Source organism: Vigna unguiculata, chromosome 2 (assembly GCF_037176805.1).
Source record: "Vigna unguiculata cultivar grain cowpea cultivar isolate G323 ecotype 2 chromosome 2, ASM3717680v1, whole genome shotgun sequence".
In the NCBI taxonomy this organism is placed as follows: Eukaryota; Viridiplantae; Streptophyta; class Magnoliopsida; order Fabales; family Fabaceae; genus Vigna; species Vigna unguiculata.
In genome coordinates, this window is record NC_140793.1 from 19,795,048 (window position 1) to 19,939,226 (window position 144,179).

The following is a 144,179-nucleotide window of genomic DNA, read 5'->3' on the forward strand; positions in this document are numbered from 1 at the left end:
AAGAAGGGGGAAAGAAAACATTAGGAAAAATCACATCAAGTTTGCATATCTAATTAAATGGTTTGACTCTCTAGCGTCCCCAGTGGAATCGCCAGCTGTCGCAACCAGAATCGCGACGGGAAGGCGAACTGAAAAAAGAAAACGGGTTATAAAAAGAGATTTGGAGTCGCCACAATAGTTATTCTGAAAAACTATGGAAAACCATAAAAATAAAACAAGTCTGCGAAAAACCAAATTTTGGATCCGGGAGTCGGTTACGCGTAGGGAAGCTGTTAGCACCCTACCGAGCCTGCCTGAGGGCGGTACCTTTAATTAAAAATGCAAAGTTGATGTAATTTTCAAAATATTAATTTTCCCCAAAAATAATAAGACAAAAATGCTAAAAGAAACAAAATAATTTTTTTTTTAATTTTTTGGGTCGACAAGGATTGACCTTGGTCCTACGTATTCTCATTTAAAGTGAGAAATCAGTGTTACATAGTTCTTTAAAAGATATTTGAAAAACAATTGAGAAAAAAGATTTGATTTTTTAGAGATGAACCTGACAAGGACTGGCCTTGCTCCTACGTATCTCACGGTGGAGAATCAAGGATCACGTAGTTCTTAAAAAAGATTTTTTTGCTTGAAAATGTTAATATTTTTGTATTTTGAAAATTTTGTATTTTTTTGGTATTTTTGAATTACTTGAAAATATGTGTCAGACGACGCGAGCGATCGGACAGACACTAAAAGGGAAAGAAAATTATTTTTGGTATTTTTTAGAAAATGAGTGTCACATGGTGCGGATGACCGGACAAACACTAAAAGAGAAAGAAACTATTTTTGGTTTTTTTGAAAATGAGTGTCACACATTGCGGGCGACCGGACAGACACAATAAAGCAAAAGAGAATATTTTCATTTTTTAGATTTTTTTCTATTTTTTTGTAATTTTCTATAATTTAAAATATTTTGTTTTATTTTTGTCTTTTTTTTTTAGAAAATTATAAAGGTAGAATTTAATAAAAAGGATAAAAATGGAAAAAACAAAATGTGAGGGTGCTTGAATAATGTGTGAGGTACATGAAGTAAACACAACAATAGGCCAAAATTAATAAACAAAGATACGAGGGTGTAGGACTATCATATATGGGGTACATGGAGCAAACAGGCGGGGTGAGAAGATTGAAAGTGGGGGTGCGCAGAGCAAAGGTGGGCTGAGCCCAACCCCAAATCAACCCCCACTCTTTTCAGATCAGAAAAAAAAAAAACCTAGAAGGGGTACTCCTCCTTCTCTCACACGTGACCCTCTCCCTCGTCACCATCATCCCTCGCGTGCGTGGCAGGGGCCGTTTCTCTCTGAGGACGTCGTCGACGCAGCCTCTGTGACCACCATTGTGAACGTCGCAGCTGTCGCGACCAGAGCGTGTTGCTGGTGATGCCAAGCTTCCCGAATCGCCTCCCTTTCTTCTTGTTTTTCCTATTCTGATCTTTGTGTTCCAATTTGTGCTGGGTTGTGAGGGTGAATTTGGGGGTTTCGCTACATCAGTGGGTCAAGGGTGATGGATGATGGTGTTGGTAGAAGGGTGTTTTGTTTACTGTGTATGCAGATTCGGATGAATTGGAGGCAAGTGTGTGCGCATGAATTTGATGATGATGGAAAAAATGGCGAAGAAAAGTTTGGTGTTATTATGTGCAGGTTCAAGATGAAGGCGATGATCGGGAAAAGAAATAATGATGTGCGTTCCACTGTATTTTTTGAGACCGGAAACTCCTCTCTTGTGCGTGATAGCAAAAACCCTCTTTTCAAAACAGCCCCCCTCTTTCGTAAGGTTTCCTGTATTTGTTTTTCAATTTGATTCTCCTTTGTCTGGTTCATCATGAATTCCCCAAGCAGAGGCCAATCAAAATCCAACTTAAAGTCTCTGATGCTTGTATTTCTTGAGCCGTGCGAGAAGTGGAAAGGGTGGTTGCTTCCTGCAACTTGGCCACCCTACCTCCTGTCCACCATAGATACTAGTTTTCCATTGATATCTGCAATCTTCTCTCTTTTATTTTTTTTTATTCTTTTTTCTTTTTTCTTAAATAATAAAAAGTAAAAAAGGAAGAAAATTGTAAATAAAATAAGATTAAAAAGAAAAAAAAATAATAAAATAAAACAAAAACAAAATAAAATAAAAAAAAGAATAAAAATAAAAATAAAAAAAATAAAAATAAAAGTAAAATAAGATGAAAAGAAAAAACAAAATAAAAGTAAAATAAGATTATGAGAAAAAAAAGTAAAATACATTATAACCCGGACAAAATTGGGTGTTGACAATACCACATAAGTAGTAAATGAATTCAAAATTATGCCTGATGTTAGCACCCCAATCCTCAATTCCTCAACTTTCAAACCTTATGTTGGACACCTCTTGATTCTACATCCTTTGATGAGTACACTAATCGATCTTTGCTGCCTGAGTGTCTACTCGCCCCTCCGACTACAAGCCACCACCTAATAGTCCACACGCGAGAATAAATTGCCACGGCTGCAATCTGCGACACCAAATGGAGTTCCCCAAAATGAGCAGCAGTTCGTAGTTGTCCCCACGATCTCGCACACTCCACTGGACTTCCTAAACCACTAGGCTACAACCTCGAGTGGCCACGTGTTACCCCAATAAAAGTTACACTCGTAACTAGGCCCCCAGCCAAAGCATCGCATCATGACCTTCATCCAAAGCTATGTAGAAATCTTCCTTGCGATTCATCTCTGCACCCAAAATCGCCTAGCGCACCTCTTGCGTCGCTAGGCGGAACTTGGTTCCAAAACGCTTGGTGGGCATCTTATGCCACTAGGCGCCAAGCGCCTTCCAGTACTCCTACCACACCACTATCGCCTGGTGGAACCAATCCTGCCACCAGGTGCCACGCATGTACAGTGGCCACTGCCACTGTTTTGGGTATTTATCGCCTGGTGGCTCGCTTGGCGCCGCTAGGTGCCATATCAGTAGCACAATGCTACTGGTTTTTAGCATATTAAACAAGTCCTAAGGGACCCCAATCACCCAATACGTAAGTTATAACACATTCACAATTATACAATCATACCCTATGACAGAATTACGATGCAATCCATCCATAATTTTACAATTCAGGTTATACTTATGCTTAAATATGATGCAATTCATTATGTCCTCATTCCCCTACCAGAAAATCAAGTCACATCAAATGTAAATTATCCTCCCAAATTGACCCGTAATTATAGCTCAAAACATACAATTTATCACAATCAGTCAAAGAACCCTTTAATTATTTCATGCAATTGATTCCAATCTACTCACCCTTATACATACCATCATTTGACTCACCCCCATGCTTTGAATTAATACATCCTTTATCAACTAACCTAATTCGTTCAAAAAATCACTAGATAACCCCAAAGAACGCATATCACAAAATCAACTCAGAACGCCCCACTGTCCTGATGTGTCGCCTGGCGACAGCCTAGGCGCCGCCAGGCGATGCGGGACAATTTGGGTTCTATCCAGATTTCTCCCGCACCAGTCGTAACCCCCAAACACCCCAAACATAGTATTAACCTTCACACTGACATAATTTAACATGCACACGTCATACAGGGTTCATACTTTGTTCATATTAACTTACTTTCCATAAAAACAACGCACCAATCATGGACATAATTCATGCTTATTTATTTCCAACCCCAACATGAACCCTAATCCCCAAACTCATTCCAGAGTTCATGCAAATTCCACCAAATAAATAATTACAGATCATAATTCGTCATGTCAGTCGTATACATACAATAGAAATCCAATTCAAGCACCACAAAACCATTGACAAACCAAACAAACTAGGGAAACTAGGCAACACAGCATACGTCGCCTGGCGATTCACCCTCAGCCGCTAGGCGATTCATAGGGAAACCCAGAAAATTGGGTTCAAACTAGGGCTGGGCAAAAATAACTGCACTGTACTGAACTACCACAAACTGCACTGAACTAAAAAACAGTTCGTATGAACTGCACTGAACTGAAAAACAGTTCAGACGAACTGAACTGAACTGTTTTTCTGAAAAATAAACTGGACTGAACTGCACTGTACTGAACTGCACTGCACTATAATATGAACTGTACTGAACTGTTATAAACTGAACTGTTTTATGAACTGCACTATATCAGAACTGAACTGCACTATTTTTTAACTGAACTGTACTATTTTTTTACTGAACTGCACAATTTTTTACTGAACTGCACTATTCTTGAATTGAACTGCACTAATTTTTAACTTAACTACACTATTTTTGAACCGTTTTTGAATCGAATTGCACTGATTTTGAATAAACTTCACTATTTTTGAACCGAATTGTACTATTTTTGAACCGAATTGCATTGATTTTAAACTGAATTGCATTATTTTTGAACTAAATTGCACTGTTTTTGAACTGAATTACATTATTTTGAACCGAATTGCACTAATTATATATGATTGTAATACGCAATAATAATATAAAGTTTATAATTTGAAAGTGCTTAGGAAATAATACTTGAAATAAGCCTCATACTTCAATACACCAAAATCAAAATATTTATACATCTTAATACATAGGTTCTCCAGTAGGTTCTCCCATAAACAACATCAAAATGTTAATACATCTTAATACATCTTCAATCATCTAAATTAATTGCACTTGAAGGTCCCACTTCGTCTTGAGAAGTTATATCTACAAAAAAAAAAAATTAGGCTTTCATATAAAGTATCAACTAAAAAGTATATAAAGTTTTCATATAAACTCACCTTGCTCAAATTCATCAAGCTCTTTAGGATCCTCATTAAAAAGTATAGAGAAAGGAGTTCCTCTTAACCAATCTTGTGTGCAAACAAGTACTTCCACTATTTTAGGCGTTAGGCAACTACGATAAGGATTAACCACCCTTCCTCCTGTACTGAATGCACACTCTGATGCTACGGTAGAGATGGGAATGGCTAACACCTCTCGAGCCATGTTTGCAAGGATAGGAAATCTAGTTGAGTTGACCTTCCACCAATGTAAAACATCAAACTCAACCGACTTTGTATAAGGTTCAGGATCCTCTCTCAAATATTTATCAAGCTCTGATATATAATCAAATCTACGTCCTGTAGCTCTTAGGTAGAAGCTCATGCCATGAGGATCATCATCTTCATCATCCAGTTGGGATTCTTGTTGACTACTTTGAGAACCCTCCTCAACCCCTTGATATTGATCATAAAGTGTTTTTAAAGATGACAATAATTTTGATTTCAATCCACTAGCCATGCTAGATTCAAATATATAGTCAATGAAGTAATTAACAAAATCCAACTTACTCCTAGGGTCAAGCACAACAGCAATCAATAATAAGATATTAATTCCATTGGGATTTCCCCAATATTTATCATACTTACCCTTCATCCTCATTGCCATCGATCTTATACTCACATCACTACTCTCAGAATATTGTCGAATCTTTTTACCAATTCCAAACACTTCCTTCATATACATATGACTAGTGACGTAAGAAGAACCAGAAATGCGCATGGTAGAGTCATAAAACATCTTTAAGAACGGTAGAACAGACCTCGCATATTCCCAATCCTCTTCTAGTGGCACACCACTACTTTTGGCCATTTCAGCACCAAATTTCTTATCTTGCATATCAAGCAAGACAAAGGCATCTTTGTACTTCAAGCTTGCCTCTAACATTAGATAAGTTGAGTTCCATCTAGTTTCAACATCAAGGCAAACAAGACCTTTATAAGAAATTCCCTCTTGTTCAACACAAGCCTTGAATCTAGCAAATCGAGCTGGAGAAGATTTCACATATTTAACTGCACTCCGAATTTTTGAAATTGAATCTCTTATCTCTTTTAACCCATCCTTCACAATCAAACTTAATATATGTGCGCAACAACGCATATGAACATATTCTCCCTTTAAGACAAGACAATTCCATGATAACATCCTTCTTTTGAGGTATTGGACCCCAACATCATTTGATGTAGCATTATCCACAGTGACACTAAGGACTCGCTTCAACTCCCAGTTATTCAAACAAGCCTCAACATGTTTAGCAATGAGCTCCCCTGAATGACCTGTTGTTTGAGAAAAATTCAAAATTTTCTTATGCAGCTTCCAATCTTCATCAATAAAGTGAGCTGTTAAACTCATGTAGTTTAGGTTTTGGATTGAAGTCCATGTGTCTGTAGTTAAGCAAACCCTCCAACACTGCTTTGATAGAAAAATTTTCAACTTTGCTTTTTCCTCTTCATAGAGTTCCCACATTTCACGCCTCAATGTAGTGCGGGATGGGACCTCAAACCGTGGCTGCAAGGATCATACAAAGTCACGAAAGTCTTCATCTTCCACAAATCGAAAAGGAAGCTCGGACTTCACAAACATCTTCACCAACTTCATTCGAGATGCATTTTGATCAAACTTAGAAATAGTTGGTGAAGGGCCAACACTAGCCCCTTCTGTAGTTGATGATGATAATTTTTTCCTTTTGAATGCTTCTCTATTAGGATTTTCCTTGCATCTTATCAAATGATTCCTCATCCCACTTGTTCCAGCCAAATATTTAATCAAATCACCACAATAATTGCACTTAGCCTTCTTCTCAGAATAAGGATTTTGTTTGGTAAAATGCCCCCACACATCTGACCGACCTTTACTATGTTCAGTTGACGATGTAGCCATACAAGGAGGTAAAGGATCAATCCCAGAAGTAGTTGGTGTGAGAGTTTCGATGGTTTCTGGCAATGTAAAATCCATTTGTTCCTCTTCTTCTTTGTTTCTATACTGTGGGAAAAAAACAGAGCTGAAAGGCTAAACCTGCATGCATTGTTAAAATATGGATCAGACAAAAACGAGATCACCCAGTTGAATCATGATGATGATTTGTATCAAGCAAATCACTTACCATAACAAGGTTATAATTTGTTGTCTGGGTGGACCTTTGAACTCATCATTGATCCTGTGTTCCAAAATCCATATAACTATCCCAATGAAAAGAAAGAAACATGCAGTCACAATTAAGAGGAGTAAACGACTGCAGGAAAGCCCAACCACCAGAATTTTGGCCCAGGCCCTGTTTTGCAAATACCTAAGTAGAAAAAAAAATAATCCAACTTCTCACAAGACTTTTCAAGGTGAAAGCAAGTAGAAAAAAATATATGTAGAACGTTATCCAACATGCCAAGGAAAATTAATTACCTTTGCTCCCGTAATACCTAACTCAAAGCTGTTAAAATAATGTCTGGACATTACTATGTTTCACTATTATTTAAATAACAGTTCATGCAAACACCAAAACAAAATGGAAAAAAAAAATTCCACATTTCAGTCAACAAATGGAAACGTAGCTAAAACAATATAATCAATTATATAGGATTTGAAAATATTTGAACTAGTAAGTACATGATCAATTAATAAAAGCAATGTTTTGAAACTTTTTGTGCTAATCAAGACTTAATCAGTTATCTAACTTAAAATAATTATTTATTACAAGAAATTATTGATTAAAATGCTCAGTGAGTCTTTTAAAATATTCTTGATACATTTACAAACTTTTTGAAGGCAGTGATTATCCATGTTACTTAATTTAAATGAAAACTTTCTCGATATGCATGATTTACACATTCAAGCAAGTCATAAAACATAATACAAATTTAGTTTCTTCATGAAACATTTTAAAGGGAAAACTTTTCAATAATCTTAACCTTCTTCGTCATCAAAACATCTTCAAGATAAAACTCTTCAATAATCTTGGTCTTGATCAATAGGAAGAAGTAACATATTGAAGATATAATAAAAGATAGTCGAATAACTACATCTTATATTTAAACAATTATCAAATTTTTTATTGATAATAATTGATTCATAAGATATCCAAATTATATTAAAACAATATTGGACAAAGGTAGGTGCATGTAGCAAGAAAAAAGAAAGTGATAAAAGAAGTGTAGGATCCAAATTTAGGCAGATTTAAAACTAATAAATATTTTATATTTACATGTAGACTTCATAGAATATAATAGCTTATTACTTATATCACCACTAGCCAAACTATTTGTTTATGTTAAAAAGTTCATATAAAATATTGAGATTATTTTCTTAGTAAAATTCAATAAGTTCGGTAGTCTTTTACACAACTGAAAGTTCTCAGTAACAGTTCAGATTACAAAACATTCTTCATATCAGTTCTAAAATAACATCGCCATATAGTTCGAAAAACTTTCTGATAAAAAACATCTTTTGCAATGGCCCAAAACCACCCAAGGCTTGTTCAAAACAATGAAATCAAGCAGAAAGTTGAAAAATTGCACAAGCTGAAAGGAAAGAAGATAAGTACCCCCACCCCACCTCAATCCACCGAGTTTGTGGCTGAGTCTATGAAAACAAAGTTTGAGAGAAACTGAAATTAATATTTCCCCTTTAGATCTAATTTTTAGAATAAAATAGCAGGCACAATGCATCCCTGTCATGAAAACTTAAAACAAAAACAGAGGTGAACACAGATTCCTGAAATGAACAGGCAAAAGTTTTTACTTGCAGAAGGTAGAGAGAGCCTTCACTGAACTCCGCAAGACCAGAGAATCAAAACCAGACCCCAGAAAAAGTGAGAAAACAATGATTAAAGCGGGACAAGGCTTAAAAATGCATGTAGGAGTTTAAAGTTACTGAGGAAAATTTCTTTCAGTGATTTCTAAGAATTTCATCACCATCATACATGCTTTCTATGTTAAATGATTAGATACTTTGAACACTACTTCATCAATCTGGAACAGAGAAAAGGATGCTAATTAAATATGTTAGTACAATGAATACCTGTTTTAAGTTTGGAAAAACATGCCACAAGAAAGGAATTGAAAGGATCTGTGATGAGAAGCTATATACTGGATCTGTAACAACAGTAAGCACACGCTCCAATGATGATCCTTTTTCACTATAAATACAATTTTCAGCATTATCCTGCAGTAGATCATTTAGGTAGTTTATGGGTTCAAGTAAAGCATAGTATAACATAAATATCATACAAAATAACAAAACCAGAAGCAGTCTGATTAGAATTATGACATGGATGGAATATAAGATTCAACTGGTACATTTGATCCACAAGCTAAGAATTTCTCAAATTAATAACACACAAAGGACAATAACGCAAACATATGCAATACACAACATGGAAGTTTCTTCATACAGATTAATAACTTCCACTAATAATATAAAACAAGCTTTGATCTGAATACAAGAGCACTATGAATTTGACGATCCAATGAAGGACATTATTGCCTCTACAGCACAAGGAAGCTTTTTTGTAAGAATAATGAAGTTAATCCATAAATAAACTACACTATTGCCCTTGCTAAGTCCCAGCCATTAGAAAATAAAATGTTATCCGCCGTTCAGCTTCTATAAGCTTACTCAATCAGTATCTACTCTGTAAAATCCTAATTGGGGAACAGTAAAATCTCCCAAATTTCCCAGATTTCCCAGTAAAATATGCTCAAACCAGATTTCCCAGCTGGTTTCAAGTTGTTGATGAAGAAAACCCTAACATGTTCATCCTAAATAAAAGATTAGAATGATTGAATCGGAGAAAAAAGAAAAAGCGAAATGAAAACCTAAAAATATAAAGAGATAACCTTCGACGGCGGCGCGACCTTCGTCGGCGGCGCAACCTTCGACGGTGGCACAACCTTCGACGGTGGCGGCGAGGTGACGGAGATAGGGAACTTCGATCTGTCTTGGATGTGTCTTTGTGTGTAATTGCTTGTGGACCGAACACTGCTTGTGCACCGAACGAGAGTCAAGAGAAAGAAAAAATTTACAGTTCAGTGTACTGGGTATCAACAGTTAACTGTTTCCAGTACAGTTTTCCGAACTTTAACCAAAAAATAGTACAGTTTAAATTTACTATTAATAGTTCAGTTATTTTTGGTTTAAAATAGTACAGTTAACTTAAGTATAGTACAGTTCAGTTATTTTTGTGCAGCCCTAGTTCAAACACATGTGTCGCCTGGCGGCAGTTCATGTGCCGCTATGTTTTTGGAAAAATCCAGAAACGCGAAAGAGTCCGAGAATGACAAGGTCATACACTTCAATCATTCTATATAATAAATATTCATATGATAAAAATTAAAACACCAAAATAGGAACTCCCCTAACCTAGATTCCTTGCTTAATTTGATAAATCCTCTAGTTACTCCTTGATCACCACTAGCCTCCGTTGCTCTTCTCCAATTCCACTATTCCTCTCACTCACAACTCAATTGCTAGTCTGAATTTTCCTCTCCTCACAGTACATACCAATGATAAACTCCCAAACCCCTTCTCTTCCCTTATTTGGTCTCTTTAATCATGCCTTAATTAAGGCTAATGGCCATAAAACGAAAAATGAGTATTTAGTGAGCTTAATGATCATTCAATGGCTGTTTGGAGACATTTTTACGGCCATCCTAGCTTCCCTCTGACGACTAGGGTTTGTTTGAGTCTTCACGTTCATGCCAAAAATTGATTTTAGCAAAAAGAAAGTTATTTTACTCATTCCAAGGTTCAAGCCCATAGCCCCCTAATATCAATGCAAGTGCATAACCAATTCAACCAACACATGTTTCATGATAATTTTTATAAAATTTGAAATTTATACTCTCTTATCACGCTCACACATATGATAAAATAATACACTTTAAATAACACACAATTGGCACACATAGGACTTGAACTCAAGTCCTTTCAACACAATCAAGTACTCTTAACCACTTAAGCTAGTACTTTTTTCACATCATGAAAATTAGCATTTAATGTCATAAAGGCTTCCACTACCCACATTTATTAAATAATTATTTATTTAATTATTTAAATTTTGTGGGTCTTACAGATTCAGCATTGGTTATCTAAAGATTATTGTTCAAATAATTATTGTCTTAGATTTTCAAATTAATTAATGTAAAGTCTTAATTAATTTGTTGGCGTTCTCAGTATTAACCAAAGTACGATCTCAATTAAAAGTGAAAACTTTTTAGATTATTCATAGTAAATTCAACAAAAGTATAGTCTCAATTAATTCTACTATGTTTAATCATGCCTATTCTTTTGCCTCCTTACCAAGTAAAAACTTAATTAACCAAAGTAAAGTCTTAATTAATTTCTTGGCATTCTCACTATTAACCAAAGTATAGTCTCAATTAAAAGTGGAACTTTTTAGATTATTCATAGTAAATTCAACCAAAGTATAGTCTCAATTAAATTTTACTATGTTTAATCATGCCTATTATTTTGCCTCCTTACCAAGTTAAAAGCTAATTAACCAAAGTAAAGTCTTAATTAATGTTGGTGTTCTCACTATTAACCAAAGTACAATCTGAATTAAAAGTGAGAACTTTTTGGATTATTCATAATAAATTCAACCAAAATATAGTCTCAATTAAATTCTACTATATTTAATAATGCCTATTATTTTTCCTCCTTACCAAGTAAAAAGCTAATTAACCAAAGTAAAGTCTTGATTAATTTTAGTTAAAGTAATAACCTTTAATCAAAGTAAAGTCTCAATTATTAGTAAAAAACTCATTTAATCACATAAAAGTTTCTAAGTTAAACCAAAGTATAGTCTCAATTTAATTTAAAACCCCTTAAACTCATATGACCAATATGCATATAGATTAAAACACCTTGCTAATTAGCTACAATGAAAAAATCTTTACTTTCTAACTGATTCGGAATCAAAAAGACATATAAAAATGAAAACTACAACAATAATGAAAAGAACAAAGAAATTATTTTAATCTAACATCAGAATCCATAATGAAATTACAATAGAATCAACCTTTGAGGCTTTAGCACTCCATCAAATGTAGAAATAGCATAAAAATAGAAAAGAATGAAGGGTAGAACGTGATTAGGTTCGCTAAAAGGTCTCTTTTCTATTTCCCCTGAGTCACTTTGTATATAACATAAACTAAGCTTTTCTATTACTGAAATCTTTTGTTTGATAATGTAATATCTTAAAAATAATATAAAAGATTTGATTAGTTTTTAAAATATTTAGTAAATACTTTCTGCTGATATTTTATGATATAATTAATTTAATTATTTAAAAATATCTAATAAATTTGCATATAAATTCAAAGATTTGCATTTTAACCCCTTTTGTTTGACCAAAATTTGATTTGCTTTGAATATTTTTGAATTTTTGACTCATTGACTATCCAATGAGGGACTACCATGTGCCTGTTACCTCTTTATCTCAGAAGAAGATTTTCTTCCTCTATTAGGGTTTCTATCGCATGGTGGTTTGCTTCGATCTATGCCATCACGACATTGTAACTCTGATTTGGTTCGCGTGGAGGAGATTTGCCTGATGCTGGAGTTGTGTTCTCTTCTCTGGAAAGTTGCTAATAGCGATGGTGTGAAATACTACAAGAGTAGGAATCAATGGTGGCATGATGAAGAATTGAGTCGGTTCATTTTAGATTTTTGAATATGATGATGAGTTATTTTAAAAAACCTAATGAAGATTCTCATTGGACATTAAGATAACAAGTTATACTGATGTGAAAGTGCGCTTCTAAAGGCTCAAAGAGAAAGAAAGGAACCAATTAAACAAGAAAACAACACAAGATAACAATGGAAATGAAAATGCCGAATTGAAATAAAAGGAAAACAAGTAGAAAAATGGAAGCAATGAAGATGGTTATGGAAGAAGATGGAGCACACCACTCATAGAGGGGCCACATGGCTAACCAACCTTAGAGATGAGTGATGGAGCCACCACTTGCAAGCAAGATAAGGCAAAGGAGAGTCTTCACTCCTTGGAGGAGAAGACCTCATAGTTTTTGTTGATACAAACTAAGTGTTGTTTTACTTCAAAAGTGTTCAACCCTTTCACAAGCTAAAGAGCACCCCTTATATAGAGAGTTCTAGGGGCCTATAGGAAATAAACAAAAGTGCAAAAGGATTACATAGCAAATACCAAACCCTACATTCTAAAAGCATCTCCTAAAAGTAGCACAAACTAAGATTGTGGTGGGAAACCCTAAGGAGATTTCGGCTAAGCTCTTCAAAATGAGACAAGGAATGTCTCTACATGTCTCTACAAAAGGCCAAAAGGTGTTAAAGACAAAAGGAGACAAAATGTACAAGATGCTTTTTACTTTATGCTTTCCTTTCTCTTTCACCAAATAAGATATGTATCATCTTCATCCTCCACTAGGGTTGTGCCACATATGCCATGCTTTCTTAGCCTAATTAATCCTACAAAACACATAAACATGAATTATAATCTTCAAGCTTGTTTTCCCCATGATAAATCTAGATAGAGAGCACGAATACAAAGTTTGATCAACATGTGAAAAATCAAATCTCCACATCTTCATCAATGTAAGCATGGTTCCAACATGTTCTAAGGTAATGGCTTCAAGCACCTTCATCAAATCTTCAAGCATCAAATCAACCAGGCTATTTGTGCCAACACATATTGTATGATTCATGACATAATTTATTGAGATATCATCATTTTCAATAATTTCAAGTACCTGAGGTTCTTCTGGAATTGAATCATTAATTATGTCAAAAGAATCTGTTGGGACTTTTACCCCCTCAATTAGGCCATCTTGCCTTTTTTTCCCTTTTTCTCATCCGATGATTTTTATCTTTGGAACCGACAGGCCTACCATGCTTCAGGCGTGTTTGAGGTTCATTTGCTATATTAGATTGTCCAATAGGAATATCAATTCTGATTGGAGCATCAACAGTGGGTATATGTGACTTAGTTACCCTTTTTGTGTCAATAAAAGCATTGGTAATTGGTTGGCCAATTTTTGTAAATGAATTATCCATTGAACTTCTAGTTCATATTCTTTTGTATGAGGATCAAGATGAGATAATGATAATTCATTCCAACCAATATTCTTTTCTAGTTTCTTTCTTTCTCCCCCTAATGTTGGAAAAACTGATTCATCAAAATGTCTAGCAACAAATCGAGCTGTAAATAAGTCACTTGTTGATGGTTCAAGATATTTTATTATCGACGGAGAATCATATCCAACATATATTCCCAAACGTCTTTGAGGACCCATCATAGTCCTTTTTGGTGGGGAAATTGGGACATATATAGCACACCCAAAAATTCTTAAATGAGAAATATTAGGTTGTTGACCAAAAACCAACTACAAAGGAGAGTATTTGTGATAACTTGTTGGTCTTATTATCAATGATTTTGCAAGTCCATTTTGAGTATGAACATGTGCTATTGGATGTTCAACTTCAATTTCATTAACATACAATACTCATTAAAAGCATGAGATGTAAATTCACCAGCATTATCAAGACGAATTTTCTTAATTGGATAATCTGGAAAGTGGGCTCTTAACTTGATCAATTGTGCTAATAACTTAGCAAATGCCTGATTTCGAGTTGATAGTAAACAAATATGTGACCATCTAGTGGATGCATCAATTAAAACCATAAAATATTTAAATGATCCACATGATGGGTGTATTGGACCACAAATGTCACCCTATATTCGTTCTAAAAATGAGATTGACTCATTTCTAATTTTTTCTGATGATGGTCTTATTATCAACTTTCCATGCAAACATGCAGTACATGAGAAATCATTAAATCGAAGAAGATTTTGACTTTTAAGTGGATGTCCACATGAGTTTTCAACTATTTTCACATCATGATATATCGAGGATGACCCAACCGATCATGCCAAACAAGAAATTCATTTCTATCTGTAAGCTTCTGGCATGCGTCTCAATCATATTAATATATTGTAGTACAAGCCATAAGAGAAGGCTGATAATTTTTCCAATACACATTTTTTATTCGACTCAATTCGAGTGATATAAAGATATTCAATATCTCCTTCATTATTTGTCTCAATATGATATCCATTTAGACAAATATCCTTGAAACTTAGTAAGTTTCTATTGGACTTAGGATAATAAAATGCATTTTTAATATGCAATCTTGTATCTCTTGGTAAAAGTACAATAACTCTCCCAGAGCCTTCAATTATATTTTTAGTACTAGAAATAGTACTAACATTGACTTCTCACGTTATCAAACAAGAGAAAAATGTATTACTCTTGAGAATTGTATGAGTTGTTGTATTATTAGCAAGACACAAATCCTCATCATTGGTGCTAATGCCAATATTCATTCTTCATATAAACATAAATATCAATATTAGAAATTACTTTGTAAGAGGAGAAGAATAAAAAATAAAATAAAAGAAAAAGAAAAAAATTATAGGATTTTATTCATAAAAAATATCAAAACTTATATATATATATATATATATATATATATATATATATATATATATATATATATAAACATGAAATAAATATAAAGCATTGTCTTAAAATTAAGAACATAATATAAAATAAATTAAAATTATTTTCTAACACTCCCATCACCAATAAGGTAATCAATGCTTCCATCTAGTTTAGAAAAGAAATCATCAATATCAAGATGAGTAACATCCATATGGCCATAATCAGAATCACCATCTTTATAAGCAAAATGCATTTCTATGTTTTTCCTTTTAAGTGATTCTTGGTAGAGTTCAACAAGATGCTCTAGTGTATAACAGGCACGAGTCCAATGACCTTTATTGCCGCAACGATAACATATATTTTTAGCTTTTTTGCCATTATTTTCACATATTTCTTTTTCCTTTTTCGCATTCTTATTCCACTTTTGTTGATGAAGTTTCTCTTTGAAATTTTCTTTATAACTAGGTCCACGACCATGATTACTAGTATGACCACTAACCACAACCATGGCTACGACCACGACCAAAATTACGACCACGACTATTATTATGGTCTTGACCTCGTCCATGATTATATGGATCAGATGTTGCTGCATTCACTTTTGGGAATGAAGTGGAACTAGTTGGTCGGGCCTAATGATTTTTCAACAAAAGCTCATTATTTTGTTCAGCCACAAGAAGGCATGAAATAAATTTAGAATATTTGTGAAATCCTTTTTCATGATATTGTTGTTACAAAAGCAAATTAGTTGCATGAAAAGTGGAGAATGTTTTTTCCAACATATCCTCATCAATAATTCTTTCTCCACACAGAGTCAATTGAGAAGCAATTCTAAACATTGTAGAATTATATTCACTTATAGTTTTAAAATCTTGCAACCTTAAATGCATCTAACCATAACAAGCTTCATAGTTTCCTAGTGATCATATCTTTCTTTTAAATTTTTCCAGAATACAAAAGGGTCTTTTACAGTAAGGTATTCAATTTTCAACCCTTCATGGAGATGATGATGAAGGAAAATTATAACTTTAGATTTATCTTTCTAAAATACTTTATTTCCTTCTTTAATAGCATCACCAAGACCCAATGCACTTCAACATCTAAAATCCATGATAAATAATTCTTTCCCCAAATATCAAGGGCTGCAAATTCAAGTTTTGCAAGGTTTAACATGTTTAGAACTCGGTTGAGGTATGTAGAGCGTTGTTCTTAGAGAGGAAAAAAATGCTTTCACTATTTATATATACAACATGGTAACCCATAAAGGATACAAATCAAATAGTTAATACAAAATATTTACATAAAGAGTAATGAATCATATAAGTATCAATCATATTAATCATATAAGTAACTGTATCAAATCAATGGATAACCATTAATTCATAACAAATGTACCTAATTGGTACTATTTTAGTACGGAACCAGACGATCACAAGAACCCTCTGTGTCAAACCTCCTTCTATTCCTCTCTGTACTTCTCTTGGATCTCCCTGTCGACTACACTCCGAGAGTGGGGGTACCTGCAGGCACTCCGACGCTCAAGTCAAACAGTGATTCGATATGAGGTGTATGTGGTTAAGTGAGAAAAGCACACCTTTACGTATTCACTAGGTCTTAATTTATGCTAGTCTCTTAACGGACCTGTTATTGTTATTCGCGGGTCGTTTATATTCGAGGATCCACTCTTTCCTTTTTGGGATTTGTTCGTCTGTACTTCTCCAAATATCAACTCTTTCCTTTTTGGTTGAGATTCGTTCGTCTGTACTTCTCCAAATATCATCTCTTTCTTTCTTGGCTGAGATTGCGCGCTACTCCTCTGCATTTCTACGCCATAATCCTATTTTCCATCTATCACATCATTGGGCTGGGATATACACGGCTAAAAGGGCCGGAATATACTCTACCATCACACTTATTGGGCCCTCTGTGTTGTGTTGGAGACGGTGAAAAATAGGTACCCCAGCGACTTGGCTAGAGCATGAGTGCGCCACACTTGGGCCGGGGTGATCCCGACCATTTGTGCCTTATAGGGCCGGGACGTACCCGACCATGCACCAACACCAGCCCCCTAGGCTCGTAGTGAACAAAGTTCACAAGAGGCTATGATACACTGCCTTGGGAAATGTGGCCGAGGTGTTCCCAACCACTTACATTTATGAGACTTGTTTTAATTGTCGTGTGTGGGAAAAAAGAAAGTATTAACTCGACTCGTCGTTCGTGGCTATCTTGTCATAGTGATGAGATATAGTAGGTGTGGAATTAAAGGAAATGTGCCGACAACTGTTGGATGGAGTTAGATCTTGCAATTATAAGAAGGTTATCCTTGGGGAGTAGGTCCACTATAAATAGGGGTGGGGTCTTAGTGTTGGGGTAAAGGATCCACTTAAGAAGTGAGTCAGCCTTCAATCGAGTGTATCCCGTCTGCACTACTCTAGGTATTTCATCCTCCTCTACTTATTATCTTTCGAGTAGGCATAGTGATTCAGAGGAGGAGTGGACCGTGTCCAACTCACCATGTAGTGATAGTTCTCAAAGGGATGATGACGACTATGTAGGCGCTAATGAGTTCTCGGCCCTGCGCCATCCAGGGTACGAATGGGTAGATCCCCGGGTGAAACTCCCTTTGTCTAGGTTTAGTAAGTCTACGACCATAGCTGCTTTTCGTAAGAAATATGACATTGTAGCTGATACAATAGATGAGTGTATTGTTAGTATAGAACGAGCCAAGAGCGCGGACAATGTTTGTCACGGTCGCGAAGGTCATTCACATGATTTTTTCTATTTGTACTCGACCTTAATTTCTGATTTGCATATGTGTCTCCCTTTCGACGACTTTACAATGGGAGTGTTAAGGGTGCTGAACGTAACACCTAGTCAACTACATTCTAACAATTGGGCGTCCCTTCAAGCGTTTTGACTGATCTGTCGAGTGTTTCACTTGAAACCCACCCCACAAGTGTTCTTGCAGTACTAATTTACGCGTCCAGGAGAGTTGGTCAGCTGGTTGTCCCTAGTGGATCAAAAACATCAGTGTCTACTTGCGTCCTATACTCAGTCTTTTAAAAGGTTTAAGACTGGATTCTTTAAGGTAGTCATCCGGTCCGCTAAGGCTGACTACTTTTACTTTGACGATGGCGAAGCCAAATTCCCTTTCTTTTGGACTAAAAATCCCACCCCTATCGAGTTTGGATGAGAAAATCCCTCACCCAGGAAGACCTGTATAATGGCTTCAAGAACTCACACATTATATAAAATGGCCAAGAACTCACACATTTTTTCAGCCCTTTTCAACTCATCATTTGATGGACAATGAACATAATTTTTATCACGGATAGCCAAGCATCCAAAGGCACATCGATCTAATTGCACTCTCAAGCATAAGATAGGTAGAATTCCATCTAGTAGCAACATCCATTCTCAAACCTACTTTGGTATCAATACCCCTTACTTGAATAACACATTCTTTAAATGCAATTTTTCTTGCCTCCGATCCTCTCACATACTTGATACTCTCTCTAATATTATTCAAAGCATCAGAAGTCACCCTTAAACCCTCTTGAACAATAATATTCAATACATGTGCACTACACCTTCAATGAAAGTAATCACCATTACATATTAAACTATTTTGCAACTTCAATTGCTCACACAAAATTTTTTGCAACACCTCATTGGCACTAGCATTGTCTAATGTGATAGAAAAAATCTTCCTATCTATTCCTTAATCAAGCAACAAAGCAAAAAAATTTTGTGCCAAATCATGACCGGTATGTGGAGGTTCCATTTTACAAAAGGCAATAATCTTACTATTCAACTTCCAACTAGCATCAACAAAATGAGCAGTCAAACAAATAAATCCTTCTTGATTTATAGAAGTCCAACAATCAGATGTCAAACAAATTCGGCTTTGAGATTTACGCATTGCAAGTTTCACCCTTTCCTTGTGTTCATGGAATTTCTTTGAAATATTAGACACAACTGTATTCCTTCTTGGAACTCTTACTTCTGGATTTAGATATACAAGTAATTCTTTAATCCATTTATATTCAACAAAATTATATGGCAGCCCATGTTGAATAATAGCCATTGAAATAAGGTCATCTACAACTTTTTGGTCAATTTCCTTGGACCTTAATTTCCCAGCATGATCAATTATCATTTTTCCCACGTTATTGTCTTTTAATTTCTTTAGGACCGTACACTTTGACAAATGATGCAACATTGATAAGGTCCCTACTTTTGTACCACCAGAAACATACTCTACACCACATGCATTACATTTTGCCTTTTCTTTACCATCTTTTATACCAATTTTTGTAAAATGATCCCAAACCTTAGAAGTAGTTCCCCTAGGTCTCTTACTTTCTCTATCAAAATCAGTACCCTCATTCTCATTCTCTTCTGTGATTGGTGGCAAAGAATAATTCAAATTATCATTAACACATTGGTCATCTATTGTTTCAGAATTCATTTTGTTTTATAATAATTGTACAATGTAACATCATTAATCATCCGTTCAAGTCTAAAAGAATGAACTAATATTTTATGAAGTATAAACTAATATTTAACAAAATAAACACTTACCAAGAGAAGTGCTTTTAGATTAGGCGAGATTCCTATGAATACAACAATAAATAAGAACTTTTAGCATGCATTTTTTCTAGAATTGTAGAGGATTTAGATAAATTCACGTGTGTGATACAACTCCGGGCAAATAATTGTAGGTTATATAAAGGGTTTAAAGATTGTTAGAGCTTTCAAGCATCATCTAAAATTTATATCCAATCACAAATAATCCAACAATTAGTATAATAAGTGTTTAATCTGAGCGTAGCATCATAGTTTTTTAAGAATGGAGGAATATTCATTGAAATAGGTGTACACTAATTTAATAATTAAAATTGTGATAAATTGACTTTTGAAATGAATAAAATAGTCTTAAAGTGATAAATGATCAATTAATTTAGTATTAAAATTATAATAGTCAGTTTTTTTATGCTCTTTAATATGTAAAAAAACCCTTGAGTTTTCAAAACACGTGTTTATGAATTTACTAGGAATTTTCATGCCATTGTATGTGTATTTATATTTTTAATATTTTATATCTTTTTTGAATAATTAATTAAAAAAATATGAAAACTATATAATAAATAACTTACTTTAAAAGTATAAATTTAATTATTTTAAATTGTAAGAACTTTATTCTTTGATTCTTTAAGAGCATGCATGTAATAGAAAAACAAACCGATGAATATAAATTATGGAAGTTCACGTTTTTTCCATTTCATGAACTTTGTATTTATATAAATCATGCACTTCATGTGTTTATGCACTTCATGTATTAATTATGCTTTCTAATATTTAAATATTAAAAAGTAATTGGTTATGCATTTAAATATTCAAAGATTAAAAAAGGTATTTTGTTTGCACTTCAGGTGGATAATATTCAAAGTATTTATATAGTTTTTATAACAATGAAAAACATTATTATATACTAGAAGAATGAAAACAAAAAAGAATGACCCAATCTTTTATTGAATGCAATACTTTTTTCAGCAAATTAATTATACATTGGATTTGTCGTCAGAGCAATCTCAGTAGATCAACAGGGTACATGATGCAGAGCAAGAACCTAATTGTTCAGTGAACACTTAAACTGAAAAGAAAAATAGGGAAAATTACAATTGGGAAGAAAACATGAGGTTATAAAGTGATTGCTTATATAATCAATAATACCAGAAGAATAGAAGAAAAAAAAAAGTCAAGTCGACAGTGAGTGAGGGATGCAAATTTATCTTCTTGTTGAGTCGTAATTGATATTGGTCCTTGAGTTGAGATGCAATGTCAATCTCCTTACTATTTGTAGTTGAAACTAGGTTTCCATTTGCCAACCCACCAATGTGTTTGGTTAAAAAACACAGCCAAACATTGCAAAGCCCAACATAATGTGTGTCACCATGTGGGTTGGTGGACCAACCTGCTCACCACAGGTTCAACCCGGGTGGGCGGGATTCTTAGTGGATCGGGTCAAAAATTGACCCATATTGAAATTTGTAATAGAAGGACTAGATTTTCTAACAATTACTACTACTCTTACGTGACACAACTATAATCTGACATATGACGATTTAAATTTTAAAAAAATTAAAAAGTAAAAATAGAAAAAAAAATTAAAATTCTACTACTTAACACATTACATACAAAAAGATGCTAATTCCAAACTTAACAAAAATTATCAAATTAAATTATTTTAAAAAATTAGAAAACAAAATTAAAAAAATAATAAAAAGACTAAATTAACCATTACGACGAAACTCAACTATATTGGTAATCATATAGAAGCTAACATGTGAACTGGATTTAAAAAAAAAGAAAAAAAGAACGCAATTGATAAACTGCGATGTCTGTTTCTTGCGTTTCGATTCTGTCAACACCGTTAAGACACATTTGTCCACAAATTAATCCCTCTCACGGTCCTGTCGCTCCTATTCTGATCTCAACGGCAACATGGCTATTCTGATGATGGTGGGATTGAGCCTATTGGACTTCCTCGTTGCGGGCCTTTCCTTGTTCATCGGCTTGGCCTTCATCGCCTTCATCGCCTCCATTCTCTGTGCCGCAGCTTTGTTCAACAACGTCAAAGACGTTTCCTCCTGAATCCTACATTCAACGGTTCTATCTTCACTTTCAGTCTTTCAATTTCTTGTATTTCTTTTTACAATGATTAGAAATCAGGAGCTTGTAAGCTATTCAAATCTATGGAGTTTAATTTCGTGTATTAATCTATACTTTTTTCATGATTTGCTACGAGTACTTAAAAATTGTCCGTAATTTTGGATGCAGCATCAATGTGGCTGCCGTGTCTGCAATTCCTTACAGGAGCAAGGTTACAACGAAATCGGAACTGGGCTGCGATTTAAATTCAGGGTTTGTTCTTATGCACTTCTTGGGGTATGTTTAGAATATATTGTGATTGTTGCCTGATTTTTAATTAGGACAACATTTTATATTTTGCATTAAGAATTAACGTTTTATCTGGATGATTTGTCTATTAAAAATGTTTAAATTCAAGGTTAGTATAGGTTTTGAGGAATGTGGTGGATATACGTAAGCTGTTGTAGTTACGTGTTGTAGCAATGATCTATTTGAAGTAAATTTCGCTGGAATTTTGCTTCCTTCAGATTACCATAAGCAGAATTAGTTTTTGACTTAGTGGTGGTAGACTGAGATACGTATTTTAGTGGACAGAAAAATAAAAGTATAGGTTTAAAGGGAAATCGATTGAAGAACGGAATGTTGTTATAAGTTTTTGTATGGTAGATGGTGATAATGGAGATGTAAGCTTAGCTATTACATTTTTTTTTTTATCGGCAAAAATTAAATATAATAGAAGTAGAGCACTTGGGTACTGAAACCCTTTACAAAAAAAGTACAAGGTACCACCCTCTTGGACTACATGTTTAATATACGGATTTGTTGCTAATCAGGATTTTGTCGTTGTTTTCCAGCACCGATATATGGAATAATGCCATTTATGAATTTGAATATTTATGTTAGAGGTAATTTTTAAAACAGATAGGATAATAGTTTTCCTGCATTTGATGCCAGGAAAATACGTTCAGAAATAAGATTAAAGAGAAACTGTTATTTGATATGATTGTGGTCGTTTTCCTTCATTATATATAATAATCTATAGTCATTGAGTGATAGCCCTGCAAAACATCCAACACAACATTCTACGTGATACCGCCGCAAAAGGTTCAACAAAATATCTTAAGCAGTAAGATATTCTACGTGATAACACCTGCCCAATCTTTGGGCCACTGTCTTCATGTTCAGTCCAGCATTGTTCATCCACGGTCATCTTTCCATGGCTCCAGCATCTAATTTGGGCTAGGAACGTTGCAGCCCAAATTTACCCAGTCAGTCATCATGTGGGCCAAGCTAAGATGTGCAGGTCCAATATCCACATTCGGCCAGCTGCCTCGGAGCAGCTATCATCCAGCATTGGGTCTCCTTCTTCGTGGGCCAGCATTTGCACAAGCTTAAGATTTCTCCCTTGGAATCAATGCTCATAAACTTGTGTGGGAAGCACAAGCCAGCTGATGAGAGACTTGTTCCCAACATGATTAAAAAAGGCTGGAGCATTTCCAGCAATGTTCATTGGTGCATTCAACATAGGCGTGCTAGAGAGTTTGAGCAAGTGTGCCGGGAGAATCCGCACTTCATTCTCTTACCACTCATAAAGAAAGCGTATATAAACCTTTGGTGAAGAAGGGTGTTAATCGGTGTGGGACTTGGTTTGATGGCATACGCCCAGCCATAAATAAAAGTTATCCAAGGAGCTAGAGTTTGGATCAAGAGTTTAGAAAATTAGATTTAATTTTTTTGGGCAATGTATTTAGGCCATGCTTAAAATAATTAAGTTGCACATTAAAATTGGATCAAGAAAAATCACCTAGCATTTAAATTGTGCTTCAGGTTGATCCAATTCAAATTCTAGGACAAGAAGCACTTTCCAGAACACCACACATTTAACATATTTAGCACATGATGCAAAGCATGGTAAATGTGAGGTGTCACTTGTCACTTGATCCACTTTTCATGGCTAAGGAGTTAGGAAATATGTGCTGAATTTTTGAACTTTCCCTTCATTTTCTTTGGCCGAAATTTGGAGCCTCCTTTCCTATTAATGCGGAGCTCCACCCATTGTAAAATCACTCTTGATTGTGTAATGAAATGATGTTGAGATGACTCCAAAAAATTGCACTTGAGAGTCACTTGGCTAGAGCTTCCTTAGGATCTCCTCTAGCTACCCTTCCTCTAGCTAGGTTGGGCCAAAAGCTTGAAATGGTGACTATGGTGGATGATGGATGCGTGGAAGCTTGGTGTTGAGAGAAAATGGCTCTCGGGTTTGGTGATTTAATGGTGGGATGAAGGTTGCTTGCGGTGATCTAAGAGAGGTTAGGCTAACTCTAGAGAAAAGGGTGCAAGAGGGACCTCTTGGGATGCTCTAGCAAGTTACTAAGAGAAGAAGTATGGCTCAAATTTGAATTTGACAGCATAACATTAACATTCTTAAAGTGAGAAATACATGAGGGAGACACTTCTATTTATAGAGTAAGGTGTCTCCAAAATGGGCCAAACCCTAAAATGGTAACATGCACCAAAACCCTAAAAATGCTATCTGAGCAGTGTTATCAATATCGGATAACGAAAATATCGGCAAGCAAAAAATCCGTTATAAAGTTATAACGGAAATCATATCGGGTTATAGCGGAAAGTATAATTTTTGAAAAAATAATTATAGAGAAAGAAGAGAAGTAGAAAAAAATTTGAAAAAAAAGGAGTTGACAGTGGCGGCAGGCGGCAGTGGCTGACTGTGGCAGCCGGAGGCAGGCGGCGGTGGCTGATTGTGACGGTAGGCGACAGACGGCAGTGGCTGACAATGGTGGGCAGCAGCAACTGGTGGTGGCAGTTGTGGCTCTTAGTTGCAGTAACTAAGGCCAAAGTTGAAAGAATAAGAGAAGAGATGTTTTAATGGATATTTAACTGCATTAGTAATATTTTACTGCAGTAACTGGTAAAAGAATAAGAAAAGGGCCACAGTAAAATATAAAAGAAAAAGAGAGGAGGGGTTTTGGACTTAGGTTAGGTCAAATAATGTTAGTGGGCCTAACCCAAATTAAACCTCAGTAAAACTGATGGAGTAAAACGCATAGAAGGATGAAATTAGGGTTTATTTGTGGCAGCCACCGCCTATCTTATCTCCCACACTACTCATCTCTTCTCAGACACGGTAGCTGCAGTATCTCTTCCACTTTGCTACTGCTTGTCTCTTTCTTCAGTTCTCTTTTTTCGCCATTACCGTTTCGCCACCGCCAGCCGCCATGCGAAAAGCGGCCGCCACGAGCCGCCACAGGAAACCCGCTTCGCCTCCGTCATGTTGTGGCGGTAGGTCGGGAAACCGCAACCGATTTCCGCCATGGCGCCGCCATGGCCGAAATTTGATAACATTGTATCTGAGTGAAAGAGAGCTTGACATGTGGCACTCCACACTTTCACAAAACGAACCACTCATGAGTTGCCATGTATAAAGCTACTTTATGAAAAGTCTCTCCAATAGGACAATGACACATGGGCACTACCTATGTAAGAGAACTCTCCATTAAAGGCTTTACCATGTGACATGGGTGGCATGTCCTCCACCTTAAGTTAGGGTTAACTTAGTTAAACATCAAAGGATTTCTTAAACTAGACGCATATGATGTTCCCTATTTAAGCAAGATTGTTTTTAAAACCCTACACAAAACTTGACTCTTAATACAAGGCCTTCAAAGGAAAACCTACTCTACACGACCCTTAATAAAAGGTCTAAAAATGCTCCATGAAAAGGAGTTAGCTTCACCTTGACTAGATGTTGCTAACTCTTCTTGAATTTTCTTGGCCATGCTTCTTGTGATTGGACCCTTGGCTAAGGGTGTGCCATCAAATACTGAATCAGTTTTCAAAGCCAAAATCTTCCTAAACAGAAACTGCATATGTATGAATTCAGTTTCAAAAGCAAAGACTTGGTCAAGGCATAGAACTACTAAAACTGAATGTATTAAACAACATAGCATAACTGCACTGCCAAAGATAAAAATATTGAACCTCAACTCAACACAAAGACTGTTTCCACAACTGAATAACACAACAAGCTCTGAAAAAAATAAAACAGAAACAATAGTGTTGGTTCAAAGAAAACGACACGACCAATAAAAAACAACACAAATATGAATGAGTTTTCAAAACAAGACTCAGCCAAGGCAGATAAAACAACAGTTTTGAATCAATTTTCACATGGTTTGGCCAAGGCACAGAACAACTAAACAAAAGGCTTGAATCTGTTTTAACAACACATAGCACTGCCAAGACATTTAGACACATAATTTCAGATCAACACAGTGAACTGGTCAGAACAAATTCAACACGGAACAAACTCTTGGTTTCCACGATAACTATATCAACTAAGTGGAAACAAGAGAATGATTATTTGGTCAGCAACAAACAGTGACAGAGAATCATTTCCAAAAGCTTCGGTCAAAGAATGCAAAGCACACTTGATTTTCGAAATTGAATTACAGTCACGACAGCAGCAAACAACAAATGAAGGAAGTTCAGATAATTTGCTAATGATCTAATAGCAAATCTAGAAACTCAACATAGGAAACTACACATTCAGCAGCTAAACTCACATTACTCAATTCGGCTAACACAAATTCTAGCAAGACAGATTCAAAATAATTGCTAACATATACGGATTACATCTATGGAATTATGAACCTGTAAAAAACTACACAACACTCTAGACAACATAGAGGGTTAGAAAATTTAAAGCTAAGTAAACAGATTAAAAACAGTAGTTACACCTAAGACATACATTATGGAGTAGAAACCTAAACATATAGCATTGATTCAAGACCAATTCAAACAAGGATATTGAATCAATCTCGAAAGATTTGGCACTGTTTTAGCATGGAATAAAGCTATCCTAGATTAAATGGAAATACGCACAAGACAGGAAGCAAAGACAGGAAACAAAGAATTCATAGGAGACAAGTGAAATGAGTCCTCAAGTGGTAGACTTTTTGAATCTTAAAATCACTCTTTTAAGGGCTTGTAAGTGAGAGTCTTAGAGTTTTTAGGACATTTTTTAGTGTAGATTAGATAGTTAAGCTTTAATTTGTATTTTCTTTTAATTAGTAGTTTTTAGACTAGTTTAGTGATAATAGAGAGTAGAGTAGTGTTATCTTAGGTTTTCTTAGTTTAGGTGCTTGATTTTAGATGTTAAGTGTGATAGGATAGGTTGTTTCTTTAAGTTTCCTTGTTTTAAAATAGTTTTACTATATTTGCATTTTCAGTTTAAATCTTAGTTTAGTGTTAGTTTGCTTCTAGCACAGTCTATAGTAGTTTAAGTGATGTTAGTATTAGACTCTTGTAATTGTGTAGTTTAGTGCAGCTTTATTTTTTCTATTTTCGTTGCTATTTTAAGTTTATAATAGTACTTCCATTTGCTGTTTTTTAGTTAGGATTTTATTCAGTTCTTAATTTTCTTTTGTGCGTTCATAGGTAAATTCTATTTTTTCTAGTAATAAGTAGCATTGCCTTTAGTTCAATTAGTGGTATATTGTCTTTAGCTCATTAGTAAATAACTATAGCAGCACTACAATTTTCCTTCTCATGAAGGTTCTTCAATTTGTTTACAGGTTTCTAGGTGCACAATAGCTAAGGAGATGTGACTTGCAATTGAAGGTGAACAAGGCACTAAAGCTAGAGGAAAACCGGGAGTTAACTTGCACTTTCCCCTTGAATTGCGTCAGCTGCAAGCTTGTTGTAATCAAGACCTGGAAAAGGTTGGACCAAGAGAGGCTACCTGCTGTAGCGAGTTAAGCACTCCAATGGTTATTTCTAATTTCTGAAGAACTGCAGCAATCTACAATAGAAAGTGAGGAAGAAGAAGCTAGCTGCATGGGGAAACTTGTCACCTGCTGAATCAAGGAAAGTGAACTTGGAAGGAGCTGCTGCATCAAAGCTGACCTGTGGTAAGAAGTAGAAACAACTTGTAATCATAGGTTAAGCCAGTTTTATCGGTAGCTAGGTATATATAGGATTTTTCTGAACTTAATTAAGAGTCTGGAGTTTTCAAGAGTTAGAAGCTTGGGCAAAAGAAGATAAATCAAAGGCTGGCAATGTGAAGTGAAGATATGCACAATCTGCAGAGTTCATTTTCTACATTTGTGACGTAACTTTTCTCTGAATTTACAAGTATCTTTGGACTACATAGCTAGCTACAGTGAATTGTAATTCAGGTTTGGTATTTTCCAATTTAATTTGGTGTTTCACATTCTATGAACTACATAGTTAGTGTTGTGAATGCAGTGTTGTTTAGTAATTTTGTGACTCATTCTTCTGTATTTTCATTTTCTTTAAATTCCACCCAACATTCATATTCAATTTGTTGTTTGGACTATATAGTTAGCTAGAGTGAATTGTAATTCAGGTTTGGTGTTTTCCAATTTAATTTGCTGTTTCACATTCTATGAACTACATAGTTAGCAATTAGGTTGTGAATGCAGTGTTGTTTAGTAATTTTGTGACTCATTCTTCTGTATTTTCATTTTCTTTAAATTCCACCCAACATTCATATTCAATTTGTTGTTTAACATGTTCTATGTGTTTTGGTCTTCACAAATCAGATTTTGTATCTAATTCAAGATTGAATTGATTAATCCTTTGTGAAATACTGAATTTTAGCAAGTGCATAGCCATTGCTTTGATTCGGTGAGCACATAGTTGCCTTACTTTCATTCAAGAAGCACAAAGTGACTCTTGAACAATCAAAGGAATAATCTGATTCAATGTTCTTGAAGAACAAGAGCTGACTTGATCGTTATGTTCGTATTTGTCAATGTTGCATCTATGTATCATCAATTATTTTCATTTCTTTACATGTTGCTGCAAGATTGTGTTATACCTAAGCTTTGCACAGTTCCACAAAACTCCATGACTCAATTCACCCAAATTTAGAAGAATTCATTGAATTTAAGTTTGATTGATATTTTCGTTAACTAGGGTTCATAATTAGGGATTTTTGAATTACAAATCATTTTGCTAATTCTGTTCATGCTTAAGTGTTTCGTACCATCCTTTCCATCTAATTGTTCCTACACACATCAGAATTGCATCTCAAACATGTTCATGGCCATTCCCTAACATTTTGGAGTTTTTCTACATTTCAGTTTGGGTAATGTAAGACCTACTTTTTCTGATCTTATGTTAAAGGGCATGACCTTAACTTTTGGGTCTAAGGATTGGCCCGTAGGGTACCCAAAACTCCTAAACCAGCCCTAACCCTCTCATTTCTGCCATTTTGCAGAAACGCAGCTATCTTACTCTCTCAATCTCTCCAGCAGTGCTATGTTAGGGTTTAACCCCAATCTTGATCCAGTGAGCTCAGTCTCGTTTTCTTGCTCCATGTAAAGTATTCTTCAGCTCATACATCTCCTTTCCAATAGTATGTTTGTATCTCCAGTTAGGGTTTTGTGGTAACCCCGTTCTTGTTCTGTTTCACCGTTTATTTCCAGCTTTTTGGCCTATCCTTAGAACTGTTGTGCTCACTATTTGCATATCGAAGTTTTCTGCTAGCTCTTTCCAGGTAAGGGAAGCTAGGACTTACTTGTTTACTTCAATTTTTGCTTACCTTGACGTTGTTTCACGATTTTATGGCTTGTGTGCTATTGTTGAAATGTTGAACGCCTTGTATTGCTGTTTGGATGTGAAAATATGACTATTGCAGGAGAACAATGGCGAGATCTAATATTCTCGCCCAAGCGAGCCTGTCTCGCCTAGGCGAGACTTGTAGAAACAGGCCAGGTTAATACTCGAGCTCTCGTTCAGGTGGAGAGCTCTCGTTTTGAGCGAGGTGATATCTCGCTTAGGCGAGAGTGGCTCGCCTAAGCGAGAACTCGTGGGAGCCTTGGTATGTCGCTGCAGTTTTGGCCCAGGCGAGGAACCTCACCTTTGAGTGAGGGGTGGTCTCGCTCAGGCGAGGAGGGGCTCGCCTAAGCGAGAACTCGCGAACCCAACAGACCTCCCTGATGGTAGTTTTGCCTAAGTGAGGGCCTATCGCTTGAGCGAAAGACCTCTTTCGCTTGAGCGAGTGTTCATGGCTTGAGCGAGGCTAAATGTAAGGGTTGCTCTATGCCTGTTCTTTCCTTTGTTTCTGGTTGGTGATTTCCTATATGATTATATATCCTGTTAAGGCATGAATTGGTTAAGTATGCATGTGTTCAATGGGTCATGTACTGGAAATAATGTGTTTGGCATGATCTTAGCATGTAATGAGTATGGAATGGTTGGTTATAAAAGTGACATGGAATTGGTATGAGTAATTATGTTATGTGGATTGTTGGAACATGTTGTTGGTATGGTTAGGACGTAATTCCACGATAGTTTCGTGGTGGTGCCTCATTGGGTTAGGGCGTAATTCCATGAGCCTCTAGGTGAGACCTCATAGTGGTGCCTCAGTTGGTCGGGACGTAATTCCATGACCCCTGTTAGTGGGAGTTCATGGTTGTGCCCCATTTATATAATTTAGTAAGGATTCAATGTAAGGATTGCATCCTGACACTCTAGAGAGTCAGTTAGTCTCACATAGAGCGTACTGACTCGAGTGGTGAGAGTAACAGGAGGCCTAAAACACTTTAAGGGCTAACCTTGTGTGGGGGGAAGAAACACTGCAACAATTAGCTCGGTAAAGCAGGAAAGGCCACCACAATTGCAAGCATCCGCTGAATCCGACTAATTATATGTATCCGGATGAGTCGTGTCTCGAGTCTTAGTGTATTGTTTGCAAGTCATAACATGATTGGTTGGCTTATGCATCTTAAACTATAAAATTGTATGTAACTGTATGATAAATCATTTTCTGCTCTAGCTTACCCTTTTGTTTGTGTATGTTCTGTTTGTGTGGTTTTCTCCTCTTGCGATGATCATCAATTTATTGATGTGATCAGATGCGAGAAATCCTCGTGGTCAACAAGGAGATGGTGATTCCGCTGCATAGCATGTCTGGGCTGGATTCCGTTTAATTGAACTTTCTCTTAGGGCTACGACCCATGTATTGACTTGTCCGTTAAATCTCTTTTTGATTTCTGTTGGACTTTGTATCTTGTCTTGTTTGGGCATCGTAGTGTGCCTTGGATATTGTAAGGAGTAATATTTATACTCCAGGACCGCACTATTATATTATTCTGTGTGACACTTCATTTAATTAGGATTTATTAATTAAATGGGACGTTACAGGTAACGAGTATAATCTCGTGCCCATACCCGTACCCGTTTTCTTATACTTCAATATTAATTTATTTAATTTTTATAAAATAATAAAAAATTACGTAAAGGAAACATAATATTTTCAAATATTCAATATTAGGAGGATGATTGTTTCTTCGATATCAAATACTTTTAAATAAATTATAATTGATTACATTTTAGATTAGAATACCAAATAAAATGTTATGAGAACCAAAATATTTATTAAATTTGCAAACATTAATGAAACCTAGTTGATAAAATTTAAAAATATTTTTAAAAAAATATAAAAGGAAAATAAATATTCAAATTAAAATATATTTTAAATGTTTGTTTACTTTTAAATTATAATAAATATCTTTTTTATACACTAATAAAAGTTATAATACATCACTTCATCAAAATGACGTAAAGATAATAAACATAATAATAAAATTTTGACATAGATCTTGTATCTTTTGAATTCCAATATATGTTGGATGGTGGTAAAAAAATATTCATGGCAATTACATTAAATTTTTATATTGTAGTAAATAAAATTCATTTATACAATTATAATGAAAAAATAAATTACAGAATGATTGATAAGGAGTTAGAAAATAAAAATAATCATATCAAATATATCAAAATAGTATTCTACATAATGAAAATAAACGACAAATAAATATATAAAAAAAAATTAACAAATGTGAGTCTTATAAACAATTTGAGAGACGATTAAAAGAAATCGCACTGAGAAAGGTAAATGTACAATTAAGGGCGTAATAAGATGAAAAATACTTTGAAGATCTAACAAAACTTTTCGAATATCAATATATCATATATACTCAATGGTTGAGAAATAACGAAAATTATTTTAGCGAAACAAAAGAGTTATTCAAATGGAACAAAAATGAATAATAAGTAAATAACATTTTTTTTCCAATATTACTAGTAAATGAAAGGTTTATGCTATTAAATACTTAAATTGAGAATATTCAACATTCTCATGTTAAAGAAAAATATATAATAAATAAAAATATTAAAAAATAATAGAAATGTATAAATGTGAGACATAAAAATTTTTTAGTTGACATATATCATTTTAACATAATTACATAAAGGTTATGATAAGATGAAAAATATATTGGAGATGCGAATGAATTTCATGACAAACTAAATAATTAAAAGAAATAAAAAATAGAATATATATATATATATATATATATATATATATATGTATATATGTATATATGTATATAGGGTTACTTAATATTGTAATAATTTTAATGGGGAGGGAAATGTGGCGGGGACATGTATTATGGCGGGAATATGTACATCCCCATACCCGATTGAAAAAGTCGGGAATTCTCCATACCTGTATCCATACCCAGTCAATACGGAAATTTCCTGTCAAAACGGAGACGAGTTCGGACAATACCCATGGAGACATATTTATTTACCATCTCTAACTATAATAAATGTGAATAAACTAATTAAAGAAATGGTGTCGTGTTTAGTGAATAAATAATAGTTATACTACCTTACTAAGTTTTTTAATGGCTTAATTAAATTTAAATTTATGATAAATTTAAAAAAAAATTCAAATTTTTATTAAATTGTTATTAAAATGTTGTAATCTTAAATTATTGTAGTTTATTGAATTCTTAAAATTTAAAAAAAAATTAATTTATTCTAAATAATTAGATTTATATTTTAAAGATGTGACGTAAGAGTTATCGTCACTTAGTCTAAACATCGTTATATAATATTTTTTACAAAAGTAATAACCAAAACTTTTTTCTGTGTTTAATAAAATTTATTTTTAAAATTAATTAAAATTATAAACTTATAATATTATAATATTATAAAATTATTAATAAACCAAAAAATTTGATAGGAACTATTTTCTTTTATAATTTTATAAATAATATAATTTTATAATTTTATAACTTTATAATCTATGAGTTTACAGTTTTATAATCTTCTAATTTTATAATTTTATAATTTATAAATTTTTAATTTTTAATTTATAATTTTATAATTTAAGTTAAATTTAAAAATAATTTCTGTTACATAAAATAAATCTTTCAAGAAAATCTTCATCATCATTATTTAAATTTAACACAGAAAGATTTTAAAAATTCAATTAAAAAATGTTAAAATTTGAAAAGCCATAAGAAAACAATGGAGAGTTTTTAAATTTATTACAAATTTAAAAGTTAATTAAGCCCTCCATGATTTAATTAATCACACATTACATTTTCTACAAATATATCCAAGATGGAATTGAAGCATGTTATATAGCATTAGAAATAAGGATCAACATAAACAAACCAAGTTGTCTGAATTCACAGCGTGAACCGTGATAGACCCACAAAGACAAAAACACTTCAGCTTTAAGTTGGCCTTAACCATTGGTTTGTTTGTGTCTTATCTATCTAGTTGGTTGTGAGTACATCGTTGTTTTGTGTTTTCCTCAGACTCAATTATTCAAAGTCAATATTAATATGCACCCCAATTCAAGTCTTTGATTTGTCTTCCACGGATCACAACAAACAGCGCTCCCACGCACTAGGTTGACCACTCTCTCTGCTTTTTGCACTTTTGGTTCTTCCTCTTACATCGATCAACACAGGTTGGAATAGAAGGAAAGATAAAAGAGTGTATCTTTATTTATTTAGTTTTTGCGTTGGGGAATGGGAGAAGTGACCCTTATATGACGGTAATTCCGAAATGAGTGGTAGTTAAGAGGCTCAGAAAGACTATCCAGCAGAATTTTCATGTGGGCTTTTGTTAAGTCAAGTTTCTTCAATATTATCGTCGGAGCGAAGGAATAGGAAGACCCCGAAGGGTTTTGACAAAGGTGAGACTCGATTTCTTTGTTCCCACTTAAGAATTTAGTGCGACTTTGGGGCCTTATGTGCTTCATTGTTGGAAATGGGGCGGTAAGGTTCATTCTTTCCGTAGCATTTCATGTTTTGGAACGATCAAGTTAGGAGCTTTGTTGAGCATTGTCACTGGGGTGGGGGTTTGTTTCTGGAAAATTTACATTCTTAATGTGAACTGAATGTGCAGTATTATTGTGGCGATTTTGTGTTGATGTTATGATTGATGGTTTTGGGGGTTATCATGAAGGATTTGTGCTGTGTGTTGATTTTGTTAGGCTACTCTCGTTATCCTGTGATTTCTGTTATAAGATAGAAGGAATTTGGAATAGTGTTTCGGTTCTGACATTGGCTCTGTTTGAAACGAAATGAAATGTATCTTTAATTGAACTGCTATTGTGTTTAAAGTTTTCTTGCCTTGTGCTATGGATGTTTAAAGAGTGTAAAGGGGAAATATTGCGTACGCTCAATTTTTGTAATTTTAGTTGTGGTGTTTCTGTTGGTAATTATATTTTAATTAATTACAAGAGGGGAATAAGATGCTAGCTAGTAGTGAGTTGTAGAAAAAGAAACCAGGCAACCAAATTCGTTAGATGATTCTACTTTTTTTTTTACCATATATCTTCAGTGATGCCAGGAAAAGGAAAAAGGTGAGGTTAGTATAGGATGAAATGGTACATGTTTTGAGTTCTTGAAATTTATATTAAACGTAGAGGTGAATAAAAGCAACTTGTAAAGAAACAAACAACTTTAGTTGATTCTCAAAATTACTTCCATTCTAATTAAAAGAAACTCTTCTGCTACGAAGCATCTTGTACTTCACTTTTTCTCTTTTTGTACATTTCTTTGATATCTTACAGGCTTGTAAACGACATCAGTTTTTATGTATTTCCCATTGGGAAATAAAAGGGAATCACGATGATACCGATACTTTCTTTTTATGTTTTGAGTGAATAAGAGCATACAAATCCCTCATTATATGAAATTCTTCTTACCAATACTTTCCTTTTATGTTTTCAGTGAATACTGCAAATAAATGAGAGCATACAAATTCCTCACTGTACCTTTATCAAATTCTTCTTTCTGAGCCTTTTATAAATGATCAAATTAGTTTAGATTTATCAGGAATTATGTGAACTTTAGAATGAAGAAGTGGAAGAGGCTACATGTAAAAAGGAGAAATGTGTGATTGTAAAAGTGGATTAAGAAAAAGTTTACAACTCTCTGAGTTGAGATTTCCTTTGGTACATGTTAGAAAGGCTAGCCTTTTGTAGTAAATGGCTTACATGGATGGAGGGTTGTACGGAATCATCCACCATATTGATTCTAGTAAACAAGAACTCATCTAAAGAGTTCAAACCAAGTAAAGGATTAAGGCAAGGGGAGCAATGAGCATCTCTTTTGTTCTTAATTGTTGTGGAAAGGTTGGCTGGGCTGGATAGACAGGCTACTGAGAAAATTATGCTAGAAGGTTTGAAGGTGGGGAAAAATAAATTGGAAGTGACTATTTTGCATTTGCAGATGACATGTTTTGAATTAGCATTAGGCCCTATGGGTAACTTCCATAAGAGTAAGGTTGGGGAGTTGGGTATATAGACGAAGGGAAGCTAGATAGGTACTCCAAAATATTAAACTGCAAGATAATGAATGTACCCTTCACATATTTGGGAATTATTGTGGGGGGCAAAATCCTAGGAAGCAAATCTTTTGGCAGCAGGTTGTGAATAAAATCAAGAAAAGACTGTTTTGGTGTGAAGGGAGATTTGTGTCTTTTGTGAACCAAGTGTGCCTAATAAAATTTGTTATTTCAACAATTCCCTTGTACTATCTGTCCTTTTCTAAGGTTCTAGTGGAACATTCTTTGAAGCTGGGGATCAAACTTTCTTTGAGGCCGGGGATCACAAGGTAGGAATACAGCATGGATTAAAAGGGAGAACACGTATAAACCAAAGGAGGAAGGAGGGCCAGGAATTATAAACAAATAGTGCCCTGCTCGCAAAGGGGAAGTGAAGACTAGGAGTGAAAAAGCAAGGTTCGTGGAAGGAAATACTAGGCTTCAAGTATGGATAATGGACACGATTGAATGAGAGACCTAGATCAAATCATGAATTTTGGTGGAGGGAGCTATGTGATGTGTGTGGAAAGATGAGGAAGCACTTCAGTTGAGATTCCCTAGATTATATACAAACTTGAATAACAAAATGAAAAAGTTGAGGAGGTAGGAAGATGAAATGAGAGTACATGGGAGTGGTGTATGAAGTGGAGACGGGAATGGCTTGAGTGGCAAAAAGATCAAGTTGATGTGTTCATGCAAGAGATTCAAAGAATTTTAGTACATAAAGAAAGGGAGGACGTATGGATGTGGAAAAAGGAAGACAAAATCATGTTTGGTTAAGTCGACATATTCAAAATTGCAGGATAATTTTAGTGGGGAAGAGGTTGACTTATTCAACCTATTCTGGGAGATAAAGCTCTCCGTGCAACATTTTGCATGGCAGGTAATCTTAAAAAGGTGGCAACGAGAAAAAACCTTGGTAGAAGGGGCATTTTGATTAGGAATATGGCATGTGTTTTGTTATTCCTTTGCTGTAAACTTGTTAGAAATGTAAGGGATATGTGTGATAAGTGGGTAGGAGTTATCACATCATAGCCAACCAATGAATGGAACGCTTCAGGGATACCGTCTGCAGTTGTAAGGTTGTGGTGATGGAAGGATTTTTTTAGAAGGATTTTGTTTAAAATACTGTCAAACTATAAGGGTCAAAACTGTGGAAGAAACTCCATAACTTCTTTTTTAATTCTTTCTTATGTATATAAAAGTCGTATGCGGGTTGGAGCACTTCAGGTACTTCTATATCAAATATATCCTTTTTGTTGATAGAAGAAATCTGGACTATTGCGTGCTAATTACCAATCACTAACTACTGTTGCTTCACTTTATTAGTGTAAGTACTTTTGAGACATTGGCTTACACTTCGTTTGTATTGGATGACCGAGCATGAAGTAAAATAACAAAAACAAAGTAATATTATTAATTCTTTAACATATATAATTGATTATATTAAAAACTTAACCTTTAATATACATTGATAATAATAATAAAATATTTACTATAATATATGCTGTAAATATTTTATTTGTTATTCAACACGTAATTATGTATTTGAGAATGATGGACTATAAATTGTTTAGCGCAAAATTGATTTTTTTATTAATTTATTGTATTCCTCATTTCTCGTGCTTTGCCTTTGTTCTTTTACTTTGTGGTCTTGAAAGAAACAAGTCGTGAATTAACTAGCCAATTGTGGTCTATCTTTTTGTGTGTTGAATTAGTACATAGGTATGGTGGTTTTGTTCTTCTTCTACCAAAGATCTCATTTCTACCTTACTTTCAGGACAAGCTGAAGAAGTACAGACCACAATGGATGAATTTGGTAAAAAAGTTGAAGGTGACTTTTATGCTGTAGATTCAGCTTTTGGAAAACCCTACGCACTTCAGGGCTTCTCAACAAAAGAAAACGACACACAAGAAGAGTTATCCCTGCAAGCTTTAACGGAAATAGATTATCGACTAGCCTATTTTACCGAGAAGCTGGTGAACTTGCATGTGCTTTATATTTATCTATTAAGCGAGGAAAGTGATCTTGAAGCAATGGATTCAAAGAATAACTGCATCTTGGAACAATTATTTGAAAAGGCAATGACATTTGATCTATTGTCTGGCATTTTGGATTCTGAGGTAAGAGAGCTTGACAGTTTCATGGACGCTCTCCAAGAAGAAATTGTTATTGCTCGTCATAAAATATCTTCGTGCAGACATTTGACTGAGGTTTCCCTTATGATGGACAAAAAATTGTATGACTCTGAAGAGTCTGTGAAACAGTTTCAACAGCAGTTAATGGAGTTGAAAATGCAATCATCCCAGTTACAGAAAACCATGGATGCTTATAGAAATGAGAATTGTAAGTTGGAATTCTTACTAAAGTTTTTTTTTTTTTCTGACATTTATACTGAGCGTGCAGTTCTTTTCCAAGTTTGGGATGACTGTTTACCTTTCTTAGTCATCCATGTAAACAGGCGAAACGGGGAAGGCCTTGAATTTATCAGGAAATGGTCAACTTTCAGATGTGAAAGCAAAATCCAATGATCAGATGGTTGAACAACGAAGATATATTCTGCAAATGCTTGAGAAATCTCTTGCGAGGGAGCTAGACCTTGAAAGGAAGTTAGCAGAGTCAAAAGACAATGAGGACCTAAAGTTGAAACTCCGTTACACAGAACAAGTGGCATTTTATATGGAAGAAGCAGCAGAAGTAGTTTGGGGAAGATTTCTAGAGGCAGAGAATGCTGCAGAGGTGTTAATGGGGATTTCTAAAGGTATAATGGGACGTCTTCAAGTAAGTGAGTTCAATCTCAGTAGTTCTATGCAACGAGAAAATGAGTTGAGATCAACAGTTCAAAATTTGATGGAGCAAATCAAGGCTAAAGATGCTGCTTTAGATAAGCTTGAGACATGTAATATCGAGAGTACTAAGGAAAATTCTGATGTGTTGGCTTTGAGGGAAAAGGTGAAATTTCTTGAGGAGGAGAGAAAGGATTTTGAGCTTCGGATTAATAATGCGATTGCAGAGAATGAAGCATATCATGAACATCATATTGAAATGGAAAATTTTGTTGAGTCTCTGAGAGAAAACATTGACATTGCATTAAGTAGGGCTGAGAGTGCAGAAGCTAAGGTGACACAGCTAACCGAGACCAACTTGGAACTTACTGAAGAGATGAATTTTCTTAAAGGGAGTGCTAGCACTGCAGAGAAAAAGGTTGGTTCACTTGAGAAGAAACTAAGGGAATTAGATATCCAACTACAGACTGCAAAGGCATCTTCTGAAGCAAGTCAAGAACAGCAGAACATGTTATACACAGCTATATGGGATATGGAAATATTAATTGAAGAGCTGAAGTCAAAGGTTTCAAAAGCTGAAAGTAATAATGAAAGTGCTGCTGAGAAATGTTTTGTGCTATCTCAATCAAACTTAGAACTTAATAAAGAATTGGATCTCCTTAGGTCCAGAACAATATGCTTGAAAACGTCTTTGGATCAAGCTAGCCATACAAATTTTTCAAGGGCAAAAGAAATTGATACTAAAACCAAACTTATCATGGACATGGTAATGCAATTAGCTGCTGAAAGGGAGCACATCAATAACCAGGTAATGACTTAAGAAATTTGTAGGTTTTGAACTCTAATTTCAATGGTTTCTTTAAGAGAAAACTTATATTTAGGTCCTTTAAAGATACGTGTACTCAATTAGGTTTCCTACAGTTTGATTTCATCAGAGAAGTATTCAATGTCTTCATTTATCTAAGTTTGATCCTTCTGTACTTAATTCATGAAATTATATCATCTTAACTGTTATTGCTACAACCGAATGTGAAAATAAAATATTTAATGATTCAATAGTTGGAAATTATACCTGCAGAGCACAATTAAGAAAAAATGTCTATTTCAAGGATCAAAAGAGTGTTGCTGTTTCCACCCTTTGTAGTTTTTCAAGGGACATTAAAGAAAATATACCTATGCGGATAATCTACAGTGTGCCTGAATCAGAATTTCAAATCCAGATCTATTATGGTTCATGGTTGCTTATCCTGAAAGAAACAAGTGGGAGTTAGGTGATTATGACTGTGTTTGGCATAATTAGAGAATAAATCAGTATTTTTCCTTGGAACAGAATAAGAAACCGAAAAAAAGTAACATGATAATTTTGAAGTTATGATTATGTTTGTTGATTTATAATTTTTTTCCAAATAACTCTAGAATTATTATTCAACTTTTTATGAATTATACACTAACAGGGACATTAGATTTCTTATCATTGTTCTTCTTGCAGTTACTTGCTTTAAAACAGCAAAATAAACATTTGGTACTAAAGTTAAAGAATACTAAAATTGATGGATCTTTACATACATGCAACTATGGACTGAATAACAGCAACGAAGATCAAGATTCCAACATTGACTCAAGCAATGATAGCTGTGCTAAGTCCTCGGATGAGGAAGTAATAGATCACTTTAATGCCGCCTTTCAGGCAGGTACTTATTTGTCAGCCTTATCTTTTTAATTTGTAGGTATGCTTATTATGTGAAATGTAGGTGTTACATTTAAGGGTCTACTTAGGAAATTTTCTCCAAACTACTTGTAGAGAAAGAAAATAAGAAGAAAAATAAAATAAGGTTCTCTATAAGCTCTATTGTGCACTAAGTGTTAAATTTTGCCCCAGAACAATGCAAGAGCGACAAATTTAGTAAAGCATATTATATTTGTTGTTAGTCGGATATTAAATGCAATATTAAAAGTTGTTGGTATGATATTAAATGTATTAGTAAAAGTTGTTAGAAGACTCTAGAAATATCTAATAATTATTACTTTAGGGTTTGGGTTCTCTATATATCAAAGTTGATGTACTGTTTCAAATAAATTAAAAAAAAATAAGAATCTTCTTTTTTTTCAAATTAATCCTTTTAAGTTGGTATCAGAGCTCCTGATCTAAGAGCCTTGCTTCTGCATTTCTTCTTTTCCATCTTAGTTAAAGTTTTCGTTAGTATTGCCTGAAGTGCTGCCATTTCTTTTAATAAATTGGTTACATGAAGTGCTCCCAAGTTGTGGTTTTGTCACTACTGCTGCCCCCATCTGCTGCCACCCACGGGAGCTGTCATGGGAGCCATTGTTGGAGCTTTCGCCAGGGCTATAACTGCTATATCACTGCTGCCACCGTCACTGCTACTGAATAACTGCTGTCATCATCGCTGCTGCATCACCACTGCTGTTGCTGTCATCACGCTGCTGCCATCACAGTCGTTATCGTGGTGCTGCCATCACAACTTCTGTCACCGATGTATTTCTGCTGCCATCACTGGAGCTTTCTGTCTTACCTTTTATTTTCATTTAGGAGAGGACTAAGGAATTCCTATTATTTAATTTTGGCATGGCGTCTCCCTAAGCAATGCCAATCTTCTGCACTTGCCTGATGACTGCCACCTTAATGATCGGAATTATCTCTAATGGGCTCAATTTATCATATGTACCTGAAAGGGAACATGTAGACTCAATGATATTGAAGGAAAGTCCATTTCCCTGGATGATCCTAATTTTCAAATTTGGGATAATGATGACTCACCAGTCATTACATGCTTATGGGGATCCATGACTACATAAATTAGTAGAAACTATATGTTCTACTCCAATGCCCGTGAAATTTGGGAGGACCTTGCAGCTACTTATTCTGTGCGACAAGACATCTCTAGATGTTATGAGTTAGAAACCAAGATCTTTGGTGCCAAGCTGAGAACTCTCTATTTCATAATATTATGGAATGTTGAAGGGTATGTGGATTGAGTTGGACCAATATCAAAATTTGAAGCTTGAGAATAGCAAAGATGCTATCACACTTGCTCAGTTTGTTGAACAATCTCGGATATTTAACTTCTTATTAGGATTGAATCCTGAATATGACCCTATTAGGGCTCAAATGCTTGGAAAGGAAAAACTTCAGTTGAGATTAGAACAAAAATCTTCTTTATTATCTGAGGTGAGGAGGCTCGTCAAATAGTCATGATGAATGAGCCCTCCATTGAAGGAGCTGACATGTTCTCCGAATAGACTTCCAAACTCAGGACTTCAAATCTTGCAAATATGAAACTTAGCTTAAAAGGTAAGGAAAGTGTTCTCATTGTAAGAAATCTGGACACATCAAGGACACTTGCTTCAAGCTACATGAAAGGAGAAAGTTCTCAATTGTCCAGTGGAACTAAAAGAACAACCCTCTAGGAAAGCTTATTAGGTATCTTTAGATTCTGAAAATTCTAGCAAAATACCTTTTTCCTCTTCACCTGAGGAAACAATGCTTGCACTACATGCCAAGATTGAACATATAAAATCTCTTATGGAGTCTCTAAGTAAGCTACCTTCTGGTATTTGCTCTCTAATCATGACCGGTAAAATTCTAATTCTTCTCTTAATGTTTCTAAAACTTTATGAAAGGATTCTTGGGTTTTGGACTTTGGTGCAATAGACCATATGACCCCTCATTCATATCTTTTAACATCATATGTTTCTCTTTTTGATAACCACATGGTTGTTGACATTGGGACTCATATCCCTATAAATGGAAGTGGAAATGTTTCTATTTTACCATCCCTTAGCCTTAAAGATTTCCATTATGTTTCCAAACTATCTTATAACCTTATTTTCTCATGACCTAAATTGTTCTATAACCTTCTTTCCCACTCACTATGTTTTTTAGGATCTTGCCACGGGAAAGACGATTGGAGTTGTTAAGGAATAGGGAGGGTTGTATTGCTTTAACAACTTGAAAACTTAGAAAAGTATCGGCAAGCAAACACCTACCTCTTGTTTCCAGTCTTGCACTACTTTTGAATCTTCTTAAATTTGGCTTCTCCACCGTCGTGTAGGACATCGGTCCTTTTTTGTTTTAAAGTCTATGTACCGTTGTCTAGGACATCCGTCCTTTTTTGTTTTGAAGTCTGTGTTCCCTTCCTTGTTTACCAAAGAGTCTGTTAAGTCATTTAAATGTCATGTATGTCAATTTGCAAAGCACCATCGTGTCACTTATCCTTCTAATAATACAAAGAGTGTTCATCCTTTTGATTTGGTTCATTTTGATGTTTGGGAGCTTGTATCAAGATCTAGTATATATGGTGTTAAATGGTTTGTCACTTTTATTGATGATTGTACCCGAATTACATGAATTTTTCCTCATGATAAAAACACAATTTGGGAAGTCGATTAAATGCTTGCATTCTGATAATGGAAGGGAATATGTAAATCATGACATGTCTACATTCCTTTTCGAGAATGGTGTTGTTCATGAATTCATATGTGGTGGACATACCACAACAAAATGGCGTTGCTGAGAGAAAAAATAGGCATCTTCTTGAGGTGACACAGACACTTCTTTTCCAAGTGTATGTCCCTAAATCTTATTGGGGAGAGATTGTCCTCACTGTTGCCTATCTTATTAACCGGTTACCCTCTCGAGTTCTAGATGGTCTGAGTTCCATTGAGTCCATGCCTTCTCTCCATTTGTTCCTTGTCTTTCTAGTCTTCATAGTTAGGTGTTTGGATGTGTTGTGTTTGTCCATCTTCATTGTCAATTCCGTGGAATGTTAGATCCTAAAGCTGTTGAATGTATATTCATTGGTTATGCATCTAATAAAAAAGGATATCATTGTAACCATCCTCCAAGTTGAAAGCTTTTTACCTCCATGGATGTTATTTTTTATGAAACTAAATCTTTTTACATGTATCCTCAAGTTCAAGGGAAGAGTTCTTTTGAAGCCGAGTCTTTTGAATCTCTTGAGTCATCTTTTGTACCCTTCATACAGGAACCATCTCATTCTGATACTACTCTGGTACTCCTTTGGCAAGGGAAAGAACAACACAACAACCAAAAATACCAAAGTGTATAGCAAAATTAATTCCTCCAAACTTGCAAGAATCTATGAGTAACAAAAATAAAAAGTGACAACAATAATCACAAAAGCAGACATCGATATTTTGACACGTGAAAACCCTCTCAATGTGAGAAGTAAAAGTCCACATTCACAAGTCATTCAATCAAACTAAAATCAAATACAGATACGAGAAAGTCAAATTAAAAGCATAAGCAAGTGCCTACAAGCAACCAATACATCAAAACAATAACACTTCCAAATTTTAAGAACAAAGAAAGAAAAACCTAAATACAAGAAATGTGGTAGTTAACATATCATTGTTACATTAACTTTTTGTTCTATGCGCTAGTTATTATTTTGATGACGTACTCTGGTTGGTCATATACAAAATATATGATTATTTACTAGTATGTTGTTGATACATAAGTGTACTTTTAACTGCATATGAAAAATGTGGTAAATGAAAAGAAGAATGTTATTTTTTTAGAAGTTTAATTAGTCAGATGGTACTCACTTTTGTACAGACGTGTCAGTTTGGTACTTGCTTTTAAGAATATGTCAGTCGAGTCTCAACTTTTGAAAAATTGTTTCAATTAGGTCCCTTTCAGAAAAAAATTATTAACGTCGTTAACTTTATTCATAACTTTTACTCTAAATTTTAATATAAATATAAATATTTAATTTTGTAAGTCATTTTAAATATCAATATCGTTAACAATGTTAATAATTTATTTATTTTGTCTGAAAGGGACCTAATTGAGATATTTTTTCAAAAGTTGGGACTTAATTGACACCTTTTTAAAAGTGGGTACTAAACTGACACATCCAAACAAAAGTAGGTACCATCCGACTAATTAAATCTTTTGTATATGATGGGAATACAGAAATAAACTGGTCATTGTTCAAACTGCGCGTCTCAGTAGATTTTGTCTTTTATATACTCTTTATTATATTTAAATAGTTATTGGGTAAAACCACCTTACACTTGAAGAGTTCATGAATCATGTTATAAACTGTCTCTAGGTTTATATGGTTTTCACTAAAGCCTGTTTTTGAACTTGGAGGATCAGACAATTGGATGATGAAAACATCACACTCTGATCTTCCTGCGCATCTCTGTAGATTTTATCCCATTTATCGTTTCATTCTATTTAACACCAAGCATCACTGTTATTAAGAGAATATAGTGTATGTAATAACAATGTACCTTGTCTATTTCTTGTAATTCATCTTTCCTTTTTTGAACATGATTACGTTCTTCCTGAATACTACCATGAAAAGAGTCTACAGAACCCTGCTTTCCCTTCTCAAGCCTTTTCTGTTTGCCATGCTAATAACAGAACTTATTTTAGAATTTGAAATTATATGTCTAGAACCAAAATGCCCAACATGTATCCAGAACCAATTGGTTTCTTTCAATCTTACACTTTCTACCATCATTTTACTGGATGGATTTTTACATACTGCTTTGGAAACATTACAATGTGAAGAAGTTCACCTTGCATTGATAGAGTAAAAAGCTAATTTACAGGTACAAACTTAATTTTTCTCAGATCCTAAAGTCTTTTCCTATTTTGGTTTCAACTATTAGGTGGATGAAGAAATTGCAAGCTCAAAAACTCGAGTCGCATCATCTATTTCGGCAGATAAGCTTGCAAGCTGCAGAAAATTGACATTTCTTTCAGTAGCATTTTTTGTCCCGCTGGTTTCTGTGTTAGCCATCTGGTTGTTGGACAAAGGAAACATTTTGATTCCCAAAAGCTTATGATTGCCAAGTTATGAACGCTATAGAAAATTTGTGCTTGTGTAGTTGGGCTTCCCTCAAGTCCTAGAACGTCTTTATGTTGTTATCTTACTTGCTGTAAATTAATATTACAATTAAATTGAAGGTTATTCTATCATTAGTGCTTAACAGATCTAGAGTTTGTCTTTCATAAAGGTGCAAATTATGAAGATATATTCTTCCCTATGCACATTTTCCAAAGTACAAAATATCTAAACTACTGAATCCTGCGAAACCTACAATAAACCTATTTTAAATAAAAGTTTTTCATCTACATCCATTATCATTTTATTTTTCCAAATGTACAAATATTTTTCTTAAGAGACTTTCAGTCTTATTTTGTTCTTCTGACAGAAACGGTTGTAATTTACTTTAACTTATTTGAAAAAATATTAGTCGAAATATTATAAATGTAATTTAATAATAAATTAATATCAATGATTTAGAAGATTAAGTAAATAAAGAAATTATGACTTAATTTTGATTTTAACTTTTAAATTATTATCTAGAATTTGTTTTTATTTGAACATTGATAATGTTTGGTCTTTCTCTATTAATAATACAATTCAAGGTAGCACAAAATGCAAGTTTTTCCATCAACCACAAAAAGCAAAATACACAGAATTAACTCAAAATAGAAAGTTCAAACACTCTATTTTTTTTGACAAGTGGCAACGTCTGGTGATGACACGTGTTAACGCATTTTCTAAACCCTAATTCTTTCACACTCAACTCTTCTCTCACTCTCTGTCGTCACCATCTGCAGCCTCCATTTTTTCACTTTTCTCTCACCCACACCCTACGCTGCCTCACTGAAATCGTCCATAATCATCACTGAAAATCTAACCTTATGTTACTCTCCGATCATCAACGAAACCCTCCATATTCATCACTGAAACCCTACCGTTCTCTTACTCCACGATCATCTGAAACCCTAACCTTTTGTTACGCTCCGATCATCAACGAAACCCTACCCTAACCTTCTGTTAATAGATTTGATTATGGCTTTACTAACAAAGAAAATTATCGGAGAAGTCTTCAAGTCCAAAGATTAGGTTTTGGTTTTGCCTTCACCGTTTACCCTTTAAGTTTTTTCTATCATCATTTTTGTTTATGATTTGGTTTTGCCTTCACCATTTTTTGGTACGCCTTCAGTAAACAGATTGACGAAGAACTTTCCATGGTTTTTTATTTTTCATGATTTCATATTTTTTAGGGTTTATTTCTAGCTTTTTCAGATTCATATACAGGATGCAAGTTCAAAGAAGATATAAAGGCATTCATAATATGTTAGTCTCCGATCATCAACAAAACCCTGTACGAAATGTGTACACTGTATTTTCTGATTTCCATCATATTCGACCACTACTTCGTAAGGTTTTGGTGTTTTTTGTTTACATGATTATTTTTGTCTTTTTTCTATCTTCGTTGTTGTTTATGATTTGGTTATGATTTCACTAACAAAGATGATCGGAGAAGTCGTCAAGTCCAAAGATCAGGTTTTGATTATGCTTTCACAGTTTACTTCTTTTATGTTTTCTTTATCTTTATTTGCTTTTTGCCTTTTGCTTTTTGGGTACGCCTTCAGTGAGCAGAATGACGAAGAACATTGCTATACAGGATGATTTCACATTTTGAGTGATTATTTCACATTTCTTTAACTTTATTCTCATCACCATATTCATGATTTCAAATTTTTTTACCTAATTTGTAGGTTTTCAAGATTGATATACAGGATGCAAGGTCGAAGAAGATACCTTAATGTGAAATCACGTTTACCCTTTCTGTCTCAAACACATCACAAAATTATGCACAAAATGACAGTGATGAGTTTAGTCTGAAGTTGGAACTCATTGGAACTCATTGAGTTCTGTTTAAATGCATTCATATTCATAATTTTCATTAATTTTTTTGTGTTTTAGGAAATTGATATTTTTAAATTATGTTACACAGAATTCCATTATCCATTCTCAGGCGAGTATTCCATTATCAATTTTCAGGCGAGTATTCCATTATCCACGTACATGTGTGCATAATCTGATATTTTTTTCATCTTCTTCCATTATTTTTCTTATTGTTGTATTGTTGATTCAAAGATATCATTTTAATTTTGTTTCAATTCATTATGTTCATCTTTTATTGTCCTGAAATTAATTTCTTTTTCACATTCATGGTTGGTGGTTGCTGATGTTATTGTATTGTATCAGAAGTAATTGTATTAATTTTTAAGTAGTTTTAAAATGTTCTTACTTTTTGTGATCTTAGTTTTTCTGGAAATCCAGGTTATGCACTTAAATCCACACAATTTTATTTTTATATGTTTGATTTTCATATTGCTTCTGATTTTTTTAAAAGGACTTACTCAGATTTGTTGATTAGAACCCAAGGTGGATTTGTTGTATCAGGCAGTGTTGGAATTCAAGGCAAAGCAAGTAATGTTTTTTATGCAAAAGAGAGAATGTTGGCTGCAATTTTATGTAAAAAAGATGGCCAGCTGCTATGCTCATGCTCATGCTTGACGAGCTCAAAGCAAGAACAAAAGTTGTTGTCCATGGGATTGGATATGAGAACTAATAATGTAGAAGATTTGAAAAACATAAATTAAATGAGTATGTATTTGCTTGACATTGAATTAGACAAAATATGTCCATGCTATCATTGTACCCAACAATAACATTAATTGTCATTTAATTTAATTTTACTACAAATACATCAAACTGTATATATGTCTAAAAAAGTAAATATCACTTCTTCATATCTGTTAGATTTTTTTCTAAATCTCTTTCTATCACGATAAAAAGCAAATACTTTGACAATCTCTATAATTTATGTTGGAAATATAATTTGTTTATTAATTTAAAATAATTATATTTTAATTATTTTATTCAACCTTTTAATTTATTTCTAACCTTATTATTCTTTTATTTTATGTAGCTTTTCCCATATTTTATGTTGGAGTCCTCAGTTAACTAAAACAGTAAAAAATGTACATGACAATATCAGGTGACTTCTTTCCTTTATCTTCTTATGTGATATAAAAAAGCTACATGACTGCATCATGTCACTTCTTTCCTTTTTCGGCTTTCTGTTCTCTTCATACTTTTGTTTTTCTTCTTTCCTTTTTCTTCTATGTTGTTTTCATATTTCCTTTTGTTTAAACCTTCAAACAAGATTTTTATTTCAAATCATATTTTTATTTCCTTTTTCAAATTATCTTTCATTATTTTGCAAGCATTTAAATGTTCAACAACTTTTATTTTTCTTCTGCTCTCTGCCATATTTTCCTTTTATTCCACAACAAAAAATGGATTTTTAGTAGATCAAAACAAAATTAGACCACATAAAAAAAAACAATTATTTTGCCCCCTTAATTGTTAGTCCTATTTTATTTATTATTGAATTATTATGTTTGCATCTATAGGAGAAATAAATAATTATTATCAAGGACATATCTTCCTTACGGTTGAATAAGACCATGACCTCCTAAATATTTCATTCATATATATAATGATATATTTTTATTGTTTTAAAATATGAGTATCTAAACTTAAATAATTATTAAATTTAAAAATCTAATAATATTTATAATGATTTAGTCTATTTACTTGTGTAAGCCCCATTTTTCTACTCTAAAGAGGTTTGGGCCTCGTCTTTTCGTGGGTCCAAGGCCAACCCATTAGGGGACCTCCAGAAATCCTCCACTCAGCCCCATTTACTTCTCATTCTGCCTCCCACTTCTCAAACAACTCAGTCTCACTTGGTCTCATTTTCAAAAATTGTTCCCTTTCTCCCTCCCTTTTCTGAAGCAAGAACTGTGTTAGGGTTTCAATCACATTCTTCTACGAGCTAGCAAAGCTCATTATACCTCCAAGTAAGTTGAGCCCTAAACTTCCTTGTCTTTTCTTTCCCTTTCCAGTTTGGGTACGTTAGTTTGGTTTAGGGTTCATCCTCATACCCTTCTTTTGTTTTGGTATCCACATTTCAACTCACTAATTGATTCCTGGGTTATGGTGCTTCTCTGTTAGGTGTTTGCCTTCGTTTGCTAGCATTTGTCTAGGTAAGGAATGTAAGACCCTTGAAATTTAATTAATTAAATAATTAATTAATTAATAAATGCGGATAGTGGGAGTCTTTATGGCATTAAATGTTGATAAAGGTGGTGTGGAAAAGTATTAGCTTAAGTGGTTAAGGGTACTTAGTTGTGTCGAAAGGACTTGGGTTTGAGTCTTATGTATGCCAATTATGTGTTATTTAATTATTATTATTTTAATAATATGATTGAACATGTTGAATGATGGCATAATTATTGAATTATATTAGTTAGCAAGAAACATGAATTGGCTTGATGGTTTAGCATTAACTTGACATTGGCATGGTTGTGGGTTTAAGCCTTGGAGAGCCCAAATTAAACTTTATTTTTGCTATTTTTAGTTTTGGCATGAATTTGAAGGGTTAAAGGAAACCCTAGCAGAGCCAAGAGTGGCTGAAAAACAGAAGGTATTAGGCAATTGAATGGTAATTAACATTACCATTAAGTCTCATTTGCGTTTTTGACATTTAACCATCATTAAGACTCCATTATAAGGCCAATTAGTGGTAAGAAAGAGGGTTTTGTTGGTTGCCATTGGAGAGGGTATTGTGAGGAGCAAAAATTCAGAGAGAAACGAGTGTTCTGGTGTGAAGGGGGAGCTGAATTGGGAGAGTAAGCCAAGGGGAGACCATTGGTGATCAAAGGAAACTCTCAAGTATCCATCCTAAGCAAGGAAACCAAGTTAGGGGAGTTTAATTTTGTGTGTTGTATGCCATTTATATGATTTCGTGCTATTCTGGATGAATGGGCTGTGTATTTTGGAGTTGCGTTGAATTCTGTCGCGTTTCTGGAAATTTCCAGAAGCCGCTTGGTGGCGTTGAAGGACCGCCAGGCGACTCATGCCTCCAGAACCCATTTCTGGGTTTTCTTCTATGCATCGCCTGGTGACTAGGTGCTGTCCGCCAGGCAACACGATCTGGCTTGCCCAGTTCTCTCGGGTTTTTGATGTTCCAACGATGTTGGGACGTTTGGAGTTGGTTTCTATGATGTGTGTATGATTGGTATGTTGTGTGATTATCTGTAATTGCTTAATTGGTGGAAGATTGTATGAACCTGCATATGAATTTGGTATTTAGGGTTCATGTTGGGATTGTGGATGAATAACATAGATGACATTTAAGAGTGGTGCATTGTTTGCGTGGAATTGATGATAACATGATTATATTATGAACCCTGGATGTGGTGTGCATGCGAAATTACGCCAGTTTGAAGGTGAACATTGAAACCATGGGGTTGCGAGTCACACTGGATGCGGGAGGAATCTGACAGAACCCAGATGGTCACGCACCACCTGGCGGCACCAGGACTACTGCCAGGCGACACGTTAGAACAGAGGCATTTTAAATGGCGCTGTGACTTACGTTCTTGGGGTTATGGCTCGAGGGTTCTTATTCATGAAATGGGATAGTTGTTCAAGGACATATGAAAATTGAACATATTATGGAATTGAGTGCTAGAGTGTATAAGGATGAGTCTTATGAAGTTGAATGCATGAAAGAATCGAGGGATTATGTATCTGAATCTGGTAAATTGCGAAATGGGTAATGTAATTATGTATTCTTGGAATATTGATTTACAAAGGGAGTTAACACGTGCCAATGGGAAAAAGGAATAAATCCTAGATTACTTGCATTATATTTAAGTATAGGTATGGTTTGGATTGTAGAATTATGAATTATAATGCTTGGTAAATGTTGTTATGGGAGTATTATTGAGGTCTGTTTAAACATGATTGCATGATAGTCTGTGTATAAGTGGTATAGGGGTCCAATAAGGGTTGTTATATGCCAAAAACCATTAGCACTGCGCTACTGGTATGGCGCCTGGCGGCGTGGGGTGAGCTGCCAAGCGGAAGACATCTAAAACAGTGGCAGTGGCCACTGAACTTAAGTGGCGCCTGGCGGCACAGGATGGTGCGCCAGGCAGTCTGCTTGGATTCTGTCTGGCGGTGTTGTGGCAATGCCAAGCGGATATGACTATGGTTGGAAACTTGGTTGTGATGCTGAACTTGATTGACTAAGTCCTTTGGTGATCTGGGATGTGCTTGATTGGTGACATAAGCGAGGAGTTCGTATCAAGTGGACCGCATGCAGAACGTGAACGGTTTAGTTCACCGGAGGTACCCTTGTTGGGATGAATGAATGAAGGAGTTCAATTCATGCTCAACTTGGGAATGCTATGAGTGAGGGAGTTCATAGTAAGAAAGGCGGGTATGCGTGTTTGGGTCCGAGCGAAGAGTTCGGAAGACGGGAGAAGGAGTCTGTGAAGCAAGGCTACGAGCGGGGAGGTTCGTGGAAGCACGGGAAAGTCCCATGATCAAGAATACATGCATGAGCTCATAAAAGTTATGAGTGTGAGAAAATGGGTATTTCGTTGTTTTAAGAGTGAAATAATTATGTGTCAACACCCAATTTTGTCCGGATAATAATATATATATTTTATTTATCTATTTATTTATTTATTTATTACTTTTTGTTATTATTATTTTTACTTATTTATTTATTTATTATTATTTGCTTTCTTATCTTGTTTTACTTTGATTTTATTATGTCCTTTTATCTTATTTTATTTTTATTTATTTATTTTATTTTATTTTATTTTCTTTTCTTTTTCTTTTTGTTTGTTTTCAATTTTCTTCATATTTATTTTTATTTTATTTCATTTTTATTACTATTTATTTTTATTTATTATTATTATTATTATTATTATTATTATTATTATTATTATTATTATGTTATTTTATTTTTATTTTATGTAAAAAAACGGATTAGAAAAGAGTGAAAAGAAAAAAAAAGAAAAAAGTGCAATGAAAAAAAGTAGAACGGAGATTTGAAAAGAAAAGTAAAGAAAAAGGACGCAGAGCATTCAATTTCTCTGCACACAGGCTGCCTAACTCTTTCCTTATTTGGCACCCTGGAACACACACTCGCTTAGCTGCAGCTACCTATCCAACAAAAGAAGAAAATGCATCAGCGAGGGAGGCCAGTGACTGACTGGCTGCATCTACATGGATTGATTGAAGGGAGAAGTGACTCTACAGATTAGGCAAAAGGGGAAGCAACTGCCACTTCCCACCTTTCTACGTCTCTGGACCTAAACAAAAAGGGGGTTCTCAGCACTCAGGAAAAAAAGAAGAAGAAAGGTGGAAGAGAAAAAAATTTCAAATACAATTCATATACAATTCATATCTAATTGATATTCAGAGCAAAAAAAAAAAGAGAGAAGAGGGGGGAGAAAGGAGATTTTTGAAAAAAGATAGTTCCTGCATAGAAACCGGTAGTGGAGCAGCGGAAAAAAAGAGAGTTGGGAGAGATCCTAGAGGTTTGGGGAGAACAAAACAAAAGTTGCGATCAAAGGGGAAAGGGGCATCACAAGAGAAAGGGGCATCAAGAGGTAAGTATCGTTGCCGTGAATATGAACTGGAATGTATGTGGCTTGTTGTGGCTTGTTAAATATGCGAATATGGTGTTCTGTTGCGCTATGTTCTTCTGCTTGTTGATTCATGTGCATGTGTGTGTAAAAAGCCGTTGTGATATCCATTTACAATGTGTCTGTGTCATCTAAATAAAAAAAAAACAAACAAAGAAACAGAATCCAACCATAGCACCTAACATCAATATCACGTAATGCACTCTATCCTCCTTCACCTTCACCATTCTATTCTCCTCCCCCTGTACACACGTAACATGACCAGCTTTACCTTCTAACCCACCGCAGTCACTTCCCAACCGAACCCCATAGCCACAGATTACCTCCATTTATCCCTGCCGTCTCCAGTCCCCAAAGTTAGCCAACAATACACGAGCTTCCATCACCCCTATATTCACGATTATTGTCCATTCACCAATTCCCCCACTATTACATACTCCACACTCATCTTCTACCTGCAAAAAACACATGAAAATACAAAGTCCAGACACTGCAACCTTCATCACCCAATCACGCACCATTCCACCACTTCACCCTCAATCTATCTCGCCATCATCAGCATCACGCCCTCACCTCCATCCTCTACAACCTTATCATCTCCCAATCCCCCATCACCTTCAATCTGCAGTCAAAAAATCAAGCAGACACGCCTCACTGCCACTCTTCGTTTTCTGTTAAATCCCAAACATCACACAAACCCTCACATTTCTCATCATCAGCCACATCCAATCGAAACAGAGAAGAGAGGAAATCGCCGGCGGTGCTGCCGCTAGCGAGTCGGAGCTTTAACGACAGCAACTCTTGTTTTGCTCACCAACATTGTCGTCGTGGGCCTCTGTTCGACCTCGTAGATTAGAGGAGAGGAAGCACCCCCTGTTCGCACCAGCGGCGCCGGCGATTCCCTCGACGGTGGCAGCGAGGTGGTGCGACGCGAAAACGACTACGACGGGCTTGCAGCGGAACGCGCGGAGCTTCGACCGGGAAGAAATCCTCGTGCAGAAGGGGGAATTGGCACCGTGGGTGACACGCTTCGGTCGCGGCAGCGGCGGCGTTCACGGTAGAAGTTGCAGGCGCTGCGTCGGCGTTGGTCTCTCGGAGTTACGTTCCGGTGCGTGAGTGAAAACAAGGTGGTTGAGCCACTGAGAGGGAGGACGACGCCCCCGGCGTCGATTAGCGTCGCCGGCAACCAGTCGTGGGGTGGCGTGGTGATGAAGGATTATCTTGTTCCTTTTTAAGATTATTGAATATGGTGTGAGTTGATTAAGAAAGCTAAGTGAAATCTCCACTGGACATTAAGATAGCATGCTATCTAGATGTGAAGGTTCCTTTCAAAAAGCTCAAGAGAAGAAGATGATGGATTGATTCAAAACAAAAAGGAAATGGAAGGCACATAAACCATAGAAAACCAAGAACAATTAAAGGAAGAAGAAAACATAAAATGGAAAGGAAAGAAATGGTAAAAATGTGACAAGCACGCCACTACAAGGCTAGGCTAGAAGCCATGGCAACCTTGAAGATGAGTGGATGTGTGCCGCCACTTGCTATGCAAGATAAGGCTTAAAAGTATTCACTCCCAAGGGAGGAAACTCTCACAAATGGTTGAGACACAAGAGTGTTTTTACTTCAAAATGTTCAACCCTTTTACATGTCTAGGAGCACCCCTTATATAGAAGAGTTTAGGGGCCTCTAAGCAAATAAAAGATACCTAAGGATGTCTCTACAAAAACCTAACCCTAGCTTCTAGAAACTAGGTCAAATAAGGTTACAAAAATGAGATACAAAAGGGCCAACTATGGTGTGTGCAAGGCTAATTTCGTTCTACACAAAAGGAGACAAAGAATGTGTCTCATATGTCTCCAAAAAGTGGCCAAAGTGTGCTAAAAAGAAAGGAGACCAAAGGTACATAGATACACTTGCTTCATGCCTTTTACTTTATGCTTTATGTCTTTGCTTTACTCTCTCCTCCACATCATTTATACTCCCCAATCACCATGCGCCACCTAGCATTGCTTTCTTACTCCTAATTAACCTACAAAGCAAATAAACATAGATTAGCATGTTGGCTTAAGTCAAGTCAACTATAGTCAACAAGTCAAACCTAGTCAAAGGTCAACAAGTCAACTAAAGTTGATTCAACTAAGTCAACTTAGGGAATCAAAAATAACAAACATAAATGAAAGGGATGAAGGATTAGTGAACTTCCTTTCTAAACATGCTTAGTCTTCTTAAGCATGTGCCTTCATCCTTGGTTGGGGTCAATCCTTCATCATCCTCCCCTTCTTGGAGAGAATTTGACCACAAATTCTTTAAGCCTTTGTAGATGGAGCTTGACTTGATTTGGGGGAGGTTTTGCGCCTCCCTTTTATGAGCTCTTGTTCCATCTTTTCTAAGTGTACTACCCCTAGCTTTGGTTAGGCCATCCCTCTTTTCTAGACCACTATTCTTCTCATGCTTGTGCATTGGGTCTTCCTTTTGAGCCTTGCAAGAGAAGAAAGAATGGTGATGTCCATCTTGCTTTGAAAATATTTTTTTAGAGGCAAGTAACACTTTGGAGGTAACTTGCTCTTTTTCTTTTTCATCTTTTCTCTTATCTTTCACTTTATTTTGGTCCTCATTTGCTTGATTGGGTGAGAGAGGTAGGAGTGTGAACTTCTTACCTTGGAAGGAGAAAGCATAGGTGTTAGCATGGCCATCATAAAAGACTTTTCTATCAAATTGCCATGGCCTACCTAACAAAATATGAGTTTCTTCCATAGGCACAACATCACATAACACCTCATCTTTAAAATTTCCAATTGAAAAGTTAATGAGGACTTGTTGAGTTACTTTAATGTCTTCTTTCTTAAGCCATGATAGCTTGTAGGGCTTGGCATGAGGGATAGTTTTCAAGCCAAGCTTGTCCACAACCCTTGTACTAGCCACATTTACACAACTTCCATTATCTATGAGGAGGGGACATAGTTTGTCTTTGATATGACACCTTGAATAAAAAAGGTTTTGTCTTTAAGAAGGGTCAAGTTCCTTGGAAACTTGTCTTAGTTGGTGCCTTATCATTAACAATGCACCTTCAAGGGGTTTAATCCTTTCACTTGAAGAAGTGTGGGAAGAAGTACTTTTGGGGGAAGGGGGGAAAGAATGTTCACTCTCTACTTCTTTTTTAAGGTTTAAGGCCATGGTTCTTTTGGTGGGACAATTTGAAGCTATGTGCCCATATCCCAAACACTTAAAACATTTTATAGAACTTGTCCTTGTACCTTGAGAAGAATTAGGAGTTTCATTAGAAGGCCTAGACGAATTAGTCCTAGGAGGTGGGTCTTTGGAACTCTTGAGTGGTGATTTATCATGTTTTCTTTCTTTATCTTTCCGAGTACTAGAATAGTAGTCATTGTATGAACCACTCCTCTTGGCCTCTTTTTTCTTTTGCAATTGAGTTTCAACTTTGATGGCCAAATGTAAAACTTTGTCAAGAGAGGAGTACTCATATAACTCTACTAAATCTTGTATGTCCCTCCTTAACCCACTCACAAATCTAGCTACCTTTTCCTCTTCACTTTCAAATTGGAGTCCTACTTTTAGAAGCATGGACTCCATTAACTTGTAATATTCATCCACACACATGGACCCTTGTTGAAGCCTTTGGAGCTTCAAAAGAGTCTCCCTCCTATAGTAGGAAGGAACAAATCTAGCGCGCATCAAATTTTTAAGGTCCCTCCAAGAAGTCGCGAGTGACTCTTGGTTAATATTGTCCATACATAATTGATGCCACCAAGTCATGGCATAATCCTCAAACTCTAAGACTACCAAATCTACTTGCTTTTGATGACTAACTACATGAATGGTAAAAATTTGGTCCACTTTTTGTTCCCACTCAATGTAGATGTTTGGGTCATTTTCTCCTTTGAACTTAGGAATCTTTGGAGTTTGCTTATCTTGTGATGGTTTGTGCCTAGAATGCCCTCTTTTCCTAGCCTCTCTTTCTTGCTCCTTAGCTTCAAGCCTTTGAATGTGCTCTTGGATTCTTAGGTCACTTTGCTCCTTGTCCTTTCTCAATTGTTCAAAGGCCTCCTTCCTAGACAACTCCAAATCCCGAAGCAATCTCATCAATGTATTGTTTTTGTTTGGTGTAGATGCATTTGATGAACTTGCCATGATTCCTACAACAAAAACACTCAAATCCAAGACAAAATAAATGGATTAGGGGTTAGACAACATGAAAATCGAGACCAAATCCAACCCAAAATGCAACCCAAGTGTTTAGATCACACTCCCAAAGTAACAAGGCAAGGCTAGCACTCAAAATCCACCAAAGGAGTGAAGCAAACACTTTTAAAAACTTGTTCAAAACCTTTCAAATGCAAGACAAGTGATTCGGCCACAACATCCCAAGAGTTTCAAGAAAAGAAAACTACTATGACACAACAAAGAACACCTAGTGACAAGCAAGAAAAACACAAAAACAAGAAAATTTAACTTCTAAGGAAATTTTGTTTTAAAGACAAAACTTGAACAAGACTAAAGCAATGAAAAACACTTTTAAAGACTCTATGGAAAGCATTTGAACAAGCCAAGATTATACCTCAAATTATGCATACACCAAGAAAGATCATAACCAAGTTAAAGCATGAAACTAATTTGCCAATATCACCCAAAATCCAAGTATAAAATTTGGTAGCATAACACCTAGTAAAAATGGCCAAATGAATTCACCAAGCAACACATTAGCTCTTGGCCAAACTGTTTTTGGTCATGAAAATAATTTTTCTTTTCCAAACTAGGTACTTAAGATGATGAGAAGGATATTTTAGGGTGTCTTGAACACTTAGTTCCTTAAAAATTAGGTCAAAATCAATTTCAAGGAGCATGCTACAACAAAAGGCATAGATCTCATGCAATAGCTCAAATACTTAGAAACAAGAATAAGAAAACTCAAAGAAGCATATGACATATGACTCAAGCAAAAGTTAGACACATGTAAAGACTCAACATGACATACACAAAGACACAAACATGTAGCTATCATGCATTTAAACTCATGGATTTGAGGCTCAAAGACTAAGCATCCAAAGACATGTTATCCAACCACATTTAGGAGCTTAAAGAGGTGCAAAACCGAAGCCAAAATTGCCACAACATAACCTGAAAACGTTGTTTTTCGTATTCTCGGCAGCTCTGACCTTTGCTCACTCATTTGATCATAACTCTCTCCACAGAACTCCAAATGCATTGGTTCTTTTTTTGTTAGAAACTAGACTCACAGAGCTTTCTTTTGACATCAAGAACGTAATTTTTGGACCACTGAGCAGGTGCAGTTTAATCTTTTAAAATCGTGAACAGTTTCTGCCAACATTGTTTTTATGTGGACCATTCAAAGATAGCTACACAAGACAAGGTTAGAACATGAAAAACACCATATTCAAGATAACCTAGGCTCTAGATACCAAATGATGAAGGATTATCTTGTTATGCAAGATAAGGCTTAAAAGTATTCACTCCCAAGGGAGGAAACTCTCACAAATGGTTGAGACACAAGAGTGTTTTTACTTCAAAATGTTCAACCCTTTTACATGTCTAGGAGCACCCCTTATATAGAAGAGTTTAGGGGCCTCTAAGCAAATAAAAGATACCTAAGGATGTCTCTACAAAAACCTAACCCTAGCTTCTAGAAACTAGGTCAAATAAGGTTACAAAAATGAGATACAAAAGGGCCAACTATGGTGTGTGCAAGGCTAATTTCGTTCTACACAAAAGGAGACAAAGAATGTGTCTCATATGTCTCCAAAAAGTGGCCAAAGTGTGCTAAAAAGAAAGGAGACCAAAGGTACATAGGTACACTTGCTTCATGCCTTTTACTTTATGCTTTATGTCTTTGCTTTACTCTCTCCTCCACATCATTTATGCTCCCCAATCACCATGCGCCACCTAGCATTGCTTTCTTACTCCTAATTAACCTACAAAGCAAATAAACATAGATTAGCATGTTGGCTTAAGTCAAGTCAACTATAGTCAACAAGTCAAACCTAGTCAAAGGTCAACAAGTCAACTAAAGTTGATTCAACTAAGTCAACTTAGGGAATCAAAAATAACAAACATAAATGAAAGGGATGAAGGATTAGTGAACTTCCTTTCTAAACATGCTTAGTCTTCTTAAGCATGTGCCTTCATCCTTGGTTGGGGTCAATCCTTCATCACGTGGTGAAGCAGAGGTGTGGGCGGTGTGTTGGTAGGCAGTGAGCCGTGCAAGGGTCGAGAGAGATAGAGAGGGGCGGGGCTCTTGTTTTTTCGAACAGTTAGGGTTTAGGTTAAGTTCACCGTACACATCTCATGTTGGGCTGATTAGCCCACTTCCTTTCTTACACCATTTTTTTTAATATTCTCACCCTCCCGCTCTTGTGTATTAGAGTTGGATATGTTTTCTCCTCGCACCTTTTTTTTTAATCTCTGCACCTCCTTTAGTTTGTGTTTTGCTGCTGTATTTTGTTTTCTCTGCGCACCCCTGTTATTTGCTAGCATCACACCCCCTTTTTTTGGACTGGTTTGCTACCTGCTGCACCCCCATGTTCACTAACTCCACCACCCATTAGTGTTCTATTGTCTTTTTTTATTTTACCTGTTACACCCCCATTTTTATTGTATAAACCTGATTTACTTCATGTACCTCCATTAATTATTCATGTACCCCCGTATTTTGTTTTCCACTTCCATTTTTTTTTTCTTTTCTCTTTTCTCTCTTTTTGTTTATTTTTTTATTTTTATTTCGCTTATTTTCATTTTCGTTTTTTTTTATTTTTTATTTTATTTTATTTTTTTATTTTATTTTTATTTTTTATTATTATTCCTAGAAAACCAAATATTTGAAAATTATCAAAAAAAATTGCAAAAAATAAAAACTAGAAAAATCTGAAAAAATGTGTTTTCTTTTACTTTATTGTGTCTGTCCGGTCGCTCGCACCGTGTGACACTTATTTTCTAAATAAATACCAAAATAATTTTCTTTCTCTCCTTTAGCGTCTGTCCGACCGCCCGCGTTGTGTGACACACATTTTCAAATAATCTCAAAAAACACAAAAAAATACAAAAAATTTCAAAAATACAGAATATCAACATTTTCCAAATCTCTTTTTAAATCCGTTTTCTTTTTTGGTTCGTCGTCCGGTTGCGACATTATGTGATATTTGGGTGGGTGTATTTTATATTTATTTTCACCTATGTGCATAGCTCACTCTATCTGTTTGTGTGTGGTGATGATCGGATAATGTGTTATCCGGGAGCAGATGATTGTACAGGTAGGGGTGGCAAACGGGCCAGCCCGGCCCGTTTTGGCCCGGCCCGTATGTAGCCCGTCCAAAAACGGGTCGGGACGGGCTGGCCCGTCAAACAGAAACGGGTCAATAGTCACAACCCGTCCCGTATAGGACGGGCCGGGCCGGGCTGGCCCGTCTAGTTTTTTTTTTTTTTTAATTAGTTTTCAAATTTTTTAATTTGTTTTATTTTTTAAATTTGTTTATATATACATATAAATTATTATTAAAGTCATATTTAATCAAATAAAATATTATTTTAACTTTTAATTGATTAGTTAATGTTTTTAATTAGATAAGTTAAAATAATTATTAAATTTACATATTAAATTATTCAATTATAACTAATAATTCAAACTTAATTTGTAGGTGTTAATGATTTAAATTATAGTACTATTATATATTTATATATTTAAAATATATAATCTAAAAAATTAATCTTTTTAATTATTTTTATTTTATTTTATTTTTTTAAACGGGCCAACGGGCCAGGACGGGCTGGCCCGTACTTTGGCCCGTCAAGTTGACGGGCTGGACGGGACGGGCCAGAACGGGCTGACGGGTTGAAATCTTCAACCCAGCCCGTTCCTTTTAGCACGGGCTGACGGGCTGGCCCGTTGGGCCCAGCCCGTTTTGCCACCCCTATGTACAGGTGAGCCTGGAGATGCATAGTAGCGGAGAACGGGAGCAGATTACATGGAAATTTAGAAAGTCTTTTTATTAAATTTTCATGTAATTTATTTACTGATTTTCTTTTGCGACTTTTGAATTGTAAAGACGACTTGTAAACACTGAACTTTACGTTGTAATTTCTAAGTTTAAAAGTTTAAAATTCCCGCATTTTTTGGGAATGAGTTTATAATAAATGAGGTATTATTTATAAAATTGTTATTTTAGTTCTTATTTTAAGTAATATCCTACTGGGATGTTACAAGGAAAGCTAGGGTTTCATTGTTTTAAGTTATTTTGTCTTATTTTTGGTCTGTTTTACGTTCTTGGTGCTTGATACATGTTGTTGGTCGTGTGATAATACATTGCTTGTGCTGCTGATATGGATTGAATCTGGTTTTGCATGTGTGAGAGCAGGTGGGATCTGTTAAACCCGCCTAGGCGAGTGTGTTTTTCACCCAAACGAGACGCTCTCGCCTAAGCGATGAGCTCTCGCCTGAGCGAGAATAACAGTAACTCGCCCCCCCTCTGTCTCGAGTTGTCACCTAAGCGAAGGCCTCTCACCTAAGCGAGAGTAATCTTGCCTGAGCGAGATGGGCTAGCTTGAGCAAGAACTCGAAGTGCCTTCTATTTGAAATCTTGCCCAAGCGAGAGCTGTTAGCTTGAGCGAGGGGTTCCTCTCGCCTGAGTGAAAGCTCCTTAGCTTGAGTGAGAATGATAGTAGAGTGTTTAAAGGCTTGTATGCTCCCATGATTAGTTGGTTTATTGTTTTAAAAGTATGAAGTATGATGTGCATATGCTTAAGGTGATTAAATGAGATTGTTACATATTGGGTTTGGAATGAATGAAATATGGATTTTGATTGGTTGGATGGGCCTTGGTATGATATAATAATGTGAGAGATACAATGTGGTTTGGTACGAGAAACATGGTTGTGGTATGAGATAGACGTAATTCCATGAAACTGTTGGTGAGATTTCATGGTGGTGTGTAGTGTATATAATTAGATAAGGATTCAAGTAAGGATTGTACCCAAAACTCTAAAGAATCAGTTAGTCTCACGTAGAATAGACTAATTCAAGTGGTGAGAGTAGCGGAAGGCCCTAGTCTTTGGCACGATAATGGCTTTAGATGTTTGAAGGCTAACCTTGTGTGCGGTAGGGTGAAACCCATTGGCAATGGCTCTGCAGAGTAGTAGAGGCCACCACAAGTGCAAGCATCCAATGAATCCTATCTCTTTATATGTATCAGGATAATTGAGTCATAGAGTCTTGTTTGTTTGCTATCACATGATTTCATCCCTACTGTTTTGCATGTTTATGATCAGTTTTAATTATCTGCTTGCTATAACATGTTTCAAAATTTCTTTTTACTCTAACTTACCCTTTTTGTTTGATGTCTGTTTGTTGGGAAATCACATACTAAAAATAATCTCTTCAAGCGAAAACACACCCACAAATAAAAGTAGAAAAATATAAATAAAAACACATAGGAAATTTAACGTGGTTCGGCACCTCAAGGCCTACATCCACAAACACTCAGCAAAAGTATTATCACTCAAAGTGCAATTTTTTGTAGACCAAAATTGCAAACTCGTGCAACTTTTCTGGCAAAAACTACAAACCTTCTAATGAGACACAACTACCCAAGCCCCTCATATACCCAAGAGACCCATTGTGTTGTGGTGTTAACTCTCAAATCAACTCATCACTTTTATAGTAGTTTCCTACTTTTTCTTTCTTCACTTTAGTCAATGTGGGACTTTAGTGAATACCCACCTCAGAACAACATATTCCTCCTTCACCAAAAGTCTCACATATTAAAAGATCATCTTCATGATTGACTACATTTGTAGAATGAGTACTCTTAGATTTCCACATCATTTCCTTCATGTGCTGCAAGTCCTCTTTGAATGCTCGACATTTAACCTGTACATGACAAAACTCTCCACAATAATGGCATTGAACATTAGTAATATCTTTCGATTGAAATTTACCTTGTTGGTAACCATATTTCTTTCTTGACTCACCTTTAGTTACTTATATTTGACTATCTTCTGAACTTTTATCATCACCCATCATTTGTTGACTCTCCTTCAATGATCTCACTACATCATCTAGTCCTAGTGTACTCTTCCCAGTTAGAATTGACTGCACTAGTGGCTTATAAGACTTAGGCAATGATGCCAACAAAAGTAATGATTGTTCCTCATCTTTAATACTCTCATCTCCTGCATTCATAAGTCTGGATACTAATTCATTGAACTTATTAATATGATCAAACACATTACCTCCATCTTCCATCTTCAATGAGTACAAGTCCATTTTCATCATCAATTGATTGGTGAGAGTTGTTGATGCAAACTTACTTTCCAATAAATTCCAAAAATTCATTGGAGAGGTCTCTCTCAACATAGTCACTTTAATTTGAGGAGCTAATGCCAATCTAATTGTGCTTACTGCTTTTTTCTGAATTGTGATCCACTCTGCATCTTTCATCTCAACAGGCTTTTCCCCCTCTAAAGCACAATTTAGACCTTGTTGTACCAAATAATCTTCAATTGTGCATTGCCATAAGGAGAAATCCATCCTCCTATCAAATAAAGGAACATCTAGCTTTAACGAAGTCATTGCACAAATTAAAGAAAATTATCAGCACTAACCTTTTTCCAAGGAACCCACGTAAAGTTGCCTTTGTTCAACACTTCAAATTGTTCCTATTCCTCCCTTGATCAAAGCCTTAACTCGGATATCACTGTTGGGAAATCACGTACTAAAAATAATCTCTTCAAGCGGAAGCACACCCACAAATAAGAGTAGAAAAATATAAATAAAAACACACAAGAAATTTAACGTGGTTCGGCACCTCAAGGCCTACATCCACAAACACTCAACAAAAGCATTATCACTCAAAGTGCAATTTTTTGTGGACTAAAATTGCAAACCCTTCATAGTGCAATTTTTTTGGCAAAAACTGCAAACCGTTTAATGACACACAACTATCCAAGCCCTTCATACACCCAAGAGACCTATTGTGTTGTGGTGTTAACTCTCAAATCAACTCATCACTTTTATAATAGTTTTCTACTTTTTCTTTCTTCACTTTAGTCAATGTGGGACTTTGGTGAATACCCACCTCAGAACAACACTGCTTTGTGTGGTTTTCCTTTTTGTAATGATCACCAATTCCTTGGTGTGAATAGATATGGGAACCCTTGATGATCATAGTGATGATGGGAATGCTACAATCTAATCAAGCCTGGGTTGGCTTTTGCTTAGTGGAGCATCTTTTCTAGGCACTTTTGCCTGGTTGTTTTAATTGCTCTGTGAGGAATCTGCACTATATTGTTGCCCTTTTTATATTTGGTTATTGGCCTTGTTTTGTGTCCTAAGTTTTCTTCTAGTATAATTATGGATGACTATATTTCAGTGGATTCTTATATACTGTTTATCTTGTGCTCTAAGATATTATGAATAATAGAATTGTTTTATTTAAATGGAATGTCACAACTTCTTACTTGTTATTATTTAACAAATTTGTTACTATGTTACTAATGCCATATTCAATATTTTATTTTTCATGTTCTTCATCATTTAAATTTAAAAAATTCATCAGTTATATTTAAATCATGTCAATATTTGATGAAAGAAAAAAAACACATTTTAATTAAGGTTTTTTTATTCTGTAATGATTTTTGGAAACAAGATTTGAAAATAAAATGGGAGATAACTTTATGCATACAATTATTTATATTAAAAAGAAAATAACCGTTTTGGTTAAATTATTGATAAATTCAAATAATTTAAAAGAATAAGACCTCCATATTTATTAGATATATATTTTTAACTATATTAAAATATATATTTATGTTTATAATAGTAATAACAAATGATAAAATATATAAATTTTGAATATATTATTTTGACTCTTTAAAACATCCATCACTTATTATTATTATTATTATTATTATTATTATTATTATTATTATTATTATTATTATTATATCAGTATAAGTAGATATTGAAAAAGAAAGAAAGAACAAACTCAATTTAAAAATAAAAATTTGAACTAAAATAACCGCAAACTCTAAACAGACAAATGTTAGTAAAAAAACATGTAAATTCAATTTTTTTTATGATAACAAAAAAATAATTAAATTAAAACTATAAAAATAAATAATAAATAATTTTTATAATTTTTTTATAAATAATTTTTTTAATTTTATAGATTATTTTTATTTATTTAATTTAAAAATAGTTAAATTAAAAAGAAAAAAATAAGTTAAATAAAAAGTATTAAATTTATAAAATAATAAGGGAAAAATTAAAATAAAAAAGTTGAAAAAAAAAAAATGAATCGTCTTTATTTGTGAAATAATAGTATAAATTGAGTTCTTCTTCATTTAAATTTGACGAACTTAAAGAGATAGAAAATCAACTAAACTAAATTAAATAATAAAATATATTGTATTTGGTTTTTATATTTACTATTTACTCAATTATTTAATATTTATAAGCTTATAATAATCTTTTCAAAATTGGATAATAAATAATACATATATATATATATATATATATATATATTTTTTTTTTTCCATATAAATATAAATATTTTTAATTTTATTTTTTAAAATAATAATTTTATTTTTACTTTTACTCTTTATATCAGTGAAAATACATATGTATGCATGTGTTAATTTTCTTATGATAATAATAAGTATTTTTATAATTATAAAAATAAATAAAAATAAATTTAATATTTTATTGTGAGAGGCTCTTATTTATTATAAATAATTGTTTTAGTTTTGAAAAATAGTCAAAGAAAACAATAGCTAAATTTAAAAAAAGTTTCTAAAATAGTAAAACAATTAATTTAGCTTGAAACAAAATTATCTACACTATCTATATTATTATATCTGCACTTACTGTTATATAAAAAAAATCATTTGTTTTTCAATTTTATCATTTACTAACCTTTTTAAATTCAAAAATTACTCGTATTAATTTTATTTTCTAATTTTATTATTTTAATAATTATTTTTTTTTAGTTTGTATCATTATTTAATACAAATATTTATATAAAAAATATAATTAATTATTTTTATAATTACTTTTAATTAAAAAAATTATTACAATAAAAAAAGTGAATACACATTTTATTAGTAAGAAATAAAATAAAAAATAAAATATGCGTACCGAAATTTTATATAATAGTATGCGTTAATTTAAATTTTGATTATTTTTTAAAATAAATTAATTATTTTATAATTTTATTCTATTTACTTAAATTCAATTATTTTTCTAATTAAATTATTTACTTACAAAAAAAATAAGAGGCATATATCTTATACCAACTACAATTGTTTTAAAACAAAACAAAAGGTCCATTCAGGTTTTTTTGTAGACAAATTCTCTGTTCCATATTCTCTCCCTTTCCTTCAACTCTGTAAGATAAATACAGGAGGCATTCTCATTTGGTACTTTGGTCCTTCTCCTCCTTTCTCTACACAAATTTTCTTCTCTCTCAACCCTTCAAACAGCCCACTTCGATTTCAAAGGTAATTTCTCTCATTCCAACATTGATTTTACATTTATCCTGTTGGGCAGTTTTATTCAGAGGGTGAATTTTATTTCACGGATGGCAATTTTTACTTTGATCAAATCAAATATTTCCTGGGCACGTATTGGACGATGTTTGTTTCTGTTTAATATTTTTATCTGTTGATTTAGTTGTTGTCTCGGAAGAATGTTGCTTCTGTGGTTTCTTAAACTTAATATACCGGGACATACCGGTTGTTTTGGGGGTGAAGGAATATACCGGGACATGAGTTTAAGATTTGATTTCTTTATTTTCTTATTCTGTTGCATAACAGTCTTGTTGCACTGATAGTTCTTCTTAGGGTTTTAAAAAACTCATTTTCATTCTTAATTGGGGTTTAAAATTTATACTTTGTATTTTGCAGTAGTTATTAAGGGTTGGTCTTACAATTGGCCAAACTTAATTTTGCATTTCAATTTGCTGAGTCGATTATTTACTATATTGTCTTTTCTCTTTTATTTTGCATTAAAATATCCTTTTCTCTTTGGTTAATGATTTTTTTTTAATCACAAGTAAAGAATGCTATTGCAATCCCAACCAGGTCAACACTACACTGCTTACCAATTTTATGCAGCATTCTTAATACAATTAATAGAAAAAAGAAATACAAAGTGGGGGGACTAAACCAAAACTCAAGAGAATCTATGTTTTGAGAGATCAAATCTATCACTTCAAAATTCAGAGATAATACAAAGAGGGCTCTCCATCTCACCAAGTAAAAATTAAAGTTCCAAGACCATATGCAGCTAACCTATCTGCATACCTGTTTTCCTCTAGAAAAAGGTGTGGAAATCTATTCTGTAACTATCCTTAATAAACTCTAAAACATTTTCCATCTAATCCTTACCTTCCAAGGAACTAAAAAACTATTACAAATAAAGCTGTCACAAAGCAAAGAATCCCTCTCCACCCAAAGAGCTCCTCATCCTTTCTGAATAATGATATAACTGGTTGCTACTTATTACTGCTTATAAACAGCAACTATCAGTTTGTTACAAATGACATTGCCATTGAACTATAGTAGGCTGTGTGGTTATGGATACTGGTTGCTACAGGAAACTGATAGCTTTGTGCTTTTTGTGTGATGCAAAATGCGGCCACATCAAGGAGGCGGGCTAGTGCCACTATTCAGAGTTTGCACCTCTGCCTCTCCATTTTCTAGTCAAACCTTTGGTTTAGTTCAATCTCATAAAACTGACTTATAGGGTAAGTACTTCCAAACCTTATAGGCTCTATTAAAGCCATATTTGTAGTCAATGTAGGACCAAGTACCTTCTTGAGGCTCCAATTATGGCGCATTAGGATGACTGCAATTGAGGTGGCTTTCCAACAACAGCTACTATTATTTTATTACTTACATTACAACGCAATCATGGTCTTCACTTTAGTACAAGTGATTGCAATTTTTCTCTTATTCCTTGTTTCAATTCCAATGGGCTTTACACATTAACATAATTTCTAGATGCACACTTTGTCCTCATTTATCCACAATGTTTAGGTCAAACGGTTGTGACCATTGACACGGTTGTTTAGATCATTCATTTTGGCTTTCTTGTCTTCACTGGATGTAGTAAAGTTTTCCTTTGGAATCCTGTGCAGAGTGCCCATGTAATATGGATCAAGAAGATAGCAAGATTGACCCAGTTAATCCTACTGAACTTTCTTCTAATCCTCCCGCATCAGGGAAAGATGAGATGACGGGCATTGAGAATTCTTTGTCATCTGGAAAGGATGATATGCTGGGTACTGAGAATCCTCCATCTTCAAGAAAAGATGATGTGATGGGTGATGAGAATCCTCCAGAAGTATCGCCTAATTCTATGTCATTAGAAAAAGATGGTACGGTGGGCACTGTAAATCCTACTGAAGTGTCTTCCAATCCTATGCCTTTGATAAAAAATGGTATGATGAGCACTGATAATCTTCCGTTATCTGGAAAAGATTATGAGAAGTGTGCAGAGAATCCTCCTGATTTGTCTTCTAATTCTCCAACGTCAGGAAAAAATGTGAATCTTCTGTCACCAGGAAAACATGATATATTGACCATTGAGAATCTTTCTGAAGTGACTTTTGGTGATCTTTCTTCTGGAAAAGATGATGGAAAGAAGGATATTGATTCTCCTGAAGGAACTAGTAAATCAGATTTGAGTGACAAGAATACCCCGCAATCATTGAAGGCAAAATCTAAAATTGTTAAGAAATCTCAAACTGGTAAACTTAAGGGGGAGAAGAACAATGTTTCTCAAAAGATTAATAGGAAAAGAAAAATTAAGACTTCTAAAAAAGTGGTGGATAATGTTGAGAGTTGTCATAATGCTGGTGAGAAACAAGTTTCAGACGTTAGTGAGCTCAAGGAAAATAGTGATGAACCATCTGAGGGCAAGGGTGAGGAGGCTGAAAATAAAATAAAAAAAAGACAAAATAAGAGCAGTGCTGACAGAAGTCCGAAGGAAGAGTCAGACACTAGCCAACTGAAGGTTACTGATCCTCCTGAAGGATCTAGTAAACCAGAGTTGAGTAACAAGAATACTCCACAATCATTGAAGACAAAATCTAAAATTATTAAGAAATCTCATGCTGGTAAACTCAAGGCTAAGAAGAACAGTGGCACTCAGCAGATTCATGGCAAAAGAAGAATTAGTATTTCCAAAATGGTGTTGGATAATGCAGATGAGAAACAAATTTCAGACAGTAGCCACCTCAAGGAAACTGATAATGAACCACTGAAGGGGAAGAGTCAGGAAGGTGAAAAGAAAGTAGCAGAAAGCCAAAACAGGAGCACCAATGGCAAAAGTCGTAGGGAGAAGATCCGGCAGGCTCGTAAAGATAAGACTAGTCAATTGGATAAGACTGAGCAAAATCTAGAGAGTGAAGAGAAGCATAGGGACTCAAGCAAGGGTTCTAGGAGTATAAAAACCAAAGTTAGGAGAGGTGGCACGGAAAGGAGTCAAGTAAATGACAAGAAGGCTGAAAGGCTTGGTGGTTTCATCTTTATGTGCAATGGAAAGACAAAGCCTGATTGTTTCCGCTATCGAGTCATGGGTGTTTCAGCTGGTAAAAAGGATGATGTTTTACAAATCAAACCTGGGCTTAAACTTTTTCTTTATGATTTTGATCTGAAGCTACTGTATGGTATTTACAAGGCTTCATCTTCCGGTGGCATGAAGCTTGAACCCAAAGCTTTTGGTGGCAAATTTCCTGCTCAGGTTACTTTCTTTCATCTTCCTGTCCAATTAGTCTGATGTTGTTTTGTTTTATATGCTGATGGGTGACACCTTCAGGTACGGTTCAAAATTGTTGCTGATTGTTTCCCACTACCAGAGCGCATTTTCAGAAAAGCCATCAAGGATAATTATAATGAAAAAAACAAGTTCAGAACAGAACTTACTGTTAGACAAGTAAGCATTAAACGTTACCTCTGGTGGCCCTTCTGTATTTCTGTTTCTATTGTTTTTTATGATGAATGATATTTGAAATATTCTGTTTCAGGTGAGGAAGCTCACTCAACTTTTCCGACCAGTTGAAATTCGTTCAGCTATGCACCCTGTCCACTCCCAGCCAAAGGTAATAATTCGAGATAGGGAATCTCCCCACAATGTTAGGGGATCATGGTCCCGGTTGCAGAGGGAAAGCTATAACGTGCAGTCTCTTAATAGGGATCATCAATTTGACCTACAAGAGGAAATTGCTCATGATCTGTTTCCAATGGAGAACAATCGTTCGTATGGTCTACCAAGATATAGAAGGAATGTGGGTACCACATCTCATATTACTCCTATATTGGAATCTTATGACAGAGACTATCAACCCCATCACCTAGACCATGGCTACACGAGAAATGTTCCTGCTCATGTAGATTGTGTTCGAACTGATCATCTTTATTTGAATGACAGTAGGGATTCTCTGTTTTTGAATGACAGTAGGGATCCTTATCATGTCTATCACCATGGTGTTTCACCTAGGGATGCATATTTGGCACCTTTAAGTAGGGAGGAAAACTCTTATTTGGTTGGGCGAAGACCTTTTTCTGGGACGGATAACTTCCCAAGGAGAGAGGCTGAACGAGATAGGCATTCTGAACGAGATAGGCAATACCCAATCTATGCTGCACCTGATGCTTTGTCTGATCATCTTCGGCGGTCATATCATGGAGACAAGTTGGAAGCTTCACGGGCCCCAGTTTCTTCTCGTTACTCTTTTGCTGGCCCTTCATTTCGTCGCCGCTGACTTGATGTATTTCTGAATTCCTGTTTTATGGCTCTTTATCTCTTAAATTCTGGTGACTGACTGGTAGATATTTTATAAAGAAAACTGTATGCAAACGTACTTGAGCCCTTCTGCATTTTGAAAATAATATCTGCATGCTTAGATTTTAATCCTGGTCAATATGCAGCAGATTGTCAAACCGTCCCAACATTGTATGATGATTGCCTGCTGTAGAACTTTAACTGAAGGGCCAGTTTTGATAACAATTGGTGATTACTGGCTTGGTTATGCGGCTAGTTACCATGTACTGCTTTAATGAATAGAGAAAAAAGGCAAGCATCGTTTCACTTGATGTAGAAACTAAGATGACTTATGTTGCCGTATTTTGTAGGCCAGTAATTTGGAGAAAGCATACATGAACAGAGAAATTTCTTTCAAACTCATGCATGCATTTGGATAACTGCTGGTTTCACTGTGACTACATCGGAAGCTAAAGGGTCTTGTATACTGTTCGACATTTGTCATCTTTTATTTGTCATTTCCTCTCTTTTCACTTATTTATCTGTGACTAAATTGGATCCTCAGACTATTGTACTAGAATAAAAAAATTATTTTCTTTAACTGGTCTCTAACCTTTTTAGAGCAAGCCGTTGTCAGTTTCTCATATGGACCTTGCCCACATAAAGGCATTTGCTTGGAACCAAATAAGGGTAATAATTTACTCATCTCATTTGTGATGCTTCCAATCAATGCTGTTTCCAAAACATTCATAGTCCAGCAAGTAATGCCTGGAGGGCTAGCTATTAATCATGAATTGGTTTGACTTGAATGGATTTCTTATGATTTATATAACATCCTTTTCCACTCTAAGACGGATTGATTGTGCGTTGGGAACTTTTCATGTCACAAGAATTGACTTGGCAAAAGCATATGAGAGCAAATTGATTTGTTTTAGTGAAATGGAATTGTCTTCTAAACCTAATAAATTAATCTCTTCTCAATATAACCATTCAACCCATCCCCCTCCCATTACAAATTATATTTGTTATTTACTCTATTTATCTTTTCTTTTTCTTTCACAAATTTCTACTATTATGATAACACACATGGACATACTCAATAGACAATTAGGGTTAGAAATGAATATAGAATATATAATAATAGAGATTCATATAAAATATTTGATTATTTTGAAATGAATTAAACAAATATTGAAAATGATATAAATTAAGTTCCTATAAAGTTTGTGTATTTTGAATTAGATCTTGTAACACCCCATTTAATTTAGTAAACGAAACTAAAGGAAACGTCACATAAAGATAACATAATAGTGCAATCCTGAAGTTTAAAACTTAACTCCTTACAACCTAAGGTACATCACGATGTCCAAAAGAAAACTAGACAAAGAGTTCAACATAAAGTATATAAATCCAAAGTTCAACATAAAGTATATAAATCCAAAGTTCAACATAAAGTATATAAATCCAAGGACGAACAGGTACATGGGCCATAGTCCTAAAGAAAGCCCAACAAGAAAATAAAGTCCAGCACATGTAGACTATACAGCGGAACCTCCATCACCCTGGTCTGGTTATTCCAGGGAGTTCTCACCTATGCTCCCATCAACAAGTTGATGATCATTGCAAGAGAAAAGACCACACCACAAAAAACACAACAACAAATAGTAGGGTAAGCTAGAGCCAACAAGATTTTTCATCATGCAATTAAATATATTTTCACAGTCCAAAATACATATATCATCCAAGCATGTTATGATCGTTCAATCAATACACTAGGACCCCACTCGACTCATCCAGATACATATGACCTGGTCGAAATTAGCGGATGCTTGCACTTGTGGTGGATACCTCTGCTCACACCCGAGCTACTCACCCCCGAGCTATGTGTTATAAGTGTTCCAATGAATCAATTCCCTCACACACAAGGTTAGCCCTTAATGAGTTTCAAGCCTCTTGCTACTCTCACCACAAGAGTCAGTCCGCTCTGAGACTAGCTGACTCCTTAAAGTGTCGGGATGTAATCCTTACCTTGAATTCTTACCAAGTCATATAGATGGGGTACCACCATGGGCACCCACTATTAGGGGCCATGGAATTACGTTCTGACCACTGAAGCGCGACCCTGAGAGTCTCACTTAGAGATCCCAAGGAATTACGCACTGACACGGACCAATCATACTCAATAAAATCAAAAAGGATTTATCATGCATATATTATGTCAACCTTTACTACCAATCCCTTTCATGTTTCAGATCAAATCCATACCAATTCCTCATACTCCAGCCATGAATATCCCATTCCAACTCATCTCGTTACCATGCCACTTTAATACCAACCTTCTCATTAAGATCACATGTTAAGTTTATGCCAAACCCATTATTCACAATTCATGAATCACATCCCTCAGGCATACTTATTTATTTCATGCATTTAACACAATACTCAAAACCAAGCAAGCATTAACCATTCAAAATTCAAGGAAAACAATCACACATCCCACTGCCTTGCTCAACCCTTCGCTCAGGCTGAAGGGTCTCGCTCAGGCGAGCCCCATTCGCATAGACGAGGGCTCGAAAAGGGGGAACAATAGCCTCACACGGGATCTCGCTTAGGCGAGACCCCTCTCGCTTGAGCGAGATGCTCGCTCGCTCAGGAGTAATGTGGGTCGCCTGAGCGACCGCTCGCGTGAAGCAGTTTGGGCGAGCCTCTGTTGATCTCGCCTAGGTGAGACAGGCTCGTTTGGACGAGAAAACCAGTGCTCACCACTGTTCTCTCGTGCACATACACTCAACAGGTCACAACTGGCTCAATATTTCCATACACAGGTTCACATCAACACTAAACACATCAAAAAATGGTAAAACAGTGGGACAAACAATGCAACTCAAAAGAAAGGGCGAACCCTAGCTTCCCATACCTGGAAGGCAAGCTAGCAAATGGTCCTTGGGTACAAACAGGGAACACAACAGCTCCTAGAGTAGATTAGTGAGCTGAAAACATAAGGAACAGTATAAGACGAAGCTACCCAAAACGACCTTAGTTAGAACACGAAGTAACAGTGCGAAGCAAGGGAGGTATGGAATGAGAGGCAACTTACATGGAACGAATCTAGCTCGAACAAGAGCGACAAAGTTCCAAGACTGAACCCTAGCGGAGTGACGGCTGCGGCTCTAAGCACCAAAGGGAGCAGGTTCTGAAAGTGCACAATGAATCAATTAGGCAGACTTTGGGGTGGTTTTATCCCTTGGGCCAACCCTTAGACCCAATAGCCTAAGACAACCCTTAAAATTTTAGGACAGGAAACTGTACCTTACAAATCTTAATTAAAATTTTTTATAATATTAAATACTTAAATTTTTTAATAGAATTTTATAATTTAATTTCATCGTTAATTAAAGTGATATAATAATTATTTTTGTATTATTATTTACCTATTTACCCATCATTACATAAAAACAAAATAAAAAAATAAATTTTAAGGTCTTATTTTTTTTATAAATTTGATATCACTTTTATTGGTTAAGGGGGTCATATGATCATTTAATTTTGTAACATAAGAAACAATCCAACAAATTTAATTTAATAATCAAAATATACATATGAAAATATAAAAATTTTGTCTGAACTTTATATATCATCTTTCATGCGACTAGACAATTAGACGATTACGAATGATAAAGCGGGGCAGATCAGTGGAGTGGCGCTGGTTAAGACGCGGTAACATTTTGAACCTGTTTACCCGCAAAGCAAGTGGCGTCACATCTTCTTTCTCTCTGAACGCTGCGTCAAAGAATAACAAACGCACAGAAGAACGAAGCTCGGCGACGGCGGTCCTTTCAACGGCAACGCTCCTCTCAACGGCGGTCTCCAGCCAGCGGCGCGACCCTCCCATTTGCGGTCCACAGCCAGCGGCGCTCCTAAAGCGTTGGTCCCCAACAGCGGCGCAACCCTAGCAGCAGCCGTGGTCCTCGTCCTCCCCAGCCAGCGGCGGCTCAACCCTCCCAGCGGCGCTTCCCTGACCAGTGGCGCTCCCCTCCCAGCATCTTTTACTGATTTCTATATTGCTGTTCCTTCTACTCAGTTCCCTTTAGGTTTCTCTCCAAACTAAACTCACTTCATTATTTAATTTTCATCGCTTATTTGTGAATTTCATACCAATGCCGCCTAATCAATTTGGAGGCCGAGTATGGATTTCGATTGTGAACCAAGGATAGCTTCAATTTGTTCAAGATAATGGATAAACATTGGTTGCTGTCAGTTAAATTTCTCATTAGTCACTACTTCAAAAAGAAAATTAATAACTGATGATTGAATGTAGAGTTTTTTTTTCTCCCTGGTTCTGAATCCACTTTCTTATGTTGTTCAGAGGAACTTAGATCAACTGGAATCATTATCCAAGAAACTTAAATCCATAACCGTAAGGACTGAGGTACCCTCTCAATCTATTGCTGCAACAAGGTACTCTTTGGCTATAAATCTTGATTGCTGCGCAAGTTTTTTTATCATGCCAGTAGTAGTCAATCTTGACGAATTTAGGAATTATAAAAATCTTAGATTATGTTATGGCTGTGTGTAGTGCTTTGAGTTGTTAGAACGATTTTTACTTCTTAGCCAAGCCTTATTGCCTCCAAAATTGGTGTTGGCCACTTGCATTTCCAGATTTCATTTCATTCAAATTTGATCTTTCAAAAAAAGCGGGTTGGCCGCGGGCCAGTAGCTATGTGGGATGGACCAGAATTTTCAGTCCATATTTTTAAAGTGGGCTAGCCTGGCCCACATTTTGCTGGCCAACTGCAGGGTGGGCTTAAATGGGCCGACCCGGCCTGCATTGTTGTACAAGTATTTGAATTTAATTCTATGATAATTTAGTCAAATTCTTTGAGCTTGTTACCGGAAAAGTTCTTATGCTTAATGAATGTCAATTCATTTCAATAAATTTAGTTTGAATTTGTAAGTTTCATCTGAATTTGATTGTGCAGATTGCAGTTTATTTTTCTTCAAAATCAAAATTGGAGCTTGAATCAGAAGAGTCTTGGCCGCCATGAAAACAAGGAAATTATAAATGTGGTTATAATTTCAAGCTCTTTCACATTGTTGTATTATTTCTTGTTTCATTTCTTTCGTGTATCACTTGCCGCCACCATGCCTGCGGTGCATCGGGGAAACTTCTCCAATCGCCAAACACAATTCTCCGCTCGGTATTCTCTTAGACCCTATATTAGGGTTTCAGAATCACTTCAGAACAAAAAAGTAAATGCAAACTTTTCAATTTGTGATTCAATATTTGTAATATGTTCTTATGCAGGAGGCAGAAGATAATGCAACAAAGGAAGTCCCTTCCGATTGCTTCGGGTATTTATCTATTGCCTTAGTCTTTTAGGTGTTAATACTTTCAATTTCAACTTGTGGCAATGTGTAATAATTAGAATAATTACTAAGAAGGAGAGTATTAGTGTTGACCTTGTTTATATTTGTTGTAGTTGAGAAAAGACTGGTTGAAGAGGTTCGGAAGAATGATGTGTTGATTATTGTTGGTGAAACTGGAAGTGGAAAGACTACTCGTAGGTTACATTTATCTTGTCAAGTGCTTATCACAGTGTTTCTTATAAGCTTTGTTTTCAGGATAAATGGTTTTAGGGTAGTGGATTTCACTATGCTATGTTGTTCTGTGTAGAGATTCCACAGTTTCTATTTGATGCTGGATTTTGCCGCGATGGAAGGGTTATTGGGATAACACAACCTAGACGTGTAGCTGCTGTCACTGTGGCAAAAAGAGTTGCTGAGGAGTGTGGTGTTGAGTTGGGTCAGAAGGTCGGGTATTCTGTTAGATTTGATGACACTACTTGTGGCTCAACAAGGATCAAGTACATGACAGACGGTTTGCTTTTGAGGTACTTATTTTGCATAGCATGGACTATATTTTTTCCTTTCTCGTTAAGTTTAAACTTATAAGACTTGACCAACAAAAAACAGAGTCCTTTGATTTTTCTTCTTCCTAGTATCAAAAATAGAATCTTTTAGGTGAAATTTTCCTTTTTTCTTTTTATCTGTGTGAAGTTAATGGGATTCAAGGATTTGCGATTTGGTTTACCATCCCCCCTCTTACTGAGGTGGGATTGTGGAGTTAATATGGTTATATGTTTGGAGTTGCTAATAAGGTTTTGAATTAAAGTATGTTGTTTCCCATGGTTTTATGAGAATTGTGGTGTTGATATGCATTCTATTGTGCTTACAGGGAAGCATTATTAGATCCGTATCTTTCTAAGTATTCTGTTATAATTGTTGATGAGGCACATGAGAGGACTGTTCACACTGATGTCTTGATGGGCTTGCTAAAGAAAGTACAGCTCGCTCGGTCAAGTTCTGTCGGTGATGGTCAGGGACTTAATTTTGGAAAAAAGAATTTGAAGAAAGTTATAATGTCGGAGAAAGAAAATGATCAGAGTGGCCGTTTTCATAAAATGCCTCGCCATGAGAAGTATGCTCCGTTGAAGTTAATCATCATGTCTGCAAGTCTTGATGCCCGGGCTTTCTCTGAATACTTTGGTGGTGCCAAAGCTGTTCACATCCAAGGGAGACAGTTTCCTGTTGATATATTTTATACTCGCATTGCAGAGACAGATTATTTAGATGCTTCCTTGATAACAATATTCCAGGTTTTTGGTTTATTTGGTCCATGTATTTCAATCTAATGTGATTTAACTTTTATTTTATTCTTAGATAGAGATTTTTGGATCCCAAACAATGCATTAGTCTTGCTGCATTGGTTCTGTGTATGCATTTTTTTGTATTAACAGTTTCAATATATCATGGTCATCCTGTTCTATTCTTTCTTGGTTATGGTATTTCTGGTTCATGCTTAACGTTAACATGAGGAATGGAAAATAAAGTTCATATAATTGCTGCTTAAACTTAAATTCATTTATTTCTTTGATTTTATAGATTCATTTAGAGGAGGGTCCTGGTGATATACTAGTATTTCTGACTGGGCAAGAAGAGATTGAATCTGTTGAAAGGCTTATCAATGAGAAACTCCCACAATTACCTCAAGAAAATCAGAAGCTTCTAATTGTACCTATTTTTGCCGCTCTTCCATCTGAGCAGCAAATGCGGGTCTTTGCACCAGCTCCATCTGGGTTTCGCAAGGTACACAAGCCATGCGTTTAATATATGATGCTGGTAGAATTAAATAAAATGGGAAAAAGTTTTTGATTACTTATTTCTAAAACTTTTATTTCTTTTTGAAGCAATTGCATTTCCTGTTGAAACACCTTCATTTTCTCTGATTATGTTAACAAATTTAAAGTAAAGGCTGGTTATTATTTTGAGATCCAGTAGGTTTAGGACATGGGCACATGATTTCAGATTGCTTTTTTAGTTATGCAACTTTATGGAAGTTGTCTCGCACACATGACTTGTGTATTGATCATCTTATTCATTATTGATTAGCATAAGCAAGCAAACAGCATTATGCACTCCAAACATGATCCAGCTCCTTTGTTTCCCAACTATGCAGTAATGTCATCTTCTTGTAACATTGTCATTTACTGCTTCTCTCATTTTTACCACAATACCACTTTTACTAGCAATCACGCTTACCGTGAAGCAATTGTGTGTACCAACCAACAATATGCCATTACTGAACCCATCACCTTACAACTGCATCCACTGCAACTACTATCATCTTAGTCATCACCTCTACTACTACTGATGCTTTATATCTCTCAACAAACACTGCTTTTTCTTTAGAACTAAGTCAATTAATTGCCTTGCTATAATTCCTACAGATAAGACATTGAAAAACAGAATGGTATCTCTGACTTTGTAATTTTGAACTTGAGCTCCACCTATGTAATGTGAACTTATATAGAGTTAGAAAAAACTCTTGAGATTTATATCTTATCAGGCTATTACCTTTTTTAGCTGTATTATACTTATCTCTGTTGTTTTTGAAGGTGATATTGGCAACTAATATTGCTGAGACATCAGTAACAATTCCCGGAATCAAATATGTAATTGATCCTGGATTTGTTAAAGCACGATCCTATGACCCTGGAAAAGGCATGGAATCCTTGATTATAGTGCCTACATCCAAGTCCCAGGCTCTGCAAAGAAGGTGGGGCTAGATTATGTTTGAGTCTGTTTAATGAGTAATTGTGACTTGTAAATTAATTCGGTTAATGAAAATGAAGTTTGGCTCAATTTGACTGAGGATGACTTCCTTTCGTTTTTCAGTTGAGTTTTGTAATTGATATCTCTGGTTTTCTTGAGGGAAACACAGTATTGCATGGCAAGGACTTTTTAGATTTGAATCTACCATCAATGTTTCTAGTATTTATTATTTATTTTAAATTAGTATGCTTGCAGGTGCTTGACTGCTTTAAATTTTTGTTATCGGTTAAAGTGGAAGAAAATGAATCTTTCAATATGTCTTATAAGAAAAGAATAAACCTGTGAATGTAAAGTATCAATTTTTGCTTCCCTGAAATATTTTAATTTCTGAAAATTTTTATTTAATACAATTGCTCATTCTTGAATTATGACTTATTTTATGTTTTCCCATATTAAATCTTGTTTTGTTTGTTTGAAATCATTGGTACATTTTCATAGTTAATTTCAGCTAAAATTATCTTTTGAATTTAATATATATTTGATTAATTTTACTTGAAAAGTAGTACAAATTGATTAATAACATTGCCTTTTTGGGTATTAGTGGGCGTGCAGGGCGTGAAGGACCTGGAAAATGCTTCCGACTATATCCTGAAAAAGAATTTGAGAAACTTGAGGACTCAACAATGCCAGAGATAATGCGGTGCAACCTTTCTAATGTTATTTTGCAGCTTAAGGCTCTGGGTGTTGATGACATACTAGGGTTTGATTTTATTGAGAAACCTTCAAGGTAGGAGAACCTTCCAGAATTTTATTCTGGCAGTTTGTGTGGATATTTATGTGATTCCATGTTTTGGTTGATAACTTCTCTTTATCTTGAAAAATAAAGTTATTAAAGGAGTAGCTAGATACTATTCATATACCAAAATGATATGAAAGGTATGGCATTTAAACCAAAAATTAATAAAATGTTACGTATGTTATTGCCTCTACTTTTGGGAATATATTCATCCGCTACATAAGTAATGCAGAAGAATCCAGGGACCACATCTGCCAAAAACCATTACATGGACCATGGTGAACAGAACCATATGTCTGGATGGATAGTTTTAGTTTGAAGTATTTTAATTTGTTAATTGAAGTATTTATTTTGTTTATGTAATCTTTAGAATGGCAGCCATCATGCATCCACTATCTTGCTATAGCAGTTTTGGGGTCGTGCTGCATCAAATTGATAATTTTAGTCCATGTATTTGTTTTCACTTATGATGTCCATTGTGCACGTAACAATAGTACTGACCGACCACTTCTTTCTGACCAGATGAAATATAATACCGTATAAGGGATCTAGTGATCTATATTTGCATTGGCCATTATTCATTAGTGAGTCGAAATGCTTCTGATGGTGTCACTTACATTGTTCTCCAGAAATAAATTAGCGTTATTTGGGGATATTTGTATCTATATTTAAAAGTATTTTGACCTGGCAAAATGTTACTCAAAGCTTGTGCTTATCACTTGTTTGAACAGGGCAGCTATTATAAAATCATTGGAGGAGCTATTTTTGCTGGGTGCCCTAACAGATGAATGTCTACTATCTGATCCTGTAGGACATCAAATGGCTCGACTGCCCTTGGATCCCATTTATTCCAAAGCTCTTATTTTAGCTAGTGAGTTTAACTGCTTGGAGGAGATGTTGATAACTGTAGCTCTGCTGTCTGTGGAATCCATATTTTATAGTCCTCGGGACAAGTTAGAAGAGGTTTGAGGACTGAACTCCAACTGTATTCCTATTGTATTCTATTTTGATGTTATGATGAAACATAACATAAGGATGGTTAGTGATTATATATATAGTACTAGTGTATCTCTCTATTAACTACTTAACAAAATATTTATGAATATCATTTGCATGATTTGAACATACGAAGTTGACTGATGCGTGAAGGTTTTGGTCTTCATATTTTTCCATATACTTCTGTTCCCTCTTAGTATTTATCTAAAATTATTGTTTGTTGATTTCTCTCATATTTTACCAGGCAAGGACTGCAACTAAATGCTTCTCAAGTCCAGAGGGAGACCACATCACTTTGATTAATGTGTATCGAGCATCTAATGATTTCTTGGAGAAGAGATCAATGGAGATGGGTATAGCAAAGACTGAAAAAGTTTTTAGAAAATGGTGCAAAGACAATTATATTAATAGCCGGTCTCTTAGACATGCTCGTGACATTCACAAGTAATTTTATCATGTTAAGCTAAATATCAAGGATTTAATGATATTTTTTTTTACTGTAATCTAGTCCAGACATTTATGCTTTCACATTTGCAAATTACTTTTTTCAGGCAGATTAAGGGACATGTTGAACAAATGGGTCTTAATCTTTCTTCTTGTGGAGATGATATGCTTCAATTCCGCAGATGCCTAGCTGCTTCATTTTTCCTCAATGCAGCTGTAAAGCAGCCAGAGGGGACATACAGGTATCTAATTCAAGTTAGAAATTATTGGCTTTCATTCAATTCCCTCCTGTATTAGGTCAAATTCTGGCTTTTTATGTTTGAAATTCGTTTTGGGATTTTTGACTATAACTGGAATCCTTGACTGCATATGTAATTTATTTTTCTATTAAAGGTCCTTATTGCTTAGTTACGTGGCAGGGCTTTGGCAAGTGGTCAGGTGGTGCAGATCCACCCTTCTTCTGTATTATTTCGGAAAAAACCAGAGTGTGTGATATTCAACGAATTGGTCCAAACTAATAACAAGTATGTCCGAAATCTAACAAGAGTTGATTACCTATGGTTAGCTGAGCTGGCTCCTCAATATTATGCCATGCAGAATTAAATTCGTCGTGGTTCCATTAAACAGGTGATTCACATTACCGATACTTTAATCCTTTTTAAGTTTGGGTAGTTTAAATACTTCTATAATGTGCAAAATTGGTGGTTTACATCCACAATTCTATGTAATCCCTTGCACTGTCTTCATTATCTGGGCTGGCCCCTATACAATTTGGGATTTGAAGCACTACATACATCTTTATTGTCTTCTACAAGTCTGTATTAACCTATAATTCACCATAGAATTGTGATTTGCGAGTTTGATAACCATGCTAGTCCATATGGAGTTCTTCAAGCTCTAGTAGACAAAATCAGTATCAAACCATTCATAATCTTGAGGCAGCCCTTCAATAATGACAAAAGATTTTCATTTTAAGAAAATCACCATTGAACGATCATCAAGAGTCATGGATTGAAGTACATTGCGAAGTTGCCATGCCCTTGCACTTTTTTGTTTATGAAAATATGCACCTTATCCCAAACTTGTAAGAACTGATACAAACACGATGAGAAAGAAAGTATCTTGTTAGAGTGGATTGTATCCATGGACAACATTTGATCTTTTTCCCAAGAAATATATGTTGGATTAAATTTGTTGCTATCTTAATCTATTTCACTGTGAAACCGAAAAGCAAGATGCTAGAATCAAGCTTTGCAGAAATATTGACAAAGATAGGAGAGGAAAGAAAAAGGACATATTCACAGTCAGGTAGAGAGATGAGTCTGCAAGCAAGAGCAAAGTGGAGGATTATTTTCTGAAGGCATGGATCACTAAGCTCTTGAAACCAGATATGATAGGCCCAATACAAGTCAACAGAATAGGCCCAAAGCATGGAGGGTTTATGTGAGAAAAAATAGGAGGGAGGCAAGAATGTTGACTGCCAGAGAGAGAGAAGGAAATGTGAGTGGGAGTGTGTCTTTCTGTTATAGAGGCGTTAGGGAGTGAATAAGGAAAGGGGGAGAGAATATCTGGTTGTTTTCTGAGCAGAGATTCTCTCTGTAGGAGCATCGCTCTGGGGTAGAATTCCTCAATATAAATAAAGCATTGGTGTCGGCTAAGAAACACCCTGTTTCAGCTCAATGTCTCTTTCCTGTAGTTCAGCAGTGGAGATTTGTGAGTTTATGCCTTGTAATCTTTTTCAAATATTTTGGAAGTATCCAAATGCCGAAGTCGGCTAGCGAGCTGAAGATGTATTCTGTTATTGTGGTTTAGTTACTTATCTTCTTTAGCTATCTCTTTCAGCCCCACTTAAAAGGGTTCCTTTAAACTAACTATTGCACGAGAAGTTTGTAATCTTTAGGGTGCATATTGTAATTCTCTAAGTGAATCCATGATCACCAACAAAGGGGTTACACTTCCAACAAAGGTGGCCTGACACAGGAAATGACAATGCACCAAATGCAACGCTTGCCTCAGAAAATGACAATGGTTGGGGAGTGTACGATGGGTTCTCTATTGCTCTACGAAACAAACTAGAGACTAGTTGCTCGCCGGAGAAAATGAATGTGGCAGTTGGTGATGGTAGACGGCATCAAGTGACAGTTTTTTTCACTGGACAATGAAAAAGAAATTGGATGGACACTGGAGAATGATAATATGGCAAATAATGCTTAAGAGATTGATTCATCTCTTAGCTCTTAGCTGACTCTTTATTTATGAGTCCTTACATCAAACATACAAAAGGAAGATATGAAAAGACTACACCTAGATTAAAATAGGTACCACAAAAACAACATTATAGCTTTCCCAGAGATAGACAGAAGATAACTTAACCTATTCTATTATGTTAAAACTGTTCTAAAATACACCATAACACATTTTTAACTGATGCAAAAAAAAAAAATTACCTAGTAAACGATGCAACCACAATTATGAGTATGGAAGACCAATCTTCTTCTTAGTACCTCCTCACTTGTAATCCATCAAGTTCTTAAGTAATTTTGGTGAATCAATTGGAACAACATCATTACCTCAATTACATGAATCTCCTCTATTTTCGAGTCACACAAATTCAATGAACTTCAAATGAAAGACACTTTAGTAAAAAGAATATTAAAGATGGTGAAGAGAACATATGAAGAATCATGCCATTTTGACTAAACTAAAGATAAGTGAGAGGTTGAAACACCACTTGAACTCCTGAGACTTTAAGATTCTAAACAATAGAGTATCACACACTGTCAAGAGAACTCAATGGTCTCACATTTTGTCAAAGAAATTCAATTTATTCAAAGATGTGGATGTTAAACAAAGTTACATGGATGCCTTATATAGGCAATTATGCGTTGGTCATTTTGGCTCCAAAATTTAGATTTCAAATAAGCCTGGAAACTACTAAAAGTGGCGTGCCCTGAGTCACACTTTGCATGCTCCTTGGTACACATGCTTTTTTTGCCCAATTGTCTTGCATGCCAAGTTTCAAAAATATGGTCTAGAATGTTCCAGTTGACACGCTCCTGAAGTCACACTTCCAATGCTTGGCTTGGTGTTTTCGTGCTTCACTTGATGAACTGTTGCCTCTTGAAACCAGAAACACCATCACAATTGAGGCCCAACAAGTTCTAAATTTCAATTTCAACTAAAAGAAAATACAATCAAAGTAAACAAATACTAATGTTAAGAGTTCCATGAAATATAGAAAGAAAGAAAAAAAAAATTGAGCTTGGAGACTTATAGTCATCCTTTTGTAATCCTCTCAAGTCTATGTTCCTTTTCTTTTTTGTTTTTTTATGCACTTTTCTATAAAACTACCAATGGCTGGTTCTTTTATTCCATAAGCACTTTTATGAGAAAAAAGAAATAACAGAAAATTAAGTAAGCACAAAAAATGAAATAAGCTCCTCTATAAGCTAACATTAATTAATGAATAGGTTAAAAAATAAATTTTTGGGTAAGATATATGTGAGAACTTGTACAAATTATGGAGAGGCTAATGTTTTGCTTCCTCTTTTTTATTTTTTTCTAGTGTGCATAGAGAAATTTATCAAAAGAAATCCAAATTTCATTACTTGGCCTATCAGTACCTCCGCCTACTGAAGCAGCCAAGTTAGTCAAACTCTTGATTACTTAAGGGGAAACATACTGAAAAATCATTCTCTTGTTCTTGCGTTGTCCCCCTTAGCTTCATTTCTCTAAAATTACTAGTTTGATGCTTTTGATGAACACTGGGTTTGTCCCATGTTCTTCAAAAGTTCCTAGGTGTTCTTAGGCTGCATTTTGTTAGTGTATATGGTTTGAAAAGAAATGCTAGAACCTTCTGAGTACAACATTCTTCTATAAAGTTCATTTGGTATCAGCTAGTTTTTCTGGTTTCTTTGAGTTTTTCATTGTCTTTTACTGATGTTTTTATCAGATCTTTGGTGAGATTGGCATGCCATGTTAAATGTTTTGTTGATTTCTGTTTTTTTTCTCATCTTTAATTTAATTTGGTTTTGTGATCTTTAGTTCTTGAGAATTTCTTACACTTATGTATCTTTCCTTGCGGTGTATATAACCAAATACACCAGAGAACAGTTGCAATAGATACTTCCTCCTCATTTCTTATGCAATATTTAGAAATCAAGTTGATATACTTCCGAACATTGTCATGGTTCTGCTTTCTGCATATAGGCAAGAAAATTGGGACATCGTTAGTTTTGGACTGCTGTTGTGCTAAACAGTGCATTCTTTTTCATATATTTGGGGCTGAGATATTAGATTTCATTTTGTAGGTTACTTGATTGTCTGTTGGAACAGATCAATTCAAGCTCCCGAATTTGTGCCCCCACTGCTTGATGTATCTTTTCGTAATGACAGGTTTTGAGATTTAAGGGGATTGTCTTTGGCATTCCTTGGTATGTGGAGACGTCAATTAATCCTATAACGACAAGCACCTCTTACTGGGTTGTTGTCAAGTTATTTTCTCTTGGGCTGCAATGGTCACTAAGATCGAGGAGCAAGTCTGTGATGGTAGGGTGCACCTTACAGTTGTGACCTCATCGCATTGAAATTGTGTACAGATTTTTTTTTTTTAATGTTCATTTCTGCATCATTTTAAATTGCTCGATTTAAACTAGTACAATATGATTGTATGATTAGCAGCCAAGTTCTTTGAATCCACTTATTTATATACACTGCACATCAATTTCTAGATGAGAGCTATTGGGTATTTCTTTATGTTTTGGGCGATGAGTGAGGGCTACTGTTTTTTCTCCCCCCATCAGCAATATTTGAGGGTTACTTAAACATCAACATTAGTATATTTTTGCTTTGTCATGTTGGTATCACCGAGTTCTCTTAATCTATCGGATAAGGACTGGTTTCATTACACGGATGCAATGTTTAGTATATTGTTTTTTAGCGTTTCTTTCTATGAGAAATTTCTGCCGTTTTAAACAGTATTTTCGCTATCAATTGCTGGTTTTTCCTCACTTTCTGCATGTGATGATAACCCGTGTCGCTCTTTCAAACGTGCGCATAATACACTTTAATAAATTTTTTCTTTAAACACCACCGAGCACAAACTTATGAATTAAGCCATAAGTTAAACACAAATTTCGTAATTCCTCGGTGGTGATAAATTTAAAAACTTTCTAATTGAATTCTTATTAAACTTTTATTGGGCAAAAGTAAAATAGAAATAGAAGAGATTAATGCAGGTTGTGGGTGAGCAAGCGGATCGACCGACTCTTTGCTATATGACCTGTGGATTATGTATGAGGCTTAGTGAGGCTTAGTGTTTAATGTCCAACCTAACTCGTACTTTTATAGCAAGTTATAGGCTAACTACAAGACTCACTTAGTATTGTCATCCTACTCATTAAGCCAAAACTTGTAGAACGAATATTTGTTGCAGTCAATTAATTTATTATAAGATTACAAAACGTGTAGCTTGACCTAGTTCAACCGAGTCTACAGGCTAAGGTAAACAATTTTAACAGCCCAACCTAACCTATATTTTAAATTAGGCCGTAAGTTTTGGCTACCCAAACCCTAAGTGCACATGACAATGATCCATTTTTGTCCTAATTAAAACTCTTGAAAATCATTTCAACCTTTTCTTAAAAAAAAACATAATATAATACTTGAAAGAATGTTATTAATGTCTTCCACATCCATAACATATACTTAAAAACATAACATATACTTAAAACACGTCAAAGTTTATAAAAGTAGACAAAAGTTCGTATCACTGTGAAATTAATAGCCTAATTAAAACACCACAAAAATAACAAGGACTTCCAAGACATAATAATTAATTAAATATAAACAAATGTAACATAAGTATAAATGGATCAATCTAACTAGAATGGTTAAAACGGATCACCCAGTCTGGACCCACTCAACTTATCACAGGTTGGCCAGTTAATGAATCAATCTAACTCGACTCACTTATTAACAAATCAAAAAAGTTTAAATCAAATCCAACCTACCACGAGTTATAGGTTAAACAAGATTAACTAAATGACTCACACTTAAATAAAACAGACCTAATTGTAATCGAATAAACATGACCAGAACACTTGTACACACACATGTATATGAATATTTGAAATGAATAAACACTAGAAATTAACAAAATAACTGATGTTTTATGTTTGCGATTTTACCCGACATAAATAAAACGGACCTAGTTGTGATGAAATAAACATTACCCGTACACTCGTACGTACACACACATTTATATGAATATATAAATATATAATGCACTATGTAAAGAGGCATTTGCGAAAGGAAATAAAATAAACACTAGAAATTAACAGGATAACTAGCACCACGGCATTCACTTGCTAACAGCATGATTTGTTTGTTACAATTTTAATAAAACATCTCCGTAAATTGACCTCCTCACTATTACCAACTTATTTAAATTTTCGAATGAGGAAAGAAATATACATGGTATACCACCTGAAAATTCCAAAACATAGATATAGTTTTCTGTGCTTAAAATGGCATAAAAATGTAATGAAAAAGTAAGCCCACGAAGTCACAAAATTTCAAGTGGGCATGCATCATTCTCTATCCGACCCTCAAATAATCTTAAAAGACTGCCTCCTGAATTCTTCAACTGTCGATTGCCTCAACACCTTCCTTATCAGAAGGGTTGTCATAGTGAAGAAAAACATCTTGAATCTAAATCAGTTACTATATCTAGAGAAATCAATTTCGGTTCAACAAACCCTTCATCAAGAAGATCCCCAAACAACCAACTGCCACCACTGCCATAACAGAGGTTCCCATGGTATCTGATGTCGTATCTATGCTTCTCCGGTTAGTTCTTGTTTGGTGAGACTTCTCCCCTGAGCTACCCCTGAGAAGATTATTCAGATTGTCCAATTGATGCATGATCTGACGCTGACTGCGTGCAATGCTTGATATCTGACGACACACAGTCAAGAATATCATCAAGAGCCTATACAACATTAGTCATACACACTTTGGTGATTCAGATATTTTATTTTATTTTTTTACATAATCAAGAGCCTACCGTATTTTTCCCATTTGCCATTTTAGTCATACACAAGAAAACTCTATGCCAAGAAAGAGGAAATTCTGATAATAATATATTCTAGTGCTAGACACCACTAACAACTTGAATCCAGTAAAAGAACATTGGGTACATGGTATTGAAGATCCATTATATATCTATACATAGATTTTCCGCCACTAGGAACACCAAAATTTACACAATAGCAAGAAACATGCAGAACTGTTGTTTTGTAAATCATGACGTTCATTACCAGCCACCACGTGCAACATTCAATGGATCCATATAAAAAAGTAAATCACATTTCCTTTTTGACACTCACCCATCTTTTTAATCTATCGTAAGTTTCCAACATTAGAATAAGATCAGAATAAAATAATAAATTAACTACATGAAAGAGAAGTTTCTTCAGTTATTGTTAAAATAAAACATCACGCAGTTTTCATTACATATATTGCTGGATCTGTTTTTATTGCATGTAAACATGGAAAGATTCTGCTATTATTATGGATTTCATTGATTCCTCAATTGACTATAAATAGACGGCATAAATGTAGGAATTAGACAATGTTAGGATACGACCTCCTATTACAAAGGTCTACGAAAGAAGAAATAAGGGAGAGAGAAAATACTGCTAATTGTTTTAATGCAAATAGCTGAGGAATCTATTAGTAGTAGTTATGTTGTTAGCTGAGGAATCTGTTAATAGTTATGTTGTTGGCAAGCTTGGTGTGTTTTGGCGTATTGTGGGTGATTGAAAAATTAGTGAATAGTAGTAGGATTCTGGACTGTCAAAGTCCTAGTGTCTATCTGCTAGGAACCAAGAATTGAAAAGAGATATAATAGAATGGTTTTTTATTGAATAAACAGAAAAGAACAAAAAATAGGAGAGCACTCTCTCTTTCCTTCAACCAAATCAGTAGCAGCGACAAATTCTTATTCCCAATCCAGAACCGGCAAGGGCAATAATAAGGTAAAGACTAACAAAGAAGGACGTGGCAGAGGCGATTTTAAGGGGGCTTTTGCAAGATGAAGGAGAAGGGTATATTTTGGAATGAAAGCAAATATCTGAGTCGGCAGAAGAAGATACCAAAGTGATAGAATGGTTGCAAAGGGTCGTAGATGAATATTCATGGGTTTTTGGACCTACGGGTATTGTTCCTCCTTCGAGGAGGCACAATCATGCAATTGTTCTAAAAGTTGATTCTCAAATACCGAATGGCCAATACAAGTATCCCCACTACCAAAAAACATAGATTGAAAAGTTGGTGGTTGAGATGTTGGGGGCAGGCATCATTTGCCCAAGCGTAATTTCTTATGCTAGCCCTATTATTTTAGTCAAGAGAAAAGATGGGGCATGGGATTTTGTGTTCATTATAGAGCACTGAATAAATAAACATACAATACCCAGTAAGTTTCCCCTTCCAATTAGAGTTAACAGATGAGATTGGGGGAGCCAAAATTTTTTCTAAGTTGGATCTGAAATCAGACTATCATCAAATAAGAATGTAGGAAAAAGATATTGAGAAAACAACTTTTCAAACTCATAAAAGGACATTATGAATTCATGGTAATCGACAAATGCTCCTTCAACTTTCTGGTATTTGATGAATGAGGTGCTAAAACCGAGGAAGTTTGTTTTAATACTTTTTCTGATATTCTCTTTTAGTACCAATCAAGAAGAAGATGAACTTAAGGGTAGTTTTGGAAGTTCTATTACAACAAGAGTTGAGAGTAAATATATAGAAATGTATATTTGTTGAATGTATTGTGTGTCTAATGGCACCACGCAGTATGTACTTATACTAATTTTCATAATCAATTATAATAAATTCCACCTAAATATTAGGTATCAATCATCCTAGTTTCCTAGGATACGTAACTGTTAATTTCCTATAAATCTATAACAAGTGATTACATTCTAACACTTCCCCTCAAGTTGGAGCATATATGTCATATGCACCAAGTTTGGTAAAAATGTACTCAACCCGAAGGCCTCTAAGAGACTTGGTAAACATGTCAGCCAACTGTTCTCTAGAGTTGATAAGATTAGTAAGATTAGTAGTGATTTACTGATGATTTAGAGGAATGAAATGTTTATGTACATGTGTATGAAAATAAGGGATGAAGGATAGAGAGATGGAGATTTGGTATAATTGTAAATTGAGCAATGACTACATGAGAAAGGAGAAATCATTTGAGCCCTTGTAGAGATTTTCTCCTTTTTCTTGTCCTTTTCATTCTATTCAATAAAAATCTCCTTTCTTTGTCTTCTAAATTTTTAGTTGCTAACACTGTTTCCCATTAAATATGTTCAGTGAATCCATATTACATTTGTCTAATTCTTAAAAGGATTTATATGAATCAAACTTAAAAAACATAGTAAAATGTATCTAGAGGGTTAGTAAAATATGTCTCTAGTTCTTCTCTCTCACTCCCAACCACCCTCTGTTCAAAAGTTATATCCAAAACATCGGACATTACTTCCCAAAAGAAGCACCTCTTAAGAATCAACTTAAAGAGTCAGAACAATAAAATACTCTGAAAGTGACATAAGACTCATAATACCTCATCCATTAAAGGAGAATCCTTAGTTAACTGTGATGATGAAGAGGAATTTGCCATTTTAGATCCAGTTAAGGAACCATTGCCCAAACTAGTGATGAAGTATGAGGTGGGAGCTGATCCATTGCATGTCTCAGTTTGAAGTGACATATTCTGTTGGCTTGGAGAATTTCTCTTGGTGTTTAATTTGGAATTCAGCTCTTCAATGCGATTTGTAAACTCATCCATTCTATCATTAAGGGCAGAAATTTGGTCCGAAAGTTGATTGATGGCTCCCTACCATATATTAAGTAAATAAAACATAAATTAGATAGTTAGTGGGTAAATGGACGAATGCAAAAGTGATTATATGAACTCTATCTTTACATGAAATAAAAAAAAAAAGAAAAAAAAAAAAACTGCTACAAGACTCGATGTACCTGATTCACCGCCATTGTGCTGGACTCTGAATTTCTTTCAACAAACCTTCTATTGCTGGAATCATATCCAGTAACCTTAGCAAGGTTTTTGTCTCTTTGATTGGTATATGACTGTGATATTCCACTGTCGAAGATAATCAGTAGTCCTATTATTAGGTAATTGTAAAGCAGTTTTCCAAGAAGTATACAATGTTTCCTTTACTAAACATTGTCAAATAATGTACCTGAGTAACAGACCCATAACTAATGCAGTTATATGAAGTACCTCAACAAACATCATTCATGTTGTCAAATAAGTACATTGATTTTCTCTCAATATAGTACTGGATAATTTCACCGATTTCAATTTCATTAATGGGTGGTTATGATATGTGACCAACAATTTTCAATTCAATTAGGCCATGTCTCAACAGGTGGGTTGGCTAAGGATTAATCAACACTATCAAAGGTTTTCAAAAATAAAAATCAAAACCATCTAGAGCAGGGTCAGATAGTGGTTTCTTTTAATGCATTTAGATGGAAAATTTTCACCTCCTCAGATGTTTATTTCTCATGGCAACTCTGTCAGCAGAGGCTCTAGAAAGTGCTTCTTTGGGGCTTGACACCAAATCCTCATCTAGGCTGAGTTTTGTCTTCAAATCCTCTGGTAGGGCCTGGAGAAGTGGGAACAATTAGACAGAAAATGCTGAAACAAAAAAACATTAGCAGATGGCAAGCTCTCATACCATAACCTCGTCCACAAGCTTTTCAATTTGAATTTGCTCAATGTAGGTACGAGGAATGTAGGAACCATCTAAACCTAGCTGCTGTCCTATGTATTTTAAAACCAAGCGATCTCTTCCTTGTACCTGTTTATCAATTAGTTCCAAAGTCCAAATAAATCAGCAAAAAAAAAAAATAATATGTAAACAACAGTTGAAAGGAATATAATGAATTTGCGTGTTGTATATACATTAACATTTTTATTTATAATAAAGAGGAGATATAACAATAAGAAAGAAAATCAATATCTAATAATGGGATTATAATAAAGAATTCATAGAATAATAAAGAACAAAATAAAAATTTAATAATGGGAAATGTTTCGTAAGATATTTCACTATCAAATCTAAAAAAAATATTTATTTCATCAAATCTTTAATATGGTTAGATATTGTTAGTTACAATTACAATATCTTCTGTTATTTACAATATTATGTGTATTTGCACTTAACCCATATTACCCTTTATTATTCTTCATTATAAATATATTACCCTATGTGTATTTTCTACACAAGGAAAATTAACCCTATGACTAGTTTGCAATATTTTCACATAGTATCTAAAAGTCTAGGTTCTATGGTAATCCCATATGTGTGTGTATATATACATTAATTCTCTCCTTCATGACTTTAATGAGTTATTACCTCCTGCCTCTACTCATTCTCAAGAACTAGAGTAACGATTAAAGTTCTTTATGTTATTGGCTTTGCATGGATTTTCTAATGACTACTCTCGTATTTGTGATTGTGTTATTTCTTTTAGCAAAGATCTTGTTTGTTTACCGGACTGGAGATCGAGAAAAATGATTGGCACCGGATGTGAGTTTCAAAGACTTTATCATCTACAATCTTCTGCACATGTTAGCATGGTTATGTACTCTCCATCTCTCCTTCATGCTTAGTTAGGTCATCCTAGTCTTTCCAAAATCCAACAACTTGTTTCCAGTTTGTCCATTTTATCGAATTTCATGTGAGTCTTATCAATTAGGGAAACATAGTTGTAGTTTGTTTCCACGGAATGTCTGACAACGCGCTTCGTCCCCTTTTGTCTTAGTTCATCTTGATATTTGGGTTTTGTCTTAGTTCATCTTGATATTTGGAAACCCAATTGTGTTAAGTTTAAATTAGGATTTCAGTGTTTGTTACTTCTAATGATGATTATTCTATATGTACTTGGTTATTTTGAATGCAAAATCTTTCAATTGTTTTCTATACACCTCAACAAAAATGGCATGGTTGAGTGCAATAATAGACATCTTATTGCAACCACTCATAATTTTAATTCATGGAAGTTCTTCAATATTTTTGGTGATGTTATCTTATTAATTGCATGTCATCTTTGATTTTAGATAACAAAATCCCTCTTTCTAGTTTGTTTCCTCATGAACCTCTTAATCCCTTACCTATAAAAGTTTTTGGGTCACCTCTTAATACCTTACCTATAAAAGTTTTTGGGTCAGCATGTTTTGTTCATAATTTTAGTTTTGGTCTTAGTAAATTATCTCCTAAGTCACACAAATGTGTTATTTTAGGATTCACTAGATCACAAAAAGGACATAAATGCTTATCTCCTTCTCTTAACCATTATTTTATTTCAGTTATGTTACATTCAATAAGACTTCTCTTTACTTTAAATCTCCTTCTTTGTGTGTTATTTGTGATCCTCCTATTGTGTCTAGTCCACCTCCACCAACCCTTTAGGTGTATAGTCGATGACAACGTTCTCATCATTCACCAAATAACTCACCCAATCATCCATCACCTTCGGCTCCAACAACAAAGTCTTAACTTCTAATTATAAAGGTATACACTGTACCCTTAATCCATCTCCTCATTACACTGTTTTGGGTTACCATAGGTTATCTACATCATTTTGTACCTACCTTTCGTCTATTTCTACTGTGTCAAATCCAAAATCCGTAGCTGATGCATTAGCACATCTTGGTTGACGTCAGGCTATGCTTGACGAAATAAGTGCTCTTCAGAATAGTGAAAAAGCCATGGTTGTTCTTTAACAATGGCCTCTTTACCAACTGCGCACAAATGTTTTTCTTAATGGAGATTTGAAGGAAGAAATTTATATAGAGCAACTTTCAGGTTTTCTTACTCAATGGAAGTCTTTTGGATTGGTATATTGCCTCTGCAAATCTTTATATTGCCTAAAACAGTCTCCTAGGACTTGGTTTGGAAAATTTAGCAGTGTTGTTCAACAGTTTGGTATGACTTACAATAAGGCAGATCATTCATTCTTTTATCATCACTCAAGTGTTGGGTATATCTATTTAATAGTATATGTTGATGATATTGTCCTTACGAATCGTGATCACAATGGCATCTCCTAGATGAAACAACACATTTGTCACCACTTTCAAACAAAAGATCATGGCAAACTCTAATATTTCTTAGGGATTGAGGTATCAGAATCCAATAATGGCATTGTTATATCTCAAAGGAAAATGGGCTGATAAACTCAAAATCTATTGACACACCTATAGATCCCAATACCAAACTCCTATCTAAACAGAGGAGCATTTCTCAGATCCTAAGAAGTACAAAAGATTAGTCGGAAAATTGAACTATCTTACTATTACTCATCTTGACATTTTCTTTACCGTCAGTGAGGTAAAGCAATTTCTCAATTTCCCATGTACATATCATTGGAATGCAGTCATTTGTATATTAAAGTACATTAAAGGATCTTCTAGAAAGATTTATTATATGGTTACATTAAACACACTAAAGTTGTCTACTACTCAGATATGACTGGGTAGGACTCCTTCAAATAGAAGATCTACTTCTGTATATTGTGTTTCCATTAAAGGTAACTTCATTTCTTGGAAGAGCAAGAAACAAAGTGTTGTAGCAAGATCCAGTGCTTAAGCATAATATAGAGTTATGGCCTTTGCTACTTGTGAATTTGTTTGGCTTAAAACAATTACTTAAAGAGTTGCAATTTGGAAATGTCACTCAAATGACATTTATATGTGACAATTAGGGTGTTCTTCATATTAGTTGTAATCATGTCTTTCATGAAAAAGCCAAGCACATTGAGATTGATTGTCTTTCATGAAAGGACCAAGCATATTAGCTCTAATCCTATCTTTCATGAAAGGACCAAGCACATTGAAAGTCATTTTATTCAAAAAAGATTATATCTAGAGACAGTAAGACTGCATTTGTTAACTCAAGTGATCAATTAGAAGATATTTTCACTAAGACTTAAAATGGACGTAGAATTGATTATATTTATAACAAGCTTGGTACATACGATTTATATACATCAGTTTCACGAGAAGTGTTAGATATTGTGAGTTACAATATCTTATGTTAGTTACAATATTATGTGTTTGAGCTTAAGCTTATATTCTCATTTATTATTCTTCATTTTAGATATATGTTCTTCATTATAAATATATTACTCTATGTTTTAGTCAATTGTCGAGATTCAAAGAATCAATTAAAACACAATATTTGTTTACTAAACATTCAATAAAATAATTTTGAAGAATTCTATTAGAATATATTAAATATATTATGTAAATATCCTAAATTCATAACTGAATCTTATGTTCTATATCAAATTTTACATTAATATTTTTGTATTTAAAAAATTTTACAGTCTATATAAATTTTATATTCATATTTTTGTATTTAAAAAAGAGTCGTTGAATTCAGTTAATTGAAATTATTCTAATGTTTATATTTGTTACAAAAAAAGCATTTGGAATTCCACATAAAAACAGATTGCCCTAATGAAAAAGCTTCTACTGCAGTAAAATATCCCTTCTTTTTCCATAAATTGTTCCGAATAAGTTTTTCTGATATAGACGTGCGCTTTTTTTGAACTATCATAGAATTAGTATAGTTTTTATTGTTATAGAATTTTATGTGAAAGACATTTTTCAATAAATTAAAATTAAGTTTCTCTCTAATTAGACATATATGTTCTATATTTGAATTTCCATTTTTTTAATATTATAATAATAATATAATACTTTCATTCTCTACAAGGGAATTAACCCTAAACCTAGTTGTCACTATTTTCACAAATATAATAAAATCATATCTCTAACAACAATAAGATAAAAAGAAATAAAAAAAATATGCACAAAAATTAAACAAAGTATACAAAATTATTGATTATTCCAATAATCAGGTTAGTAATGACTGCAATTGAAATTTATAGAAATCTGGAGAAAAAGGGAATTTAAATAAATTTATTCCACCATAGCATGTAATAGTAGCATGATAGTCTAATATTACCTGAACATAATGTCTATTGAGTTGCTCAAGCCAATCGAGTTTCACACAAACCCTATCATCAGAAAAAACATGGCTGTTTCTCTTAAGGATAGTGGCTATTGTGTATCCCAAGGCCATTAGTCCACCAAGAAGGCGCACACTGACCTCAAAAGTAATTCTTGGTGATATGACAAATGGATTATCTGTCACCCATTCCTGAAAATTGATAAGACATTTCATTCTCTATGAATCATGGAGTTGTGTTGTTGTGGTCCAAAAGAATCAAAAGAAGTCACAAACCAACAAACTATGAACCTTTAAAATTCTAAATAATAAAGTATTTCGACTACAAAATTGGAGACAGTGTTAACAACAAACCTAGCAGTTTAGGAGAGAGAATAAAAGATATAATGGTAATCAATTTTGTACACAATAATCTAGTGATTCCCAAGTGTAATGGGTAAATATCAAAGCAAAATTTGAAGCATATGTGCACTCATTTTCTATAAAATCTACTTTTTTTGCTTCTTCCAGAGATCAAATATAAGATGTAAAAATGAGATATTTCAGAAAGCGCCAACTTCAAACATAAAAAATGTTTGGCTGCATATAGTTCCTTATGCTATTAGCTCCAAAACCTAAAACATGAAGAATCAAACTTATGCTAGCATCCAAAAGTCATAGGTGTCATAAACAAGTTAGTAAGAGGACTCATGAAACCAACTTATAAGATGAGGTTGCACCCACTTATACGCTATAATTTGACCTTACCTTTAATTGATGTGGGATCTTCAACACACCCCTCACTCTAAGAATTGGATGTCTTTAAGGCTGAGGGATGGCAACAGAAATGTGGTTACTAGGAAGGGAAATGATTTTAAAAGATGTGAATGAGGGGATGTTAAAAGATATGAATGAGGGGTCATATGGTCTGTCGCACCAGAATCTAGAATTCAAGAGTCCTTGCATAAACTTTTAGAAACAATAAAAGAAGAATTGGTGTCGATCATGGTTAGAGAGAAAGTACCAAAAGGTGGCTTACTTATAGACTCCATAAGAGATTTTAGGTGTTCAATTTCAGCACATAGTAGTGGTGATGGGTAGCAATAGTGACGGTAGCGGTGACGTAGAAACAACGATGACAACAAATACATAGTAGCGAAAGCTCCAACAAAAGCTCTATCGATAGCTTCAACAACGATCCTACAACAGTGCGACTTTGGAAGTGGCAGTGGATGGTGATAGTAGCAATGACAAAACAACAAGTTGGGGACACTTCAAGCAAACCAAATAATCAAAGGAAATTGTTGCACTTTAGGTAACCTAATAAGAACCGTAACTAAGACGGCAGAGAAGAAACACAGAAGCAGAACTCCCAAGATCAAGAGCTCTGGTACTAACTTAAAAGGATTAATTTGAGAAGAAGATTCTTATTAAATTGATTAATTTGAAACAATAATTAGACTCTATATATAGAGAACTCTAACCCTAAAGTAATTACAAAGAGATCTCTAAAATCTTTTAACAACTTCTAATAAGTTCTAGTAATACATTTAGTATCCTACCAACAACTTCCAATAATGCATTTAATATCCTACTAACAACATTTCTTTTGGCAATGTAACTTGGTACTATATAGAGATGGAAAACTTGAGTTATGAGTTAGTATTTTAAAGTAAAAAAAGAAAAAATTCACAGGCAGAGGAATCTAGTAACTTTTCAATTCATGGAACATTGGGAGAAATTTAATTTTTAATTGGATTTCCAAACAACGCCCTATCAAATTTTGAATTTATAGCGCAAGCTTACATCAAGGAATCATGTGATACACAATATACTATTACAGTACAGAATATGAAATATAGCCAGGAACCAAACCTCAAACATGAGACTGTATTTCCCATCCTTATTTCGCATTCGCAGATATGATTGGCAAGTTTCTGGATCTTCACCAGGTGGTAGAAGATATATGTCATAAGTTTGCTCTGTTGTTTCCTTAAAATCCTCAGAGAGAACAGCTTTAATTTGATCCACTGCTAGATTCTTTGCTGACTACAACAATTATACAACGGAGTTTCTATTTAGACATAATCTCTTATCAATATTGAAACACAGAACTATCTTTCTTCTCATTTCATTTACTCAAGTGGAATTAAAATAATGACTTATTATTGCACTAACCTTTAATATGTAAGTTGGGCTCTGGAATCCAGTAAATGGATTGAATTTGTTGATGATTTTTATATGTGCTGTTTGGAGATCTGGCTCAATAAAGGCCTTGTACATTGGATACACCTGAAAATTTTTAAACATTGGCACTTCTAGAAAATGTTATTTTCTAAATCTGTATAAAAAGATGAAAGATATTAAAAGTATGAACCGTCTCAGATATTTGATGAATAATTTCTTCAGGTTCTTGACCAGCACGTTGAATATCACGTATAACTCGTTTTACAAGGTCAAGGTGAACTCCTCCTGTAACAGAGACTCGAAGGTCCAGTAAAGGTCGTAACTTTTCACTCAAGGCATAGATGCCCTCTATAAACACGATACGAGAAGTTGGAGCCTCTACTGTCCTGTAACCAGGGTACATATTTAATATTAAAATGAAGGCAAACATAAAATTGGAGTACTCCAAACCAATTGAAACCATCTTTGAATTACATTAAGTATAAATTTCAGATATGCATTGTAATTGCTGCAGATCACAGAACATCAAACTGAAATGAAATGCCAATAAGATACAACTGTAGGAAACTACATCCCTGAACCTTATAAGGGTGTTCTACAGTTTTTCAGAACTTTATATGAATCAAGAGATTTGTCCATCATTCCATCAACCGACTAACAATTTGGCATATGTAGCAGTTGTATAGTTAGAACTAATCCACCTCCCTAACTTTGAGTACCATAGAGGAAATACACATTAAAAAACTGAAAGTTAATACAGAAGCTGATACAAAATATTCTCATACATAGTCATTGCTTGAAAATTATTAACCAAATATACATATTTACTATTTTTCATCTTTATTTTCCTAAAAACAGTGTTCTCTGATCAATGTCTCAAGAAAGTAATTTTTCAACAGAGTAATTTTCAACACATCAAAATATGCCAAATTGTACAGTTAATCAACATGGTCCAAAATTCAACCTGTATCCTATTCGTGAACTGGACTTGAAATCATATACGGGAACTTGAACAGGCTTTCCTTCCTTTAAATCATGTAAATTCTGAAGTAACGTGTCGTAATCTGTTAAGCGTGGATCTGGACAAAGGAATAACAGAGTTCAACAAGATTGGTGTCAAACTTTTAGCCGGTGTTTCAGTTTAAATGTCACAATAATCAAAGCATGAATATGATACCACATACATTTTATTTTTGTGGATCTATGTATCAGATGCACACTAATAGACATACATACTACCTCATCACTCAACAAAAATATTTTATTACCAAATGAGCTATGTCATTCCTACAATCACGAAAGTTGTGTTTCATTATGCTATACAGCCTGTATTCCAAGAATGCAGCATGGTAAGAATAATAAAAGCATTGCATAAGGTCAGATCATGATTTACCATCAAAGTTTCCATCAACAATTCGACTGGAATCATTGTAATTATCCATTGAAATGACAGCGATACTGGGCATGAAGTTGAGTATCTTTTCAGTAAATACAGTCTTGCCTGCTCCAGAAGGACCTGCCACCCCTACCAATACTATTCCATCATTCTTTTGTGCCAACAATTGGCATGCACGAATTACAATGAAAAAACCCTTCTCAAAGGATAGCTGGTCTTGGATTGGAGCAATCTCATGGCGATCACAGTCTTTTCTTTTAACCAAGTGAACTTGATCTTTTAAAAGACCAAGACGTTTGTGATGGGAATCAGAATCGGAAATCTCTTTTCCCATTGAACAATTCCCAGTTTCTCTAAGAGGAAAAAAAATCAGTGTTAAATAATGCATAAATAAATATGTAACATTCATGTTAAACTCATATATCATTGTACCACATCACAAACATACAATGATGGATTATGGCTTGCTAACTACACTTTTAATTTTTCTAACATAAATCCAGAAAGAAGCCTTGGCATTCTTATTATCATTTTCTATCATTTTATCAGTGGACATGTAATCTTGCACACAACTGTAGTTTACATTTAGCTCATCCTAATGCACATATGTAACAATCCATACAGTTATTTAAATTCTCTTTTATTGGAAATGAACAAGTACAATCGCGCTCTCTCTCTAAAGTGCAAATCTCACTTTAAAGAAGCAAAATTCAGCGAGAATACAAGTTGGAATATCCTACAGGCCCAAAGAGTAAAATTCAAAATCTAGCTTAGGAACACTGATACAGCAGGACTAAGAAGACAGATACAGGGTTTTGTTCTGACTGCGAGCATATAGTTTTCTAGTATCACCATCAGATTATCACAATTCCAACATCACACACAACCCCACCTCTATATCTAATCCAAAAAATTAAAATTGCGCATCAAAAACAAAAAATAAAAAACAAAGCCCTGAACTAACAACTTTTTAAGAGCGTGAAAAGGATCACCCGTATAACAAATTATTATAGAGTGACAAATATTAAGAAGAAAAGAAATATCCCACCCAGGAAACAGAAACCAACAGAAGTTGTTTGGAAACATAGCAAAACCAAAAACCGGCCTTGAAAAACTCAGTTCTTGAAAGCACTTTGGATCCAAAATCAAAAAGAAAATTTCCAAGCTTTGGTACAAAAACAAGAATACCCATAAGAGAATGCACATCAAAATTGATCCAATGTACACCCTTGTGATTATCAGAGAACTCACCGAGCCTCCCTGAACGAGCAGTTACAGTGAGTTCAGCAACAACACAAACAACGGCAACCATAACCCAGAGAACCCATCATTTCAAGGTCGGCTCTGCTATATGCCCATATATCAATATTAATATTAGTTCTAATATTAATATTATTTCTTTCTAGATGTTACCCTTCTCCGCGAAACAAAAGGAATGCGAATTTTCTCCATTCCAGGATATTTTGTGATGAGGGATTAATTTCTAGAGGATCCGCTAACGGTCTAAAGAGAGAACAAAAACCAAAAAAACCAAAAACAATAGAAATAGAAAGAGAAAGAGAAAGAGAGAAGCTTTCATATACAAGGAATGGTGAATCAAATAAAAGAACTAAATATTGCATTTTCTTATAAATATTACTATAAATATTACGTTTTATTAAATATCACATTATATTACTATAAAGAACATTACATTATATTATATTATTTGTAGCTTCTATAACTATTAATAATTTTAGTAATATGTTTCAATTTCAATAATTATTACAATTTTTAACTTTTAATTTCTTATTTCACACAAAAGTTTAAATACGTTTCTATTAGTATTATACTAATATTTGTAACCGTGCAATACACCGATACGGAAAGTTTTCTAACAATATTTAACAGTAAAACTGATTTTAATAAAATTATTTACTTATTATATATATTTTGAAATATACATCTTTAGTTCACAATATTGTATGATTTTATTTAAATTTTTACTATGCAAAAATAAGGGCAACTTATGTTGCATGTTTGTATGTTTCTATTTGTAAGAAGAAGTAATGATGTAGAAAAATGTTTCACAAATAACAGGAACTATACCTATGCAATAGATGTTCCTGCAGCATGATCTTAGAGAACCATAACAAGTTGGCACAACTTGGCACAAAGAAAGAGAGGATAATCTTATTATAAGATGGATATCTATTCTTTAATGATATTTTTAATTTCTATCAATGAACTGATACAATTTTTTCAATGTTATTATAGATGGAAAAATAAATTCTATAAAATTAAGACCTGTTGCAAACAATACTCGTAAATATATATATAGACGTTATTAAATATATTTAATTTTATAAAACTTATTTGATTTTATGTATTTAAATAAAATATTTAATTAATTATTCTTAAAACTTGTCAAATTGATAAACATATTTAATTTAAATCTAAATGTTGATTCTTTATTTTAGTTAATTCAATTATATAATATTATTTAAAATAGTTATACAAAATTTATTTTATTAAAAAATGTATAAATAACATAAATAAAATTTTATTATTGACATAATTAAATATTATGATTTTGTTTTAGTTCTTACATAATTGAATATACTCTGTAAAGATTCTTAACTCCAAATTGCTCCGACTTCAAGATATTTGTCCTCTCCAAAGGATATTCATCCTTTCCAATGGGTATTCATTCTCCTCACTCCGGATAGGGGTTGTCAGTGGCGGAACTTGAACAAAATTTTTAGGGGTGCCAAGTTAGATTTGTTATATATAATTTTTTTTAGTTAAAAAAAATGTTTTTCATTTTTTCTTTTCATTTTCCCTGTTTAAAACAAACACATAAAATAGTAGAATTTAAAAAAATTCACTATTATATCATGTTATTAAATCATGATACCAAACCATGAATATCATTTTAGATAAGTCATTTGTACCTCATGAATTTGATTTGGTGGGTATTGTCAAATTTGAGGATGCTTTTCCAGATCGCGTTCTAATGAATTTTTAAATTCATTATATATAACTCTACAAACTTTAGAGATTTGTTTTTCATTATCTTGAATTCTTGGTTGTCATGAAATTTCTCATGAAACGTGTAATTAACGTATATGCATTTTTTTCATCTTTATCACAAACCTTCTTTAAAAAAAAAGAATCAATTTTTTTACTCTTTATCATAATCTTTCTAATATAAATTTATCACATCTCACCTATTTAGAAAAAGATAAAATTTATATTCACAAATTATAATTATCACAATGCAAAACATAACAAAACTCATACCACTTTAATTAAATAAGCAACATGGTATAAATTCAAAACTTAAAAAAAATTACCAATAGGCAGCGAAAAACACAAAATCCCTAAATTTCATAATTAAGGATTATAATAATTTGGAAAAAAGTATAATTACAATTTATATCAATTTCATAAAAGAATTCCTAAAATCATAATTAGGTTTATACTAATTTCGAATAAACTTAATTTGGAGAAACATTCTAAAGAATTATAAATCTAACATACATAAATCATAATAAGATATTAACATTGATATGTGGGAGATCATGCGAGAAGTATACTTCAATTTCAATCTATGTGTTCCCCAATCTTTGTTTCCCAATCTATCTCTTTGTATTTATTTTATTTCTCTTCACACGCTTTCACGATAATTAATTTACACTTTGTATTAAATTTTTTATTTTATCTTTTATTATAATTTCCATAATATAAATTTAATATAAATAATTTTAAAAATCATAATATTTTATTATAATTTAAAAAAGAAATATATATATATATATATATATAATAAATTTCAAAAAAAAAAATTAGGGGAGTCGTGGCTCCCCTCTGTCATGGCATAGGTCCGCCACTGGGAGTTGTGTCTACAGAAGACATTTTGACGCTCAAGCCAGTCAAGTGCATCAAATAATAATGAATGTGGTAATTAATGAACATAATGGATGTACCTTAGAATTTGTTATTTATACACTACCTTCCTGGTCACAATAGGATAATCAAGAGGACGATCGAGAATAGAGTGCGAGATTTGTGAACTTTTGAATATCCGACTAATTGTGTACGTCAATCCATGGTATCTATATCACCACCCTTCATTCTCCTATGTTTACCTGGCCTTTTTTTGGACTCTATACCTAGTGTATATTTGTACTATCTATACAATCCTTTTTATTCTTTATTTTTGTATTTTAATTTATATTCATCCTCTCCCATCATCTTTATATGAAATTCTTGAGACTTTTACTCACAAAATTTTAGTAGCATAGCAACTACGTTTCTAACTTTTCATAACTTTCAAAATAGTAAAAAACAACCAAATTACAAAAAGAATTTAAAATCAACAACCAAGGATAAATCATTCTTTCACAATAATTTTACACAAAAGTAATCAAACAATAACCATAACTAAAATATTATTTTTGAATAATATCTTATAAGTAAAATAATAAACTTATTTTATTTATAACTCTTTTTGAATAATCTAAATATCTTTTTATTCTTAAAGGTGATGGCATAACATGTTAAGAAGACAAAAGTAGATGACATGTTCCGAAGCCTAAGGAACAAGATATTACTCGTCGATAAGGAGGGCGAGGGGACCTCAGCTCTTGACTTGAAGGGGTTGATTATAGATATCCCATGTTTTTTGCTTCTAAAATGAACATTCTATTCAGATTTATGGTGTAGTTTTTTGCTTCTAAAATGAACATTCTATTCTCCCTTGGATCCTTGAAAATGTTGTTAGCACCAATGAATTTGGTGCATGAAGATTTGATGAAGATATTGCATAGTGACATGATGTAATTATGATCAATTGATGAAGATATGAAGACTTGAAAGAATGTGTGATGATCAAGCTTGATGTGTGTACTAAATATGACTATCACATAAGATCTCAAAGCTTAAAGATTGGAGCTCAAAGTGAAGACAATTTAACATAGTATAGGTGGCTTGTGTCTGGGTTTTTAACAAGTTAATTGGCTAGTTGTTATAGGTTGTTATTAACATATTCAATCAATTGAATTAACTTTCAATCAATTGATTCCATTTAAGTCCAGTGAAATCAATAACTTGAACAGATAAATGAATTTGTTAAATATGCTATCAAACAAATTATAAAGTTTGGTCTTTCAGTAGAGTTGTAACAATTGGCATTTTGAGCGTGAAATTAGTTTGAACTTTTAGAAAATTCTCTCTCTAGACTATATAGATATACAATTATTCATGTAGCAATCTTTGGTTTCTTGGAGAATTTTTGCTTTGTTTAGAGACTTGAAGAGTTTTGGTTGACAAGGGAGAGTCATTATCTAGGTTTGATCTTCCTCAAGTTTATGAGTATTGCCTAGTGAGTTTCCAGGTCTATAAGTGGGAATCTTGTGTGCCTTGTTGAGACTCTTGTGGGATTCAAGAGTCTTGGTGTTGTTTTGTATATTTTGAAAGTGTAATCTTGGTGGACTATGTAAATCTTTTGAAATAGTGCAAAGTTAGGTTTAGGTTGTCTTGACCAATTGGATGTAGCTCAGTTTTGAGTGAATTGGTATAAAAGTTTGTGTGTGCGTATTTGATCTTTCGCTCTTGTAGCTTTATATTTGATAAAAAGGTTCAAGAAATTTGTTTATAATAATCTTTGCATGGTTCTTGTGTGATTTGATATAATTTGAAGCTATAATTCTATTTGTATTACTGATTGGAATCATTCTTTATGAGTTGCTAAAACTGTTTATAAATTTATCATCAAATTCATTTCTCTAAATAATTTCTAGTATTTCAGTTGATTGTTTCTGTGCTTTAATTTGTTGAAATATATTGATCTATCTAGTTGACTCTTTGTTTAATGAAATCAACATATTAACTTTGTTTTCAATCGCTTGAAAATGCATGTCCCAGTAGTAATTACATACTGAGGTCTTGGTCATTTTGATTCAATTAAAAGTTCTTTTACAAGTTTAAGAGGAACCAAAGTTTTCAAAAAAAAATAATTCAACCCCCTTCTTGGCCAATTACATCTTTCATTACTTATAATTGGTATCAAGAACAGGTTCTTGAAAGATATTCAAGTTGATCCTAAAACTATTTTTCAAATGGATGAAAACAAACTTCGTTTTGCAGAAGGTGTTTTTATACATAGGTCACTTATGTTTAGTAGTGTGAACTATCAATTTTGAAAAATTCACATGAAAATTTCCATTAAATCAATTGACCAAGGAATTTGGAATGCAATCATGAATGGACCATTCGTTCCTAAGCATATTGTTCATGATAAGCAGGTTGACAAACCTCGGAACCTTTGGTCATAAGATGAGAAGAAGAAAGCTCAATATGATTGTGCAGCCAAGAACATCCTAACTTTCACAACGAACATGGATGAGTTTTTAAGAGTTTCTAAATATGGTTGCGTAAAGGATATGTGGGATGTGCTTGAAGTAACACATGAAGGAACTAATGATGTGAAGAGGGTTAGGAAGCATGCATTGATACAAGAGTATGAGTTGTTCAAGATGCAACAAGGTGAATCAATAGTTGAAGTCCAAAAAAATTTCACACATATTATCAACCATCCCATAGGCTTAGGAAGGAATTTGACAAAGAAGAGCTAAACATCAACCTCAAGGTACACCTTATGAATCACACATGATAGGATTCTTGATCTAGGTCGTACCTAACTAAATAAAACATATAAATGCAGTACTCAGGAATTAACCCAAGGTTCTCTCCTAGTGACCAATGTTTTCAATCAAATTTTTCCATATTACAATTCAATGCAAAGAAGGAGGGGTTCACAAATTCAAGTACTAACTAAATGCTAACAATATATTAAATGAAATGAAACAATGACTAAAACGTACTGACTTCCTTGATTCAAATACAATTCCACTTATCATAGGCCACCAAATTAACACCTTTGCCTACTTTTAATCCACTAGACAATAACCCACTAAGCGAAAGTTACAATCTAGTTTCAATACGCAATTAAGCAATGCATACATCCATGAATTCCTAACAACCAAGCTACATACATTAAACATGAACATAACTTAACCCAAACATATGCACTACTGTAAATTAAGCATAAACAAATGAACCACATACACTCCATGAATTCAAGATAAAGAGATGGCAGAATTAACAAAACCAACAAAACCTCAAAGTTTCATTGCATTTTTCATCAATGAGTCAATGCACGAATTTAGCAAGCTATGAAAATGGAGTAAGTAAACACTCAAAACTGAAATACCTCATGGGAGAACATTCAAAAACGTAAACAACCAAAATAGAACATCAAACCCTAAGTTGGATCATATGGAAACGTGAATTCAAGACCAAAACGAGATTTATAAAGCTTCAATGGAACCAAAATGATTGTTATATGATAGAAAATGAAAACCCATAGATGGGTGTTGTTCCAAGTCATTAAAAATCAGAAAACAAAATGCCCAAACTACCAAATGTGTAAAAAATGTAAAACCCACAATGGGTGCTGTCAATAATGCATAAAAACGTTAATAATGAGTGTTAAAACGTGAAAAATGAAGAAGACACCTTCATGGGTCACCAACCAAAGCTAAGAAACGTTAAAATGGAGTATGAGGAAGAAGATGTTGGTTGTCACATGAAAAAGAAGACCTAAATGTGTGGTCACATCACCACAGATCCACATATTTACAAAAATGTCTTTCTGATAAGCAGAATTAAAAAAATGTCATTACGGGCTGAAAATGTTGGTCCAATGACAGACTAATTGACATGGTGCAAACATAGCAATGATGTGGAAATGATGTAACAACTCTCTCTTCACCTTATGATTAGCATCCAAGTTGCTTCACAAAATACCTAAAAATAGAAACGAAAATTAGACCAATTAATGTCAAATTAATCAAAATTCAAAATAATGGCCCAATAAAGTCCAATTGATGAAAATGCACTAAAAATAAACAATTAAGCACCAAACATCAATAAAGATGAACACAAAAAGGCAATGAAATAGGGGAAAATAATGACTCATCAATTCCCTCCTTGGGAAATCATTATACATCACAATTTCCATCATCGTAACATCACATTCAACAATCTACATAATTATCATTTGTTTGCATACCTTTGTATATCATATAACAATTTATTCAAGGCTAAAATTCAATTAAAGATATGTGACTTCCCTCCAAACTCACTAAATATCATTTAACTCAAAGGAAAATTACATCATTTATTTTCCATTAAGTACATCAAAACGATGAACAACATTTCTCTAACTGTAGACCATAACTCAAAGATCCAAACGGTTAAACTAAAAATTCATATGCTTAGGATCTACAGTCAAAATTTCAACTCGATCCAATAGTTAATAAAGTGAGAAACCCATTGTTCCCAAGATTACTCAAAGTAGGAAAATAGTATGGCACACGATGCTGGGAAAGTGGTGGCGACGCTAGGACTCCCAAGAACTCACCAATTTGAGAGCGCTCGACAGTCCAAAAGTGGCGCCCAACACCCCCAAAAGAGTGACCACTATTTAAGTGAAGTCCAACGACACTACAATGGCGCCCAATGATATACCAGAAGCGAAAACTACAACTTTGAGTTTTAATTGAACAAATTAACTTTTCTTGAGTTTTTCCCACTTAATAAACTTCATAATGTTTTAATATATAAATCTCTCAGCTCAAGAACTACCTAATTTAGTTAATCAAAGGTTTCATAGAGAAGTTCCTATTAACAATAAAATTTAATTTTCAAGTACAAACACAAAAAGGAAATAATTAAGTAATAAAATAATTTATGATAATAGTTAATAATTTAATTTCAGAAAAAATATAATAAAATTGAAATTAATAGGTATGTATTTAATAATAATTTCATTCAAATAAATTTGGATTAAGAGATTAAAATTAACATATATATTACTAAGTATTAATTATACTAATAGTTTAATAAGAAAAATAAAAAAATCGTAAATATAATTAAAACTTCTAACTAAAAGGAAGCAATTAAGTAATAAAAAAATTGTAATAATAATTTTAATTCAGTTTTAGAAAAAAAATATAATAAAAATCGAATTAATAAATATGTATTTAATAATAATTTCATTCAAATAAAACTAGATTAAAACTAATTTCCTATTATATAGACTCAATCGAATTTATAAATTACCTAATATTAATCATACTAATAATAATTTGAATTAATAATTAATAGTTTCAAAAAAATAAATAGAAACATAATTAATATTTCCAATAAAAAGAAATAATTAAGTAAAAAATTGTAATAATAACTTTAAATTAATTTTAGAATAAAAATATAAAAAAAAATCAGAAATAGTAGATATGTATTTAATAATAATTTCATTCAAATAAACCTAGATTAAAATTAATTTATTGGTATATATTACTAAATATTAATCATACGACTAATAATAATTTTATTTAATAGTTAATAGTAATATTAGTTGTGAGAACCTGGAAACAAATTACAAAAAGAATATAATTATGGGTATTTATTATTATAATATTCCTTTAATTTCTATTAAAATATATTATAAAAATATATGTGGTTTTAAGAGAGTTTTTCAAAAGTAAAGATTAAATGCAACAAGCCTTCATTCTTAATTCTGGAAAGTTAGGTTTTTCTCAATCTTCTCTCCTTTTTTAGTAAATTGATCTCATTCTTTGTTTTCTTAAAACTATAGAAGCAATCGGTGCGAAGAATCTTACCATACAATTCAATCAATTTTATCTTACGATAAGTTCAAATTCTTCTTAGAGAGTAGATATGGTTTTCTTATGCATGTGTGGCTGCATGTTGTCATCTAGCCTTTGTCCTTGAATTATTTTGTCCTTGAATTATGTTTTTATCGTTGATTTAGCTTTTGGGTCGTGTAAATAGGATGTCATAAGTGGTGAAACTGTGTAAGGGGTGTAACATCCCGGTCGAATATTACTAATTTAAATAAAATAAAGTAAAATAATATTAAATATGCCATTTTTTTCAAAGTTCTTTTCCAAAACGCGGGTGTTCCTGCAGAAGACAAACAAGATGAGTTAGGCACGAGTATCACCTTACCATGTAGTCTGCTATCTCTTTAGTTGGCATCTTCCCATTCGATACATGTCGGCTTGAACCCAGGAGGGGTTACCTGCAGAAGAGTCTCTGAAGCTCAAGTAAGTCAAAGCTTTAAGAGAGTCAAATCAGTGATTAATGAATGTGTACCTTTAATTGCTGGGGTCCACGTGTATTTATAGAGCATTAATGATGTCTGATCATCCCATGGGTTGGGCCTTGACTTGGGCTCTAACTTGGGTTGTGAGTGGGCCTGGGCCCTAACCCAGGCCTTTAAGGTTTATTGAACGCGAGGGCTTCCATCATACTGAGTTTATTGAAGTGGTCGGCCTAGGCTCTAATCTTATCGGATATGCTGGAGTAGTCGGTCTAGGCCGGCTACTTGCCTTGATGGCTTATGTTGGTGATATGAGGTGCAGGTTGTCTCCTTAGATGTTTAGTTTAGGTTAAAACCGGTACAAGTTAGGCTAACTCGGCCTAGGCTGGATACTTGGCTGTCTTGATATGCACATTGTTTACTTATTTGGTCGAGTTTGGCTAGGTGCGGTACACCAGTCCCCCAGCCTTGTCCGATATGAGTTGTCGGTCAAGGATGATATGTGTTGATAAGCTAGCGGAACCGGCTAGGTGTGATACACCAGTCCCCCAACCTTTAAGTGTGGTGAACAGTATTAAGGCTAAAAAAGTGGTAACCGTCAGAGGGTAGGTGAAGAGGCGTCAGTGGTCAAATCGAAAAAGTTTTGGCACCATCGTTTTGAAGTGTCATATCCTTTGCAATGATGGTGTCGATTGGTCTGGGGTATGATTTTGGCAGGAAGAGTTTCGTTGTGTGGGATCATGGACTATAAATATGGGTTTGCAAACAGATGAGGGCTTACTTGTTTCATATGTGAGTTCTGAATTCAGAGATCTTGTGCGCGTAAAACTGTCTGACTAGTCCTCAATTTCGACCGACATCTTCTCGTAAAAAATGAAACCAGGTATGTCCAGTAGTGGTAGTGTGTCTTCGTCTAGTAGTAGTGAAAGTACCGAGTCAGATAGAAGTAAGGATAGGCGACTTGGCGGAGAGGGTACGAGTTCTGGAGTTGTTACAAGCGGGATATCGATGGAGGTTGTGAGGGAGGTTCGGGAGGATCCCCCGAAGAGTTGGAGGAGAGCAACTGGCCGGCGAAAGGCGGCTATGGGTGGGTTGCTGTTGATGTTCGTGATCAATCATCTTTATTCAGATGGTCTCGTTTGTTGAACTCTTGGCTGAACTACACACCCGTCATCTCCAAGGGTGTTAGTGGAGACATTGTTTCGCTAGAGAGGGTGAGTGTCGTCGACCGGGTATGCCACGGGCAGGAGGGGGCTACCGAGAAATTCTTCTACATGTATATGTGCCACTTTTCTCAGCTTCATGTGCGACTGCCCTTAGACGATTTCACTATGGGTGTGTTGCGGGCGATGAATGTGGCACCTACCTAGCTACATCCTAATAGTTAGGCCTACTTGCAGGCCTTCCGCATTCTGTGCAAGTCCTTATATTTGGAGCTCACTCCCTATGCTTTCTTATATTTTTACGACACCAGACCCCGGAGGCCGGCTACTTGGCTCTCTTTGATCAGTCGCCCCAGCATCAGCAGACTAGATGTTTTCTCCCAGTCTTTCAAGCATTTCAAAGATGGGTACTTCAAGGTCGTCGTCAAGGAAGGAGGAAACGCTTATTTTTTGAACACAGACGGAAGTCCCAAGTTCCCTTTGAGTTGGATAAACAACCCTTCTCGGTATAAGGACATGGGGATGGATGAATTGTCGGTTGGTGATAAGGAGGTTGTGGAGACCTTGTTGAAGTTTGTCGATAAGTTGCCCACTAAGGGTCTAGTTAGGGTTTATAATTCGGTGCACCCGATAATAGATATCGAAGGTATCTATTTATTACTTAAGCTGTGTTAATAATACTAAGTTGTTTTGATCCGAGTTGTGATGTATTATTGTAGGGCATATGGCGCAGTCTGGAAAGAAGAATCTGGCGCTCTTTCAATCGTTGAGGAAAGAAATGGCCGCTAAGGCCAAGGCGGCTGGGAAAACTGATGTTCCCAACTTACAAGAGTCGGTGGTGGAGGTGCACGTGCACGGCGGGACGAAAAGGAAGGTTGAGCTTCCGCCTCAACCCGGGAAGGGAAAAGATGTGAAGAAGATAAGGGCGGCTCTGCTTGGAACGGCTAGCGGGACGGGGTTAGCTAGTGGGGAGAAGGGGCCGGAAGTCGGGTTGATTGAGTTGCCGGAGATATCCGTGAGGAAGGATATTTCCATCACCCTCCCTGACACCGTTGTAAATTCTATTGACAACATGGACGCGGAGCACATTGTGAGAACAATGGTCGAGTTTGGGAGCAAGGCTTTAGTTCTGAGTCAGCGTGTGGGGTCGCTTTATAGGAGGGAGGTGAAGGAGGTGGGGGAGTTGCAGGGTAAGGTGGATAAACTGGAGGAGGAGAAGGCTGCTCTGGAAAAGGCAAAAGAAGGTTGGGAAGCGGAGAGGAAAAGGTTGGCAACATGGAAGGTGCGTTGCTTGGACTCTGAGGAAAAGTTGAACAAACGTATAGTGGAGTTGGAGGAGGACTATGATGATTTGAAGGACAAATATGATGGAGCTGTTGGTGAGCTTGATGATCTGAAGAACAACATTATTCAGGAGCACATCAATGGTTTTGAGAAGGGGTTGCGGCAAGCGGCCTTTTTCCATCAAGATGTGGACGTCACGGATTCAAAGTTCGATGTGAATAAGGACGTTGTTGACGGAAAGTTGGTGAAGGAGGACGAGAGCAGTGCAGATGAGGAGGTGGAGGAGAAGGCGACAGAGGAGGAGAAGAAGGTGGATGATGTTGTGGAGGTGGCCCATGATTCAGCAGAATAGGACATCGATTTTTTAATGATTTAGAAGTATTTTTGAGCCTATGTCTATAATAACTGGTACATTATGTTCGTTGCGTTGGTACATTTCTTTGCATTTATGCTTAATGCGATTAATTTCTGTATGTTATTGTGTATATCGGGTTTTGATGATTTGTGGTGTATGTTATGTATGGCGTAATCGATTGTATGTTAAGGGTGTTCGACCCAGGCCGCTTACTTGGGGTAAGGGTGGGGAACTTTAACGAATTAAGCAAGAGTTAAGGGTGTTCGACCCAGGCCGCTTACTTGGGGTAAGGGTGGGAAACTTTAACGAATTAAGCAAGAGTTAAGGGTGTTCGACCTAGGCCGCTTACTTATGGTAAGGGTGGGGAACTTTAACGAATTAAGCACAAGTTAAGGGTGTTCGACCCAGGCCGCTTACTTGGGGTAAGGGTGGGGAACTTTAACGAATCAAGCAAGAGTTAAGGGTGTTCGACCCAGGCCGCTTACTTAGGGTAAGAGTGGGGAACTTTAACGAATCAAGCAAGAGTTAAGGGTGTTCGACCCAGGCCGCTTACTTGGGGTAAGGGTGGGGAACTTTAACGAATTAAGCACAAGTTAAGGGTGTTCGACCCAAGCCGCTTACTTGTGGTAAGGGTGGGGAACTTTAACGAATTAAGCAAGAGTTAAGGGTGTTTGGCCCAGGCCGCTTACTTGGGGTAAGGGTGGGGAACTTTAACGAATTAAGCACAAGTTAAGGGTGTTCAACCCAGGCCGCTTACTTGTGGTAAGGGTGGGGAACTTTAACGATTAAGCAAGAGTTAAGGGTGTTCGGCCCAGGCCGCTTACTTGGGGTAAGGGTGGGGAACTTTAATGAATTAAGCGAGAGATAAAACACATAGAGAATCATAAAGTGGGGAACCCTTCTTTTTATTTATCGAATAGGGGTGCCTCGTTAAAACCTCCTTGGCCAAAACCCTCCTTAGGGAAAAAAGACCAAGTGAGGAAAAAGAGTACACCCGGGGTAACAAGTATTGATTACAATACACATTCAGCTGAAGTAGAACTTGAGGTGGGATATATTCCATGTGTTGGGGATCTCTTCCCTAGACAATTGTTCCAGGCGATAAGCTCCTCCTCCTGCATCTTCTCGTATGCGGTATGGGCCGTCCCAATTGGCGGAGAACTTGCCATCCTTCTTTCTAGCACTGCTGGTCATTCTCCATATTAGGTCCCTGACGACAAATGATCGTGGGTGTAGATTTGCATTGTATTTCCTGGCAGCTCGTTGTTTGGCAGCTCGTTGTTAGGCAGCGAGGTTGCGTATCTGGGCTTTTTCTCTGAGTTCGGGTAGGAGGTCTAGATGTAAGGCCATGTTTTGGTGGTTGTGGGTTGGGTTGTATAGTTCTCGGCACAAGGATGGTTCGCCAATTTCTACTGGTATCATGGCGTCTGCGCCGTAGACTAAGCTGAATGGGGATTCGTTTGTTGATGATTGGGGGGTGCATCTGTAAGCCCATAGTACTTCTATTAACTCTTCAGGCCATCGGCCTTTGGCGATATCCAACCTCTTGCGCAGCTCTACGAGGATGACTTTGTTTGTTGCCTCTGCTTGCCCATTGGTTTGTGGATGTTCTACAGAGCTTGTGATGTGCTTGATGCCTAGGCCGGTGTAAAATTTGGCTAACTCTTTGTCGATGAATTGTCGACCATTGTCTGTGATAATGGTATGCGGTACACCATATCTGCATATAATGTCCTTCCACACGAATTGCTGGACTTGCTGGACTGTGATGGTGGTTAGCGGCTTGGCTTCGATCCATTTTGTAAAATAGTCGACGACTACAATTAGGAATTTTACTTGCCCCTTGCCGGGTGAGAAGGGGCCGATGATGTTCATTCCCCATTTAGCGAATGGCCATGGGGATAGTATGTGATGTAGTTGTTCTTGTTTCTGATGAATAAGGTTGCCATGTTTTTGACATGGTTTGCACTTCCTGACATGATCTTGGCAGTCTGCTTCTATAGTGGGCCAGAAGTATCCGGCTCTTAGAACTCTTGTAGCCATGGTGCGTGCATCGGAATGGTAACCATAAATTCCTTCGTGTAGTTCTTTGATGATATATTGGGCTTGCTCCGCCGTGACACACTTAAGTAGGGGTTGGCCGTATCCGCGTTTGTAGAGGTCATCGCCTATCATGGTATACCTGGCAGCTTTAGCCAGCCAGGTTTTGTCTGCGTCGAGGGGTGGGTTGCCGGTTTTGAGGTATTGGATGTAGGGGGTGGTCCAGTTTTGGCTTTGGGAGGGGGTGACACTGTTAGCTGGGGTGTGGGTTAAGTTTTGGCAAGTGTGTGTGATGGAAGGTGTGGATAATGTTTGCTGTAGTAGGGATCGATTACGGTTTTTGAGCTTGGTGCTGGCCAATTTGGAAAGGATGTCGGCCCTAACGTTGTCGGTTCTTGGGATGTGTTCGACGCGGACTTGTTCGAAGGCAGATTGAATAACTGCACAGACCAGATGGTAATATTGTAGAAGGATGAGGTCTTTGATCTGAAACTCGTCATTTAGATGGCCTACAGTGAGTTTGGAGTCGGTTTTGCACGTTAACTTCTTGACCCCGACTTCACGGGCTAGGAAAAGGCCGGCGAGGATGGCTTCGTATTCGGCTTGGTTATTTGACGTCTTGAAAGCAAAATGAAGGGATTTTTCGATGAGGATGTCATTGGGGCCTTCCAAGACGATGCCGGCGCCGGTGCCCCTTGGATTTGAGGAACAATCTACATGAAGTGTCCACTGGTCCTCAATGGGTGTTTGTTGTAGGTCGTTCACGAAGTCTAAAAGGTACTAGGCTTTGATGGGGCCGTGGGGTTCATAGCGGATGTTGAATTCTGACAGTTCCACGGCCCATGATGCCATGCGTCCGGCTAGATCTGGTTTTTGTAATATTTTTTGGATTGGGTAGTCGATCTTAACGGTTATGGTATGGTTTTAGAAATACGGGCGGAGGCGGCGTGCCGCGTGGACCAAAGATAGGGCTAGTTTTTCTAACATTTGATATTTGGTTTCAAGATCTTGCAGTGTTCTGCTCACAAAATACACAGGATGTTGTGTGCCTTCTATTTCTTGAACAAGCGCTGCGCTGACGGTATAGTCGGTGGCTGTGATGTATACCAGCAGGGGTTGGTTGGTGTCCGGTTTGTGGAGGATAGGTGGTGAGGTTAAAGTTGTTTTGAGTTTTTGGAAGATTTGTTCACAATCATCAGTCCACATGAACCGGGTGGATTTCTTTAGGAGTTGGATTATGGGTTGGGTTTGTTCAGCTAGTTTGGGTAGGAAGCGAGAGATGGCTGTGAGACGACCAATGAGACGTTGGACTTCCTTGACAGTAGTGGGGCTGCGCATTTCGATGATAGTCTTGCATTTTTCAGGGTTAGCCTCTATGCCGCATTGGGTTAACATGAAACCAAGGAATTTACCCCGGTCGACGCCGAATACGTACTTGTCGAGATTGAGGCGAAGGTTATACTGGCGCAGCACGGAGAAGACTGTTGAGAGGTCCTGAGCGTGCTGGTGATGGCTCGGAGATTTGACAACCATGTCATCGACGTATACTTCAACGCATTTTCCCATCAAATGACTAAAGACTTTGTCCATCAATCGTTGGTAGGTCGCTCCGATGTTTTTGAGGCCAAATGGCATAACTCTGTAAAATTAATTGGCGTCGTCTGTGATGAAAGCGGTTTTGTTCATGTCGGATGCGGCCATGGGGATTTGATTGTAACCGAAGTATGCGTAAAGAAAGTTGAGGACCTTGTTCCCAGCCGCGCCGTCAACAAGTCGGTCAATATTGGGAAGGGGGTAGGCATCTCGAGGACAGGCTTTATTAAGATCCGTGTAGTCGACACACATCCGCCACTTGTCATTGGCTTTCTTAACCAGGACTACGTTAGAAAGCCAAGTGGTGTAGTGAGCTTCTTCAATGAACCCTGCGTTCAGTAATTTATCAGCCTCAGCTTTGGCCGCTAGGCGTCGTTCCTCGTCGAGTATGCGTTTTTTTCTGGGAGATATATCGGGCTTCTTTGTAGATGGATAACTTGTGGGATGCTACTTGAGGGTCCACTCCAGGTAAGTTGGTAGCTGACCAAGCAAAAAGGTCTGTATTGCCGACTAGAACGGGTGTGATGATGGCACGCTCATCAGATTCCAATTCGGTGCCAAGTTTGATGGAGTGGCCGTTTGGGAGCTCTAGGGGGTGGTCTCTTCAACAGGTTCGAGGCGAACATCTCGGCCCACTCTAGGGTCTAGATCGTCACCCGACAGAGCGATCCTAGTGCCGGGTGGCCGCTCGATGTGATTGGTTTGCTGGATAGGGAGTTGTGGGCGTAGGCTGGCCATGTAGCATTCGCGTGCAAGGCGTTGGTCGTAATGGATGGTAAGGATGTCGCCAGATGGGGAGGTAAACTTCATGGCCAAATGAGGGGTGGAGACGACGACGCCAAGGGTGTTGAGCGAGGGGCGGCCAAGGAGGACATTATAAGATGTGGGTGCGTCAACGATGAGGAAGCGGATAGGAATGGTCTTGGTTTGGGCTCCATCACGGAAGACGGTGTGGAGGTCAATGTAGTCGCGGGTGGAAACTTGTTCTTCGGAAAAGCCATAAATTGGTTCATCGTATGGGACCATGGTTGTGTCTGGGAGTTGAAGTTTCTGGTATGTTGCCCAGTAGAGGATGTCGACGGAACTGTCTTGGTCAACGAGAACTTTTTTTATTGCGTAGTTTTCTATTTCAACAGTGATGACCATAGGGTCGTCTTGTTGGTGGTCGAGGCCGTGGAAGTCGTCGTCCGTGAAGGTGATGGGAGGCATGCGACGTCTGTGATGGGAATGGGTAATGTGGTTGATAGATTGGATATGGCGGATATGTTTCTTTGTGGCAGAAGAGGTAGATCCTCCAGTAGCAAAACAATTAGAGATGGTGTTAATAGTGCCGCGTAGGGGAGGATCAATGGGGGTGACATCGGTCCGAGCCGGTTGGGTGTCTTGGTTGGTGGATTGGTTGGGGCGTTTATCATGATGAAAGTCATGGGGAGGGCGTCTGTGGTCGGGACGAGGAGGATGGCAGGATCGAGAGGAGTGATCCTCTCTGCGGATAAAGCGACGAAAGTGGCCAGCACGCACCAGTTCTTCAAATTTATCCTGGAGTGCTTTACAGTCCTCTGTAGTATGGCCATGGTTGCGGTGATAATGGAAATATTTGGTCATGTCGGCGTTGGGGGAGTAGTCGTCTTGCGTGGTGGTGGGATGAGGTCGGCCTATAAGGCCTCATCAAGGAGGCAGGATCTGGGGACATTGAGGGGAGCGTATCTGGTGAAGCGGGGTTGTCGGGGTTGTCGTGGTCTCGAATCAGGACGGGAGGGTTGTGGGGTGGGGTTGGCAGTGGTGGGAGCGTAATCATTGCAGAATTTAGTATGGAGGGTTTGCATTTCCTCCATACGAACGTAGTCGGCGACACGCAACTTCAACTCGTGCATAGAGGCAGGTGGATGAAGGTAGACGTTGTTGGCGAAGGGGCCGGGTTGAAGGGTGATGGCCATGCACTGGAGAATCATTTCTTGGTTAAGGTGGGGGGTGCAAAGGGCAGCCTTGCTGAAGCGATCGATGAATGCCTGGAGCGTCTCACCTTGTTCTTGTCTGACGCCGAGGAGGGAGATTGTAGTAGTTTGGTGTGGGCGGCTGCCAGCAAAATGAGTTGTAAACATGTGTGAGAGGGTGTCGAAGCTGTCGATAGAGTAAGGTGGGAGGGTCGTGAACCATTCAAGAGCGGGGCCTTTGAGGGTGGTGGGAAAGGCTTTACAGAAGACGGCGTCTTGGGAGGTGTATAGGGCAACGTGGGTGATGTAGACTTTAAGGTGTTCGTCAGGGTCGGTTTCACCAGTGTAACGCTCCGGTGTGAAAGGTTCCCAATGGGTGGGGAGGGAGGTGTTAGCGATGAAGTCGGTGAAAGGGTGACGACGTCTGGGTTGGTGGGATGGGAGTGGGTGAGGGGGGATGAGATGGTGGACAAGGGTGGGAAAGGTGGAGGTGAAGTTGTGAGGAGGGATGTGGGTTGTAGGGAGGTGGTGAGGGTTGTAGGGTGGGATATGAGTAGTATGTAGGGTGGTGGGCATGTTGTAGGGAACATGAGTGGTGGGGAGGGTAGCGACGAGGGTGGGAGCCGCGGTGTGCCCTGGGAGGGTGGAGGGGAAGTGAGTGGGATGGGTTGAGAGGATGGGAGTTTGTTAGGTGGTGGTGAAGGTGTTTTGGGTAGGATTGTACTTGCTTTCCTCTTTAGTGGGCTGGAAAGCCGGGGACCCTGCAGCTTCAGATGCTTCCTTGGCCTTTCCCTTTTGGGTGGGATCAGCTTCGATTTTCGCCTTAGGCGAGAGTTCTCCTATCGTAGTGCTTCAATCTCATCAATGATGCGCTTCTTCAGATCAGTCAACTTCTGTTGCATCTTGACTTGACCGTCTAGGATGGCGGCCAGATCCGGAGTGATGTTAGCGGGTCCTGAGGGGCCAACTTCAACTTGCTTGTTAACTCCTGCTCTGCTACGGGTAGAAACCATCTTCGGAGAAAATGGGTAGTAAAGTGCTATCTCGTGCCCCACGGTGGCACCAATTGTTCTTGCAGAGAACAAATAAGATACATTAGGCACAAGTGTCACCTTACCCATATAGTTTGTTATCTCCTCAGTTGGCCTCTTCCCGATTGGCACATGTCTGCTTGGACCCGAGAGGGGTTACCTGCAGAAGGGACTCTGAAGCTTAAGTCAGCGAAGGCTCTTAGAAAGTCAAATCAGGTGATTAATGAAGTAATGAATGCGTACCTTTAATTCGTGGGGTCCATGTATATTTATAAATTATTAATTATGTTTGACCATTCCATGGGCTGGGCATTGGTTTGGGCCATAGGTGGGCTTGGGCCTTAGCCCAGGCCCTTAGTCTTGATTATTGTGGACTTACTGGATTTTAGGAGTGCTTTGATTTCTTCAAGTTTCTTAGAGTGGTCAGTGTAGGCCGATTACCCCTTTAGCGGCTTATGCCGCCATTGCTCACATGTCGTCTTAGGCTGCTTATTCCTTTAGTGTCTTAGGTTATCGGTTTAGGCCGATTAGGTTTAGGTCAGCCTAGGCCGGTTACCTGAATTACTTTGCGTATAGATATGATAATCAGTTATTATTATTATTATTTGGTTGAAATGGCTAGGTGTGATACAGTTACACTAACAAAAGAGTTGAGAAAGGTCATTAAAGGCCTAGCATAATAATTAGTTTAGGTGATGATGTATATCATCATTCGGTAAATATTAATTATAGTCAATTTGTTTTAAAATGTTCATCTAAAATATCTTTTTGATTCACAAATTTTTTATTGATGGTAATTATATTTAGACATTATTATATGTATCGGTCAATAATCCTAAGAGCTTATATTTTATTCTGAAAATTTGGGTTATTACATTAGTAAATAAAATACAAATCGTAAATATAATTGATATTTCCAAATTAGAAATAAAAAGAATTTATTTAATAATAATTTAATTCAAATAAAACTGGATTAAAATTAATTTGTTGTTATAGACTAAAACTAACTTATATATTATTAAATATAAATTATAAATTATTATAATAATAATAATAATAATAATTTTAATTAATAATTAATATTTTATTCAAAATATAAAATAAAAATCATAAATATAGTTCATACGTTTAACCAAAAGAAATTAATTAAGTAATAAAATAAAAATACTTAGTAATGGATTTAATGTTATATAGTTATATATTTTAATTACGTTAAATTATTCTTTTAGTACTTGTTTTTATTAAATAGGGTAAAATTGGTATTCAATTATTTGACTTGAGATGAAACTAAAATGTAAATGAAATTTTCAAAAAGAAAAATGTAATCGAGTAATATAATAAATTGTAATCATAATTTTAATTTAACTTGAATAAAAATAAATATGAATTCAGATAAAAAGATGATTAATGATTATGAAACTAATTTACATAATTGAAAATAATAGGTATGTATTAAATAATAATTTCATGAACTGAAAATAAAGTTTACCACTTATTAATTATAGTAATAAAATCACTTATTAATAGGTGATTTCAAATTGTTTTCCAAATTCATGTAAAATCATAATTTTACTTTTTCTTATTCTTACGAGATAAACCCTAAATAGATTATCGTTTTATTATATATATATATATATATATATATATATATATATATATTATAATTCTTTTTAGGAAAATTGTGATTTATTATTTTTTTTTTCTCTTATTCACTTTGCAAATCTGAATATTGGGACAAAATATCCAGTTGCAAATCGCAAAGTAAATTCACTTTCTAAAGAATGTCACTCCAGAAAGAGAAAATTAGAATGTGATTGTCCGTGTAATTCGATCGTGGTTCGTGTTTGTGATCAACAAGCACAAATCTCCTTTTTCAATGGAAATCGTATTTCAAAACAAAGATGTCATTTATTGGCTTGGGCTTTTCGAAATTTCATTTTCTCATTGTCAAATTTCATAATCTTTTACTCAAAATTTGTACACTACTCACCATGTTTTGCAGGGTTAGGATGCATGCATCAATTAAGAAGACATTAATCTTGATAGAGTAGTATCCATGGAATCTATACAAGAAGAACTTGAAAAGGAACTATATCATAGTGACCAAATTGGCCACTATCCCAGAAAAGCTGCCTACTAAAGGTAATCGTGTCATAATAAACAGGTTGGTCGATATTAAAAAGTCGTTAACCTAGAATAACCGCTAGGATTATAGGGACGCTATATACGGGCCATAACCGAATACATGACGACATACTAAATCAGTACCTCATCAATAAGCTTAAGACATCTAAAGTGCATAACGACATGGTCAGCCAACTAGGAGAATCCGTTAGTCGTAAACACGACACCTGCACCAACCGACCATAGTAGTGCAATACCACATACTCTACCTAAGGGAAATTACTTAATTAAATAAATAATAAAGAATTGAAATTCAATCGTTCTGATTTTATTAATTCCAAACGCGGGAAAATTTAAAACATTATTCAATGCGCCAAAATCCAATTAAAACTAAAGTAATAATCTTATTACACATTTCAAAATCCGACAAAAATAAATAACGCAAAACCAAATCCCTTGCTCGACATCCCATGCTAGCCCCTATCTCCGTCTCAAGCGTCAGCGGCATCACCTGTAGCATCATCTGCTCCCGTGTAAAGAATACACAATCATCGCCAAACACACACAGAAAGGGTGAGCTCATACAATAAATAAAACAACATGTCAATTAACATAATAAAAGCAATTCACCCATCTGATTCATCCTAGTTAGTTTTTGGCCAAGACCTTAACCCCCAAGGCTTTTAAACCTTCAATCACACCAGTAGTTAGCCTTGGACTCAGGATTTATGATGCTCACACGAACCTGTCCGCTCGTGGTCCTTCCTCTATGAACCTCCCCGCTCATAGCCCTGCTCTACGAACCTCTCCGCTCGTAGCCCTGCTCTACGAACCTCCCCGCTCGTAGTCCTGTTCTACGGACCTGCCCACCCGTAGTCCAACACACGTGATCCACCAGCTACGTACCTCCCCGAACGCAGCATCTCTCAAGTATGAGCACGAAACACACGAACATACCTCACTCGTATCCCCACACGAGAGTAACTGGATATGAACCTCCTCGCTCATATCATCATGTGTTCACCACCATCCATGAACATACCCGCTCATGGCACAACATCTCTTGATCCAAGTATCGCATCACTACGTAAAAACAACACACACAAGCTACTAACCGCAACATTATCGCCTAGCGCAGCCTAAGCGCCGCCAGGCGAAACTTGCACAGACCGCCTGGCGGAACCTCCTCACCGCCAAGCGCCAAGCGTCAGACATACCCACTGTTTCAGGGTCTGTCACCTGGCGGAACACACATCGCCGCCAGGCTCCACGCAGTCCAAGGGCTTCCTTAGAAGTTTTATCGCCTGGCGCACCTTCCCGAGCCACCAGGCGCGGTATCAGTAGTGAAACTTGCTGGTTTTTGGCACCCGAAATTGGTTTGTCCTTCAATATGGATTGCTCGCAAGCCTTATTGCGCACTTGCTTGTCATAACATGATAATAACCCAGCCTTCCCACCACCGCTTCAATTTTCCTATAACTCTTTCATAGGTTCATGTATTCTAGCCCTTTGATTCACCAAGTTCTCTATCCATACATAATGGCTCAATCAAGCTAAAGAAAATTGACTAATCTTGCCAAATGGACTTGCATAATCTGAAAATTAAAATTTTAGTCCCCATCCTAAGCTATATAAATCTTGCAGTAGAATAATTCATTATCTCCACTGTCACTAAATTCCAATCAACTCCAATTCTTATGCCTAACCAATTTAATACATTCTTTCATACTTCAACCCTCATTAATTTCCTTACTAAAACACAAAATCATATAACCCACTATTTAAAAATAGTTATTCTCATCTTCCACCGTTTACTTATCTTAGATTATTTATCATCACTAGAATTTCATTCCTTTTTAACATCAATGCAACCCAAGTACACTCCCCACATCATTGCACTACCTATATCATCACTAGTTCCCTATTCCTCCATCCTTATCATCTAATCTAACTGGATTTTTCATCCTAATTTTGATTCACCGATCATTTCCCTCGCAGCCACTATACCAGTCTTCCCAAAACAACCCTGATTGCCCACTATCGCCTAGCAACCAATAAGATGCTACCAGGCGGTACATCAGTACCTAGGTAAAAATCCCAGATTTCAGTACCTACGACGAACATCAATTCCCCAGAATTTGATCTGGCATCCAATTACACAGAATACAACAATTCTTACATGATTCGCTAGACTCACTCTCAATAATATTATACTTTACGCCTCATATACTTCCAATCACCTCTTAAACGCCCCTGAATTCAGGATTTAGGATTTAGAATAATCCTTGTGGTCTTAATACAACCCTCCATGTCCACATTCCAATTATAATCGCAAACACACAAACCAATAAGAATATCATGGTATTAAATAATCATACAACATAGGAATCCAACTGGAAGCTCAAAAATTCATAAAAATTCACAGAAACACAGCGGGCTAGTGATAGACAACGCACATCGCCTAGCGGTTTCATCTTGCCGCCAGGCAGCTCATGCCACATAACCCAAAACTGGTTAAAGCTGATGCGTCGCCTGGTGGTATACTCATACCCGCTAGGCGGTTTCTGGGCAAAAACCCAGAAACTTGCGAAAAATGGCGTAGACAATGGGAATTCTCATACAATTGGGATCACACAATGCAATGTACATTATATACAATAGAAACACACGAAAACAGCTCCCCTTACCTGGATTCCTTACACAAATTTGAATTGAATGGGTGTTCTTAATCAAACTCTCTTGACCTTTACTTCCACTCCAACAATGGCTTCCACGCTCAATTCTCTCTGCAACCCAACACGAATCCTATGGAAAAGCTTCTGCCCAAAGACTCACACGAAATGCAGTACCTCTCTCTTCACTAATTTATTCTCTCTCTAAATTACTACCACTTTAATTACCCTTTACTCCACCCAAAACGAAAATTACAATAAAAAAGATGCTTAATGGCTATTCAATGATTTTTAACCTAATTTTTCTCAACCCACTAGGCTGCCCTTCTTGGCAGCCAGGGTTCTTCTACCTTTTCGCATTCACGCCAAAGAAAATTTTGGCAAAAAGAAAGTTAGTTTCAAATTGAGCAAGATTTGAACCCCCAACCACTCAATTACAAATTAGCCAATGCATAACCAATTCATGTTTCGTGATAATTCCTATAATTTTAGGATTACATTATCAGTACTCACATCCCAGTATAACATTAAAATAATGCACATAATAAAATATCATACAATTGACACACATAAGACTTGAATCTAAGTCCTTTCACACAATCAAAGTACTATCAACCACTTGAGCTAGTACTTTTCCACAACATAGCAAACTGTATTAAATGCCTTAAAGACTCCCACTACCCGCATTTATTACATAATTATTTAATTAATTATTTAAATTTCTTGGGTCTTACATTTCCCCCACCTTAAAAGATTTTTGTCCTCGAAAATGGGACTTACTAGGAAACAAGTGCGAGTAGGATTGCCTCATGCGATCCTCCATCTCCCAGGTCATCTCTTGAGTAGCCTCGTCTCAAAGCACTTTCACTGTTCTGATCTCCTTCCCTCGCAGCTTTGTCACTTGAGAGTCTAGTATTCTGACAGGTCCTGTGCTCACTATTAAGTCCTCCCTAATCTGTATATCATTTGACTCCATCACATGTGACAAATTTGCTATGTATTTCCTTAATTGAGAAACATTAAATACATTGTGCAAGTTCGCCAAGTACGGTGGCAGGGCAATCTCGTAAGCTGATGCGTCGATCCTCCTCAAAATTTGATAGGGCCCAACAAACCTCGGAGTTAACTTCCTTGATTTGATAACCCTTCCAATACCAACTGTCGGCGTAACTCTGAGAAACACATGATCCCATGCCTCAAATTCTAGAGGTCGCCTCCTCTTATCTGTGTATGACTTTTGTCTGCTTTGAGTCGCTCTCATTTGCTCCTAGATAGCCTTGACTTTATTAGAATTTTGCTGTAAGAAACGCTAAATACACAAATGGCACACATTGAAACACAGTTTTGGATAAAATTCAAAAAACCATAGAAGATGTTCATATAAGGTAGGAGGAAGCAAAAAGAAGAAGAGTAGGACGTAAGGAATTTATTATTCTCACCATACTAGTGAAAACGAGCAAGAATTAACACCTTGAAGGGAAAGATGGAACTATAGAGAAAAGGATATAAGAGATGCCTATTTTTCAGGCAAGGAGAGGAAGATGGGTTGATACTAAGCGGGATAATAGAAAAGAAAAGATGATAGTCAGAGTTATGATGTTCACGAGATTTAATGATCGTGAAGCTTATATAGCTTGGGAGGAGGAAATTTGGCCCCCTAGAGGGTTCCTAAGCTCCCTTAATGTGTTACCCTAAGTCTCTTTATATAAAAATTGGACTGGGCTTTGTTTTGGGCTTTTTTGTTGTTGTAATATTCTTTCTGATAATGTAATCTCCTATAGTTATCTTTGTGCTTAGTTGGCAAGTCACACCTTCCTCATGCTCTCTTTTTAGCTCTAATTACCACATTCTAAATCCTTTTTTCCTCCATTTTTCTAGACATGTCTCTCCTTTTCTACTATAAATAGAAAGCTTAGAGTTTTGTTAAATATTCATGAATATAGTTGATAAACTTTGTCGAGATGACTCCAAACCTTTCTCCTTTTGTAAATCAACTAAGGCTAGAGCTTCCCTTATTGGCTTCCTCTAATTTCCTTCCTTGAGTGTTGGCCTAACCTAACTTGAGAGCATCCTCCAAACACCATAGTTGAACCACATCTTCTCCTCTCATCCTTGCATTCACACCTTCATACTTCTCCATGGAAGTCTCACCAATTCCGCATGGCTTCCTCTTGGTTTTCTCCTTAAAGATGGACTGATCAAAATGTGTAGGGAGGAAACTGTTAACAAGCAAAAATAATATGTGGTGATCAATTATGAACACAAAATCTATTCTAACACAACACTAATTGAAATATAACATGTCAACTTTATTAAAAAGAACTACAAAACTCAAAATCCTAAATTATCTAACCTAACACTAATAAAATCAACGATAAAAACAAAAGTAACTACCTATGCATTGTTCTATTGAAATTTCAATTAGAAACACAATCTCAATCCTATAATAACATGTAAAACTCTAAAACAAAGTATGTTCATGAATTAAGAATGAGTAAAGCTAAAATATGAAGCTTAAACAAATGGAACACATGAGTAATAAGCTAATTGGCTGAGTCAAACTCAGAAATTAAGTTAAGAGCAACTTAATCTTGTTCTTGTTCCAAGGCTCACTATGTAGACACTTGAATTGATGTGGTTATTGTGCACCTTCTGATTTTATCATGATTTCGCACTTAAAATTAGTGTTAAATTACAAGAACAACTCCATCACTCAAATCTTAAGTTCACAAGTTTAGCTTAGTCTAAAGATATGAAAACGAAACATTTGAATTGGTGAAATCATGCCAAATAGAAATAAGAACTAAATGTAATAAAGTCAACATTGAATTCAAAGAATGAAATGTACAATACAAACTCATGAATGGTTAAAACGCTCGACTAAAATAGATTTTACAAACTAATCTTAATAAGACTAATTGTTGCTTTTCCAAATTAAGAGACACTTGAATTAAGAAAGATAGTTGTGTATCTTATGAGATTCAACATAGTTCTACATTGAATTCAAAGTTAAAATGTAATAACAAGCCTTAATCATTCAAGCTAAATCAACAAAACTTGGTTTAGAAGAGAAAAGTAAAAAATAAGCAAAATAATCAGTAAAATTGAATGTAAATATGATTAAGAATGGAAGTAGAAGTATCAAAATAAAAGTTGAATTATGATATGGAGTTTACAAGTGGACACTAGAGACTCCAAGGCACCAAGCTACTCATAAGAGAGCTAAAAGTTGAAGAACAAAAATTGTGATGTGTGATGTGTAGTGTGTAGTAGTGAAGTATGTGAAGTGTCTCACGCAAGACTCTTACAATTATTTTATAGTATGAAGCTAATGACCTATTTGATTGGCTATTATAGGCAATGGAAACGGTCTAGATTAACTACAACCTATATAAACTATATTAACTAACAAAATTAATCTACACTTGGCACCTAAGTAACAAGTTAGTAGGTTGCACTTTTCACTAGTCACTGGTCAATGCAGGTGATTGTACTCTTAAAAAGTGTCTCTTGGAGCTCCAAATTAGTTATTATAGGTAACAAATCCAATTGTCTTATGTGACAGTTCAACAATAAAACTTGAGGGGGGCACTTTATTTTAGTAGCAACGTGGCAACGACTTAATGTAGGAATGAAAATGTGGTTCAGGTCCAATATGCTTGGTCAATGTTGCATAATGAACTTAATTAAAATAGGTGCCTTATGCTAAGTCTAATTAAAGAAAAAATTTCTTAAGTCAAATTTAAAAGTCAACTAAACTATCTAAAACAGATTATAACATTCATCTAATACAACTAGGAACTACCTATTATAGTAAAATGCATATCAAACTTAGAATAAAAGTCAAAACAATCTAAACTACTACTTAATTAATATAATAAAATCTACCGATTTAAGAAACCACACTAAAAATTGTTTAAAAAAGATTAACACAAATTTGTAAAAATTAGAAAATCATTCCTTTAAACTAAATCCACTCTGAAAACTATGAAATAAACACTAAAACAATCCTAAATAGATGCAAATGGTCTACACAAATTTCACAAAATTAAGATTTATCAATGTAATTAAAAAGTTATTTTTAACTTGTTTTTGTAACTCATGCTCAATAAGACTAATTATAACAAATCATAATTAAAACAATTTTTTAAGCACAAAAACCAATTAAGAAGTTAGGATTAAATGTTATATGAGGGCTTAAATTTGCACTAGTTACCATCACAAATAAGATGTTCTCGTATCAACTCAATTTCTAGTCATCTCCCATTCAAACAATTAACACATGAAAAATAATATTTTTCATTAACGTCTTTTCCAATTTTTTTGTTAAGCAAAGTGTAGAAACTATTCACTGTCATTCTCATAAACATCATTAATTCAATTAGAATTCACCCAACTTCTATCCATTACCACACAACATAATAATTAGATTTACGAGGATCTCTCTTTCTTTAAAAAAGTGTTCAATCTTCCCAACCTGTCCAAATAAACAATTCGAGTTCAACATAATGATTGCCATTACTACTTTCTTTAATTTTCAAATATAAAGAAACATATGAATAATTAAAATTGGAAATAGAATTCAATCATTATATTGCATTTTAAAGAGAAACTAAGCCACAACAAAACTATAATATTGATAGAATAACACATAAAATACTAACTTTTAAAGACATTACCAAGGGTCCAACAACACCGAACCCAAAACTAATTAATTCAACATATAATAGTCTATAATACAAAACACAACAAAAAACATCAACAAAATCAAAGTTGAGTAAATTTTTAAAATTTTTAAATATTTCAAATCACAATATAATTTTACATCTTAAAACTTTAATCAAATAAAAACAATAACCTAACTAACTTAAATGTTATTTTCAAATATAATCTTAATCCAAAATTCTAATAAAAATTCAATTTTCTTTTAAATAACTCAAAAATTTAAAAATTAAACAAAAACACATAATACATGAAGCAACCGGAAACAGTGGCCGCCATGAGAAGAGGAGCGATGGTTGTGACTTGGAGACCACCACAACAGGTGGAAATGCATAGGAGTACGAGAGAGTCACGATTTGGATCCCACCAAAGCACAAAGTCAAGTAAAAAATCAGCATTGGAGATTAGACATAGTCATAATTGGGAGCAAGACACAAGTGGCATGATGGGATGGGAGAATATCGACTAAGAATGAAAATAGGGATACGAAGACTCACACAATGAAGAGGGAGGGTGAACTTGGAGTACCATGACGAAGCTACCAGAAAATGGAATGCAGATGCTTGGAGTTCACCAACATCATCATGATCATGTGTTACATAAGAGTAGATTATGTTGTTGTAATAAGACAATTTCACCAATCATGAGGTGACAATATAAAAAATAAATTATATGCGTGTGACACGTTAATTATGTTTAATGATTACTAATTTTTAAAGAAAGGATGACTCAAATATTATGTTTCACAACTTAACAAAATATAACCATAGGTTCATGATAAATGTACTTTTTTAACATGAGAAAACACCTAGTTACCTATTGAAGAGATTAAGAATTTGATAAGATATTGATCAATCACCATAAAATAAGGATAAACCTTTAATTCAAAATTTGGATGAAAACCCGTTAAAATCGATTTTAGGATGATATTCTCCCTATAATCATCTTAGACATGTTGTAAAAAAAGACAAAACGCTATATCTTTAAATAAAATATCTTAAATCAATTTTCAACATTTTATATCTTAACATATCTATAGATATATAGGTTGTTGATTAAGGATGAAAAAATAACCAACCCGTTATAATTTTGACTACCTCACGGTTGACTTTCCAAAAATAAGATAGGAAAAAACTAACATGTCTACTTTTTTCTTATTTTTAAAATTTTAAATTTCTCTTTAATTTTGTATTTTATATATTAAAAATTTTGTATTTTTAATTGATTAATTAATGTCTTGAAATAAAGTTTTGTATATATCTAAATATTTAAGTAAAATTAAAAAGTAAAAAGTGACGAGAGAGTTTCCCTAGCACCAAATTGCACTGACAATTTATCCTTTAATGTGAAAAACTTTAATTAAAAAAACAAATAATTTTACTTATTCAAATAAAATAAAATACAATATAAGACTGGATATGGCATGTCGTGGCAGAATCTAGGCCTTACAATTCGGACGCTAAAACGGCCAAAACCCTTCCTATATGATTCTAGAACAATCTCTCGCGTTATATCTTCACTAAACCCTTTCTTCATTTCCTCGTAAGGGGTTTTCGTTACTCTCGCTCAGACTCATTCACAGATAGAGATAACACATAACAAGGAAGACTCTCTTACTCTCTTGTGTGTGGAGAGTTCAAAGTATGGCTCCCGTACTGAGCAGAACCATGGCCACGCCCTCTCTTACCTCTCTCCTTCCTTCTTCCTCCTTTTCAAGGGCTTCCCCTCTCAGAAGCGCTTTTCTGCCGCCGCAGCTTGCTCGCCGGAGGAGCTTCTTCTCCGCCGCGGGGCTGAGGTGGGCGCAGAGGCGCGAGAGGAAGCTCGCTGTTCGATGTGAGGCCGCCGTGGCCGAGAAGGAGGAGACCACCGGGGAGAAGTTTGAGTACCAGGCTGAGGTGTGTTTTTAATGATTTTGTAGGTTTGTTAACCATATTGGAGTTTTTGGTCGTCTTGAGTGAGCTAAAGGTTCAACCTTTTTGCTATTACGTGTGGCTTGTAATTCCAAGTAAATAAGCCTACATCGTGAAGTGTGTGCGTGTGTGCGAGAGACAGATTTACTTAGGAAATGAATTCAATGTCAATTTACTCTTGTACTTGGTTTGGAATTTTGACAAAGACCCATTTATTACTGGTATGTTTGCTTGTGAGAGAGATTTATGAATCTGATGAATTCCGTGATCTATATATGTGTTTGGTGTGTATATATTTATGTATATGTATGTCATGATCATATATATCTTCATTTGTATATGATATTTACTATGATCATCTAGTTTTTCCTTTTGGAGGATTAGAAAGTAATTAGTATTCACACTCAAAAACAAGTGAATGTGGCAAATCCTTTTATTAACGCATACATATATGTTGCAATTAGTTTGGAATTTTGATATGAAAGTGATAGACTTAATGCATAAAGGGGTTTGTGTGTGCATGATTTTTTCTGAATGAAGGGGTACATCAATTTGTTTTTGCACTTCCCTTGGAATGAAGGGGGATCTGTTATTAAGTGTATTAATTTTGCTGAAGTACGTGTATTCCATTTTTCTTTTGTGCAGGTGAGTCGATTGTTGGATTTGATTGTTCACAGTCTGTACAGCCACAAGGAAGTTTTCCTTCGTGAACTTGTGAGGTAATCTGACTAATGTTTCCATGTTTGCATGATTGTGCTATTGTTGTTTAGTAGTGCATACTAAAAGAGGTTGTTTTAGTAGATGCCATGTTTTTTTTTTCACTTGGGATTTTTGCACCTATATCTAACACGGGTTATATGATATGAGTATGCTACCACTGGACTGTGATGTATTGTGTTGATTGTTGTTCTGTTCTTCCAGTAATGCTAGTGACGCTTTGGACAAGTTGAGATTCTTAAGTGTGACTGAGCCTTCTCTGCTCGGAGATGCTGGAGATCTTGAGATACGTATAAAGTCTGATCCAGAAAATGGAACTATTACTATAACGTATGTATCTGTATTGTTTTGGTTTTATTTCACTTTTCATGGGTACCTGTGATAAGGAGTATTAAACTGTTAACTCTTGACTCTGTAGGGATACTGGTATTGGAATGACTAAAGAAGAGCTCATTGATTGTCTTGGAACTATTGCTCAGAGTGGTACATCAAAATTTTTGAAGGCACTTAAGGTGATTTGCCATTGAGCTGAAATGTGGCTTTCATTGATAATTGATGCTTTAATTCTTCAATCATGTTTTTATATCCCCCTTGTGTTACAGGAAAACAAGGATCTAGGAGCAGATAATGGTTTGATCGGACAATTTGGTGTTGGATTCTACTCTGCTTTTCTTGTTGCTGAGAAGGTATGGAGTGGCTTTCTTAAGTACATCATGCTGGTTGATTTTTCTGATTTTAACTGTTTCTGAATTTTGCCATTAATTGGCTATTCCTGCATGGCAATCAGGTTGTTGTTTCTACGAAGAGCCCAAGATCAGATAAGCAGTATGTGTGGGAAGCAGAAGCTGACAGTAGCTCTTATGTGATAAAGGAAGAAACTGACCCGGAAAAGCATCTGCGGCGTGGTACACAAATTACACTGTTTTTAAGAGTGAGTGATGTTATTTCGTTTTTTAGAAAGGTTACATTGAATGTAAGAACTGAGAAGTATGTATTGATGAAAGGTTGAACTCAGGATAATATTATTTGGAAACTGCAAATAATTCTTGCTTCTTGTCTAGCCAGATAACTGATATTAATTAAATAAGTATAAAGTTTTAAATTTCAGTGGGAAATCTTCTTTTGAAATTTATTTGTCCTCTTTCAGTACAAGGATAAATCTAGTATAATATTTGGAACATCAATTTAGTGCTGACATGTTTTATGTGGTTAAAACACTCAAATTTTTCTTTACTGGCCAGGAGGATGACAAGTATGAATTTTCTGAGCCAACCAGGATTCAGGGTTTGGTGAAGAATTACTCACAGTTTGTTTCCTTCCCCATCTACACATGGCAAGAAAAGTCGAAAACTGTGGAGGTAAGCAGGCCTTCTGTTACAGATTCCTGTGTTGATGTTGGGTGGCTGATGTGCTAAACCAATTCTATGTGTACAAGTGGTAGTTTTCTACTTTGCACATATGTTTAGTAGTTTTTATACTGATCTACCTTTTCTATTGTCTATGAAATGCTTTATTTTAATTTCTTTTGTTGGGTTCTAGTATTGTTCAAGGTACTCTTTTTGGTTATTGATTTCTATCAGTGAATAATGAGATTTGGTCTTTACTTGATGGTAATTATAAATATTTACTTATCAACAGGGGTAGAAAAGGAACTTGAAATGGTTCCTTGTGGTTTTTGTCTTTGTGTTGGTAAATTTGTTCTACATTAGCTATGGTTTTTGTCACCTTTAGGACGACTGGGTTATTTTTAGTTTGAGACAACTGTTAGGTAGAAAGGAAACTTGAAATGGTTCCTTGGTATTTGGTGTTTGTGTTTGAGGTGAATTTATTCTACCTTTAGGATGACTGGCTTATTTTAAGTTTTACATAGCCGTTTGTTGGGTTTCTGTGAATGGGTTAATACTGGGCTATATTTGCTAGCATATTCAGGTCAGAGAGGATTGATGTTGGTTGTAATGAGGGATTAGTGGTGAATAGGAGATGGTTATTAAGAAGTGTTAAGTGATGCTCGAAAAGGTGTGTTCTTTTAGAAATTTATTTCCATCTGGAAAGGGAGCAACCATATTCTTTTCAATTGAATAGAAAATGTTGTGGATGAATAATATGTCAAACAATTGAAGTATAAAAAATAATTTCAGTTTATTTATTAAAAAAGCATAATAATACTTGTAGAGTGACTCATTTTATCTAGGTTAAATTTATTTACTGTAAATTCTCGTTCTCTATTTTCATAAATATTTTTGAAGCTTATAGAAATGTTTTTCATGGAGTGGTTAATGAATCAGCTCTAGTTTTTTTGGCCATTAATTTAATTATCTATCAATTAATTAATTTTAATATTGGCAGGTGGAAGAGGAGGAAGAACCCAAGGAAGGGGAAGAACAAAATGTAGAGGTAATGACTATAGTATTTCTTGATGTCAGTGTTGTACTTGTTTTTCTAATTTGTTACCAAAACCAAGTGAATCTGTATCTGCTTGTGTTATAAGGGTGAGAAAAAGAAGGTGAAAAAGACTAAAACCGAGAAGTATTGGGACTGGGAATTAGCCAACGAAACAAAGCCAATATGGGTGAGTTTGAGATATATCTACTTTTATGGTGCTAGCACATTATCTCCGTGCATTTTTTCTTATCATTCTGTTATCGTGCCTCTTATTGGTCTTACTTCACCGTTTTTTTTTTTTAATTTTTGGTAGATGCGGAACCCAAAAGAAGTTGAAAAGGAGGAGTACAATGAATTTTACAAGAAGACTTTTAGTGAATTCTTAGAGCCACTTGCACATACTCACTTCACTACCGAGGTATATTGAAAATTTAGTGTATCAGAAGAAGGTAATTTCCTTTACGTAGTTATCAATTTGACTAGGCTTTAAACTCTGCAGGGTGAGGTCGAGTTCAGAAGCATTTTATATGTTCCAGGAATGGGACCTCTTAACAACGAAGAAGTAGTGAATCCTAAAACAAAGAACATACGCTTGTATGTTAAGCGTGTATTCATTTCAGATGATTTTGATGGGGAGCTGGTGAGTACTAATTTACCATAAGCTTCTAAGTGGGATTTGTCTTGTATATTTTAAATTTATGTCAATGCCACTCTTTCATTATATTGTTATTGTGAATCATGAAAGGAGGAAAATTTTTGGTTCCTACTCTGGTGTATAACTTCAAACTCTTAGTGGGATTTGTCTTGTATATTTTAAATTTATGGCAATGCCCCTCTCTCATTATATTGTTATTATGAATCATGAAAGGAGGAAAATGTTTGGTTCCTACTCTGGTGTATAACTTCAAGCTCTTATGTGTCATATCTGTGTTTTTGTTGTTTATTGCTCCTTATTTTATCGACTGTTCTCAGCTACCTAAGAAGGAAGAGCTTGGAGCATTGAAGAGCTTAATTGACATTTTACTTGCCTTTTTATTTCTCAGTTTCCACGTTACCTGAGCTTTGTGAAGGGTGTGGTTGACTCAGATGACCTTCCTCTCAACGTTTCTCGAGAGATCCTTCAAGAAAGCAGAATTGTAAGAGGACTACCACTTTTCCTGCTTATTTCATATGATAAACATGAATGATGTTTGATGACTATGTGTTTTTCTTATAATGTTATTTTATTCTAATAATATTGTGATCAGGTAAGGATAATGAGAAAGAGACTTGTCAGGAAGGCATTTGATATGATTCAAGATCTTGCTGAAAGTGAAAATAAAGAGGTTTGTTGCCATAAACCTAGCGTCTTTATATTTTGAATATGAATTTGGAGTCTATTGATTTAATGAATGATTTTTGTGTGATTCCAGGACTACAAGAAATTCTGGGAGAACTTTGGTAGGTTTATAAAATTAGGTTGTATTGAAGACACTGGAAATCATAAGCGCATAACACCCTTATTAAGGTTTTACACTTCCAAAAGTGAAGAGGAACTTAAAAGCTTGGATGATTATGTTGAAAACATGGGAGAAAACCAAAAGGCTATCTTTTACCTAGCAACTGACAGCTTGAAGAGTGCAAAGACTGCTCCATTTGTGGAGAGACTGATTCAGAAAGATATTGAGGTATCTCTACATGTTAATTGTGCTTGTAGATAGGGAATTGGTCGGTGAGATAGCAACCAAGGTTGTCAGCTTCCCTCTGCAGTACCTGCTATCTTGTGGAGGGTTAGGCTTTTTGTTTGTGTATGATTGAAATGCTTGATATAACTGAAGTTAATTGTGTCTATTGTTATAGGTTCTTTATTTGGTTGAACCTATTGATGAAGTTGCCATTCAGAACTTACAGACATATAAAGAAAAAAAATTTGTTGATATCAGTAAGGAGGATTTAGAATTAGGTTCGTATTGTTTCCTACCTTGCTTTCGATTGCTCAAATACTATTTTGTTTCCGGGAAATTTGGATTTGAATATTGTTCTCAAAAAAATTATTAAATCAGGTGATGAGGACGAAGTCACAGAGAGAGAAAACAAACAAGAATACAACCTACTGTGCGATTGGATAAAACAACAGCTTGGTGATAAGGTTGCCAAAGTTCAAATCTCTAAGCGCTTGAGTTCATCTCCTTGTGTCCTTGTATCAGGGAAGTTTGGTTGGTCTGCAAACATGGAGAGGTTAGTCAGCGACTCATTTAGCTTTTCAAGCCATTCTCTCACAAGCAGTTGATGATTCTCATGACATAAGGCTTGAACAATCTTCAATTTTCATTTCTTCAGACTAATGAAGGCACAGGCTCTTGGGGACACTTCAAGTTTGGAGTTCATGAGGGGGAGGAGAATATTGGAGATTAATACAGATCACCCCATTATCAAAGACTTGAGTGTGAGTTGACATTGACTTTGGAGTTTATTGATTTATATAAACCGTTGTTACTATATTATTAAGTTTTCTTATAATTTGCACAGAAAACATACACACATAGCATAGACACACTTTTGATTAAAAGTACATAATTATTCAATGTAGAAACTGATATATAGCCATACTCTGAATTGAACTTGTCTGACTTGTTTTAATTATTTTTATCTCCTTCCAGGCTGCCTGCAAGAATGCACCTGACAGTAGTGAAGCTAAGAGAGCAGTGGATCTCTTATACGACACAGCTCTAATTTCTAGTGGATTTTCTGTAAGTGCATTATAAAATTTGATTTTTCATATAACATGCAGACTACATTTGGTCTATAACTCACCAAAATGATGTTGCTGAATTGATATTGTTAACCTCATATAGTAGGATAAGACTCATTTTCCCGTAATAAATATAGGTTATCCGCAGTTTTGATTAAACATAGTTTCTCAGTTAGAGCAGCCTAATAGCCCGGCTGAGTCGGGTAATACGATATATAGTGGGATAATGCTTATTCTGTTGTGACAAATATAGGTTAACTGCAGTTTTGATTAACATATTTCTCAATAATGCAGCCTGATAGCCCAGCTGAGTTGGGTAATAAGATTTATGAAATGATGGCCATGGCCGTAGGAGGAAGATGGGGTAGATCAGAAGATGAGGAGGGAGAAGCATCTGGTGAAGCTGAGTCAAGCTCGGCTGAGGAAAGTACAGAGCCAGAAGTTTATGAACCCACTGAAGTCATTACAGAGACTGATCCATGGACAACAGATTAGGCATACTATGCCTCAGAATTTTAAAATTTTGGCATTATAGGAAATAATGAATTCAAAGGTTGGAAAGGAATTAGAGAGTCTAGGTTTTTTTTTCCTATGATTTTTCATGGGGTTGAAGGAGCATTGAAATGTAGAACTGTGAAGAATGTCTTAAGGGTCAAATCATTTTGTACCTTTTGGAATTAAGAACTAGTTTTGTTGGTGGTGACAATTTGATGCTTCATGGTCTCGGGTGTCACTGTATTATTCTTTTTAGGTGTGAAGATCTTTCACGTGGTTGGGAGCAAGTCTGGAAGCTGAAATGAAATGATCAATGATTCTTGTTCCCTCATTTCTGTCATGGATGTGTAGTTCAACCTGACAACACTAGTCGATGCTTAATTGATATGCAATGGAAAATTTTATAAATACTTTTTAGACGGCTGTGTTTTAGTTCGATTAAATTTAATTATAGAACCATATCCACGCATCAAGTATGAGTTTCCAATGCAACTGTCAGTTGGCAAGTAAAATTTGGGCTTCTGAATAATTCAATTGTGAGAGTAATTTAAATAATTCAACTGACAAAGTTTATGTATAGAATTTAATTGGAATATAGTGACAAATGTATAATATTTATTATTTTTTATTTTTAAAATTAGTATTCCGTTGTGGAATTTTATATATACAACTAAAATTTGGGTTTTGGGCAATGCACTTTGCAAGTATTTTAAATTATCAATTGGCAACAGTTTTTGTATGGAGTTAAATTGGAATATAGTGTCTGTACAAATATATTTTAAATTATCATTCAATTATCGACTGATATATAGTTTTAGTTTTAACTTTTGTTATAGTTGTTAAAAATATAGGGAAGTGATTCATTTGGTGTGTGAAATGCTCTGCTAATTTAGTTCTAAAGGTAGAATGTATCATTTTATTTTTGAATATAAGAATTCAGATTGGTTCTTAATATATTAGTTATGTGATTAAACAATTATAGTTTATTGCCAAATAGGTATTTAAATTTATATCTTAAATAGTAAATAGTTTTCTATATTCAGAAACTAAATAAATATTTTCTAGAAAGATATCTACATTTCTTTTTCATGAAAAATTGAAAAAAGAAATGTGATTTTTTAGTTAAACTAATATTTCTTTGGAATATCTGTAAATTTTATTTTCAAATTCTTTTCCTATCATAAATTGTTTTCTTTAATGAATATTTCTCTTTGGAATTACAAGTCCTCTTTTTTTTTTCATTTTTCATTTTTTCTATTTTTTATAACTACTACTTTTGTTTTAGTATTGAGATTCATCTTCTTGACTGAACATGAAAATGTTCAACTTTACCCTCTTTCCCTTTCTCTGTTTTGATTGTTCTTTTGCAATTTGGATTAACCACCATAGGATCTGATTTTGGGATATTACTATACATTTTCAATTCGGGAGTTGTGATTTGGATCCATCACTGTGATTATTATTAGTCCTGAGGTAAATAAGTAGGTGTTGATGTTATTGTATTGAAGAAATTATATAATCTATGTTTTGATGATTAGTTGTGGGATTAAGTCAATTTTTGCTTGAGTGAAAAACACTAGATGTTGTGTTTTTGTCATTTTCATGGTTGTGCATGTATTTTTGGTATTCTGGATTCATTTTCATGATTGAAGCAGGTGGTTGAGCTTGATGTAGGTGGTTATGTATATCCTATTGCATTAACCTAAATACAAAACCAAAGTTAGTTAAAATATGTCGTAATAAGTTGAATTTGGTGTGTTTATTTAATAAAAATCTTAATTTTACTAAGAATATTACTATACGATTTATAAAAAAATAAATTGAATGTTAATTTAAGGAGGGGTAATATTATTTCATTTTTACAAAAATTGGGACTAAATTGAAACTAAAACCAAATATAGGGACCAAATTGAATCATTTTAACACGTGACACAACTATGAAGTGATACGTAAAAATATAAAAAAATAAAATAAAATTAAAAAAATTCAAAAAACCCAAAAATTGACACGTGGCGTTGACTTTAACACCATTTGATCAAACTAACGGTAAGGACTAAATTGAACCATTTTTAAGAATGAGGACCAAATTGAGACAGAAAAAGACTTGAGGATCAAAATGACATTACTTGACAAATAGAATGACCAAAAAAGTAATTTAACCAAAACTATATTTTGATGTTGTTGAATCATAATCTCTTTGATTAGATTTTTAACCTTAACAAGTTCCTCTTCTCTTCCCCAAATAGAAGGATACTATAAATACTAATGGATGTTATTTTGGGAGATTCAATTGTGGTCATGTATGTGATGGAAAGGAACTAGAAAACATTGGTGGTCAAAAAACCATTATTGGAGGTAACTTTCAAAAAATTGTTCAAAAAGTGTTAAGTTGTGTTCTAGTCATTTGTTTTTTGTGCACCAATTAATATTGAATCTAGTTGGTCAATTTTTTTGCGAAGTAGTGACCTAATGAAAATACTTATCTTTGTTATTTCTTAATTGTGGCCACATATGTGATGGAAAAGAACTATAAATTATTGGTGCTTTACCCTTAGTGGAGGTAACTTTAAAAGAATTGTATAAAAAGTTTTAAGTTGTGTCCGAATTATTATTTTTCCGTGCACCATTTATGTGTCCGACTTGGTAGGCCTATTTTTATTTTTTTTGCGAAGTAGTGACCTAATGGAAGTACTTATCCTTTTTAGCTTTATGTGTGATTGTAATTTCATTAGAAATACTATTATGTATAGATTTTCTATGAAACTGCCATGGTATTCCTAGAAAAATATGACAAGCTTCCATAGGAACTACATTACATAAAACTTTCTCTTCATAGTTTTTATGGAAAATTGTACCTTTACTTGTTTAAGTGTGATATCCCCATCTAAGCTAATGAAGTTTGTAGGGTTTGGGATGAGGTATTACAGCTAAGTTCAACTTTTCAGCCAATCTAGTACTACAAAAGTTACAACAAGATCCATTGTCCACGATGAGAGAACATGTATTTCTCATGGTTGCACCTCCATAGAATATTCTTTCATTCATAATGTAGTTCAATTTTTACAAACCATTTTTTGGTCTAGGACCACAAGAATCTTCCACAATAAGCTATCATGTTTAAGGTGTGAACATTCATAGCATGACAAGGATTAGCTCTCCAAGCAGATATTACTAGGTACACAAGCATCAAACCCAATACTTTGCTTAAGGGAAATTCATAATTTAGAGAAAGGATTCCTTATTTTAGAAATTTTGACTGAAATATTTTTCAGTGTTACAAGAGATACACTATTATTTCCTCTCATGTTAGACCTTCACATTTACTATCCTAGTTCCTCTACCATTTCAAGATTCACCTATTTGAATATTTGGTTTACAGTTTCAAATGTAATTTTAAGAGTTTAGGGCCCAAACATTTGGCTTATGTGGTTATATTTAAAAATCAATGTAAGCTCTGTAGCTTTGTCTGAAGCACCCATCTTAGCTCAGGATCTTTAATCAGAAGACATCATCTTGAATTCTGAGAACAAAGAAATCCATATCATCCACATGGTTGCAAAGAAAATACCTACCACACAAAAGCAACATACTTCCATTTTTTTCTAGTGTCCTCGTTATATTTTGTGTATACTAAAAAAGGAGAAAATGTTTTGATACTCCACTTCCCAAAAACTGTTAATAAACAAAATCTTAATTAAGCTCTATCCCTACTCAACTACGAGACATCATTGTGGTGTCTACAACAAAGAAATCATCATGCTTCGTAAAAACTCACAGTGCCCATGAACGACTATTCTCTCAATTTTATTTTTCTTCAATTTTTTTGCCCTAAATTACAAAGAGTTTGATGTCTAGGTTTTTCTTTCAATGAGAGTACATATATATTCACTATGGTGGCCAAAATAGATAAACAAAAATCCAAAGAATCTACAAAATAGAAAGTGGAAGGAGAAAGGAAGAGAGTTTGGTACTCTTAGAAAAGGACCGCTGTAGTGGTTTCTAGTCCGTCGCCGTTGGTTCGTTGCTGGAAGACAGGAGAAGTGGTTCGCCTCCTCAAAAATCGCTGCAGAGTGCCCACTCGCTGCCGCAAGACGAAAGAATTTTCCAAACCCTTAATCGATAAGTGCCCACTCAAAGACTGGATGTTGTTGTGACTGGAGAGCGTGAATGCTATTGTGGTTGGAGAACACAGATGTTGTTGTGGTTGGAGAATGCGGATGCGGCTGCTGTCGTGTGAGGGTTGCAGGAGAAAAAATGCGAAGTAGTGTATGGTGCTGAAGGAGTTTTTTTTAATACATAGACAACCCTCTTTTACTTAAATACTCTCTATTGATTTCACAAGTAAAAAACGCTCTCTATTTGCTTTATTTAAAATGTTTTATTTAAATAAATAAAATGTAGTTGGTGCCTATTTAAAATAGCGCTATCTATGTGTATCCATTTTGACAACATTTGTTCAATAAAGCGCTGCCTTTTGTTCCGCACTTTCATTTATAGCGCTTAGTTAAATAAGTGTTGTCTAAAGTGTGCTATCTATCATTAATTTTGGTGCAGTGAAAGGAATGTGTCTCTTCCTAAGGGCAGATTTCAGATCATTCCATTACCCTTGAATGCTAAAGGTTGCTAGGGAAACTTTTCTTTCTTAACTAACTTGGTGGTAAGCAAATATTTGTTCCGCCTTCATTTCCCAAACCAAATAAACTTCCACATTATCTTTGATGAATGTCACTTCACGGAGAATTGCCAGATTTGTGTTTCGAACAATGAAAATCCACTATGAAGCCTTCAATCCTAGATCTATCGGTGAAGATTGATGAATCTTGTGGCAGAAGACTTGAAATGATAATAGGCTTTTCCCAAGCTCCTTCGGTGGAACTCGGAAACTCTCGAACGAGGCAATCTTAGGTTGAATCTCTCGTGAGAAGAAAATGAACTTTGAAGAAGAAAACTCATACGCAATTTACACTCAATCATCAAAGTTAACTATTACATTTGATGGCCTACCTTTGTATAGGGAGGAGAAAGGCATATGTGAAAGGAGAAGAACAAGCTTAACAACCATCTTATAGAAAAGAGGAAAAGAGCCTACCAAGAGATGAGGGGAAGAGAAATTCCTAAAACCCAAATGGGTGAGGCGTTAGGAAGGAAGAATAAATCCCTAGCTCTTTTGAGATGCAGAGCTTCTCTACACAAACATGTGGGCTTAGATCCTCCACTCGTGAACGGGCTGAACATTCCAAGTCATGCTGAAGGAATATGGATGCACATAAGCGTTGGTGTTGAATTGTAGCAGGCACTTGCTTTGATTCAAAATAGAATAGTTGTGACAAAGGTGAAATGGGATGTAGCTTCCATTGGATGGCCCAAGCAAAAGGTATGACGTGTTTGTTGTCTTCACAATTGGTGATTCAGGATGATGGGCTGCTGGATGCAAGCATGCCCAATACGTTGGTCCTCATTAATTGAATAAGGGCCCTTCTCCCTGCACCTCCAACAGTTCTTCTGTACCCCCAAAATTGACCGTTATACCCTTATTTAACATACGGGTGAAAGTGGGTAGGGACTGCATCGCCAACGTCCCTGCACCCCCAAAACGTTACTATTACTATTTCTTCTTCTCCCGTTTCTTCTCCGTCCCACTCTGCTTTCATTTAAAATTTTGCTCAGTTTCATTCTCTATGGTCCGTGGTCCCTGAGAGCTTTAATTTTTCTGTCCTTCATTCTTTCATTGTCTCTGGTGGTGGTGGTCCCTCTTCCGGTTTGTATCACTTTCATTTTTTTTAAATGAATGTTGTTTATTCTCTGGGTGTCTCAGTTTGCGTTGTGGTTATTGTGATTGAAGGTTCTGTCATTGTTGGTTCTTTGAAGGAAGGTGGTATTGTGAGTAACTGCATCCTGTTATCTTCTCTCCAAGTGGTAGTTCCCGTCTGTCCAGGTTAGCCTTAATACCAACTTAAGTTTTTTTTTTTCTGTTTGTGATGTGAAACGAAATTTGTTTTCCGTTTCATAAACTATATCACGAAATCTTTTATGAAACGGATTCTGGCATGCGTTTCAAACTTTTACCAAACGGATTACAAAAGCTGTTTCGCGAAAAAAGTCAAAATGTATGGGAAACGGATTATGAATTCCGTTTCATAACATTGTGAAACGGATTCTGTAATCCGTTTCATAAAAAAAAATTGCAAATTTTTTTGAAACGGATTACAGAATCCGTTTCACAATGTTATGAAACGGAATCTGTATTCCGTTTCCCATAAATTTTGATTTTCCCCATTCATAACAAAATTACACTCCCACCCCATTACTTTTAAACCTTACTCTTTATGGTAAATATATATATATATATATATATATATATATATATATATATATATATATATATATATATATATATATATATATATATATATATATATATATGTACATGACTCATGTTCGTAGCTGGTTGTGGGGATGCTGTAAGTCACCTTTCTTAATTTAATAATATAGTTTCTTACAATGACATTTGTTTTTGGTGTTTTAATTCAATGAAGGCATAAGCCTAATGCGTTTCTTAGATGATAAATGAGAGTTGATAACGATTTTCCTTTTGTTTTCACCGGACCAAAACATGTCGCGAAAATTTGTTTGTATGTTTGGGGAAGGAATATTTGAAGGTAAAAAAGAATTAGAGTTTGGTGCAAGGGATGGAATATTATAATTTGGTGATCTTTGTCTGGGAAAGAGGAATCCGTTTCACAATTTTATGAAACGGAATCTGTATTCCGTTTCCCATAAATTTTGATTTTATTGCTTACACCCCATTCATAACAAAATTGCACCCTCACCCCATTACTTTTAAACCTTACTCTTTGTCGTAAATAAACCTTGCATCATAATCTCTTCAAAATTACATCCACACCCCATTTCTTTCTTCTTGATTCCATTTCCAGTTCCGACAACACAATGTGCAAAGAAAAGAAGTCGTGAATAAGATTGGTGGCATGCATGTACGTGTTGTCCTCGTCTTAGAAATAGAATTGAATCAGTTATTCCGTTCAAATTCCCGCTCCTTATTTGCATGGTTCTTTTGTCCGACAGACGAAACACTGAAACATCAAATAGAAACCAAACATATAAGGTTCTGACGACAAATTTTTTGCCAAACGGATTACATAATCCGTTTCTTAAAGATGTGAAACGGAATTTGTAATCCGTTTCACCAAGTTGCCTGTGCTTTTTTCTCAAACGGGTTTTGGGATCTGTTTCATATGTTTGTGAAACGGATTAGGTATTCCGTTTCAT

At 35.2% G+C, this 144,179-nt stretch overlaps 6 protein-coding genes across 19 annotated transcripts; 5 read left to right on the top strand and 1 right to left on the bottom strand.

The window, feature by feature from the left end:
• Positions 1 to 21,662: 21,662 nt before the first annotated feature.
• On the top strand, positions 21,663 to 31,142 carry LOC114169264 (chaperonin 60 subunit beta). 5 transcript variants are annotated; one of them, XR_014992986.1, is made up of 6 exons: positions 21,671 to 21,964; positions 22,136 to 22,243; positions 27,541 to 28,143; positions 29,211 to 29,310; positions 29,419 to 29,489; positions 30,850 to 31,142. XR_014992986.1 is itself a non-coding variant. In XM_085669839.1 (5 exons), exon 1 carries the CDS (start codon positions 21,800 to 21,802, stop codon positions 21,947 to 21,949), a length of 150 nt encoding a protein of 49 aa, XP_085525965.1. In that variant the 5' UTR covers positions 21,663 to 21,799; the 3' UTR covers positions 21,950 to 21,964; positions 22,136 to 22,243; positions 27,541 to 29,310; positions 29,419 to 29,489; positions 30,850 to 31,142. The 5 variants fall into 5 exon arrangements, 4 of the variants coding, with proteins under 4 accessions (XP_085525965.1, XP_027910151.1, XP_085525964.1 ...); XM_085669839.1 differs by having other exon boundaries at positions 21,663 to 21,964; positions 27,541 to 29,310; XM_028054350.2 differs by having other exon boundaries at positions 21,663 to 21,964; positions 22,136 to 22,219; positions 27,541 to 29,310.
• A 2,340-nt stretch (positions 31,143 to 33,482) lies between these two features.
• On the top strand, positions 33,483 to 45,400 carry WIT2 (WPP domain-interacting protein 2). Of its 4 annotated transcripts, XR_014992985.1 has the most exons (6): positions 33,486 to 33,992; positions 37,410 to 37,976; positions 38,092 to 39,224; positions 39,906 to 40,107; positions 40,666 to 42,009; positions 45,080 to 45,400. XR_014992985.1 is itself a non-coding variant. In XM_028057871.2 (5 exons), the coding sequence occupies exons 2-5, from the start codon at positions 37,436 to 37,438 to the stop codon at positions 45,254 to 45,256; spliced, it is 2,049 nt and encodes a 682-aa protein (XP_027913672.2). In that variant the 5' UTR covers positions 33,487 to 33,992; positions 37,410 to 37,435; the 3' UTR covers positions 45,257 to 45,400. The 4 variants fall into 4 exon arrangements, 3 of the variants coding, with proteins under 3 accessions (XP_027913674.2, XP_027913672.2, XP_027913673.2); XM_028057871.2 differs by lacking the exon at positions 40,666 to 42,009 and having other exon boundaries at positions 33,487 to 33,992; positions 39,906 to 40,103; XM_028057872.2 differs by lacking the exon at positions 40,666 to 42,009 and having other exon boundaries at positions 33,490 to 33,992.
• Positions 45,401 to 52,205: 6,805 nt separating this feature from the next.
• On the top strand, positions 52,206 to 71,182 carry LOC114173470 (uncharacterized). Of its 2 annotated transcripts, none has more exons than XM_085669837.1 (4): positions 52,206 to 52,754; positions 67,955 to 69,561; positions 69,637 to 69,753; positions 69,845 to 71,182. In XM_085669837.1, exons 2-4 carry the CDS (start codon positions 67,969 to 67,971, stop codon positions 70,580 to 70,582), a joined length of 2,448 nt encoding a protein of 815 aa, XP_085525963.1. In that variant the 5' UTR covers positions 52,206 to 52,754; positions 67,955 to 67,968; the 3' UTR covers positions 70,583 to 71,182. The 2 variants fall into 2 exon arrangements, with proteins under 2 accessions (XP_085525963.1, XP_027913703.2); XM_028057902.2 differs by lacking the exon at positions 52,206 to 52,754 and adding an exon at positions 66,120 to 66,314.
• Positions 71,183 to 74,231: 3,049 nt separating this feature from the next.
• On the top strand, positions 74,232 to 85,835 carry LOC114173628 (RNA helicase family protein). Of its 6 annotated transcripts, none has more exons than XR_014992983.1 (15): positions 74,232 to 74,672; positions 74,948 to 75,039; positions 75,561 to 75,779; positions 75,887 to 75,933; positions 76,062 to 76,142; positions 76,256 to 76,472; positions 76,817 to 77,237; positions 77,524 to 77,727; positions 78,537 to 78,697; positions 79,295 to 79,480; positions 80,221 to 80,452; positions 80,730 to 80,929; positions 81,037 to 81,171; positions 81,338 to 81,556; positions 85,240 to 85,835. XR_014992983.1 is itself a non-coding variant. In XM_028058120.2 (15 exons), exons 3-14 carry the CDS (start codon positions 75,724 to 75,726, stop codon positions 81,530 to 81,532), a joined length of 2,124 nt encoding a protein of 707 aa, XP_027913921.2. In that variant the 5' UTR covers positions 74,233 to 74,672; positions 74,948 to 75,039; positions 75,561 to 75,723; the 3' UTR covers positions 81,533 to 81,556; positions 85,325 to 85,835. The 6 variants fall into 6 exon arrangements, 4 of the variants coding, with proteins under 4 accessions (XP_027913921.2, XP_027913918.2, XP_027913919.2 ...); XR_014992984.1 differs by having other exon boundaries at positions 85,325 to 85,835; XM_028058120.2 differs by having other exon boundaries at positions 74,233 to 74,672; positions 81,349 to 81,556; positions 85,325 to 85,835.
• Positions 85,836 to 87,263: 1,428 nt separating this feature from the next.
• On the bottom strand, positions 87,264 to 101,126 carry LOC114173958 (inorganic pyrophosphatase TTM2-like). Its single transcript, XM_028058666.2, has 12 exons — positions 100,820 to 101,126; positions 99,566 to 99,919; positions 99,137 to 99,251; positions 98,363 to 98,558; positions 98,164 to 98,277; positions 97,861 to 98,034; positions 96,004 to 96,198; positions 91,705 to 91,827; positions 91,511 to 91,632; positions 90,980 to 91,103; positions 90,564 to 90,836; positions 87,264 to 87,886 (listed from the first exon to the last, which is right to left on the bottom strand). Exons 1-12 carry the CDS (start codon positions 100,878 to 100,880, stop codon positions 87,668 to 87,670), a joined length of 2,070 nt encoding a protein of 689 aa, XP_027914467.2. The 5' UTR covers positions 100,881 to 101,126; the 3' UTR covers positions 87,264 to 87,667.
• A 29,058-nt stretch (positions 101,127 to 130,184) lies between these two features.
• CR88 (Chaperone protein htpG family protein) lies at positions 130,185 to 137,309 on the top strand. Its single transcript, XM_028057883.2, has 19 exons — positions 130,185 to 130,552; positions 131,213 to 131,286; positions 131,489 to 131,614; positions 131,703 to 131,796; positions 131,887 to 131,970; positions 132,072 to 132,215; positions 132,526 to 132,642; positions 133,631 to 133,678; positions 133,773 to 133,853; positions 133,980 to 134,084; positions 134,166 to 134,306; positions 134,710 to 134,802; positions 134,914 to 134,991; positions 135,079 to 135,333; positions 135,506 to 135,608; positions 135,709 to 135,883; positions 135,986 to 136,091; positions 136,306 to 136,395; positions 136,692 to 137,309. The coding sequence occupies exons 1-19, from the start codon at positions 130,301 to 130,303 to the stop codon at positions 136,890 to 136,892; spliced, it is 2,367 nt and encodes a 788-aa protein (XP_027913684.2). The 5' UTR covers positions 130,185 to 130,300; the 3' UTR covers positions 136,893 to 137,309.
• The last annotated feature ends 6,870 nt before the right edge of the window (positions 137,310 to 144,179 follow it).

Excerpts from the sequence above, each read along its gene's own strand:
- LOC114173958 (XM_028058666.2), bottom strand. The coding sequence starts at position 100,880 with ATGGTTGCCGTTGTTTGTGTTGTTGCTGAACTCACTGTAACTGCTCGT. Across the intron at positions 90,837-90,979 it reads GCACAATGGCGGTGAATCAG|GGAGCCATCAATCAACTTTC; the intron begins GTACATCGAGTC and ends AATATATGGTAG. Across the intron at positions 87,887-90,563 it reads ATTCTCCTTTAATGGATGAG|ATATCAAGCATTGCACGCAG; the intron begins GTATTATGAGTC and ends GTGTGTCGTCAG.
- LOC114173470 (XM_085669837.1), top strand. The coding sequence starts at position 67,969 with ATGGATCAAGAAGATAGCAAGATTGACCCAGTTAATCCTACTGAACTT. Across the intron at positions 69,562-69,636 it reads GTGGCAAATTTCCTGCTCAG|GTACGGTTCAAAATTGTTGC; the intron begins GTTACTTTCTTT and ends TGACACCTTCAG. Across the intron at positions 69,754-69,844 it reads CAGAACTTACTGTTAGACAA|GTGAGGAAGCTCACTCAACT; the intron begins GTAAGCATTAAA and ends ATTCTGTTTCAG.
- WIT2 (XM_028057871.2), top strand. The coding sequence starts at position 37,436 with ATGGATGAATTTGGTAAAAAAGTTGAAGGTGACTTTTATGCTGTAGAT. Across the intron at positions 39,225-39,905 it reads GGGAGCACATCAATAACCAG|TTACTTGCTTTAAAACAGCA; the intron begins GTAATGACTTAA and ends TTCTTCTTGCAG. Across the intron at positions 40,104-45,079 it reads ACTTTAATGCCGCCTTTCAG|GTGGATGAAGAAATTGCAAG; the intron begins GCAGGTACTTAT and ends TTCAACTATTAG.
- LOC114173628 (XM_028058120.2), top strand. The coding sequence starts at position 75,724 with ATGCCTGCGGTGCATCGGGGAAACTTCTCCAATCGCCAAACACAATTC. Across the intron at positions 75,934-76,061 it reads GTCCCTTCCGATTGCTTCGG|TTGAGAAAAGACTGGTTGAA; the intron begins GTATTTATCTAT and ends TATTTGTTGTAG. Across the intron at positions 77,728-78,536 it reads CTCCATCTGGGTTTCGCAAG|GTGATATTGGCAACTAATAT; the intron begins GTACACAAGCCA and ends TTGTTTTTGAAG.
- LOC114169264 (XM_085669838.1), top strand. The coding sequence starts at position 21,800 with ATGGCTATTCTGATGATGGTGGGATTGAGCCTATTGGACTTCCTCGTT.
- CR88 (XM_028057883.2), top strand. The coding sequence starts at position 130,301 with ATGGCTCCCGTACTGAGCAGAACCATGGCCACGCCCTCTCTTACCTCT. Across the intron at positions 135,334-135,505 it reads TGATTCAGAAAGATATTGAG|GTTCTTTATTTGGTTGAACC; the intron begins GTATCTCTACAT and ends CTATTGTTATAG. Across the intron at positions 136,396-136,691 it reads TAATTTCTAGTGGATTTTCT|CCTGATAGCCCAGCTGAGTT; the intron begins GTAAGTGCATTA and ends TCAATAATGCAG.